Here is a 144,179-nt window from a genome sequence, read left to right as displayed (position 1 = left end):
GGCACAGACGCATTAACTATGATGACTGGCATTTCTTGAATATACCCTCTGAGAATCAAAAACCTTCCCTCTTTGTCTCTGATTATCTCTTTATTTTAATTTAGGGATGAGTGTAGAAAGATAGAGACCCCACATTTTTTCTTTTTGCCTACTGTTTGATATTGAGAGGAGAAGATGGCATCCCAATATTTAGGTGTCTGTTGGGAAGTAAAGTGGGTTTCTTGGAGGATCACTATTTGTGCATTACGCTTTTTGTATTCTGTTATTGCTTTCTTCCTTTTTATATTAGAGTAGAGGCCTCTGACATTATGTGTAATAATTTTAATTGACATGACAGGCTACAAAAAATATCTTTGCTATAGAATATAACATGTTACATAGAGTCCTGCATTCTGACTTACTTCTTGCTGAATATATATGTACCACCTGTCTACTTGTGTCAATATTTACTAGAAATAGTTCCATGGACAGACCAAAGGATGAAAATATATGAAGAAGAGTACGAGAAAAAGGGGAAAAATAGCAAAAAAGGATACCAAAAACAAGCATAATTTTCACTAAACAAGTGAAATACAATCATTACACAGACAAGTCTAATGCATTGTTAAACTTAAAACTTTATGGAATCACACTGGGATGTGTCAACAATAGAATTAATTAATAATATTAACTAACATGCATAGATTATTTAGGCTTAACTTGTTTATTTCCAACAGATAAGGGAAAAGTTACATAAAAATATATAACACTTAAATATCTAACCCTTTAAACCCTCCAAAGTGGAGTAAAGGATAGGATCAGCTTGTATTTAAAGACCTGAACAATATGAAATAACACGTGAATTTGAATTGCAAATACAATGAATAGATTGAGAATAGTCTACAACAGCAATAAAATAACAATCTCAGATGTAATTTACATGTGCAGTTTTTCAAAGTACTCAGTTATAGAGTAAAAGTAGGTGCTGCATATTTACCACCAAAGTCTCTTCATCCCTCTGCAGAAGGAGTGCTTCTCCATTATTAGTGTTAGCTTTAGGTGTGGTAAAGCCCTTAGATTTACTTACTGGTGTCCATGAGTGAGCAAATTATCTTTTGGGTGGTCGTTGTGGTAGGGGTCCATCTGTTTCTTCCATAGGTATAGTAAGCTTTTGTAACAATCCTCTTCCTTCTTCTACTGATGCACAGGAGCAAGACATTTTATTATAAGTGAAGGACAATCTAAATGGAAAATTCAAACGATATTTAATGTCTGCTTTTATTAATATCGTTATTATTGTTATTATCATGTCTCTTCTCTTCTTCAAAATGAGGGGCGATAGGTCAGAAAAAAATTGAATCTTATTTCCTTCAAATTCCAGTTGGTGATTTTTCCTTGCTGCCTGTAGCAATTGCTTTTTTCATGGTATAGTAATGCAATTTTATTATTACATCTCATATTGCTGATGGTGTAGGTGGTTTATTCAAAGCCCTGTGGGCCCTATCCATCATAAAAAGAGAGCGGTCTACCTCAGGAAGTAGTTGCCTGAAAAGTCTTACAAGTGTATCCTCTAAATCAGTGCATTTATCTGGAAAATTCTGCGCCATGAGATTAGATCTTATTGACCTATTTTCTAAGTCTTCTAACTGTGTTTGAAGCTGGAGAATGTGATCTTGTTGGTGAATTAGATCCTGTTGCAGATTTGGGATTTCTACCACTATTTCCTCTAATTTGTCTTCAATTTCTGCTGTTCTGTTTCCTATTTCTAGGATATCTTTTCTGAGGTCTCCTAATGCTGTTTTTAATTCCTCTTGGAAAACCACTTTGATCTGTTTAATCAATTATCATTGTGTTGCAATTGGAGTTGACTCCACTATAGGGCTTGTAATCTCTCCAGTTTCTTCCATGTCTTGCTCTAAATGTGAAATTTCTTGTAAATTCTTCTTTTTATTTTGTGCTTTGTGAAGGCAGTTTTTCACTGACTGATTTTTGCCTTTTATGATGTTTATATAAAAGTTTATAGATTGTAGTTTTGACTGTTGTAGTGTGAGAATACTGTGTTCAAAGGACAAAGCTCATATATAACGTGGTTCAGGCTACAATGAAATCTTCTTGTTCATGCAGCTACATACACTCTACATAAATGCTGCAGATTGTAGTTTCTTTATGGTAGTGAAGCTTACCCAGTGCAAGTCAGGCCTATTATTCCAGTAATAGCTTTTAGTTGTGATATCCCTAGTGTGAATGTAACATTATGCGGCTCAAGGGGCCTTCAAGGATTAGATGGAAGGTATACATTGCTTATCTGTGTTAATTAAGTAAACATATATATTAGCTATAATATACAAATTGCACTGTGAAAATATTCTTATTAGTGCAGTAGATCTGTCTCAAAACTATCACAGAGCACTTCTTATAAAATGATCCCACAATTCTATTTCCCAGTTAACAACTATAGCAACACTTCTTCACTATATATAAACACTAGTATGCTGGGTTTGATTTTTCTCAGCTTTTAGTGCTTTACCTCTTTGTTTCTTAGGTCTTTCACTCCTGTACTTGTGACGCAGCTTTTCCACCTTCAGCTTTTGATTAATTTCCCCCAGGCCACATTAATGTGCATGCGATGCTGGAATTCTTGTCAGTGTTTACGGTCTCCAGAAGCATTTGTAACCTCCTGTTGCCAGTTTGTAATCCTGGTGGTCTCCTTCAATTAATTTTCAGTTTGTATAATATTCTATACCTAAACTTTGTCGTTGCTCGTGTACGGCCACGTGGTAAAGATGCATGGCTCAGGCAGGCCTCATTGGACTCCTCCACTCTAGTCATGCCTGTCACATCCGCAATATCTTCTATTACAGAGCGGATCCCCGGCCCTCTGTGTTTAATTAAAGTTCAGGTAAGACTTTACCAACTATGATTTCCTTTAAGCGCGTTGTGTGTTTGCGATGTCTATCAGCGGTTCTGTTGGATAGCGTTTTCACACTTGGCGCAAAATCCTCTATGCAGCTCTTAGGTGAGCCTCTGAAATTTGCCTGAACGCAGCTGTAAACCAGTAGGTAGGTCTCTTAACTCGGAGCGGTTTCCCGACCCTCTGGTTATTACCAATATCTTATGTAGCGGTAGTCCGTGTCAAATCTTCGTATCTGCTCAAGTGACAGTTGGATGTTTTCAATTTTTTTCCCCTTCTTTCAAGTTGAGTATATAATTTTAAGGAGGTATATCCAAAACACTGATGGAGCTGAGCTGTTTCACGTCTACTCCATCTTTAAGCTAGCTCCGCCCCATTATTATTTTTCTTTATGGGGATTTTTTTGTATCTAAAATTGATGATTTTAAAATGTGTTAAAGTTTGTTTTTTTATTACATATAAAACAGATATTCCTGCACTGATAAACAATATTGTTTTTATGCTTCTGAGGTACATCTCTGTCCAACTATAAATCAGAGAAAGTATTATTTTTTGTTGTTGAGGAAATTAAAATTTGGAATAGAGGACTTTTGTACTTTCTAATTTTATCCACCAATAAGCAATGCTAAATACAAATTGGTATTGGAATCATCCTACTGGAACTGCAGCTATACTTTAATAATTGCTACTCATGTGATACTAGCAAATTTGAGTGGAGAGCGAAGAAGCTGATAAAAACTGGTGGGGATTGATTAAAAATTTTATATTAGCGGGATATCTTTTGGATTTAAATCTTTAATGCAAATAATTACTGGGAATAATTGTGCAGCTATGTATAGTAATATATAGTTAATAATATAAATTATTTTTGTATAACATTGGTTAATATCTAGAATAGAAAGAGTATATAGATATTTGTTTGTGTGTGTCATTGCCAAAAATATTGGCACCCCTGCATATCTGTCAGATAATACACCACTTCGCCCAGAAAACAAATGTTTAGGCATTCTCATGTTTATTTATTTTGTTTGTATTAGTATTGTTGCACAATTATCCCTTGAATCCACCAGGATCACATTCAATAAATCCACTTTTTGGATATGCTCTGGATAATATCCTCTGCTCTGTGTAATAAATGTAGTAACCCCTAGTGTCACCTCACTACACACATGTACACTATTCACTTTTACCAACAATCCCAGGTAAATATTGTATGTGTAGTTCTACAGAAATATAGCCACTATACTGTACTCATAGTAAATCCAGGCTAAATAATTTTCAGACACTCAGTTCTTCACCAGAGAGAGAGCTTCAATTAGACTCTGCCCAAATTGCAGACAGGTTACAGAGGCAGTTACATAAAGAGGTTTTCAGTCATACCCCCAAACACAATGTATCATATCTAACAGTTATTACAGGGTGGGTGTGTTTGTGTACTTACCAAAACCCTTTCTTCCTAACCTGTGTGTGTACTGAAAGTTCTTTTAAATGGTTGTTCTCCCATGGTAAAGCTAGGCCATTCCCTCAGGCCGTCCCCTGTTATGTTGGCTGTCTCCCCAGGAGGTAATATTAGTGTCTCCACCAAGCAATTTCTTTCTTAGAAGTGTGATGTCTCCAAGAGGATAAAAGCAGCTGACCCCCCTCCTCACTTTTCCGCCTGACATTGTTACCACTTCCCCTGTCTGAATACTCAGGAGACTGCATGTGTAATATCTCCACAGGAGGCAGACAGCTACAACCTCTGTTATTATTCAATGTGTAACATCTCCCAGGAAGGTAGCTAGAGCTACACTGTTGTTAGAGGGGACTGCCTTGTGTTCTATTGTGTATGTGATACAACATCTATTGTGTGTGTATTCTATTGTGTATCCCAGGTAGATAGACTCCATTGAAGTTTGCATCTCTCTGTGTACTCTATTCCCACTCATACACATTCATACATTACTTTTTAATCAAATCCATACTTGTACACTACATATTCATTTAAACCATATTTATCACTACAAGTATGACACAAAAAAGTTGACAAAAAAAAAGCCAAATCTGACACAGTTCCCGAAAAACTACAAAAATGGACTGGATTGGTGCATTATCTGCGGAATATGATGGTGCTTCATAAATAAAGTATAATAATAATTATATGACAGAAATGCAGGGGTGCTAATATTTTTGGCCATGACTGTATATATATATATATATATATATATATATATATATATATATATAATATTAAGTAATAGTAAAGCACTAGTGCTTTGCTAATACTTGACTTGGATATGGACACACTTAGGGGTCAATTTATCAAGCTCCATACAGAGCTTGATGCCCCGTGTTTCCGGCGAGCCTTCAGGCTCGTTGGAAACAGAAGTTATGAAGCAGCTGTCTAAAGACCGCTGCTCCATAACCTGTCCATCTGCTCTGAGGCGGCGGACAGAAATCAATCCGATTGACACCTTCTGCTAGTGGCCGATTGGCCACGAATCTGCAGGGGGCGGTACTGCACCAGCAGTTCAAAAGAACTGCTGGTGCAATGATAAATGTCGACAGCGTATGCTGTTGTCATTTATCGATGTGTGACGGACATGATACGCTACATCGTATCATGTTCATCCGCACAATAATAAATTGACCCCTTAGCATCCAGATTGCTGGCGAATCAGAGGCAAACTTTTATATATATATATATATATATATATATATATATATATATATTTATATATGTTGTGTGCTTGTGTGTGTATATATTTATATATGTTGTGTGCTTGTGTGTGTATATATTTATATATGTATATATATATATATATACTGTATATATATTTATTTTTTGCGTGTGTTTGTGTATTATTTTGTTTTAGTTTTCTGGATGTGGTTGTGTGTCAGTTTGCTTTTGCACTTTTTATATGGAATAATAAAGTTTGCTTTTTTATCACAGTGTATGTACAACTATGTATAAGTAAAGAAGACTTTTAAATCCTTTCAGTTATACTTTGTACACCTGGTCTTTATAGTTTATTGCGTTATTATTATCATTATTATTACACACAGCACTTTGATACAGTAATTTGGCTTTTCAGAACTAATAAATATTCACCATTGGATACTGAACACAGAAGTCTCCTGTTTATCAATTCTAGCTATACAACATCTGTTTTACTTTCTATAAGTTTAGACCCCTGTGTATCCATTATCGATTACATGTTCATTTTGTCCTAATGCATATCTGTACATTTTGAAGTCACATACCTTTTATGCTATATTTAAAGTAGGATTGCAAATATTTGATCTATGTATTTTCTCACTATGTTTTCATTGTTTACACTTGTATTTTTTTGCTATTGTAACATCTTTGGCGGTTTTCGTACTGTGGGGTGGGATTTGTTGCCTGTATATTGTTTGTTTACTTTGTAAAACTGTTTCGCTTAGAAAATGTATATGTTCCCTGAAACATCACAAAATAAATATATTAAAAAAAAGATTTAAAAATGCCAATTTGTTGGTTCTACTTTTTATCATTCTCAGCACCCTAACCTTTACTTGTTATATATGTATATCAGCTACAGACATCAATATTTTGTACGGTTGCATTTTACTATTAAGCTATTACAAAACTAGTTTAATGAATATGTTATGTAATTTGATTTAAAGTACTACTACTGTATACTGTCTATTTTCAACCACAAATGTGAATTTGTTAGCAATTATTTAAGTGAATGTAAATATTTGTAGACAGTTTCTGCTAACAGATCATGCCTTTAGGAGCCATAAAAATATTTTTGGCTCCAGTTTCCACTCACATTAATCAAGTCTCTAATTTTACACCTCTTTATTCCATATTTCCATATTTTATAATAATCATTCCACTTCTAATGTGTCACTTATTATAAGATGACTTAACAGGTTTTATAGTATTAAAAAAGCCCTCAAAGCAGAATAAGTATTGTTAAATGTGTTTGATTTACCAAATATAGCTTTTAAAGGAAATTTTGGATGAGCCATAGAAAAGAAGTTTGAAAGCATTATAAAGATTGAGATCATTGTTCAAAATTGTATTTAGAGGCATATAACGTTTTGTAAAACTCTCATACACTGCTCAGTTATACATATACATATATATATATGCAGTATCCCACAAAAGTGAGTACACCCCTCACATTTTTGTAAATATTTTATTATATCTTTTCATGTGACAACACTGAAGAAATGACACTTTGCTACAATGTAAAGTAGTGAGTGTACAGCCTGTATAACAGTGTACATTTGCTGTTCCCTCAAAATAACTCAACACACAGCCATTAATGTCTAAAACGTTGGCAACAAAAGTGAGTACACCCCTAAGGGGAAATGTCCCAATTGGGTCCAAAGTGTCAATATTTTGTGTGGCCACTGTTATTTTCCAGCACTGCCTTAACCCTCTTGGGCATGGAGTTCACCAGAGCTTCACAGGTTACCACTGGAGTCCTCTTCCACTCCTCCATAACATCATGGAGCTGGTGGATGTTAGAGACCTTGCGCTCCCCCACCTTCTGTTTGAGGATGCCCCACAGGTGCTCAATACGGTTTTGGTCTGGAGACATGCTTGGCCAGTCCATCACCTTTAACCTCAGCTTCTTTAGCAAGGCAGTGGTCATCTTGGTGGTGTGTTTGGGTCATAATCATGTTGGAATACTGCCCTGCGGACCAGTCTCCGAAGGGAGGGGATCATGCTCTGCTTCAGTATGTCACAGTACATGTTGGCATTCATGGTTCCCTCAATTAACTGTAACTCCACAGTTCCAGCAGCTCTTATGCAGGCCCAGACCATGACACTCCCACCACCATGCTTGACTGTAGGCAAGACACATTTTTGTACTCCTCACCTGGTTGCCTCCACAGATGCTTGACACCATGTGAATCAAATAAGTTTATCTTGGTCTCATCGGACCACAGGGCATGGTTCTAGTAATCCATGTCCTTAGTCTGCTTGTTTTCAGCAAACTGTTTGCAGGCATTCTTGTGCCTCATCTTTAGAAGAGACTTTCTTCTGGGATGACAGCCATACAGACCAATTTGATGCAGTGTGCGGCGTATAGTCTGAGCACTGACAGGCTAACCCCCCACTCCCACCCCTTCAACCTCAGCAGCAATGCTGGCCACACTCATATGTCTATTTCCCAAAGACAACCTCTGGATATGATGCTGAGCATGTGCACTCAACTTCTTTGGTCGACCATGGCGAGGCCTGTTCTGAGTGGAACCTGTCCTGTGAAACCGCTGTATGATCTTGCCCACTGTACTGCAGCTCAGTTACAGGGTCTTGGCAATCTTCTTATAGCCTAGACTATCTTTATGTAGAGCATAACACACCTGCTTCCCATTCACACCTGAGACCTTGTAAGACTTGATGGGTCCTTTTCCTATACATTCTGGAGTTATGGGCAAGATTGTGCTGTTGTGTCCTTATGATGCTCCACCCTATTGTTATAGAATATGTGTGTATCTATCATGGGGCTCAATTAAGGGGTTGTATGCAATATGTATTTGTCACCTAAGAGGGTCCATTGTAATTCCATTTATAGTAGTTATGCGTTTTTTTGCTGTTTTTGCTTTTCTTGCTTTTTGAATATTAACCCCATGGTCTGGATATATGAGATGAGTTCTTTTATCAATTAAAGATATGAGGGTATTTACGTCTTCTTTTTATGATGTTGTATTGTGTTACACATTTTTTGATGTGTTATATTTTTATGCTATGTTAAGATTTTATTGGTGTATTATGTGTATTGAATAAGCAATCTGTGTTCTTATAACACTCTATGTCCCATCACTATTTACTGAGTTTGTGTGTACATAAACCGTTTCCACATTTCCCTAGTATAACATATGAGATAGTCCACTGTATGTTATTAGTCTTTTTAGAGAGGTACATTGGGCACTTTAGGATATTTGATCTCTATGGCTCGGTACTTCACGTTACTGACCATGTAGGTATATGTTGGTGAATAGTTCTTAGTATATGAAGATGTTACGATAAGTGGGAGTTTTCAACTGGCTCAATTGCACGGTTGCTATGGCTCCGTTGTTGTGTTACGCGGAGAGTGGAGTAGCCGGGTTTCTATGGCAGCCTGAATGTGGTGACGTGATGTGTTGTCTCCGTCCTACGCTCCTCCTCTCACTTTCGGTGCTACGGCATTGATGTTGGTGTGGATTAGGCTTTGGCGGTCTCCAACTTGCATATTAAATATGAATATCGGATCAGGTAAATGAAAGCCAGTTAAGTGTCTCAATCTCCACAGCTATCATATAGAAGGGTATATCTTTGTTTGGGGCCCCGCACATGTGAAATATGACATTGTGACTTTCTGATGAATTTAAATACTCATAAACATTGTTTGAGCATGAAGCAATTTTATAGTGAAAGCCACAATTTATCAATATTGACACAATTTTTGATCCTCTCTGTTTGGTTATTTTAGTGTATAACATAATGTCACTGGCCTCTATTTAACAAAGTCTGGTGGACCTGATCCGACAGTGCAGATCAGGTCCGCCAGACCTCGCTGAATGCGGAGAGCAATATGCTCTCCGTATTCAGTATTGCACCAGCAGCTCACAAGAGCTGCTGGTGCAATGCCGCCCCCTGCAGACTCGCGGCCAATGGGCCGCCAGCAGGGAGGTGTCAGTCAACCCGATCGTACTCGATTGGGTTGATTTCCGACGATGTCTGTCCGCCTGCTCAGAGTAGGCGGACAGGTTATGGAGGAGCGGTCTTTTTGACCGCTGCTTCATAACTGCTGTTTCTGGCGATTCTGAAGACTCGCCAGAAACACGGGCCGTCAAGCTCCTTTCGTAGCTTTATAGATAGGCCCCAATTTATTATCACTAATTTTCAGGAAGGATTATGCACAAATTATTGCGATGTCACTATCATTCACACTGTTTTGTTTAAGGTGGTTGCTATGACTGCTGTTTGGCGTTTTTTTGGTCTCAATTGAAGGGAGGGGTCACTGTTTTGTTTGCTCTATAAATTGTTTGAGTTGCAATTACACTATGTCTGAGGAAGGGGATACTCTGTCTCTGAAACGTCACAGTAAAGTGTGTTTTTCAAAATAAGACCAGCGCGTGGAAGTTTTTTGTTACCTATATATATATATATATAGAGAGAGAGAGAGAGAGAGAGTGAGAGAGTGAGAGAGAGAGAAGATGACAGTGTACATTTATATTCGGTAACTTACATTTATGAAGACAGGTTTATTGTCAAGCTATTTATTAAAAATATATGGTTGCACATGTTAAATTATACCTGCAAGATTCCTTTGCTACACAATGCAATTTACACTTATTATCATTCAGAACTCAAACAGAGCATGCAGAAAATTAATAACATTCCTGCTCATTGAAGATATTAAGAGGAATGCTTTACAGTTGCATATTACCAAATTCAATTTAGATGAAAATATATTCAATGGTAAAAGTATGCTAAAATCAACCTTAAAGTTCTCACTCAAACATTTAAAAGCTGACAATGTAGCAAAAATTCAGAGATTTTTTAGCTTTTCATTGCTTGACTCATTCTTACTCCAAGGGCTTCTGGGGAAAAAAATGAAATGGAGATTAAAATAATTTAAGACAGTTTGCTAAAATGACATTAAAAATAACCAGGAAAATTCCAGAAAATTTAGATAATTAAATAATCGCAATATTTCATTAAAGGGACAGTCTACACTAGAATTGTGATTGTTTTAAAAGATAGATAATCCCTTTATTACCCATTCCCCAGTTTTACATAACCAACACAGTTGTATTTATATACTTTTTACCTCTGTGATTATCTTGTATCTGAGCCTCTGCAAACTTCCCCTTTATTTCAGTGCTTTAGACAGACTTGCAGTTTAGCCAATCAGTGCTGGCTCCCAGGTAACTTCACGTGCATGAGCACAGTGTTATCTATATGAAACACATGAACTAACACCCTCTAGTGGTAAAAAACTGTTAAAATGCATTCTGAAAAGAGGTGGCCTTCAAGGTCTAAGAAATTAGCATATGAACCTCCTAGGTTAAGCTTTCAACTAAGAATACCAAGAGAACAAAGCAAAATTGGTGATAAAAGTAAATTGGAAAATTGTTTAAAATTACATGCCCTATCTGAATCATGAACGTTTATTATGGACTAGACTGTCCCTTTAAGTCGTAATAATCTTTGCAATGGCCAATCAAGCTTCTAGGATTTTCCTCATGTCTGTAGCCGGTATTTCAGTATAGTATACTATTATCTTTGGTATGTGCTAATTTCACAGTCTGATCCCTGAAATTATTGAGACATCAATTTATTTATGTACTATATTGGCTGTTGGCTATATAACCATGGGTAACAATTTGCTGTGTTATTCAGGGCTAACTCTGAGGGCGTGATGATCTAAAGTTTTCTGGACTGGTGAGCTTATTAAAGAATGCTTGCCAGTACTTCTACAGGGTGTCTCGCTAAAGGGAGAAGATGCATACATTACAAAAGTGCACAATAAAATTTGGATTATTATAGCCTTGGTGACTAAATAATATAGATTTTATTAAGGACAGGAGGCGAATATTATATGCATAATCTTGACTGACTACCAAAACAGCAGCAAAGAACAAATAACATAGAAACAAAAAAATAACCAATCAGCAACGAGCAGATAGTATAATCCCACGGCAACAGTAAATATCTTTCTCTTTTCGCTGCCGAACAGAAGAAAGTTCTCAACATAAACAGGAGACAGACACAAAGAATCCATTGCAGATCTGTGTGACAACTGTGACAAAATGGAAGGTAGAAGGCCTTTTACACTGAAAAATAAACTAAGAGAGCGGTAACACTGATACTAAAAAGGAAAATCTGAGGGGAAAAAATGTTAACATGAATAAATAAAATTCACATTAAAGACTTTTTTTTATTATTTTAAAGGGATGGGAAGAGGAGGGAAAATATTAGCCTCCTGTCTTTAATAAAATCTAGATTATTTAGTCACCAAGGCTATAATAATCCGAATATTATGGCAAGACAGGTGGCTTCATATTTTATGCATTTTTAACATCCAGAAAGACAGACTGGAATGCGTGAGAAACTGGTTTGAAATAGAACTGAGAAAAAGTAGAGGCAGAAGACCAATCTGCCACTGACAATAAATCCTGAAGTTTGCAACCGGACAAAAAGGCTCTGGAAGCCACAGCCCCTCTGACAGAGTGGGCCCCAAAAGAGGAGGAAACTCCCACCTCCGACATAAGCCATCGAACCCATCTCACCAAGATAGGGGAAGAGACAGGACGATGGGGAGGAACAAAAGAAATCAGGAGAGTGCCCGACATGGATCCACGAAGACTCTCAGTTTTGGACAAATATGCTTTAAGGCAAAGAGCCACACAAATTTGGGGATCTGCCAGAAAATAAGAATTAAACAAAGATTTTAAAGATGACTTAGTCCTGCGGGAAATGAAAAAGGAAATTCCCTCAGGGGAAAAAGAGATGGAATGAACATCCAGGGCCCTGATGTCAGAGACCCGACGCAAAGAAATCAAGCAAAGCAACTGTCCAAGGGCCGTCGGTAGAGGATGTCCCACAAGAGGCATCCCAGCCTAAAAGAATCGGAAGAAAGAATTAAATCTGGGGAAGATCCAAAAATTGCTCTGCCATTCCAGGCCTCCATGTGCTGCAGATACCAAGACATTTCCAATCAAACTTCATTCATCAGAAATATATGTTGTTGGTAGGAATGGAACTCCCGAAAACATTGGATCTTTAGCTGCTGCATGGCGGGGTAGAGAAGGGGAGCCAGAAATATGGCCTGGATCAAAGAGGATAGGAGTCCAATGATCCTCGCCAATTGGTGGATGGAGATGAAGGCAGCTCTTAGAGCTGATTGAATCTCTGCTTTGATACAATCTATCTTCTCTTGAGGGAGGAGAAGATGACTGAGGGTAGCGTCTATGGAGAATCCCAGAAACTCTTCAAGCTGTAGAGGGGAAAGGCTTGACTTCTCTTTATTGATTACAAAGCCCAGTGAGGAGAGGAGAAAGGACATTTCTCAAAGCTGAAAGAGCAACAGGTCCTTGTCTTGTGCCATCAGAAGGATATTGTCCAGGTATACGACTAGACGGAATCCTAGAACCCTGAGATACGCTAGCACCAGTTTGAGAAGCTTCGTAAAGCACCAGGGGGCTGAGCTGAGTCCAAAAGGGAGACAGGTGAACTGCCCATCTGAACTGAAAATACTTCCAACAGAGAGGGGACACCGGTGCAGTTAAATAAGCGTACTTCAGGTCCAAACAAACCATCCAATCGTTCAGACGGAGGAGGTCTCTCAGCATATGGATGCCCTCAATTTTGAAGTGGCGGTATACTACAAAAAATTGTGGTCCCTCAAGTTGATGACAGGACGAAAACCTCATGACTTTTTCAAGACCAGGAAGAGATTGCTCAGGAAACCTGGAGGGGAGGTCTGGGAAACAAGTTCAATAGCTCCTTTTGAGAGGAGAGACAAGACTTCTTCTTTGATAAGGTTCTGTCCTTCCACAGACAGGCATAAGGGATTGGGGTGGTGGGATTGGAAGGGAGGGCAAATTAATTCTATGACCAAACCCTGAACGGTTTGGAGAACCCAGGAATCTGCAGACAGAGACAACCAATTTGGGAAAAAAATGGGCGAGTCTGCCCACAATCAACAAATGGGAAGAAGGATGGGAACTCACCTTGGTTGGGGTTAGGAAGGGCCGGAGGGATTCGTAAGGCCAATCATCTGGGTCCTGCAGGTCTAGCTCTGAATGGGAACATAGCTCTGCTGTGATATCCCGGTGGGTATTGTGGTTGGTAGTATCCCAATGGGTACTGAGGTTGATTGAGGTCCATGAAGTGGTTTGGCCAAAATGTTGGTGGCCGGGCAGATGACCTCTATATCTGCCGGCCCTGGCAAAAACCCACCTGGGTTGAAAAACTTTCCTGAGAGAGGCCTGAATTTTGTCAATCGATGTGAAAGTTGAAACATGATGCCTCATAAAAGTGAGAAAGGGGTCTCCGAATAATAGGCATTTGGATTTAGAGCCTGCCTCTTCAGTTGCTAGAACAGCCAATTTGGGGTCAATGCGTAGTAACGCAGCTCTACATCTTTCACTGGAGATAGCCGCATTGGTGTTACCAGTAAATAAAAATCTCTAAAAGCCCAATCTCTGACCATGGAAGGATCCAAAGAGGAACCGGAAAGCTTAGCCTCGTCGGCAAGAAGAAGAATTTGAGCCAAAGGGCCAGAAATGTCCAGGAGTTTATCCTGAGCCCCACGAAGGGATCTTTTCAGCCCCTTCCTTGGATCCTTACCATTCCTAGTAAGAAAGGTTACCAGCTTAGGGTCAAATTCGGGGGTGGTAGATTCTCTGCCCGGGAGTGAAGGTCTATGACATTCTGTTCTAAGGAGATCCCTGTCCTCCCGATCTAAAGGTCAACAAAGACATCTCTGAAGGAACCTAGACAGATGAGGAGGGAGAGACCACTCAGAAGAGCGGGGTGTCTTATTTGCTTGGGATTAAAAATGGGATTTCCAGTGGGATCCAGAAGATCCCCATCTGCATCTTCATCTGTATGAGTCCTCTCAGAGGGGCCTTGAGGATGGGCCATAGGGGGTTCTCCATCAGAGGGACTGCCGAATCCCAATCAAGCTCCGGGGCAGAAATCCCTCTGATCCAGATCCCTCAAATTAAAAATTTCAGAGTCTGTGTCCAGACTTCCCTGATTAAAATCCTCAGGGCTAAGGATTCTTTTACCCTGATTTACCTCCGGGGGTGAGGTTCTAACGCCCCTATTGGTTTTGCCCGGGGGAAGGGCTTTCATTTTGCATGCCGGGTCTTTGCGTTTTTTAGAGGGAGGAATAGATTGGGAACGCCACCGTCTTTTACTGTCTTGAGGGCACTCTTCCTCTGAATCAGAGGAAAGGGAGGAATCCACAGGAGATTTTTGTCTAAGGGGAATTTCAGGGGGAGGGGCAGAAGTGGAGGGTTGTTCCCTCTGTGCCAAGGCCTGTTGCACCGTAAGATTAATAAGATCCAAAACTTCCTCTTTGGGAAGAGGTCTTATCTGAGGACTCCATATTGAACCTGTAATTGTAGAAAAAGGAATAAAAGAAAAAAGAAAAAATAAGAAAAAAATAAAATATATTAGATAGCATGGTAAAACATCATGCTTAAAATGATAAAGAAAATTAATTTATTAAAATAAATTATATATATGATTTTTTTTTTTTACAGAACTAAACTAAGGCTATATAGATGAGCCACTAATATGATTATTGTGTAAAACAATGACTGTTCTTTTATTTTCACAAAAGACCAAATGTATTAGACTTTACTGAAGTGAATTGAATGATTTGTTTATAAATTAAATACATTTTTTACCTCAAAAATATGTCACATTTTTTTCCATACTATTAAGTACAAACTAGTTGAAGCAATGCAGCGCGCGTATCATGCTGCTACAATTCTACAGCCTGATGAGCATCTGCAGGAGGAATGAAGAAAAAAACATGGACATTGGTGTCTGTGACTAGCCCTTGCAGTGTCCACCACAACCTTAGTATATATTTTCTTTCTGATTTAATAATAGGAATTAAAAAAAATATGCGGTGTGAATAAAGTTAGTGGCTTGTCAAGAGACTGCTAGCGATATTGGGTGATGTTATGGAATAAATAAAGCCTGAGTGAAATACTGGATGTGTATCTGCATCTGTATAATAACACCCAGCTCTATACAAAGGCACAGTAGTGACACTGTCACATGCGTATAGCCAGACAAGGGCTGGTTATGGGGTCAGTGGTATCTGCATCAGTATAATAACACCCAGCACTATATAATGACAGTAGTGACACTGGCACATGGGTATAGCCAGACAAGGGCTGTTATAGAATCAGTGGTATCTGCATCAGTATAATAACACCCAGCACTATATAATGACACAGTAGTGACACTGGCACATGGGTATAGCCAGACAAGGGCTGTTATAGAATCAGTGGTATCTGCATCAGTATAATAACACCCAGCACTATATAATGACACAGTAGTGACACTGGCACATGGGTATAGCCAGACAAGGGCTGTTATAGAATCAGTGGTATCTGCATCAGTATAATAACACCCAGCACTATATAATGACACAGTAGTGACACTGGCACATGGGTATAGCCAGACAAGGGCTGTTATAGAATCAGTGGTATCTGCATCAGTATAATAACACCCAGCACTATATAATGACAGTAGTGACACTGGCTCATGGGTATAGCCAGAGGAGGGCTAGTTATAGAATCAGTGGTATCTGCATCAGTATAATAACACCCAGCACTATATAATGACAGTAGTGACACTGGCACATGGGTATAGCCAGACAAGGGCTGTTATAGAATCAGTGGTATCTGCATCAGTATAATAACACCAAGCACTATAAAATAATGTTTTTCATTTCACTAAGGTCTTTACTTTGGAAAATGTCCGCCACAGCCTTTGTCTGTGCCTATCCCTGACCAGGCCTGTGAGGCTGACTGCAATCGTCAGCAGGAGGACCATAATGGCTGAGAAGATGCCTGCTGATGATGGGGGGAAGGAAATGCCTCAGGAGGAAAAGCATTAGTCACAAAGAGGCGGCGGTAAGAAGGGAAAAGAAGTCCCCAAGACCCTCATGCGATGGCAGCTACCATTGCATGCACTGAACCACCAATGAAAGAGTCAAAAGAGTTAAAATATATTTGCAATAAAAAATAAAACTGAGTATACTTAGAATAAAATTAGGTAGGAAATCTCTCTACATTGAATACATTAGAAGTTAATAATATAAAAATGGCAAATAGTGGAAAATAAAAAATCTCCTACTAGAAAAAAGAACAATTATTATTCTAGGTATATATATAATCAAGAAATTGATAATGAAAAACTATTTAATATAAAATAAATATACACATATCTATTAAAACATAAGAAAAGAAAACATCACCTGCTGACTGGAAGGCAGTAAAGAAAAGAGGAAGATATTTACTGTTGCTGTGGGATTATACTATCTGCTCAATGCTGATTGGTTGTTTTTTGTTTCTATGTTATTTGTTTTTTGCTGCTGTTTTGGAAGTCAGTAAATATTATGCATAAATTATGAAACCCCCTGTCTTGCCATAAAATTTGTATTTTAAAAATCTTACAGAATGAATAATTGAACCATTCACAAAAAATACGCAGGAAAAAATGTATTGTTAAGATCAAAATTCTTTACCAAAAATCGTATTTTATCCAAAAATGTAAAATCTGTGTGTAAATTACACAGGAAGAAATCGTATTAAATATATAAAGTGTAAATCGTAATTTAAGTACACTGGATGCACAAAAACACACACAGAAATTTGTACTTATAAGTACAAAATGCAAAGTGTAATTGTTGTTTTCGCATAAAATGGACTGAACATGGGAGTTCCATAGGGATATATCAAATTCTCTCTAATCCTGGCATAATTCTGTAAACATTTTCGCACTACAGATCTCACGGTTTTTTATCGCAAACTAAAAGACTGCTTGCTTTTCTTAAAATGCTTAAAATATTTATAACCCTAACAGAAAAACACTTGTATACGCAAATATAAGCAATTTTTAAATGCAATGCACAGAAAGCAGCGTAATGTGATTTATATTGGCTGCAGGATTCAATTATTAAAGTGTGCCCATTTCGTTCTATGGAGCGAAGTGTCACTTTCCAAAGAGCTCCATTACTTTTAATAGATGACATCTCGCCACTTGCAGAAACTGTCCCTTTTTTACAATAATAATAATAGGGCAGCCCCTGCGAGGGCCAGTGAAAAAAACGACGTCGGATCTGGTGAAGTTTATATCATCAACACATTATTAAAATTAAAGATTTTTTTTTATTGTAAGTTTATTCATACAAGACATTAAACTTTACTTTTGTCATTATATTTCATTTTATGATAAATTAACATATTGCATATTTGTGGGGCCAGGTTTTGATAATCATTATGCCATTAATATAATTTAAGTGTCTTATATTGCGGCTGCTGTTTTGTTCTATGTATATTAAGAAAATAAACTGTGCTTCAAAGATATTTCAGGAATTTAGTGTGAAGAACTGGAAGTGTTACTTGTCTTTCGAAGGAATTGTACGCATGCATGCACTAATTAATGCATACAAAGAGTTCAAAAGGAATCAGTCAATCTTTTCATAGTTCCTCAGACTAGATATAGTGGCAAATATCCAACAATTTGTTCCATAGGCAAGATACATTTGAAATGCAATAGCTTTGCAATCTATATTTCATTCCTGGCATCTACCGCATGACAAGTTATCTAAACTTTTGCAGACTTTGTGATGTTTAAGAAGTTGATGAAGAGATTACTATGTAAATTACCCTTTGTGTAGGTTCTGTAAGATACTTGATGATACTTAGAAATGTATTTCTGTAGATTATATTATTCTTAGATACAATGCACATAAATAACTAACACACCAAGTATAACTATATGAATGTTACCATTACTAGTAAAAATACAGGTACAATTAAACAAATTATCCATGAATAATATATACAGTATGCGTGTAATACAATATAATGGACAGTCAGTTATTTGGGGTATTTTATGAACATGTTATTAAGGCAGATAATAAGGCCATACATTTGACACACAGGTCAAGATTACAAATAAAAAATTACAATTGTGAAAACACTGCACGCGTTATATTTTTTTCGCATTTGGGGTTGCACAGGTACTATAAATTGCAAAATAACTTATTTAGCGTGTGCGCTAACCCCCGTAACCCATAAAGCCAGATTACGTACACCTTCACGTATTACCCCATAGAAGTCAATGGAGAAGACAAATAGAAAAAAAAACAAAAACAAAACCCTAATAAATTGCGCAAAGCCCATTACGTATTCTCTATGAAAAGTATACATGAAAAAGTGAATATTTCATATTGCAAGAATGTTTTTGTAATGGAATATGTTCTATTTATCTCTAAATAAATATTTATCTATAAATCTGATGATTTTTGGAAAGATATATCTATTTATAGCGATATAGAGATATGTGTATGAATATATATATATGTCTAGATATCTTGAGATCTACTTTATTAGGTACGCCTTGCTAGTACCGGGCTGGACCCCCTTTTGCCTTCAGAACTGCCTTAATTTTTTGTGGCATAGATTCAACAAGGTGTTGGAAACATTCCTCAGAGATTTTGGTCCACATTTACATGATAGCATCACGCAGTTGCTCCAGATTTGTGGGCTGCACATCCATGATGCGAATCTCCCATTCCACCACATCCCAAAGTTGCTCTATTGGATTGAAGTCTGGTGACTATCGAAGCCACTGGAGTACAGTGAACTCATTGTCATGTTCAAGAAACCAGTTTGATATGATTTGAGTTTTGTGACATGGTGCATTATCCTGCTGGAAGTAGTCATCAGAAGACTATCAGTGTACCCAACTGCAGTTATAAAGGGATGGACATGGTCAGCAACAATGCTCAGGTAGACCGTGGTGTTTAAACGATTGGTACTAAGGGGCCCAAAGTGTGCCAAGAAAATATCCCCCACACCATTACATCACCACTACCAGCCCAAATCATTGATACAAGGCAGGCTGGATCCATGCTTTCATGTTGTTTACGCCAAATTCTGACCCTACCAGCTGAATGTTGCAGATGAAATCAAGACTCATCAAACCAGGCAACGTTTTCCAGTCTTCTATTGTCCAAAATTGTAGCCTCAGTTTCCTGTTCTTAGCTGACAGGAGTGGCTCCCGGTATGGTCTTCTTCAAGGTTCAACGTGTTGTGCCTTCAAAGATGGTATTCTGAATACCTTGGTTGTAACGAGTGGTTATTTGAGTTACTGTTGCCTTTCTATCATCTCGAACTAGTCTGCATATTCTCCTCTGAACTCTGACATCAACAAGGCATTGTCATCCACACAACTGCTGGATATTTTCTCTTTTTCGGACCATTCTCTGTAAACCCTAGAGATGGTTGTGCGTGAAAATTGCAGTAGCTCAGCAGTTTTTTAAATACTCAGACCAGCCCATCTGGCACCAACAATCATGCCACTTTCAAAGTCACTTAAATCCCATTTCTTCCCCATTCTGATTCTCGGTTTGAACTTCAGCAAGTCGTCTTCACCACGTCTAGATGCTTAAATGCATTGAGTTGCTGCCATGTGATTGGCTGATTAGCAATTTGTGTTTGTGTTACCAAGCAATTGAACAGGTGTACCTAATAAAGTGGCCAGTGAGTGTATATGTGAATATCTCTTTGAAAATCTCTCTGAGATACTGTTTAATGTGCATAAGATTGTAATGTGAAATTCTTTCATTATCTCCATAGTTAAACATATCTCTATACATATAAATCCATGTTTCTCTATGTATGTGTATGTATCTCAATGTAAAATCCCTTTGTCTGCTTTTTTTTTTCTAACACCCGAGATCTCCTATCTTTGAGCTCTTATAACTTTGTGTGCAATATATATTTTTAATAGACAGTGTTAATATGAGTGTAAATGTACTTTGTAATGTATTTTGGAAGTGTTTCGTGAATCTTTTATGTTGCAGAAAACTGTTAACTACAGCTCTTCGCGTGTGGAAAGGATTGTTGTGTAAAAAGACTTGTAAGATCTGCACAATGAAAATATTTTGCGAAACGACCATATCGCAAGCAGAAAACTCCTACTGCGCGATTTGTAATCTTGCCCACAATTTCTCAATACCATAAAGCCTAATTTTATTGGATATCCGATATCATGACCAATCTAATCCATCAAAACCACATTGACCCTGCTGGAAAATCCTGTGATATTTTTTCCTTTCTTTTATTGAAAAACATTTTAGAATATGGTGATATCTTCCTCAGTCCTGATCCCCTACAAATTCCTAATTTCATACGTCCAACTAAATTCCAAGAAACCACTACTATTGAAATCTATCGCTAATTCCTTGTGCATGTAAAGTCACTTATGAACGCTGGAACTCTCGCTCTGTCTGTAACACGGTCACTTCTATCAATGATCTCTTCATTACTCACTACCTCAGTCATCTTGCTCTCACAGAAATCTGACTTTTGCTCTCACAGACTCCCCTGCTGTACTTTCATATATGGGTCTCCTCTTCAGCCACACTCCTAGTCCAGAGAAAACAGAAAAGGAGGTGGTATAGGTATTACTTTTCTCTTGCTGCACCTTTCAACAAATATGCCCCATATCTTCCCTTAAATTTTCTTCCTTTGAAAACCACATGAATTTCTTGATCATTTTACTGCCTCCTCTTCTCAGACACCCCTGTCTTCATTCTATTGATAATGTTAATTTCCCTGGGGCAGCAAAGCTTTCCCAACTCACATTCTCCTATGGTATGTCCCAGTAAAACTTCAGCATAAATCCTGCTCACAGGGTATTCATTTTATTTAGAATATTGATGATTGGTGGAAAGCCATATTACTCCCAGACAGCACACAGCTAGACAGAGTTGTTAGATTTTTTTTTTGCTTTTTGCACCTTCAAGTTTCCAATTAGTGTTACCCCTAACAATGTATTTCAAACATAGATTCACACTGAAGTTTTACTGTGCCCCAAGATATAAAAGTATAACACCAATGGTTCATTTACATACCATCTGCAAAATAAGAAAATGCTTATTTTTATCAGTCCCTGAAATAAATTGCATTAAAAGAATATACTGCCCTTTATTCATGCACAATTATGTTGTAAACATTTTTTTTAAATAGTTTTTATTGAGGGTAAGCGTTACACAGCATCAAGTTTGCTCAATTAACATACAAAATACATATGTCAAGAAGTTGAAAAAACATGGAATATTTCAACATCACTTGTTACAACAAACATATCAATCATGAAATATTTGGGGAGCAAACCCCTAAACCACCCTCTTTTTTCCCCTCAAGAGCAGCATAGGCCACCTTTGGACCTCAATTATCTAAACTCTCTAAGCTGAGGGTTTTTAGGTGAAACAGGCCACTCTTGGCCCTGTACTACTCAGTCGCACCACCTATGTCTGCCAGGGCCACAGGTGGGTCCAGAAAATTCAAAGTTTAAAGGAGGGCAAATGAACAAATTAAGCTGAAGTTGTGATAGGGCCACTCCTGGACCGTTGTTTGACATTTATTAAACAACTCTAATAATAAAAACCTATGGAACTCACTATATGTAGGTAGAAATTGTTGTTCAGTAAAGTTGAATAGCCTATAAGGCCACTTTTGGACCTTTGGGATAGTATGGCAAACTTGCAAGGAAAGCTTTTGAAAGACTGTAGGATCCAGCCTCCATAAGACAGACACAGGACTGTAGTATTAAGTATAGTGTGTCATACTTAGACAAAGACTCATTTACCTATTTCTATAATAAAAGTGACTGTAGTATCCAACATCTACAAAATAATTATAGATCTATCAATTAAGGCTAAATAGTAGGACCCCTTTTGGACCCTTAGTATAGTGCATCATTTTTCCACAAGGACTATTTAACATAATTCTATTGTAAACTACATAGCTATAAGGTTTTCAGAAATCTGTTATTTGTTCACAAATAACCCCAAGGAGTATAATAATGTGGGCTGCTGGTAACAATACTACACTTTAGTTGCACCGGCCACCTTTGAACCTCTGTAAATGTTATGAATAATATATAGCAACATACATTATGAGCAAAGTGAAAGGAGATAACTATTTAACCCTTATTAGAGAATACTAGGCAATCCCAGCTTCGTTGGGGCTTTAAAATAAACACTTAAAAACTGTATTTTGAACTAACCCTTACCACCTTAGCTCAGGCTGTTAGAAGATTAATGTGTCGTCTGTAAAACACTCTTTTTAAGGCACATAAATAAACATAAGCCAAATGCAAAGACAGTGGAAGATGTCAGCTATGAAATCATTTGTGGGTAGCAGTCGCGAAAATGGTGTGTTCTTTTGTCTATATATAACCTGGTAATGATAACAGCTATAGGTATATTATAATAAACACAATATATAAACTTCCAAAAAGAAAATAGCTGCAGATATAACATTAGATAAGGGTTGGCTATTATGCAAGTTTAAGGAGAAAATAAATGGTGGACAAAATATGGCAAACATGAAAGAGTAAACTACAAAATGTGAAAAGATGTGACCCACGAAGCTGAGCAAATCTATCATAAGTAGTCTGGGTACTATTGTAAATTAGACACATATGTTATAGAGGTACCATAGGAAATATAACCTTCAGGAACATAAGAACATTAAATACAGAAAATACAATACACTGCAAATGAACCTTGTAGTTCAGATACATGCCGTCCAACACCGAAAAAGGAAGAAAAAATTAGAAGAAACTCGGCTATGCAAGTTCCTCAATGAAAGCGTCAGGGCTGGTATAATCTCAACCAATTCTGGTTACTGGCTTAGGCAATATGAGTAGTTTTAGGTTTTTTTGTGTTGACAAAGCCCAAGGCTCGAGGTCTACCGCCAGGCATTCACTGATCACACATTTCTGTACCTTACTCTGTGGGTATCCTTCCTGGAAAGCCGTGTCTGCCGTAACTCTGAAAACAGTCCTGGTCAGTGGAAAGTCTCCCAGTGGTATTATGATGAGTTGCATGCGGGCCTGCAGGTTATTAGATAGTCTTGGCTTCTTCCCACACTGCAGATCTGATCCCAGAGTGTTTGGTAAAGTTGAGATTAGGTGGGGGTGACTCATATTGGACCGATTCTTGATCTGCATAGTTGAAGCAATAGTCTTCCTCCATGAGAGACGTAGGCTGATCAGAGTGTTGTTGTGATATGCTCTGGAAAGCAATCATAGGGGTGATTCCAGCCATAGCATTAGTCTGGATATAACTTGCGACAACCGCAGGCCGATTGCGCAATACGATTTTGTCAATTCTACTACAGATCCTATGCTCAAACTCTTCAAAAGGGTCCCGTACCTCCAAGTAGGAGATTTCCATTCTGTTGTGATAATAGCTTAGATTGTTCGGTAGAAGAGGAGAGCTTACAGTATTCTCCTAAGACCCGGTGTCCCGGGGGGGGGGGTGCTGAGATAAAACCCAGTCTGTGAAGCTCCACAACGAACAATATTGGTATTGCCCAATCCAGCAAAGTGTGTTCTCTTACATGCGATACAATTCTGTGCTGGATGACATCTGTAAGGTTAGATATCCTGGCGGAAAGTATTTCTTTCAGTCTGAGCTCCCATATTAGTGGCCATCTTTGACCAGAGCATGGACACACCACTGCACGCTCAATTTTAACTATTATATTACCCTTAAAGAGCCTGAAGCCTCACATTCTTCTTTTATGTTTCAGATAGTGTATACAATTTTAAACAACTTTCCAGTGTACATATATTATGAAATTTGCTTAATTTTCTTGTATTTTTTGTTGGAGTAGCAATGCACTACTACTAGTAGGTAGCTTAACACATTGAGTGAGCCAATGACAAGAGGCATATATGTGCAGCTAGTAATCAGCAGCTAGCTCTCAGTAGTACATTGCTTCTCCTGAGTCTACCTAGGTATGGTTTTCAACACATGATACTAAGAAAATATAGCAAATTAGATAACATAAGTTTATTGAAAAGTTATTCAAAATTGCATACTCTATCAGACCCATGAAAGTCTAAATTGTTAAATCTATATAGGTCAAATGTCTAATTCAACTGTCTATTTCTAAATTCCCTTTACTTCATACTACAATTTTCTTTCATCCACATTAATCTGTATACTAAGGCTTTTTGTGTGTTAAATTGGGTAAATAATATGTAGGAAAGACATTTTCACAGGGATAGTGCAATGTAAAATTAGAATAAGTTATGTATTCAAATATATTAAAATTGATTCAAATAGCCAATTAATGAGCAAAATATATATTCAGATATTCAGATGGTGTTCACTAAACTGAGCCATTTAGAAGGCATGGTATTTCAGTTCTGCTTAATAGCACCTACTCCTGTGCTATACATATTATTTGTGATAACTGATTTAAAATGTATACAATTAAAATGAGAAAAAATTGGATTTTTAATACAAAATGCAATTAGTTTTCTATTTTGTTATTTCAAATAAAAAAATGTATTAAAACCATACTTTTAGTATGTTTGGTCATTTATTTTACTTACTGTCAAAGTGCAACTAATAGGTTCCATTTATCAATGAATAAGAGGACGTATCTGGGAACCTATCAGCATGTGAACACTGAGATCAGGAAGATTTATGCTACCTGCATTTATCATTTCACAAATGAGCAATTCTGCCCCCTACTCTTGTGCAACCAATCACCTGTTCATACGCTCGCTGCTTTCTAACATCAGACAGCCCAGACTTTTCATAAGGGATGACTGATAAGTCCTGCTCATGTGCAATGGATTAGGTGTGCAGTATTAAATTCTGGCGGCAGATGTTGATCTGGAGGCCCCAAATGCGTGCAGACTGGTTCTCCGATTTAGAACCTTGTCCACGCAAACATCTTCTTAAATGGGGGCTATAATATAAAACATAGAGGTAAAAGATCATTGAGTAATACATTTTAGTTTCTGGAACCTACGTTACAAGCATCCAACCAACACTCCAAATTAAAAAAATAATAATTCAAGAATCAATAATTTAGGCATCTTTAAAATGCAAAACTGGAACAATTTATTAGCAAATTAAAAAAACAAAGAATAAATGGAGAAAGTTTTTGAATAATTATGCACCTTTACATGTACCCATTAGAGATTCAAGTAGAATAAATAGATCAAATGTGTATTAATAAAAACTTGATAGGCTATATTAGAAAGAAACATATGACATTTAGGTTATTCATCCTTCAAAGTGTATGACAATGTAGCAAAGTATGAAAAAGGACAATCAGATTTGGTTAAAAAGAGAATGATATAATGACTGTAAAGGAAATCCTAGGAGGTTTTTCAAGTATATAAAATAAAATATATTTATAAAATATAAAATATTAACCCTTTGAGTGCTAAGCACTTTCCCACCTGGGTGCTAAGCTGGATTTGAGTAATTCTTTTTTACTTTTTTTTTTTTTTCAGATCCCTCCCAACGGTGGGTCTTGGGGGTCTGTAGCTGCTTAGATGCCTGAGATACAGACTTCTAAGCAGCATACCCCATTTTCCTATACTGCCTATTGTATTATTTAAATAAAGTTGAGCAGTGACGTCATCACGTTATTGTGCTCAACGTCAATACACAAAATGTGAAGCCCTGGCGATGCCTGTCACTATACCAACTATACCAATCGCCGGGGGGGGGAGTCGATGGGAGCCCCCAGATTGCCCTCAAGGTGGGTGAGTGCTGTTGTCAGCACGTAGGATGATTAACATTGACTAAAGGAACAGATGACATGCTAAACAAATTATTTCCTTCTGTATACACAAGAGAGGAACCAATGGGAGAGACACTTTAATAAAATGTTATTTACAAGCCCTTAACAATAACTTGGTTAGCTCTAGATGTTATCAGGGCATTATATCAGGGCAATAGATACAATACATTTAACAGTTCTAATGAACTTAGATCTGTAATAGCCAAAACTCAGTCTCAGGCGCAGTACCACAAGACTTCTATAAAGCTGATATGGAGCCACTATTTGAAAAGTGAACTAGATCAGTAGGTAAAGAAGTCACTAGATGTGATTATAAGGGTATATTCATTAAGAAGATCATGAGTGATAGTTAGTATGGTTTTTGATAAATATGTTTTTGCCAAACTAACCTAATTAGTTTTTATGGTCAAATAGGTAGGAACATACCATATCAATCTTACTTATCTGGTTTAATACTTAATATAATAGTTAGATCATTGTCTTAACATATCCTACCTATGCTCAGGGCTTCAAAAATATCTCTAACCTTTAATAATCAGGGTAAAAGTCACTAGTTAGCAGACAAAAAAAATACTAGCTAATTCAATTTTAAAAATAAGAAAAAGCTTAATTTATAACTGGAATTTTTTACCTGTCCGTGACTAGTGGAGATTTTAAGTCCTGTCAACAATCTAAAATTTAGAATCCTATACTATTATAAAATTTCAGAAAGTCAATAAGTAAGTCATACAGCTAAATCCTTTTAATACTCCATAGAATCCCCCCACCCTTACATTATTCAATGCATTTCTGTTTTGTTTTGTTTTCAGCTGTAATGTATGACCACACTTTTGTTAATTCCTTTATCTTTCAAAATTCCAAATGTTTTGGACAATGATTTATCTAATGTTTTCATTAGACTACCAGCATATTCTACACCCTTATAAAATGTATTTTATCTAAATTTCATGATAGAATATTTCAAGGGATTGTCTTGTTTCAAGAACATTAATTAAAATGACAAGAAAATAATGTATACATTTTAATGCATCAATTCCAGCCATCCAATGACTGGAAAGAAAAAAAGAAAGCTGATGAACTTTGAGCTGCAAAACCAATACGTATTATACAAATATGGATTTTTTATGCATATATTTGTAATCATATAAAAAAACATTGCATTTTCCTTTATTAATTTCCCTTCATCAAAACAATACCTTTTACCTAGAAATATTCTTTCATGAAATTCATTTGAAGCCATTTTTGTCAAGCATGGAATATGCTGGTAGAATAAAGGAGACGTTATATATAAATAATAAAAATATGGAATTTCTATAAGGATAGGGCACATTTTAGGCTATTGTATTTTACAGTATTATGTTACCCCAGCATTTATATCTTTAAACATTTTTTCCAAAATTTGATGAATCCACAGTCAAAAGAAATTTATTTCCAAAAATAAAAAAAGAATAAACGTCCATATTCTTTCATGAAATTAATTTGAAGTCATTTTTGTCAAGCATGGAATATGCTGGTAGAATAAAGGAAACATTATAAAAATAATAAAAACATGGACTTTCTATAATGATAGGGCAGATTTGATATGGTATTGTATAGTATTGTTACATCAGCATTTATATCTTTACCTTTTATCCAAAATCTGATGAATCCACAGTAAAAAAAAATGGTTTTCCTGAGTATGGGGATATCTGTTGTAAAAAAACCAACAAAAAAAACCCAGAAATAAGATGTTTAATACATTTTAAAATACTCTCTCTAGGAAAAAAAAAAGATTTGTCTTAAGTCCACCATAAGACAAATTTGTGTATGTAGAAATTAGACTTTTTTCCTGTTTTACAATTCTCATGTTATTCTCCTAGTTAGCATCATAGTTATTTAATGTTTTTTTCACTGAAACTCTGGGAACTAGTTCTCTATCATAATATTTATTTGAGCAATATTGTACTTTTTCATAAAGTAAAATATAATCCTAAAAGTAAAACAGTAACATAAAAGAATTGTACTGTTAAAAATATAAAAACTCGACGATTTTATAGAAAAAAATGTTTGATGTTACCACAAGGCAAAAAAAAGGTAAAACATAGTTCTAGTGATGCAATATACTTGGTAAGACTTTTTTTTAATCTTATTTATGTATTTATTTATTCATTTATTTAGTGTGTTAGTGTGTATGCGTGTTTATATATATAGAGCAGTCAAAGTACATAGAACAGGTTTCACAATAAAAATACTAACAAGATATGTGCATTTATTATAATGAAGGAAACATTTTTAAAACAGTGATCATAGAGCCCCTGGCCAATAAAGCTCATAGTCTAATTAGCATTGGGGAATAATTATACACATATGAAGTAGATTATATCAATTCTGGGTGAATGCCGGATCAAGGAGTTGATGTTTCAATGATTTGAAACATCAACTTATAGATTGTTATGTAAAAGGTTAGGTGGATACCCAAAGGGAACACAATACAGAGTTTGGGGCAACAATATGGAAATTTTTAGCCATAAGTCAGTACTATAAATGCAACAAGAATAAATATGTTTAAGTAGACTGTCAGAGGTCAGGAGTATAAGGAATGATGAAATTAGATAAATGAAGAGGGGTGCATTGAAAAAGTGCAGAATAATTATATTGTTTATGTGTGATGGGAAAGATGACCCAAGCAGCTGCTTTTACAATAGTTTACGGATAAAAGATATGAGGGTCAATCACAATCCTTTAGAAAAACTTATAAAACCTAATTTATTTACAGAAATCCCTATAGACTTTAGTTTTTCTGTTGATAATCATTAGATAAGGATTGTGATTGACCCCACAGTAAGCAGGAATTCCAGAGTTGAACATGTTTCAGTTGGGAAAATGGCAGAGGATAAGGTCATGTAATGGTTTCTGTAGTGAAATTACCAAGCAAAAACATAACTTTGCCATGTTTTTGAGAAAAGAAGCATCAGAATTTAAAGAAAGATGTTATAAAAGAGGAAAAAAGTTTAGAAGAGTTTGATCATAATTTTGGCCTTGTTTTTGGTAAATGACAATTTCAGAACATATGCTGGTATTGTCAGTGTGTTTTTCCAGTGATTACAATCCTTAAATGCTTATGCTTTTAATACCCTTGAAGCTCGAAATCATTATCCTTCCCAAACATTACAAAATAACACAAATATCCAAATTACATAATAAAATTTTTTTTAGGAGTAACAACAGAAAAAATAGGATTCAGTGAGTTTAACAATTACATTAGTGTTTGAGGGACCATTAGATTGATTTGTCCCTTTTAATCGTGTATAGTGATGCTAATAGGTGACACATGTGCAATTTACTTGTCATGGTCCAAACTCATAGAGATATGTGTGTATGTCTTCTTTGGGATTTGAATAGGGACATTATTGGCGGTACCAGGCTTGTGTGTTTGTTGGTTATGGATTTTTCTAGTGTAAAAGTGCTTATTCTTACTTTTTAAACTTAATTGTTTGAGCAGATAGGGTTTGTATCTGTTTATATATGTTGCTTCCTATTGTCAGGTAGTAATGCAAGTGTTTTTTTCATATATGCAAAACCAAAGTTACATTGGATGTACTCTGTAATAAGTAGGAAAGTGTTTTCTGAGGTTTTATCAAGGCCTTTTAGCAGTGGAATTTGATAAGTGAAACATTATCCAATAAGAGATAGATTACGAGTGGAGCAGTAATTACTTCACCCGCTCACACGCTAACTCCATTTGACTTCTGCTATTTGTGCACATATTACAAGTTGAAAGTAGATCTTTATCGCTGGTGAGCTATCCTGACGCACGCAAAGAGCAGAAGTTAGAGTATCGTGACCGCATTAATGTACTCTCCCATGAACTTTAATAGAGAGAGAAACGTGCATGCTAACCCGAATTGCCACAAGGTTCTAAAAACCCCTAACTCGCCGCTCGGCCCACCCCAAAGTCCCCACTACGCTATTAACCCCTAAACCAACACACCCCACATAGTAATGCAAGCCACTACACTATTAACCCCTAAACTGCCACAACCCCCAACGAAAAGGAATCCACTACACTATTAACCCCTAAACCTCCACAACTCCATTGCAAAGTAACCCACTAACATCTAAACCCCCCAACCTAACATCCTTTAAGTTACCCCAAAACCTACTATCTGTAAAGAAAAAAAACTAACTAATTTGTAAAGGTTGGATAATTATTGCCCGCCCGAAAAGGGCACGTGATAATTTAGTGATCCACTTGTTATCTGTCCCATACTGTTTTGATAGTAATTGAAGTGTTTTCTCTTCAACTTATAAACACATAAGGTGACATATCTTTATTTGAAACTTGTAACTATGAAATGTTAAACAAAGGAAGATGTTAATCACCAGATGTCCTGGTGATGCATCCTATATCCACACCCCTGTAAATCAATGGCATATTAAAATTTCTTAATTTGTCTAACTTGTTAAAGCCTATCTCTACTAAGTACCACCAAAAATTTATTTTCTTACACCTAGATTACAAGTTTTGCGTTTATGTTTTAACTCTGAAAAAAATGGTAATTTCAGCGTTAAAATACCACCGCAGCCATTACAAGTCTTGTCGGCATAGGTGTACCGCAAGCCTTTTAGCCTGTAACGCAACGTCAGTCCCACAGTCGTAAAAATTACTTTTTTCACGGGACTTCCATAGCTCTGCCATTACAAGTTTTGCGGTGAGGCTAAAAAGCTTGTGTTATAGCCTATACCAACAAGATTTGGATAGCGAATAGAATTTCAGTAGCTCTCATCCTATTGGCTGATTTGAACAGCCAATAGGATTTTAGCAGCCCTAATTCCTATTGGCTGATTCAATTTTTCAGCCAATAGTAATGCAATGGTACCCCCAGTATAAAAGGGGTACCTTGCATTTCAATCCTCAGTGTGCAGCGGACAATTGCATGAAGAGGACCTCCATGTCAGAACGATGGACCTCCGCCATGGACCTCCACCTGGACCTCAGCCTTGGACCTTTGCCTGGACCTCCACCTCCGCGCATCACTGCTCCGCCTCCGCAGGGATGAAGAAGATGCCTTTCCCGCGATGGATGAAGATGGAGATGCCTGCATGAAGAAGCTGCCTGGATGAAGATGGAGCCGCTGGGATGAAGATCGTTCAAGCGGGACTTCAACAACTGTGAGTACCTAAAGAGAGGTTAGTGTTTTTTTAAGGTTTTTTGGGGTGGTTTTTTTTTTAGATTAGGGTGGGCAGCAAAAGAGCTGAATGCCCTTTTCAGGGCAATGCCCATACAAATGCCCTTTTCAGGGCAATGCCCATACAAATGCCCTTTTCAGGGCAATGGGTAGATTAGGTTTTTTAGATAGGTTTTTTATTTTGTGGGTTTGGGGGGGTGGGGGTTTGTAATGTTAGTGGGACTTTGTATTTTTGTATAAGATTCAAAATTTTTAGATCCAGAACTGGTCTGAAAGAATTTTCCTTCCTTGGGACAATGAACAGATTTGAATAAAACCCCAGACCCCTTCCTGAACATGAACTGGCACAATTAGCCCAGATACCTCCAGGTCTGAAACACACTTCAGGAAAGCCTGAGCCTTTTCTGGGTTCACTGGAATGCGTGAGAGAAAGAAACTTCTCACAGGCGGTCTTACTTTGAAACCTATTCTGTACCCTTGAGAAACAATGTTCTGAATCCAATGATTTTGGATTGAATTGATCCAAACATCTTTGAAGAATTTTAGTCTGCCGCACCTTCATGCGGACTTGGGGGCTGATTTAGACCTTTTAAATGGCTTGGATTTATTCCAGACTAAAGAAGGCTTCCAATTGGAAACCGTTCCCTTAAAGGAAGGATCAGGTTTCTGTTCCTTATTTTGTTAAAAGGAACGAAAATGGTTAGCCTTTTAAGGGCTATTGGTATTTTATTATAGATTAGGTTTTTTATTTTGGGGTGTTTTTTTTTTTAAATAGGTATTAGAATAGGAATAATTTTTATTATTTTTGATAATTCATTTGTTATTTTGTGTAATTTTTTTTCATTTTGGGGTGGGTTTTTATTTTTGGATTAGGGGTTGGGCATTTCATAAAAGAGCTGAATGCCCTTTTAAGGGCAGGAAAAAGAGCTGGATGCCCTTTTAAGGGCAATGCCCATACAAATGCCCTTTTCAGGGCAATGGGTAGATTAGGTTTTACTTTATTTTTGTTTTTTTTTGTTTGGGGGTAGGGATTTTTATACTATTAGGGGGTGTTTGTTTTTCTTTTGTAGGAAAAGAGCTGATATCTTTAGGGCAATGTCCTATAAAATGCCCTTTTTAAAGGCCCACAAAAGGCCCTTTTAAGGGCACTTGGTAGTTTATTATAGATTAGTTTTTTTTTATTTTGGGGTGTTTTTTTTTATTGTTTTTAAAAAATGATTAGAATAGGAATAATTTTTATTATTTTGGATAATTTCATTTGTTATTTTTTGTAAAGGTAGGTTTTTTTTTATTTTTTGTAATTTTAGTGGCCTAGATTTGGAGTTTGGCGTTAGCCGTGAAAACCAGCGTTAGAGGCTCCTAACGCTGGTTTTAGGCTACCTCCGGTATTTGGAGTCACTCAAAATAGGGTCTAACGCTCACTTTTCAGCCGCGACTTTTCCATACCGCAGATCCCCTTACGTCAATTGCGTATCCTATCTTTTCAATGGGATTTTTCTAACTCCGGTATTTAGAGTCGTGTCTGAAGTGAGCGTTAGACATCTAACGACAAAACTCCAGCCGCAGGAAAAAAGTCAGTAGTTAAGAGCTTTCTGGGCTAAAGCTCTTAACTACTGTACTCTAAAGTACACTAACACCCATAAACTACCTATGTACCCCTAAACCGAGGTCCCCCCACATCGCCGCCACTCGATTAAATTTTTTTAACCCCTAATCTGCCGACCGCCACCTACGTTATACTTATGTACCCCTAATCTGCTGCCCCTAACATCGCCGACCCCTATATTATATTTATTAACCCCTAACCTGCCCCCCACAACGTCGCAGCCAGCTATCTACAATAATTAACCCCTAATCTGCCGACCGCAAAGCGCCGCCACCTACGTTATCAATATGTACCCCTAATCTGCTGCCCCTAACACCGCCGACCCCTATATTATATATATTAACCCCTAATCTGCCCCCCTCAATGTCGCCTCCACCTGCCTCCACTTATTCACCCCTAATCTGCCGAGCGGACCGCACCGCTACTATAATAAAGTTATTAACCCCTAATCCGCCTCACTAACCCTATAATAAATAGTATTAACCCCTAATCTGCCCTCCCTAACATCGCCGGCACCTAACTTCAATTATTAACCCCTAATCTGCCGACCGGAGCTCACCGCTATTCTAATAAATGTATTAACCCCTAAAGCTAAGTCTAACCCTAACACTAACACCCCCCTAAATTAAATATAATTTTAATCTAACGAAATTAATTAACTCTTATTTAAAGCTAAATACTTACCTGTAAAATAAATCCTAATATAGCTACAATATAAATTATAATTGTCGGCGGGATGACCATGGATCCGGAAGAAAAAAGATTGAAGATGCCGCTTGATAGAAGACTTCAGCCTGATCATGGACCTCTTCAGCTCCCGCTTGGATGAAGATTTCAGCCCGATCATGGACCTCTTCAGCTCCGGCTTGGATGAAGACTTCAGTCGGATTATGGACATCTTCAGCCCCCCGCTTGGGCTTGGATGAAGACGTCGGAGCCAGGACGAATCGGTGAACCCGGTGTGGTGAAGACAAGGTAGGGAGATCTTCAGGGGCTTAGTGTTAGGTTTATTTAAGGGGGGTTTGGGTTAAATTAGGGGTATGTGGGTGGTGGGTTGTAATGTTGGGGGGGGTATTGTATGTTTTTTTTTTACAGGCAAAAGAGCTGAATTCTTTGGGGCATGCCCCGCAAAGGGCCCTGTTCAGGGCTGGTATGGTAAAAGAGCTTTTCTATTTTAATTTTAGAATAGGGTAGGGCATTTTTTTATGTAGGGGGTATTTGTTATTTTATTAGGGGGCTTAGAGTAGGTGTAATTAGTTTAAAATTGTTGTAATATTTTTCTAATGTTTGTAAATATTTTTTTATTTTTTGTAACAGTTCTTTTTTATTTTTTGTACTTTAGTTAGTTTATTTAATTGTATTTATTTGTAGGTATTGTATTTAATTAATTTATTGCTAGTGTAGTGTTAGATTTAATTGTAGGTAATTGTAGGTAGTTTATTTAATTTATTTATTGATAGTGTAGTGTTAGGTTTAATTGTAACTTAGGTTAGGATTTATTTTACAGGTAATTTTGTAATTATTTTAACTAGGTAGCTATTAAATAGTTATTAACTATTTAATAGCTATTGTACCTGGTTAAAATAATTACAAAGTTGCCTGTAAAATAAATATTAATCCTAAAATAGCTACAATATAATTATAATTTATATTGTAGCTATATTAGGGTTTATTTTACAGGTAAGTATTTAGCTTTAAATAGGAATAATTTATTTAATAAGAGTTAATTTATTTTGTTATATAAAAATTATATTTAACTTAGGGGGGTGTTAGGGTTAGGGTTAGAATTAGCCTTAGGGGTTAAAAAATTTATTAGAGTAGCGGTGAGCTCCGGTCGGCAGATTAGGGGTTAATGCTTGAAGTTAGGTGTCAGCGATGTTAGGGAGGGCATATTAGGGGTTAATACTATTTATTATAGGGTTATTGAGGCGGGAGTGAGGCGGATTAGGGTTTAATACATTTATTATAGTAGCGGTGCGGTCCGGTCGGAAGATTAGGGGTTAATAAGTGTAGGTAGGTAGCGGCGACGTTGGGGGCGGCAGATTAGGGGTTAATAAATATTATGTAGGTGTCGACGATGTTAGGGGCAGCAGATTAGGGGTACATAGGGATAACGTAGGTGGCGGCGGTGTACGGAGCGGCAGATTAGGGGTTAAAAATTTTAATAGAGTGGCGGCGATGTGGGGGGTCTCGGTTTAGGGGTACATAGGTAGTTTATGGGTGTTAGTGTACTTTAGAGCACAGTAGTTAAGAGCTTTATAAACCGGCGTTAGCCCAGAAAGCTCTTAACTACTGACTTTTTTCTGCGGCTGGAGTTTTGTCATTAGATTTCTAACGCTCACTTCAGCCACGACTCTAAATACCGGCGTTAGAAAGATCCCATTGAAAAGATAGGATACGCAAATAGCTTAGGGGGATCTGCGGTATGGAACAGTCGCGGCTGGAAAGTGAGCGTTAGACCCTTTCCTGACTGACTCTAAATACCAGCGGTAGCCCAAAACCTGCGTTAGGAGCCTCTAACGCTGGTTTTGACGGCTGCCGCCCAACTCTAAATCTAGCCGTTAGTTAGTTACAAACTAATTTTACTTTAAATAGTATATTTATAATCATAAAACTAGATTTAAACAATTAGGCCTAGATTTGGAGTTTGGCGGTAGCCGTGAAAACCAGCGTTAGAGGCTCCTAACGCTGGTTTTAGGCTACCGCCGGTATTTGGAGTCATTCAAAAAAGGGTCTAACGCTCACTTTTCAGCCGCCACTTTTCCATACCGCAGATCCCCTTACGTCATTTGTGTATCCTATCTTTTCAATGGGATCTTTCTAACTCCGGTATTTAGAGTCGTGTCTGAAGTGAGCGTTAGAAATCTAACGACAAAACTCCAGCCGCAGAAAAAAGTCAGTAGTTAAGAGCTTTCTGGGCTAACGCCGGTTCATAAAGCTCTTAACTACTGTACTCTAAAGTACACTAACACCCATAAACTACCTATGTACCCCTAAACCGAGGCCCCCCCACATCGCCGCCACTCGATAAAAAATTTTTAACCCCTAATCTGCCGACCGCCACCTACGTTATCCTTATGTACCCCTAATCTGCTGCCCCTAACACCGCGACCCCTATATTATATTTATTAACCCCTAATCTGCCCCCCTCAACGTCGCCTCCACCTGCCTACACTTATTAACCCCTAATCTGCCGAGCGGACTTGAGCGCTACTATAATAAAGTTATTAACCCCTAATCCGCCTCACTAACCCTATAATAAATAGTATTAACCATTAATCTGCCCTCCCTAACATCGCCGACATCTAACTTCAATTATTAACCCCTAATCTGCCGACTGGAGCTCACCGCTATTCTAATAAATGTATTAACCCCTAAAGCTAAGTCTAACCCTAACACTAACACCCCCCTAAATTAAATATAATTTTAATCTAACGAAATTAATTAACTCTTATTAAATAAATTATTCCAATTTAAAGATAAATACTTACCTGTAAAATAAACCCTAATATAGCTACAATATAAATTATTATTATATTATAGCTATTTTAGGATTAATATTTATTTTACAGGTAACTTTGTAATTATTTTAACCAGGTACAATAGCTATTAAATAGTTAAGAACTATTTAATAGCTAAAATAGTTAAAATAATTACAAATTTACCTGTAAAATAAATCCTAACCTAAGTTACAATTAAACCTAACACTACACTATCAATAAATTCATTAAATAAAATACCTATAATTATCTAAAATTAAACCTAACACTACACTATCAATGAATAAATTAAATACAATTCCTACAAATAAATACAATGAAATAAACTAACTAAAGTACAAAAAATAAAAAAGAACTAAGTTACAAAAAATAAAAAAATATTTACAAACATTAGAAAAATATTACAACAATTTTAAACTAATTACACCTACTCTAAGCCCCTAATAAAATAACAAAGCCCCCCAAAATAATAAAATGCCCTACCCTATTCTAAATTACTAAAGTTCAAAGCTCTTTTACCTTACCAGCCCTGAACAGGGCCCTTTGCGGGGCATGCCCCAAGAAGTTCAGCTCTTTTGCCTGTAAAAAAAAACATACAATACCCCCCCCAACATTACAACCCACCACCCACATACCCCTAATCTAACCCAAACCCCCCTTAAATAAACCTAACACTAAGCCCCTGAAGATCTCCCTACCTTGAGTCGTCTTCACCCAGCCGAGCCAAATTGTTCATCCAAGCGGAGCAAGAAGAGGTCCTCCATCCGGTAGAAGTCTTCATTTAAGCGGGGCAGAAGAGGTCTTCCATCCGATTGAAGTCTTCACGACGAATGACGGTTCCTTTAAATGACGTCATCCAAGATGGCATCCCTCGAATTCCGATTGGCTGATAGGATTCTATCAGCCAATCGGAATTAAGGTAGGAATATTCTGATTGGCTGATGGAATCAGCCAATCAGAATCAAGTTCAATCCGATTGGCTGATCCAATCAGCCAATCAGATTGAGCTCGCATTCTATTGGCTGTTCTTATCAGCCAATAGAATGCGAGCTCAATCTGATTGGCTGATTCAATCAGCCAATCAGATTTTTCCTACCTTAATTCCGATTGGCTGCTAGAATCCTATCAGCCAATCGGAATTCGAGGGACGCCATCTTGGATGACGTCATTTAAAGGAACCGTCATTCGTCGTTCAGTCGTCGGCCAGGATGGATGTTCCGCGTCGGAGGTCTTCAGGATGCTGCCGCTCCGCTCCGGGTGGATGACGATAGAAGATGCCTCTTGGATGAAGACTTCAATCGGATGGAAGACCTCTTCTGCCCCGCTTGGATGAAGACTTCTACCGGATGGAGGACCTCTTCTTGCTCCACTTGGATGAAGAATTTGGCTCGGCTGGGTGAAGACGACTCAAGGTAGGGAGATCTTCAGGGGCTTAGTGTTAGGTTTATTTAAGGGGGGTTTGGGTTAGATTAGGGGTATGTGGGTGGTGGGTTGTAATGTTGGGGGGGGGGTATTGTATGTTTTTTTTTACAGGCAAAAGAGCTGAACTTCTTGGGGCATGCCCCGCAAAGGGCCCTGTTCAGGGCTGGTAAGGTAAAAGAGCTTTGAACTTTAGTAATTTTGAATAGGGTAGGGCATTTTTTTATTTTGGGGGGCTTTGTTATTTTATTAGGGGGCTTAGAGTAGGTGTAATTAGTTTAAAATTGTTGTAATATATTTCTAATTTTTGTAAATATTTTTTTATTTTTTGTAACTTAGTTCTTTTTTATTTTTTGTACTTTAGTTAGTTTATTTCATTGTATTTATTTGTAGATATTGTATTTAATTTATTTATTGATAGTGTAGTGTTAGGTTTAATTGTAGATAATTATAGGTATTTTATTTAATTAATTTATTGATAGTGTAGTGTTAGGTTTAATTGTAACTTAGGTTAGGATTTATTTTACAGGTAAATTTTTAATTATTTTAACTATTTTAGCTATTAAATAGTTCTTAACTATTTAATAGCTATTGTACCTGGTTAAAATAATTACAAAGTTACCTGTAAAATAAATATTAATCCTAAAATAGCTATAATATAATTATAATTTATATTGTAGCTATATTAGGATTTATTTTACAGTTAAGTATTTATCTTTAAATAGGAATAATTTATTTAATAAGAGTTAATTAATTTAGTTAGATTAAAATTATATTTAACTTAGGGGGGTGTTAGTGTTAGGGTTAGACTTAGCTTTAGGGGTTAATACATTTATTAGAATAGCGGTGAGCTCCAGTCGGCAGATTAGGGGTTAATAATTGAAGTTAGGTGTCGGCGATGTTAGGGAGGGCAGATTAGGGGTTAATACTATTTATTATAGGGTTAGTAAGGTGGATTAGGGGTTAATAACTTTATTATAGTAGCGCTCAGGTCCGGTCGGCAGATTAGGGGTTAATAAGTGTAGGCAGGCGGAGGCGACGTTGTGGGGGGCAGATTAGGGGTTAATAAATATAATATAGGGGTCGGCGGTGTTAGAGGCAGCAGATTAGGGGCACATAGGGATAATGTAAGTAGTGGCGGTTTACGGAGCGGCAGATTAGGGGTTAAAAATAATATGCAGGGGTCAGCGATAGCGGGGGCAGCAGAATAGGGGTTAATAAGTGTAAGGTTAGGGGTGTTTAGACTCGGGGTACATGTTAGAGTGTTAGGTGCAGACGTAGGAAGTGTTTCCCCATAGGAAACAATGGGGCTGCGTTAGGATCTGAACGAGGCTTTTTTGAAGGTGTTAGGTTTTTTTTCAGCTCAAACAGCCCCATTGTTTCCTATGGGGGAATCGTGCACGAGCACGTTTTTGAGGCTGGCCGCGTCCGTAAGCAACTCTGGTATCGAGAGTTGCAGTTGCGTTAAATATGCTCTACGCTCCTTTTTTGGAGCCTAACGCAGCCATTCTGTGGACTCTCAATACCAGAGTTATTTTAAAGGTGCGGCCAGAAAAAAGCCAGCGTTAGCTACGCGGGTCGTTACCGACAAAACTCTAAATCTAGCCATTAGAGAGTTTAGATTAGAGTTCAGAGATGCATCAGAACCTCAGGATAGGTACTACATAGAGACTTTTTTTTCTTGAATGGTACCCTGTCAGGGCTCAATTTTGTTTTAGGAATTTGGAAAATTATTTAATAATATATCTTTTTAAAGTGATGAAAATGATAGTCTGTGTCTCAAACATAAGTCAATGATGTGTAGCGGATGTAATCAGATACACTATTCCTGATTTAATATCTTATTACCCTTAAAGCGACATAGTTACACAATGCACCATATTTAAAAAGTTATACTTAGAATTCTTAGAAACTTGTTCTATATTCTAATAACTTAATTTTTATTTTATTTTTTACTTCATTGTTACAAAACCAATACATTTCTGGAAATTAATGTTATAAGGTAATTAATAGGCTACCTGGTTTACTGTTTGGAACCAATTGAGCAGAAGATGGGTAGCAAGAGCATAGTAGAAGAGCAATATGTAAACAGGCTATGGGGCCTATTTATCATATGTCTGTTGGACCTGATCTGACACACTCAGATCAGGTCCGTTAGACATCGCTGAATGCGGAGAGACTCTTCAGACTCGCCAGAAACACGGGCCTTCAAGCTCCGTTCGGAGCTTGATAGATAGGCCCCCATGATTTAAAACCAGAAAAGATGTGCCAAACCAAGCATTCAAACAGGAAGATAAGACAAGTGCAAAGTCCAGCGTGCAGTTTTAAGTTCATAAGCCATTAAATTATTCCACAGATAGCGTATCACAATAGAAGGGTCAAACAAGTAGCGTCAGCCAAAAACTTTGTAGAGATCAAGGTCAGAGGAACAGGCAAGGATGCTTCAGTCTTCTTGCAAAATAACATACTGAATGTGGGTCTGAGAGGACTTTTTAACACCTCCCATATAAAGCGACACTGAATCCAAATTTTTCTTTCGTGATTCAGATAGCGCATGCAATTTTAAGCAACTTTCTAATTTACTCCTATTATCATTTTTTCTTCGTTCTCTTGCTATCTTTATTTGAAAAAGAAGGCATCTAAGCTTTTTTTCTTGGTTCAGATCTCTGGACAGCACTTTTTTATTGGTGGATGAATTTATCCACCAATCAACAAGGACAAGCCAAGTTGTTCACCAAAAATGGGCCGGCATCTAAACTTATGTTCTTGCATTTCAAATAAACGGCTAGATTTAGAGTTTTGTCGGTAACGACCCGCGTAGCTAACGCTGGATTTTTTTCTCCCGCACCTTTTAAATACCGCTGGTATTTAGAGTTCACAGAAGGGCTGCGTTAGGCTCCAAAAAGGGAGCGTATAGCATATTTACCGCCACTGCAACTCTCAATACCAGCGGTGCTTACGGACGCGGCCAGTTTCAAAAACGTGCTCGTGCACGATTCCTCCATAGAAAACAATGGGGCATTTTGAGCTGAAAAAAAAACAAACACCTGCAAAAAAGCAGCGTTCAGCTCCTAACGCAGCCCCATTGTTTCCTATGGGTAAACACTTCCTATGTCTGCACCTAACACCCTAACATGAACCCCGAGTCTAAACACCCCTAACCTTACACTTATTAACCCCTATTCTGCCGCCCCCGCTATCGCTGACACCTGCATATTTTTTTTAACCCCTAATCTGCCGCTCCGTACACCGCCGCAACCTACGTTATCCCTATGAACCCCTAATCTGCTGCCCCTAACACCGCCGACCCCTATATTATATTTATTAACCCCTAATCTGCCGCCCCCAAAGTCGCCTCCAGCTACCTACAATTATTAACCCCTAATCTGCCGACCGGACCTCACCGCTACTATAATAAATGTATTAACCCCTAAAGCTAAGTCTAACCCTAACACTAACACCCCCCTAAGTTAAATATAATTTAAATCTAACGAAATAAATTAACTCTTATTAAATAAATTATTCCTATTTAAAGCTAAATACTTACCTGTAAAATAAATCCTAATATAGCTACAATATAAATTATAATTATATTGTAGCTATTTTAGGGTTTATATTTATTTTACAGGCAACTTTGTATTTATTTTAACCAGGTACAATAGCTATTAAATAGTTAATAACTATTTAATAGCTACCTAGTTAAAATAATTACAAAATTACCTGTAAAATAAATCCTAACCTAAGTTACAATTAAACCTAACACTACACTATCAATAAATTAATTAAATAAAATACCTACAATTATCTACAATTAAATCTAACACTACACTATCAATAAATTAATTACATACAATACCTACAAATAAATACAATTAAATAAACTAACTAAAGTACAAAAAATAAAAAAGAACTAAGTTACAAAAAATAAAAAATATTTACAAACATTAGAAAATTATTACAACAATTTTAAACTAATTACACCTACTCTAAGCCCCCTAATAAAATAACAAAGACCCCCAAAATAAAAAAAAATGCCCTACCCTATTCTAAAATTAAAATAGAAAAGCTCTTTTACCTTACCAGCCCTGAAAAGGGCCTTTTGCGGGGCATGCCCCAAAGAATTCAGCTCTTTTGCCTGTAAAAAAAACCCATACAATACCCCCCCAACATTACAACCCACCACCCACATACCCCTAATCTAACCCAAACCCCCCTTAAATAAACCTAACACTAAGCCCCTGAAGATCTCCCTACCTTGTCTTCACCACACTGGGTTCACCGATCGGTCCATCCAAGCCCAAGCGGGGGGGCTGAAGATGTCCATGATCCGGCTGAAGTCTTCATCCAAGCGGGAGCTGAAGACGTCCATGATCCGGCTGAAGTCTTCTTTTCAGGGCTGGTAAGGTAAAAGAGCTTTTCTATTTTAATTTTAGAATAGGGTAGGGCATTTTTTATTTTGGGGGTCTTTGTTATTTTATTAGGGGGCTTAGAGTAGGTGTAATTAGTTTAAAATTGTTGTAATAATTTTCTAATGTTTGTAAATATTTTTTTATTTTTTGTAACTTAGTTCTTTTTTATTTTTTGTACTTTAGTTAGTTTATTTAATTGTATTTATTTGTAGGTGTAATTAGTTTAAAATTGTTGTAATATTTTTCAGCTTAGGAGCTGATAAGTGTTTATGTAACTTAAGTATTCATTCTATTTTATATGATTTTATTTTTTAAATATCAAAAAAGGCATAATATCACATAAAGAGGTTAATCACAATATTTTAGAAAAAATGTATGTAATGATTTTTGTACAAAATTACCATTAAAGTCTATGAGGATTTTTGTAGATAAATAATTTGATAAGCCTTTCTAAAGGATTGTGATAGACCTGGCATGTATATTATCATATGATGAACAAAATAACATTTATGTCATAAATCATGAGGAAACTCAACATACAAAATATTGACAAGTACAAGCTTGAATAATAATGCAAAAATATGTCAAGCATGCAGAAGAATTTTAAAGGTACAAATTCATATTTAAATGCCTGAGTCCAGAATGCTGTTTTAGCATGCAATAATAATAATAATAAAGGTAAATATAAAAAATCAAATGTAAAATATGTTAAAATGTATCCTACTGTTCTATTGATGGGATGATGTAATTTCTATGATTTTTAAATGAATATTTAGAATATTTTTTGAATGTTTTGTGATATAAGTTCAGAAATTGCAGTCTAAAGTAAAATAAAATGCAAGACTTGTTTCTTTTAACTAATCTCTTAAATTGCACTCTATGGGGCCTATTTAACAAATGTCTGTCCGACATGATCCAATCAGCGGATCATGTCTGACAGACATCGCTGAATGTGGAGAGCAATACGCTCTCCGCCGCTAGCAGGGGGTGTCAATCAACCCGATCGTATTGGATCGGGTTGATTTCATGCGATCTCTGTCCGTGGCCTAAGAGCAGGCAGACAGGTTATGAAGTAGCGGTCTTTAGACACGGCCCTTCAAGCTCCATACGGATCTTGATAAATGGATCCCTAAGTCTATAAAACTATGTTTAGGATAAGATATTTTTTTGTCACACTAACTATATATTTTATTTTTATTTTATTTACATTTACAAATTAAAATAAATACTTAAGGTGAAGTTTATTAAACATAAATACTATTAGAGTTAAAAAAAAGTTTATGTTATTTTATCTCAATTTTTTCTGTTGTAGATTATTATTAAAATGCATTTAGTTTTTTTTTCAAATATTTTAGTTTTAATTTTGTTTTTATTTTATTACTTCTTTAAAATATCAGAGAAAGTAGTTACCATACCTTCATTTTTATAATTTTGCATTTAGCCTCTTTTTAAAAAAATAGTCTATAAGGTGCTTGCAGGGATAATTTTTCATTGTGCAATCTTGCTTGACCATTAATTCCCTTTAAGCACCCAATTTTCTCCATTTACAGTTTCCAACCTATAAAGATCTGTGACACTTTTTCATCAGAGTAAGATGTCAAATTTGACGTACAGTAATTTTCAGTTGATTATTATGTTGGTGCTGCACTGGTTGAATATAATTAAAAATAGCTACACCATTACAAAGTATTCTTCTACTGTAATTTCACACTGTCGAGATTAGATAGGGTTGCGGACATTCAGTGTTAATTCAGAAAAACACATGTAGGCAAAAAGGTAAGTTATATATGGGATGAAGATGTGAAATGTCTCAGAGGTTAGTAAAAGTTTAAAGAGAAAATAACAAGGAATGAACTGAACAATAGATTAAATCAATGTCAATTTTATATTTCCACTGTGTCACAAAACACATCAAAAATACATTTAAAATGACAGTTACACACAATAACACTATATATTAAAAATATTTTTTTTAAAAATTGCATAGAAAAGTTAAAAAAGTTTAAAGATATGAGATGTCAGGTGTTAGAAAAAAAATGGGCCAAAAGTGCTTTTACATAGCGATCCATAGGAACATGTATAAATATATATATATGTATGTATATAAATATATATCATGGAAAGTCACAATTGTAGCATAAACCTGAAAGATACTGCTGCTATATATATGCGTATGTTTATATGTATGTATCTTTAGTGCAGCCATTACAAGTTTTCAAACAGCCGACTTGTGCGTGCTTGTGCGTGCGATATGGTGGTTTTAAGCTCCATACCACACAAACTAGAAACACTGTTTTGACGTGCTCGAGCACGCTTTCCCCATAGACATCAATGGGGAGAAGGTGTCAGTAAAAAACCTAACACCTGCGATCACGGAATGAAAAGCTCCGTAACGCAGCCCCATTTATGTCTATGGGGGAAAAAAAAGATCTGTTTAAACTTAACCCTAAGTCTAAACACCTCTAATCTGCTGCCCCCGACATCACCAACACCTACTTAATGTTATTAACTCCTAATCTGCTGCTCCCGATATCGCTGCCACCTAAATAAATCCTTTAACCCCTAATCTGCCGCTCCCCAATAATTTTCTGGATTTTAGTGTAAATGTAACTAATTTTTATGAGATTCTTTGTAGCCCTCATTACCAAAGCTCCACTGAAACCTCAGAGAATAGGTTTTTTTATTGAAATATACATATTACATATATGCCTCTTCCATTTTCTCAAGGATTCATTTTAGTAGGATCATTTAGTATAGAAGTAGAATGTCATTTGAAATAGCTGCTTTTGCCTTTAGAAACTGCCTCCTATACTGAAAATATGAATAAAAACGTGAGTGTTCTATTTTATATGATTTTTTTGTAGCCCCCATTATCAAAACTCCACTGAAACTTCAGGCAATATTTTTTTTGTATTGAAATATAAATATTAAATGTATGCCTCATCCGATTTCTCAAGGACTAATATTTATCACGATCATGTTGTTTATTATACTTATTTGGTAAGCCAGTAGTATCATGTTACATAGATTTTACTAATGGACTATACATTTAACTTAATCTTTTATGTATTATCTTTATGTTCTTAGCACTTTGCTTTTCTTTCTCTTATTCAACTTAATGTCCCTTGAATTTCCTTTACTGCTTTCTAATCCTTTCCTTCACATTGTTCCTTAATGGAATTGCATAAACAATAAAAACAAATAGATTCTCCAGTCATTTGTTTATCATTGTTACAACTATTGCTACAGACACTGCTACCGTATAGTGCCTAGGACACGTGCACACTTTAGAGCCTTCTACAGAATGCTCTCAAGGAGAGGGGCTAAGTTTTTACAAAGGCGACCAACAGAAAATGTAAATTTAATAACAAGTCAATTATTGGAAAGTTTTTTTTAATTGTTTATCAAAATACTAGATACAATGGGGCCCATTTATCAAGCTCTGAACGGAGCTTGTGGGCCCGTGTTTCTGGCGAGTCTTCATACTCGCCAGAAACAGCAGTTATGAAGCAGCGGTCTAAAGACTGCTCCATAACCCTATCTGCCTGCTCTGATGAGGCGGACAGGAATCGCCAGAAATCAACCTGATCGAGTACGATCGGGTTGTTTGACACCACCCTGCTGGCGGCGGATTGGCCGCGAGTCAGCAGGGGGCGGCATTGCACCAGCAGCTCTTGTGAGCTGCTGGTGCAATGTTAAATGCGGAAAGCGTATTAATCTCCGCATACAGCAAGGTCTTGCGGACCTGATCTGCACTGTCGCATCAGGTCCGCAAGACCTTTGATAAATAGGCCCCTATGTATAATATAAATAAAAATTAAAAAAAGATAATTCACAAAGATGAGAGGGTAGAATATAATTTCCACCCAGTAACAACATATACCAGAACAATTTTTAAACATTTAAACATGGAAAGAAATAAGAGGCAAATAACAATCCACATTCCATTATTAAAGTTCTTTAACCATTTCCATGTGATTATAGAACAGATATAGAGCAGATGAAGATGATTGTTCTGTTTGTGTAAATAAAGTTTGGCATTGTTGGGGTACAATAATTACTTTTAGATCATTCTTCAAACTGTGCATGCAAGAAGCAACATGCCAGAGGGTGATTGTATCAAAAATGTAAAAATATTAGATAAAAGGTGCTTTTATTATTATTATTATCAGCTAGATTACGAGTTTTGAGCGCTATAGGGAAATTAACGACTGCTACAAAAGCGGCGTTATTTCACCTCCCTATAGCGCTGCTATTACAAGTTTTAAAAAAGCAGGCTTGTGCGGGCGATATGGTGGCGTTGAGCTCCATACCGCACCGAAATCAATCGCTACTTTGAGGTGTTCGTGCACGATTTCCCCATAGACATCAATGGGGAGAGATGGCAAAAAAAGCCTAACACCTGTGATCGCGGAAAGAAAAGCTCCGTAATGTAGCCCCATTGATGTCTATGGGGAAAAAGAAAATACAGTTTAAACCTAACACCCTAAGATAAACCCTGAGTCTAAACACCACTAATCTGCTGTCCCTAAAGTCGCCGCCACCTACATAATGTTATTGATCCCTAATCTGCTGCCCCTAACATCGCCGCCACCTACATTACAGTTATTAACCCCTAATCTGCTGCCCCTAACATCGCCACCACCTACATTACAGTTATTAACCCCAAATCTGCTGCCCCTAACATCGCCGCCACCTACATTACAGTTATTAACCCCTAATCTGCTGCCCCTAACATCCCCACCACCTACATTACAGTTATTAACCCCTAATCTGCTGCCACTAACATCACAGCCACCTACATTACAGATATTAACCCCTAATCTGCTGCCCCTAACATTGCCCAAATAAAAACCTAAATCTAAATAAACCTAAGCTAACCATTGCCCTGAAAAGAACATTTGGAGGGGCATTGCCCTTAAAAGGGCATTTAGCTCTTTTACATTGCCCAAACCCTAAGCTAAAAAAAAAACCACACAAAAAACCCTTAAAAAAACCTAACACTAACCCCCGACGATCCACTTACAGTTATTGAAGTCCGGACATCCAATAGGCGTAGGGTTACGTTAGGGTTAGGTTTAGGGGTTAATATATTTATGTAGCATTAGTGATGTGGGAGGTCAGAGCTTTAGGGGTTAATATTTATTATAATATATTTTGTTGTGGGGGGCTTGCGGTTTAGTGGCTAATAAGTTTATTATAGCGGCGGTGTGGGCGGACGGCAGATTAGGGGTTAATAATCTTTAAATAGTGTTTGAGATGTGGAAGGGCGGAGGCTTAGGGGTTAATAGGTTTATTATAGTGGCGACGATGTCGGGGAGCGGCGGAATAGGTGTTAATAATTTTTTCAGTGGCAGCGATGTCTGGAGTGGCAGATTAGGGGTTAATAATTTTATTTTAGTGTTTGCGATGCGGGAGGGCCTCGGTTTAGGGGTTAATAGGTAGTTTATGGGTGTTAGTCTACTTTGTAACACTTTAGTTATGAGTTTTATGCTCCAGCTGTGTAACGTAAAACTCATAACTACCGATTTTAGATGGGTTGTCAGTATAGGGTGTACCGCACACTTTTTGGCCTCCCAGGCAAACTCGTAATACCGGCGCTATGGGAGTCCCATTGAAAAGGCCTTTTTAAAAAGTGCGGTACTGACGTTGCGTGACGGCAAAAAATATGTGCGGTACACCTATACCTGCAAGACTTGCAATAGCGGCATAACGCTGCTTTTTCACTCATAACGCCAAACTCGTAATCTAGCTGATTATTATTATTATTATTAATAAATGCAAAAATATTAGATAAAAGTACACTGGATGTGCAAAAAAAAAAATCAAGAAATTCATACTTAAAAGTATAAAATACAAAGCGTAATTGTTGTTTATTCATAAAATGAGCTGAACATGGTCATTTCATTGGCGTATATGAAATTTTCTCTTAAATTCCAGGATAATTCTATAAACATTTTTGCACTACAGTTCTAACAATTTTTTCTCATAAGTTAAAAAGTGACGAGTTTTCACCAAAATACTCAAAACACTAATTATTCTAAAAGGAAAACCTATGCATATGAAAATAACAACACATTTAAAGTATAGTGGACTGAAAACATCATAATTTGATTGTGTTAAGCGTAATATTCATATTTTAAAACACGTCGGTCTTGTATTTCGCCCTCTTAGCAGAAAGCTCTTGTACAGGAGACATCTCGCCACTTTCAGGGACAGCTCCTTTTTTTTAGACTTACATGAGGGCTACCCCTGCGAGTCATCATGACGTTATTTGATATACATTAACCAGAGTTGGTTGATAAATGAAGAAAGGAAGTTTAAGAATCAGGCCAAAGAGTGGAATAAATTAAAAAAAAATATTAAGAAACAAACTTGCCTAAATATTGTGTGTACATAGAAGCATTTGTATTTTACTTGAAATAATCATACAAAATGTATTAGGTCAGGATTATGTTAAGGACACACAATTAAAAGAAATTAAAATACAACTGCAGTGTGAGAACATAATCATTTTTTGATGCATCAATAAATAAAAGTAGTTTTTGCCTATAGGTTGCCAGCCAGTTGGATACACTCCCATTTTCATCAGGCATTGATATATTTAATCAGTGAGTAATGTATAAAATATTCAGTTCTAAATAACTTAAAATATCATAAATACACAAATAAATATGTTCATTTAATTTCACACAGAGCAGTAAATATGACATAAAGCTGACTGAATACTGTATACAGTATATAATAGCTACATTAAATAGAAAGTGGAGAGATTCCAAATATGGCCCATACAGATTATCCTTCTTCAAGAGTAAAAACAATATATCCCTAAACTTGAACTGCAAGTAAGTGCATCCTACAGTCAACAAGTCCAGTCACAACAGTTATTTCACCCTAGTAAAGGCTTCTTCAGTGCCAGATGAAATAGGATTACATCCAATTGAATGACATCCCACAGGCAAGGTTCTATTTATTTATTGGTGCATCAATAATTGTTATACAGCAGTAGCAGCTGTATTTTGTATTACCTCTACTTGTATGTCAATGACTAATAATATTTTTCTATTATTTTATTAACAAATAAATAAGTGTTAATTCTGAAACTTTTTTTGTTTAGTTTTATTTATTTTCAGATAAATTTACCTTTTTTTAGTTTGTTTATCAGTCCATACCTGTTTAATGCTTGTATGTTACTTTGTGCGTAAAATGGCTATCTGTCTCTTGTTTCTTTAATAGCAGGGTAACTTAGGGTCAAATACTTTGGTCATATATAAAGAATCAAAGATAAAAATCTGCAATAGTCTCATTGCAATAGATTGTGTATTTGTACCTATTTAGAGGTAATAATGAATCATAAGGATATTGACATCTGGTCTATAGTAAATTTTTAAAAGCTACAATGGTTATTTTCATGCATGTCAGTATATCCAATCATTGCAAAGGATAAAATGTTGTAAGGTTGAGGGCGGAGCTAGGCCATGCAGGCAGGTGGTGAGCTAGACTAAGCTCAGTGTATGGGAGAGGACCTGACAATGGTCTATAGCTATGTAAGCTAAGATTTACAATCTTTTGGGGCACACTAGGCGAGATAAGGCAAGGCATCAGGCATATGGCATCAGGCACCAAGCGCTAGGAGAGCGTTATTTTCTGTTATCCACTGGAGTCTCGAGATGAGGAGACACCGACACTCTGTCTTTAGCGTGCAGAGAGCGTGCAGGGAGCACATATGAGCCTCTAACTTGTAACCTGCAACCCGACATCTATTAGCTCCCTACCAGCCCTATCCGCCCTACCCGGCAAATACCTGGTGCGTCTTCTTCACTCCTCCAGCCTGTAGCTACCTATATTTCTATTAAATTAAATAACAGGTTGAATAATAGGCTGCAGATTTTGGATAAGTATTATCTGGACAAGCCGCTACCATTGCTACTGCCGTCACGACTGCCCGTCAACTTCACTGCTGTGAATATCGATTGGAGTCTGGAATTTGGAGCCTTGGTCACTTCCGGACAATATTAGTGTTACAGAGCGGTGAGCGGTGAGCAGTGAACAGAGAGGTGAGCTGACCGTGGGCCCTTGGTAAAAGTGGCAGGTGTGTTTTGGTAAGCATGTCTTGAGTCACTTGAAAAGACAGTACAAGTACAGGTACCTTAACTATGCAGACCGGCTCTCATGTTTTATATTTTCAACAGTTATGTGATGTACCCTAATGGTTTCTAATGCTCTAATGCTCCTTAAGACTCCCTAAGACTCTCTAAGGCCTAGATTTGGAGTTCGGCGGTAGCCGTCAAAACCAGCGTTAGAGGCTCCTAACGCTGGTTTTGGGCGCCCGCTGGTATTTGGAGTCAGTGATTAAAGGGTCTAACGTTCACTTTTCAGCCGCGACTTTTCCATACCGCAGATCCCCCTACGCCATTTGCGTAGCCTATCTTTTCAATGGGATCTTTCTAACGCTGGTATTTAGAGTCGTTTCTGAAGTGAGCGTTAGAGCTCTAACGACAAGATTCCAGCCGCCTGAAAATAGCAGGAGTTAAGAGCTTTCTGGCTAACGCCGGTTTATAAAGCTCTTAACTACTGTACCCTAAAGTACACTAACACCCATAAACTACCTATGTACCCCTAAACCGAGCTCCCCCCACATCGCCGCCACTTGATTAAAATTTGTAACCCCTAATCTGCCGACCGCCACCTACGTTATACTTATGTACCCCTAATCTGCTACCCCTAACACCGCCGACCCCTATATTATATTTATTAACCCCTAACCTGCCCCCCACAACGTCGCCGACACCTGCCTACACTTATTAACTCCTAATCTGCCGAGCGGACCTGAGCGCTACTATAATAAAGTTATTAACCCCTAATCCGCCTCACTAACCCTATCATAAATAGTATTAACCCCTAATCTGCCCTCCCTAACATCGCCGACACCTAACTTCAATTATTAACCCCTAATCTTCCGATCGGAGCTCACCGCTATTCTAATAAATGGATTAACCCCTAAAGCTAAGTCTAACCCTAACACTAACACCCCCCTAAGTTAAATATAATTTTTATCTAACGAAATAAATTAACTCTTATTAAATAAATGATTCCTATTTAAAGCTAAATACTTAACTGTAAAATAAACCCTAATATAGCTACAATATAAATTATAATTATATTATAGCTATTTTAGGATTAATATTTATTTTACAGGCAACTTGGTAATTATTTTAACCAGGTACAATAGCTATTAAATAGTTAATAACTATTTAATAGTTACCTAGTTAAAATAATAACAAATTTACCTGTAAAATAAATCCTAACCTAAGATATAATTAAACCTAACACTACCCTATCAATAAAATAATTAAATAAACTACCTACAATTACCTACAATTAACCTAACACTACACTATCAATAAATTAATTAAACACAATTCCTACAAATAAATACAATTAAATAAACTAGCTAAAGTACAAAAAATAAAAAAGAACTAAGTTACAGAAAATAAAAAAATATTTACAAACATAAGAAAAATATTACAACAATTTTAAACTAATTACACCTACTCTAAGCCCCCTAATAAAATAACAAAGCCCCCCAAAATAAAAAATTCCCTACCCTATTCTAAATTAAAAAAGTTACAAGCTCTTTTACCTTACCAGCCCTGAACAGGGCCCTTTGCGGGGCATGCCCCAAGAATTTCAGCTCTTTTGCCTGTAAAAAAAAACATACAATACCCCCCCCCAACATTACAACCCACCACCCACATACCCCTAATCTAACCCAAACCCCCCTTAAATAAACCTAACACTAAGCCCCTGAAGATCTTCCTACCTTGTCTTCACCATCCAGGTATCACCGATCCGTCCTGGCTCCAAGATCTTCATCCAACCCAAGCGGGGGTTGGCGATCCATAATCCGGTGCTGAAGAGGTCCAGAAGAGGCTCCAAAGTCTTCCTCCTATCCGGCAAGAAGAGGACATCCGGACCGGCAAACATCTTCTCCAAGCGGCATCTTCGATCTTCTTCCATCCGGAGCGAAGTGGCAGGATCCTGAAGACCTCCAGCGCGGAACATCCATCCGGACCGACGACTGAACGACGAATGACTGTTCCTTTAAGGGACGTCATCCAAGATGGCGTCCCTCGAATTCCGATTGGCTGATAGGATTCTATCAGCCAATCGGAATTAAGGTAGGAATTTTCTGATTGGCTGATGGAATCAGCCAATCAGAATCTAGTTCAATCCGATTGGCCAATCCAATCAGCCAATCAGATTGAGCTCGCATTCTATTGGCTGATCGGAACAGCCAATAGAATGCGAGCTCAATCTGATTGGCTGATTGGATCAGCCAATCGGATTGAACTTGATTCTGATTGGCTGATTCCATCAGCCAATCAGAAAATTCCTACCTTAATTCCGATTGGCTGATAGAATCCTATCAGCCAATCGGAATTCGAGGGACGCCATCTTGGATGACGTCCCTTAAAGGAACAGTCATTCGTCGTTCAGTCGTCGGTCCGGATGGATGTTCCGCGCTGGAGGTCTTCAGGATCCTGCCACTTCGCTCCGGATGGAAGAAGATCGAAGATGCCGCTTGGAGAAGATGTTTGCCGGTCCGGATGTCCTCTTCTTGCCGGATAGGAGGAAGACTTTGGAGCCTCTTCTGGACCTCTTCAGCACCGGATTATGGATCGCCAACCCCCGCTTGGGTTGGATGAAGATCTTGGAGCCAGGACGGATCGGTGATACCTGGATGGTGAAGACAAGGTAGGAAGATCTTCAGGGGCTTAGTGTTAGGTTTATTTAAGGGGGGTTTGGGTTAGATTAGGGGTATGTGGGTGGTGGGTTGTAATGTTGGGGGGGGGGTATTGTATGTTTTTTTTTACAGGCAAAAGAGCTGAAATTCTTGGGGCATGCCCCGCAAAGGGCCCTGTTCAGGGCTGGTAAGGTAAAAGAGCTTGTAACTTTTTTAATTTAGAATAGGGTAGGGAATTTTTTATTTTGGGGGGCTTTGTTATTTTATTAGGGGGCTTAGAGTAGGTGTAATTAGTTTAAAATTGTTGTAATATTTTTCTTATGTTTGTAAATATTTTTTTATTTTCTGTAACTTAGTTCTTTTTTATTTTTTGTACTTTAGCTAGTTTATTTAATTGTATTTATTTGTAGGAATTGTGTTTAATTAATTTATTGATAGTGTAGTGTTAGGCTAATTGTAGGTAATTGTAGGTAGTTTATTTAATTATTTTATTGATAGGGTAGTGTTAGGTTTAATTATATCTTAGGTTAGGATTTATTTTACAGGTAAATTTGTTATTATTTTAACTAGGTAACTATTAAATAGTTATTAACTATTTAATAGCTATTTTACCTGGTTAATATAATTACAAAGTTGCCTGTAAAAAAAATATTAATCCTAAAATAGCTATAATATAATTATAATTTATATTGTAGCTATATTAGGGTTTATTTTACAGGTAAGTATTTAGCTTTAAATAGGAATCATTTATTTAATAAGAGTTAATTTATTTCGTTAGATAAAAATTATATTTAACTTAGGGGGGTGTTAGTGTTAGGGTTAGACTTAGCTTTATGGGTTAATCCATTTATTAGAATAGCGGTGAGCTCCGATCGGAAGATTAGGGGTTAATAATTGAAGGTAGGTGTCGGCGATGTTAGGGAGGGCAGATTAGGGGTTAATACTATTTATGATAGGGTTAGTGAGGCGGATTAGGGGTTAATAACTTTATTATAGTAGCGCTCAGGTCCGCTCGGCAGATTAGGGGTTAATAAGTGTAGGCAGGTGTCGGCGACGTTGAGGGGGGCAGATTAGGGGTTAATAAATATAATATAGGGGTCGGCGATGTTAGGGCAGCAGATTAGGGGTACATAGGGATAACGTAGGTTGCGGCGGTTTACGGAGCGGCAGATTAGGGGTTTAAAAAAATATGCAGGGGTCAGCGATAGCGGGGGCGGCAGATTAGGGGTTAATAAGTGTAAGGTTAGGGGTGTTTAGACTCGGGGTACATGTTAGAGTGTTAGGTGCAGACGTAGGAAGTGTTTCCCCATAGGAAACAATGGGGCTGCGTTAGGAGCTGAACGCTGCTTTTTTGCAGGTGTTAGGTTTTTTTTCAGCTCAAACAGCCCCATTGTTTCCTATGGGGGAATCGTGCACGAGCACGTTTTTGAGGCCGGCCGCGTCCGTAAGCAACTCTGGTATCGAGAGTTGCATTTGCGGTAAAAATGCTCTACGCTCCTTTTTTGGAGCCTAACGCAGCATTTGTTTGAACTCTCGATACCAGAGTTAAATTTATGGTGCGGCCAGAAAAAAGCCCGCGGAGCGTTAACAGCCCTTTTACCGCCGAACTCCAAATCTAGGCCTAAGAGTCCCTAAGGCTCCCTAAGGCTCCATAAGGCCTCCTAAAGCTCCTGTTACGACAGGAAAATAAAAGATAAGCCGGAAGGGAACACAAAAAAAAACCACACAAAAAATATGTGTGTATAAAGGGCATATAAATACGTATAATGGTGTCATGAAAGGTGAATACAGAATATGGGACATGAGATATGAGCTATGAGTAATGGTAAATATGCTAACTAACACTATCTGATATATTAACTGATACTAATGGATACTAACCCATATTAACCTAAACCAAACTAAACATTACTAACAGGCATGGTGTTGATGCTAGTTTAAATGGATGCATAAATGATTCTCATACATGTTACATACTTGTTACTTTTGTTATAACTGGCCAACATACAAAGTATTGTAACATATTCATTATAACAGCAACACAATACATTTGTTATAACTGGACTTATACAGCCAACATACAAAGTATTGTAACATATTCATTATAACAGCAACACAATAGCAATATAGTGATGTAACAGCAAGAACTAGGAGAGCCTATTGAATTTATATATGAATCCCAGTCATCTAAAGAGAGGTTTTAAAGTTCTGATCTGGGATATCTGTTAAAGGAAAAGTTAACCCTTCTTACACCGTATGATAAGCCTCACTGTGGGTTTTGCATTCTACCAAAAATATCTCGAAAGCATCTTAAAGACATAAAAAAAATATTTTGCCTCTGCCTCTGCCTTACTCTATTTTATACTGACTTTTAAAGCAAGCATGTTGCAATGTTAAAGCAAGAGGATTGTCTGAATCTGGCTATTTAGCTTAGTGAGCAGTTCTTATTACAGTTGCTATCCAGAGGGGTGCTGAAGTACTCCCAAGGCTTGATATTTAGCTAACTATTGCTGCTATTTCAATATGACTTCTAAAAGAAATATTAAGAGCGATAAACAGACTAGGAGCCAATTGCCCACACCTGCATTAGTTTCTACTTTTTTCAGGCACCTGAAAATACTGATGCGGCAACTACAAGTTTAACACCCCTCGCTCTAGAAGGGCAGAACAACATGTCTCAGCTGAATATATTTTTCAGCTTCAAAAGGATATTTCTAACTTTCCGACGAAAGAGGACTTTGCATCTCTAAAATCATTAATAATGTTTGAGATAACCTCTATGCATAGAGATATAAACGATATTGGCTCTAGAGTGGAGGAGATTGAAGAAGCCCAGGCTGTTACTAATAAAACAATGGGAACTTTTAATACTAAAGCCACAATGCAGGCATCACAGATAGAGAGCCTACAAGAAAGAATTGATGACCTAGAGAACCATAGTAGACATTCTAATCTATGAGTAAGAGGCATCCCAGAAACAGTCAAACCTTCAGCCTTACACACATTCCTGCAGAACTGTTTCAATATCTTAAAGGAGGAGCAGGAACAGAAGATACAGTTATAGTACCTATTGAACTGGAGAGAGTACAGAGTTTTACGTCAGTTACCTCCTCCGAATGCCCCCCCAAGGGATGTACTGTTTAAATTTTTGAGATATACGGACAGGCAAGAAATTCGACTTAAAGCAAGACAGATGGAGAAGATTGTTTTCATGGAATATAATCTACAGTTTTTCCCTGATCTTTGCCCTAGCACCTTACAGAAGAGAAGAGAGGCCAGATTTATAACCACTGTCCTTCGGGAAAAAAATATAAAATATAGATGGGGCTTCCCATTAAGTTTGGTGATAACATATGAGGATCAAACGTACATATATAAATTAATTCAAGACCTGGAGTCAATTTCAAAGGGCTTGAACCTTGTTTTGAATCCACCACATCAATTGGATTTCTCCAATAAAGGCCCTAAGACTCCACATGAAGGGGAGCCTCAGAAAGATCAAAAGGCACAGTGGCATAAGGGCCATAACAAAAGATAAAAGCTAAGACCTGATTAGTAACTTATTCTTAAAATGTAACAGCCTTAAAATGCTGGATGAGGGTGAGATTATAATGTATTGAGGTTGCAATTGTGCTTAAAACTTGTTAAATATATATTTATTTATATATATATATATATATATATATATGTGTGTGTGTCAATTTGTCGGTCAAACCCGCTCAAAGATACAACCTGGGTTAATAATAAGGTGGAGAAACCTCAGACAAAATGTTATATGTCAGAGGGTGCACAGGGGGAATCAAAAATAGAGATAAATCCATGTAAGGAAAAGGGAAATTATAGTGAAAAGATAAAAGATATAATAGAAAAGGGAAAGGATTCCCTGTCCAGCACTTCTCATTAATTAATATTGTATATTATTTATTTTTTTCTCTGTGGTTGTGAATTTTGGATATATATGGGATTGTTAATATTGTTAGGATTGAGATAGGTCTTAGTAACAATGAGTATTATTTGAGATCTGGTGTTTCTAAAATTGCCAGGGATAGATAAAATTATCTCATTTGTCAGCCTTGCTGAATTTTTTCTTTTCTTTTTCCCCTTCGGCATTATTTATAGATTTTAATAAGCCTGGTTGGTTCTAGTGTAACCTAATACTATACTTATTAGTTACATGTTATATTATAGGAGTTTAGGTCCAGGGCCCCTGCAGAATCCTATCTAGTTCAGTGAGATGGGTAATCTCCCTAAAGTTTTTTTATTTTTTTAATATTATAATTTATTTTTTTTTAAATTCTCTTCGAACAGTGTGTGTCATTGTTTTATCATAAATGTTACTCCTCAGAAGCTATAGGCCTTTTTAAGGTAATTACCATTAATACAGTTTGGCACTATTGGTTTAAACTTTATAGTAAAGATTCTGATTTAGTATTACTAAAGCTTTGTTAAACCTTATCACCGTTAATGCAAAGGGACTGAACAATCCAAATAAAAGAAGTATAACTGTAAGGGATCTTAAAGATTGTAAAGGTGATTTAATTTTTCTTCAGGAAGCACATTTCCTTCATAATAAAGAACCAAAAACCTTCCATTATAATTTTGGGGATGCTTATTTTGCATCTAACCATATTAAAACCAATGGCATAGGTATATTGATTATAGTGGAATACCATTTACATTAATGAATTTAGTCAAAGACCACGAAGGTAGATTTTTGATCCTCGTGGGTAAACACTATAACCAGATGGTGACTTTGGCTTGTGTCTATGCCCCGAACTGTAAAGAAGATTTTTTTTTTAGACGATTTGTAAACTCCGTTTTAGAGGTAAAAAAGGTTCTGTTTCTCATGGGGGGAGATTTCAATGTTTCTTTAAATCCAATATTAGATAATTCAACAGGGATATCTTCCACCCCAAACAAAGTGATAAGTAGAGTTAAGCAATCAATAAAAGAATTAGTAATCCATGATGTTTGGAGAATACTCCACCCTAATGACCGTCAATACACATTTTTTTCATTTCCTCATTCACAATTCTCTAGAATTGACTATATTTTTCTAGACGTCACCTGTCTCTCTTTGGCCCTTCAATCGGGGATATCACCAGTGGGTTGGGCAGACCAATCCATTGTTCACTGTCTTATTTAGTGGCCTTCAGCACCATTACCTACTCTTGGAAGCTAGATAATGATCTTTTAGATCACCCCCTATACGTAGGAAAAATTGGTCAATTACTGCAGGAATATTTTTCAAACAATGTGGGCACAGTCTTAGATTTTAGATTAATTTGGGAGGCACACAAAGGGACACTTAGGGGAGAAATTATCAGTATTAAAGCACATTATTTAAAACAAAAGCAGATGGCTCTTCAGTTGGCTCTTGACTCTCTTGTTGACATAGAAAACAATCTTATTAAACACCCTACAGATGAGCTACTAAAAAAAAAGATGAAAGATCAGAGGAACACTGTGAACAGTCTCTTAGATAAAGACTGCAAACATTTGGCATTAAGATTATGTCAGAAGTACTATGAAGGAGACAATAAATGTAGTAGAATTTTTGCACGTAAACCTAAGCGAGAGATCTGTCGATCATATATTATGTCTATCAAGAAACAAGATAACTCTATAGCCTACTCCACAAAATATATAATTGAAGCATTCCGTGTTTACTATGATTCTCTATATAACTTGCAGAAATATTCATGTAAACAAGAATCGGCAAAGGATGTTATTAAGAGTAATTTAATTCAGTAATTTTTACATAACATTTAGATTCCTAGGATCTCAGAGGAGCAAAGGACAACAATAATAGACCTTTTACAAGGGAAGAGATAGAGACTGTAATAAAGAATTTGCATCTGTGTAAGGCTCTGGTCCAGATGGTTTTACTAACTACTTTTATAAAAAAATATGCTAATATCTTAACTCCACACTTCTTAACTCTATTTAACTCAATTACCGACTCTAATCCTTTCTTTAGCGAATCATTAGCGGCACATATCTCTCTTATTCCCAAGGAAGGTAAAGATACATCCAGAGTAGAGAATTACAGACTAATTTCTTTGTTAAATACAGACATAAAAATATATGCTAAATTACTGGCAAATAGGTTAAATGTTTTGTTGCCAAGTTTAATCCAAGCAGGTCAAGTCTGCTTTGTGTTATCAAGAGAGGCAAGAGATAATACTGTTCGGGCTGTCGACTTAATAGATTATGCATCTACTCACCATATACCTCTGGTAAAAACAGATGCGAAAAATGCCTAGGAACGCGTCTGTTGGCAATTTTGTATTACTTAAGATGGGTTTGGGAAATGGGTTTGTGGCCAAGGTGTTTGCTATGTTCTCATCTCCTACTATATATATATTAAGATAAATGGCTGTCTTTCCACAAAATTTATTATCTCTAATGGAACCAGGCAGGGTTGTCCCCAATTTTATTCGTATGTGTAATGGAGACATTGGCATTAAAATTTTGTTCTCTTGAGAATGTGATGGGTCTTCAAATAATTTGAACCATAAAATCTCCCTATATGCGGATGATGTTCGATTTTATTTAACTAACCCAAAACAATCTATACCTATACTGTACTGTTACAACAACTAGAAGAATTTGGGAAAGTCTCTAATTTTCTTATAAATAAACATGTCAAAAATGTTAATATTACCTTATCGGATACTGAGATGAAATTAATTCAAAATCTTTGCCTTTTTAGATTGCAAACAAGATTATTAAAATATTTGGGGTCTATTTAGCACCTACAATAGATGATATATTCACAGCGAACTATAAGGCTTTATTGTCTTCCGTTCTTGATACCTTATGGTCTTGGAAGATCATGTGTCAGACTTTTAATAATTGGGGTCTTGGAGTCCCTGATCTGGATGTATATAGAAAAGCTATACACCTACAAAAAATAGTAGATTGGTTTATAAAGTATGATACTAAAATATGGGTGAAATTAGAACATGATATAGCAGGCTCCTCTCATTTAAGAGTTGCATGCTGGACACCAGAGGCTCTGGATAAGTTACCCATTACACATATAACACAAGAAACCTTTTCAGTCTGGGGGAAAACAATAGTAAAATATCCTAATATCTCCTCTAGACATTCCCCACTGACATCTTTACTAAACAACAAAGATTTCCCTCCGGGTATGGGTATGCTAAGAATAATGAAAGAGTCAACAAATAGAACGCTCTTAGTGTGTCATGTAGGTATGAAACAGCTATACGGATAAAATCCGAATTAGTCGCCGAGGGCTTTATAATGTTTAATAATTGGTTCTTTTACCATCAAAGTTATACATACGTGTCCTCTCATCCGTAAAAACTGAACATGTTAAGGACACTGACTCCGTATGGGAACCTGTGCCAAAGAGTAATACCATTGTGACATATTTTATCATTTATTTATTCATTATTAAAAAAACCTGAAGAGGGGGTGGTACAATATTATATAGACAGATGGAATGAGGAACTAGGCACAGATATTTCTTAAACTGATGCGCTACAGATCTTTCAACCTGTGAAGAAATCTTCTGTTTCCAATAAATATTTGGAATTAAATCTTAAGATTCTTCACAGATGGTATATGACCCCGGCCTGTTGTGGTAAAATTTATAGGACTAGGCCTGCTGATGTGAAATGCTGGAGGTGTAATAGTCTAGTTGCCCATATGGCACATATATGGTGGCAATGCCATAGAATTATGTCTATGTGGTCTACAATTTTGCGGGAAACCTCCAAATTAATAGGGATACCATTGACATTAGATCCTTGTCTTTGGTTATTTAATAAAATACCAGAAAGAATACCTATTGCACTAGGTAAACTTGTGGCTATAGCAAGTAATAGCTTTAAGATTCTAATTACATCATTGGAAAGATACTGACGCTCCATCAATGGCTGAATGGCTACAAGAATGTAGCCGTTTGATACAATTAGAAGAGTTTTATTATATGAAACATCATTATTTAGAATTATATCAATCAATAGTAACTATCTGGGAGGAGTATTTGATTTCTAGATTTCAAATTTCACAGTCCTAGTTCACTTAAGGAGGTACTCCAGCTGAAGAAAACTTGGTAACATAGGTAAGAGGGTGATTATAGACAAAATGTCAGAGGTGATTTGAAGGAATGAATTTTCTTATGATACTGCGGAACTTTGACACACACTGTATTGTGTTTCTCTTTTTTTTGTTTGTTTGTTCTGTTTTGTTTTTCTTGTATGTGTTTATATGCTTATTATGCTTAGAATAAGGTGGGTGCATATACGTAGCATTGTAAGTTATGTCTGATTTAATAAAATTAAAAAAAAGGAAAAAGAATTAAAAAAAAAATGTTGTAAGGTTTATAACACTATGTTATCAATTAATCTATACATGTTGTTCTGCTGGACAAAATAACTGTAAGTAATATGCTTTGAGTCAAGAGTTATGTAAAATATTGTAAACCTTAAAAATAACTGATACCTTTCTTTGGGCAAGATTACAAGTTGCGCATTAGGTTTTTTTGCATGCGATGTGGTCTTTCGCAATCAATTTCCATTGCACAGGTATTGCAAGTGTTGAAAAATCACAATTGCACGCCTTTTACGCAACAATCCTTTCCGCCCTTGAAGAACTGAAGTTAATAGTTTTGTGCAACATAAAAGTTTCACGAAACACTTCAAAAATACACTATAAAGTACAGTGACACTCATCTTAAAACTGTCTAATAAACATTATTTCAAAAACATATTGCACACAAAAGTTGTAAGGGATCAAAGATATGCGATCTTGGGTGTTAGAAAAAGAAAAAAAATTTTGACTCAGGGATTTTACATTGACATACATACACATACAGAGAGAAACATGGATTTATATGTATACTGATATGTTTAACTATGGAGATAATGAAAATATTTTACATTACAATCTTATGCATTTTAAGGTTTAGGAATTCTCATGTTTAATTCTTTTGTTTGTATTGGCATGACACAAAAAAGTGTAGAAAAAAACCCAAATCTGACACATTCCATGCAAAACTCCAAAAAGGGACTGGACAAAATTATTGGCACCCTCAATATAATATTTGGTAGCACACCCCATGGAAAAAATAACTGAACTCAATCGCTTCCTGTAACCATCAATTAGTTTCTTATACCTCTCTACTGAAATTTTGGACCACTTTTCTTTCACCAACTGCTTCAGGTCTCTCAGATTGGAAGGGTTCCTTTTCCCAACTGCTCTTTTGAGATCTCCACAGGTGCTCTATTGGATTGAGATCTGGACTCATTGCTGGCCAGTTCAGTTCTCTACAGCACTTTGTCTTAAACCATTTCTGGGTGCTTTTTGACTTGTGCTTTGGGTCATTGTCCTGCTGTAAGACCCATGACCTCTGACAGAGCCTTTACTTTCTGACACTGAGCCCTACATAGCACCATAAAATTCTTTGGTAGTCTTCAGATTTCATAATGCCATGTACAGAGTCAAGACATCCAGTGCCTGAAGCAGCAAAGCAGCCCCAAAACATCAGTGAACCTCCACCATGTTTGACTGTAGGGACTGTATTCTTTTCTTTAAAAGCCTCATTTCTTTTTTTGAAAACAGTAGAATGATGGGCTTTACCAAAAAGCTGTAATTTTGTTTCATCTGTTTACATCACATTCTCCCAAAAGGATTTTGGCGTCCTCAGGTAAGTTTTGGCAAACTCCAATCTGGCTTTTTTATGTTTCTGTGTCAGCAGTGGGGTCCTCCTAGGTCTCTTACCATAGCATCCCTTTTCATTCAGATGGTGACGTATATAGTGCAAGCTGACACATTTGTACCCTGTGTCTGAAGGTCAGCTTGAATTTGTCTGGAATTTGATCAAGGTTCTTTATCCACCATTCAAACAATCCTTTGTTGCAATTTTTGATATTTTTTTCTCTTTCATCCACGTCCAGGTAGATTACCTACAGTGCCATGGGCTGTAAACTTCTTGACAATGTTGCGCACAGTGGACACAGGAACATTAAGGTATCTGGAGATGGACTTGTAACTTTGAGATTGTCCATGCTTTTCCACAATTTTGTTCTTAAATCCTCAAACAATTATCTGCTGCTCTTTCTCTTCTCCATGCTCAGTGTGGCACACAGAGACACACAACAGAAAAACAGAAAGGTTGAGTACATTTTTCACCATTTTAACTGGTTGCCGGTGTGATTTCTATATTGTCAGCACCTGCTGATTGACACAGGTGAGTTTGTCCAGTCCATTTTTGGAGTTTTGTGTGGAATGTGTCAGATTTGACTTTTTTTTCTCCAATTTTTTGTTTCATACCAATACAAACAAAAGAAATAAACATGAGAATGCCTAAACATTTGTAACTTCAACAATTTTCTGGGCGAAATGGTGCATTATCTGACAGAAATGCAGGGGTGCCAATATTTTTGGCCATGACTGTATATATTGATATACATATCTGGCTATAAATAGATATATCAGTCAAAAAATCATCACATATATAGAGAAATATTTATTTATAAATAAATAGAACATATCCGTTATAAAAACATTTTCGTAATATGAAATATTTGCATTTTTATGTACACTTTTCAAGGAGAATACATCATGGGCTTTGCGCAACAGATAAGGGTTTTCGTGTTTTTTTTTCTATTTGTCTTCTCCATTGACTTCTATGGGGAATACGTGAACGCGCACAGGATTTGGCTGTTTGCATTATACGGCTTAATGCACGCAAAATAAGTTAATTTGCAACTTGTAAAAGCTGTGCAACCCCACATACAAAAAATCCATAATTTACAACTGATTTGCCATGTGTAGATGAGGTTGATGACCTGGTTTTAGCAGCATTGTCAATGACCTACCTCTACAACTAATTTTGATGGTTTCTGCTGTAGCTGAACATTCCCTGCCACAGTCTATATAGGCAAAATTTCAATACCGCAAGAGGTAGCAAGGCTGTTTGGAGTGGGGCAGTGAGTACTGGCAATTCTATACCATTCCAACCAAAAGTGGGTGAGTCTATAAAGAGACTTTATCTTCAATGAGACGTGTTTCTGATCTAGACACATATGTACATTTATATTCTAGTCATGGGGGGGGGGGGGGTGTAACATAGATTTGGCATACAGCACTTTACTTCCTAATTTTGGACAAGATTCCCGGTAAGAGACTTTTAAATTAATTTAAGGGACATTTTAGAATTTGAATTTGGGTAATTCTCTATTTATTTATTGTAAGTGTTTCCACTGGTAAATGTTTTATTTTTATTTTTAAGAATAAATATATAATATAATGTATGAGTGTGATTGGTGATACATGTTAGGTTTTTAGCGCACTTTATTTGTATCTGTGACTAGGTATCAATCATATCCACAAGTAATTACTAAATTTCTTAGTGACAGATATATGTCATTTTCATATTAAAGTACAAAAATGCTAAGTGAGACTGACTGCAACCATAACATATCCAAATTATCATGATGGTAATCACATGTAATTTTCACACTGAAGTTGAGCATCCAAGTAATAGTGACAAGATCAAATAATTCAGGTATCAAAGTCACTGTTTTATATAATTTGCACATTGAAACATTGAAATGTTAAAGGGACAGTCAACACTAAAATGGTTATTGTTTAAAAAGATAGGTAATGCCTTTAATACCCATTCCCCAGCTTTGGACAACCAACGTTGTTATATTAATATACTTTATAACATTTAAACCCTCTAAATGTCTGCCTTTTTCTAAGCCAATAAAGACATCCTCTTATTACATTATTTTTTATTAGCTTTTTACAACAGGGGAGTGCAAGTTCATGTGAGCCATATAGATAACATTGTGATCACGCCCGTGGCTTGTGTACTTGTGGCAGACACTGCACTAATTGGCTAAAATGCAATTAAATATATAAAAAATAAAAAGTCATGTGATCAGGGGGCTGTCAGAAGATGCTTAGATACAAGTTAATCACAGAGGCAACAAGTATATTAAAATAACTGTTGCTTATGCAAAATTAGGGAATGGGTAATAAAGGGACTATGGGGCCCATTTAAAGGGACAGTCTAGGCCAAAATAAACTTTCATGATTCAGATAGAGCATGTAATTTTAAACAATTTTCCAATTTACTTTTATCACCAATTTTGCTTTGTTCTCTTGGTATTTTTAGTTGAAAGCTTAACCTAGGAGGTTCATATGCTAATTTCTTAGACCTTGAAGCCCACCTCTTTCAGATTGCATTTTAACAGTTTTTCACCTCTAGAGGGTGTTAGTTCACGTATTTCATATAGATAACACTGTGCTCGTGCACGAGAAGTTATCTGGGAGCAGGCACTGATTGGCTAGACTGCAAGTCTGTCAAAAGAACTGAAAAAAGGGGCAGTTTGCAGAGGCTTAGATACAAGATAATCACAGAGGTTAAAAGTATATTATTATAACTGTGTTAGTTATGCAAAACTGGGAAATGGGTAATAAAGGGATTATCTATCTTTTTAAAAAATAAAAATTCTGGTGTAGACTGTCCCTTTAACAAGCTCCGTAAAGACCGCTGCTCCATAACCCTGTCCGCCTGCTCTGAGCAGGTGGACAGGAATCGCCAGAAATCAACCCGATCGAGTACGATCGGGTTGATTGACACCCCCTGCTGGCGGCCGATTGGCCGCGAGTCTGCAGGGGGCGGTGTTGTGAGCTGCTGGTGCAATGCTGAATACGGAGAGCGTATTGCTCTCCGTATTCAGCGAGGTCTTGCGGACCTGATCCACAGTGTCGGATCAGGTCCGCAAGACCTTTCTTAAATAGGGGCCTATCTCTCTTTGTAAGCAATAAAACTTCTGGTGTAGACTGTCCCTTTAAGTGACAGTGACAACAATAATGACTTTTGCAATGTTTGATATACATTTAACACTGAAATATTAAAATGCCAAGTAATTTTACATATGACAGTACATATCAGCTCTAAAAGCAGCACTCATTCTGTTATCTCACTGATGCTTTACTGAGTGTTCATATGGACCTGTTATATCTTCATATCAACGAAAACAACATGAAACAAAACACATTTTATGCAGTTCACCTTCTAAGATCTTTATTTTTTAACCAATATTGCATCTTAATCCTATATTTTGAGAGATTTCAATTCCAATCTTAAGAAAAATACAGGATATCTTTCTAAACTCAGCCAAATAATCCTAGCAAGCCTACAAAATACCCACACCTCACTTTTACTCACAGTTAGCTTTGTGTGACGAGTAGACATTAATAAATAGGCACACTTGATACCAGTGGTGTTTTGAGGCAGATTTCTGGCATTTCCATAATTTTGTATATTTGTTTAATGTTCTCTATATGTATTAAAATATTAGCACCACAATTTATATTAAAGGGACAGTCAACACTTACTTTAACATGTTTTTATATTGAAAATAACAAAACGGAGGTCCGCCTACACTATACCCCTCCTGCCTTGCCGCCTTGCTTCTGTCCTAATCAGCGGCGCTAACTACTCTAATACCCGGTAAATATGGATGCCGGACTCCCCCCACCATTACATAGCTGCCTTCTTCTTCAACTGATAAGCAAATCAGAATCCAGGCATCGGACAGAAATTGCAAGCGCGTGCAATTTCAGTCCGAGGACTGGATTCTGATTTGCTTATCAGTTGAAGAAGAAGGCAGCTACGTAATGGTGGGGGGAGTCCGGCATCCATATTTACCGGGTATTAGAGTAGTTAGCGCCGCTGATTAGGACAGAAGCAAGGCGGCAAGGCAGGAGGGGTATAGTGTAGGCGGACCTCCGTTTTGTTATTTTCAATATAAAAACATGTTAAAGTAAGTGTTGACTGTCCCTTTAAGTTAAAAAATAAAGCTATAAACAGCAGAACCTCTTAAAGAAAACAGTAGGTGGAAATCAAGAAAATCTCCTGTAATATAGAATTTAACAAACTTGATATAAAGCTTATATACCTTTAGTAGCCACCAACAAAAAACATTAAACAGATTCAGGCTTCCAGTATGTGATTTTTTTACCTGAAGAAGGAACCACCAAGACATTTTTCCTGAATGCATTTTGCCATTAAAGGGATATGAACCTAAACATTTTATTTTTGTGAATCATACAGAGCAAACCACTTAAAAAATGTTGCCAACGTACTTCTATAATTTGATTTGTTTTATTCCTATGATATGCTGTGTTGAAGAGATACCTAAGTAGGCATCTGGAGAACTGCATGGCAGGAAATACTGCTGCTATCTAGTGCTGTTGCAAATGCATGACATTCTTGCAAACCTGCTGCCATATAGTGCTATAGAAATAGACACAGAAATGTGTATTTGTATATGTGTTAGTATATATGTGCACCCATACATACTGTACATACATACAGATATATACACACACCCATATACATACTGTACATACATACAGATATATACACACACCCATATACATACTGTACATACATACAGATATATACACACACCCATATACATACTGTACATACATACAGATATATACACACACATATATACATACTGTACATACATACAGATATATACACACACCCATATACATACTGTACATACATACAGATATATACACACACATATATACATACTGTACATACATACAGATATATACACACACCCATATACATACTGTACATACATACAGATATATACACACACACATATACATACTGTACATACATACAGATATATACACACACACATATACATACTGTACATACATACAGATATATACACACACCCATATACATACTGTACATACATACAGATATATACACACACATATATACATACTGTACATACATACAGATATATACACACACCCATATACATACTGTACATACATACAGATATATACACACACCCATATACATACTGTACATACATACAGATATATACACACACCCATATACATACTGTACATACATACAGATATATACACACACATATATACATACTGTACATACATACAGATATATACACACACCCATATACATACTGTACATACATACAGATATATACACACACCCATATACATACTGTACATACATACAGATATATACACACACCCATATACATACTGTACATACATACAGATATATACACACACCCATATACATACTGTACATACATACAGATATATACACACACACACATATAGATACTGTACATACATACAGATATATACACACACCCATATACATACTGTACATACATACAGATATATACACACACCCATATACATACTGTACATACATACAGATATATACACACACACATATACATACTGTACATACATACAGATATATACACACACACATATATACATACTGTACATACATACAGATATATACACACACCCATATACATACTGTACATACATACAGATATATACACACACCCATATACATACTGTACATACATACAGATATATACACACACCCATATACATACTGTACATACATACAGATATATACACACACCCATATACATACTGTACATACATACAGATATATACACACACACATATACATACTGTACAGACATACAGATATATACACACACCCATATACATACTGTACATACATACAGATATATACACACACACATATACATACTGTACATACATACAGATATATACACACACACATATATACATACTGTACATACATACAGATATATACACACACCCATATACATACTGTACATACATACAGATATATACACACACACATATACATACTGTACATACATACAGATATATACACACACACATATAGATACTGTACATACATACAGATATATGCACACACCCATATACATACTGTACATACATACAGATATATACACACACACATATACATACTGTACATACATACAGATATATACACACACACATATATACATACTGTACATACATACAGATATATACACACACACATATACATACTGTACATACATACAGATATATACACACACATATATACATACTGTACATACATACAGATATATACACACACATATACATACTGTACATACATACAGATATATACACACACACATATACATACTGTACATACATACAGATATATACACACACACATATAGATACTGTACATACATACAGATATATACACACACCCATATACATACTGTACATACATACAGATATATACACACACCCATATACATACTGTACATACATACAGATATATACACACACCCATATACATACTATACATACATACAGATATATACACACACCCATATACATACTGTACATACATACAGATATATACACACACCCATATACATACTGTACATACATACAGATATATACACACACACACATATACATACTGTACATACATACAGATATATACACACACACATATACATACTGTACATACATACAGATATATACACACACACATATACATACTGTACATACATACAGATATATACACACACCCATATACATACTGTACATACATACAGATATATACACACACACATATACATACTGTACATACATACAGATATATACACACACACATATATACATACTGTACATACATACAGATATATACACACACCCATATACATACTGTACATACATACAGATATATACACACACATATATACATACTGTACATACATACAGATACACACACACACACATATACATACTGTACATACATACAGATATATACACACACACATATATACATACTGTACATACATACAGATATATACACACACCCATATACATACTGTACATACATACAGATATATACACACACATATATACATACTGTACATACATACAGATATATACACACACACATATACATACTGTACATACATACAGATATATACACACACACATATATACATACTGTACATACATACAGATATATACACACACCCATATACATACTGTACATACATACAGATATATACACACACATATATACATTCACAGAGAAATTAGAGCCCTTCCCAGTCTAACACCTTGCCATATACTATTTCACTTCAAATCAATGTTGCCAACACCTTCACTATAACAATAAAAAAAAAAAACTTCTACTGAGTGAAGAACAAAGCTGTTTAAACTCTTTCTTAGTGCGCCTTCGGTTTAGTGCACTTAGGCTTAGCGCACCGCTAGGTTAGTGCTTGAATGCAAGCCAGAACAGAGTTTTGTAGAGCACCCCATAGAAGGCTATGAGGTAAAGGATTTTGCACAGCCACGCTATTCAACCTCAAGATGTTAGAGGGCCTTAGTCCTTTGCTCTAGCACTACCTTTGTACTTTCAACTTGTAATAAGAGTGCAAGAGTGAGGGTGCTATTAATTTAACTTTAATGCTCAACAGAGCTAATATTTTTTTTCTCTTCTTGTAATCTGGGTCTAACCGCTTAAAATTATGTTATTTTAGCATCTTAAAATGTTTCTCTCTTAAAGGGACAGTACACAGTAAAATTGTTTTTCCATTAATGTATTTTAAATTACTTGTTATACCAACTGCAGAGTATAAAATATTTTCATGCTTATTTGTGTATATGAAGTAGCTGATTTTGTGCTTTGAAACCACAGCCTATTACAATGGGTTGAACTTAAAGGTAACATCAGATCTCATTTTGTGTACACAGACTTGCTTCCTTATCTTTTATTTGGCTGGAACACCAAAGCTCAATACATAGAGGGAACAATAGACAATTATAATTTTATTACTTAACTACCCTGCATCCCATTGAGAGTGTAATTGCTTCTGCTGGCTGTGTTTACTTAGGCTTGTCAATAGCATATACTCCAGTATCAACACTGTCAGTATAGGTGGCTATACCACAGGCTAAATCAGCTATTTCAAATGCTGAAATAGGAGTAAAGGAGCTACTTGTAACCAATTTAATACACTGTAGCTGGTAAAATGGATCATTGGGAATAATTTAAAGGGGGGAACATTTTTGGGTGAACTGTCCCTTTAAGCCCAAAAAAGAAAAAGAAAAAAAAAACATGTTAAATACTTCAACTGTTTATTCTCTGTTTAACAAGTAGTTATTCTAAGCATAAATTGCCTTTAGGTCTAATTGCTACTAATAAGTGATACAGTCAACTAGAAATCCTTAGCTTACATGTCTTCTCATCTTTTTAAAAGCCATAAAATTAAGGTATGGTAATTACATCACACATCCCATCACATAGTAATATTATGCAAATATTGTTAATACTAGACGTGGGGACTTTTATCACTTGTCTAAAAAGATTGTTATTAATGTAGTGTGCCTACAAAAGAAACCAATTATTAACATATTGCTATTAATGCTGTTAATATATGTTGTGTGAGCTAATGTTAATCAATGAAAACTTTTAAAACACACTGAACACGTTTAACATAATTATTTTGCAATTGGCAGCAAATTAGAGCTACATAAACAAATGTGTATGTAAGTGGGGATCATGAGGATTCCTAACTATATATATTATATTAATTGTATATTTGCCAGCACTATTTAATAAAGAACAACATAATAATACTAATTATATATTTTTTATTATCTATTTTCTACATATGTGTACACTCTGTGCCTAAACGTTTTCTAACATACACATACACACACATATACACTCGCACACACACGCATGTACACAATCATATTTACACACAATCACACTCATACATACACACACATGCACGCACACACACCCAAACACACATACACATACACACACACACATATACACTCGCACACACACGCATGTACACAATCATATTTACACACAATCACACTCATACATACACACACGTGCACGCACACACACCCAAACACACATACACATACACACACATACAGGGAGTGCAGAATTATTAGGCAAGTTGTATTTTTGAGGATTAATTTTATTATTGAACAACAACCATGTTCTCAATGAACCCAAAAAACTAATTAATATCAAAGCTGAATATTTTTGGAAGTAGTTTTTAGTTTGTTTTTAGTTTTAGCTATTTTAGGGGGATATCTGTGTGTGCAGGTGACTATTACTGTGCATAATTATTAGGCAACTTAACAAAAAACAAATATATACCCATTTCAATTATTTATTTTTACCAGTGAAACCAATATAACATCTCAACATTCACAAATATACATTTCTGACATTCAAAAACAAAACAAAAACAAATCAGTGACCAATATAGCCACCTTTCTTTGCAAGGACACTCAAAAGCCTGCCATCCATGGATTCTGTCAGTGTTTTGATCTGTTCACCATCAACATTGCGTGCAGCAGCAACCACAGCCTCCCAGACACTGTTCAGAGAGGTGTACTGTTTTCCCTCCTTGTAAATCTCACATTTGATGATGGACCACAGGTTCTCAATGGGGTTCAGATCAGGTGAACAAGGAGGCCATGTCATTAGATTTTCTTCTTTTATACCCTTTCTTGCCAGCCACGCTGTGGAGTACTTGGACGCGTGTGATGGAGCATTGTCCTGCATGAAAATCATGTTTTTCTTGAAGGATGCAGACTTCTTCCTGTACCACTGCTTGAAGAAGGTGTCTTCCAGAAACTGGCAGTAGGACTGGGAGTTGAGCTTGACTCCATCCTCAACCCGAAAAGGCCCCACAAGCTCATCTTTGATGATACCAGCCCAAACCAGTACTCCACCTCCACCTTGCTGGCGTCTGAGTCGGAATGGAGCTCTCTGCCCTTTACCAATCCAGCCATGGGCCCATCCATCTAGCCCATCAAGACTCACTCTCATTTCATCAGTCCATAAAACCTTAGAAAAATCAGTCTTGAGATATTTCTTGGCCCAGTCTTGACGTTTCAGCTTGTGTGTCTTGTTCAGTGGTGGTCGTCTTTCAGCCTTTCTTACCTTGGCCATGTCTCTGAGTATTGCGCAGCTTGTGCTTTTGGGCACTCCAGTGATGTTGCAGCTCTGAAATATGGCCAAACTGGTGGCAAGTGGCATCTTGGCAGCTGCACGCTTGACTTTTCTCAGTTCATGGGCAGTTATTTTGCGCCTTGGTTTTTCCACACGCTTCTAGCGACCCTGTTGACTATTTTGAATGAAACGCTTGATTGTTCGATGATCACGCTTCAGAAGCTTTGCAATTTTAAGAGTGCTGCATCCCTCTGCAAGATATCTCACTATTTTTGACTTTTCTGAGCCTGTCAAGTCCTTCTTTTGACCCATTTTGCCAAAGGAAAGGAAGTTGCCTAATAATTATGCACACCTGATATAGGGTGTTGATGTCATTAGACCACACCCCTTCTCATTACAGAGATGCACATCACCTAATATGCTTAATTGGTAGTAGGCTTTCAAGCCTATACAGATTGGAGTAAGACAACATGCATAAAGAGGATGATGTGGTCAAAATACTAATTTGCCTAATAATTCTGCACTCCCTGTATACACTCGCACACACACGCATGTACACAATCATATATACACACAATCACACTCATACATACACACACGTGCACGCACACACACCCAAACACACATACACACACACATATACACTCGCACACACACGCATGTACACAATCATATATACACACAATCACACTCATACATACACACACGTGCACGCACACACACCCAAACACACATACACATACACACACATATACACTCGCACACACACGCATGTACACAATCATATATACACACAATCAAACTCATACATACACACACGTGCACGCACACACACCCAAACACACATACACATACACACACATATACACTCGCACACACACGCATGTACACAATCATATATACACACAATCACACTCATACATACACACACGCACACACACCCAAACACACATACACATACACACACATATACACTCGCACACACACGCATGTACACAATCATATATACACACAATCAAACTCATACATACACACACGTGCACGCACACACACCCAAACACACATACACATACACACACATATACACTCGCACACACACGCATGTACACAATCATATATACACACAATCAAACTCATACATACACACACGTGCACGCACACACACCCAAACACACATACACACACATATACACTCGCACACACACGCATGTACACATATATACACACAATCACACTCATACATACACACACGTGCACGCACACACACGCATACACACATACACATACACACACATATACACTCGCACACACAAGCATTTACACATATATACACACAATCACACTCATACATACAGACACGTACACGCATACACACCCTAACAGACATACACACCCAAACACACACCCAAACATGAAAATTGTTAAATATAGATAGAAAACTTTATTAAAATTATTGCGTATACTATGTCTCTCCCCATTTCAATCCATTTGATTGGCTGGGCAAAAACATTGTATGCTTTGGCAGGTGATTGTTGGCTTTATATGTCATCTGTACAGGTGGTGTGTAGTTATGTGAGGATCGTTTGGATAATTAATGTAAAATATATATACAGTATATAAAATTCATAATGTTAATACTTCTTTCTTAATAATTCGTTGAATCTGAACATTTCTTGGAAAAAAACATATATGACTTGATCCATCCTGAACTGGCTACCCACTACCTCCTCTAACCTACAAGTATACTCTTGCTCACCCTCATAATCAATGTCAACAATCAGCTCACTCAGAAGGATTATACTGTACCAGGTTTTGAAGACAGCAGCGAGTTACATGATATTGACTACCTTTTGTGGAAGTGCACTGTAAAGCATCACTGATTTGAATGGTCCAATCCAATATGACATACTTTAATTTCTATTTATATTGATCATACATTGTAATTATAGATACTTAATTGAAAATTGTGAAAAGATACATATAATCAAAATTTACTCACATTCTAATCAGTAAGCAGTATGTAAGGATTGCATGAGATTATTTGGACATTACAACAAGGGAGTTTGGTTAAGCACACCAAAAAACATTTTATATATTAGCACACATATTGTGGGAGTGCTGCCAAAGTGACCAAAATAATTACAAAACAACAAGTATTGGCACACATCCAAACACTTAAGTCCACATATTTATAACATATTTATATATGCTGCAAAAAATATTTTTGCTTGCTAAATATTCTTAAAATTGTGGACTTAAGTGTTTGGATGTGCGCCAATACTTGTAGTTGTTTTGGTCACTTTGGTAGCTCTCCCACAATATGTGTGCTATTTATTAGTAAATACATATTTCTATATATATCTGATGTTTGTTGCACAAATATATATTTATACCATATATATATATATATATATATATATATATATATATATATATAGTAATATCTGCTTATATATAAATACACAATATACTGCTATGTGCAGAACATTGGAATGTCAAATATTTACAGTAAATACACAGTATAACACTTTATTAAGAATTAATATTGCATAAATATGATTTTACATGTTTTCAGATAGTTGACTTTAAAGGGCTCCAATGCATATATATTTCTATATATATATACAATATATATATATATATATATATATATATATACATACAGAGAGAAGTGCACTCACAGGAACGAACAACTGGCTCAATAGTATTGTTAGCCTGTTCTATGGCGATTTACCACCTGGGTGCAGCTTTTTAGCCCAGTAATGCTTTTCAAAGAGTAGAACTTTCCTGTAGTATATCAGTCTGATCCCGCCTATTACGGTCAGTCCAGCGCCGAAATACCAGGCAATTCTTCTCTGAACAAGGAACACAGCAACCCCAGACGATCGTTTCGGCCTTCATTGGGCCTCGTCAGTGAGGTGTAGCCATATTCCTCTAAGCACACTGAGCAAGGAGTCCACGTCTGGTTGCCCCTTTTTCCCATAGGGAGACTAAATACATACAGAGAGAAGTGCACTCACAGGAACGAACAACTGGCTCAATAGTATTGTTAGCCTGTTCTATGGCGATTTACCACCTGGGTGCAGCTTTTTAGCCCAGTAATGCTTTTCACAGAGTAGAACTTTCCTGTAGTATATCAGTCTGATCCCGCCTATAACGGTCAGTCCAGCGCCGAAATACCAGGCAATTCTTCTCTGAACAAGGAACACAGCAACCCCAGACAATCGTTTCGGCCTTCATTGGGCCTCGTCAGTGAGGTGTAGCCATATTCCTCTAAGCACACTGAGCAAGGAGTCCACGTCTGGTTGCCCCTTTTTCCCATAGGGAGATTAAATACATACAGAGAGAAGTGCACTCACAGGAACGAACAACTGGCTCAATAGTATTGTTAGCCTGTTCTATGGCGATTTACCACCTGGGTGCAGCTTTTTAGCCCAGTAATGCTTTTCACAGAGTAGAACTTTCCTGTAGTATATCAGTCTGATCCCGCCTATTACGGTCAGTCCAGCGCCAAAATACCAGGCAATTCTTCTCTGAACAAGGAACACAGCAAACCCAAATGATCGTTTCGGCCTTCATTGGGCCTCGTCAGTGAGGTGTAGCCATATTCCTCTAAGCACACTGAGTAAGGAGTCCACGTCTGGTTGCCCCTTTTTCCCATAGGGAGACTAAATACATACAGAGAGAAGTGCACTCACAGGAACGAACAACTGGCTCAATAGTATTGTTAGCTTGTTCTATGGCGATTTACCACCTGGGTGCAGCTTTTTAGCCCAGTAATGCTTTTCACAGAGTAGAACTTTCCTGTAGTATATCAGTCTGATCCTGCCTATTACAGTCAGTCCAGCTCCAAAATACCAGGCAATTCTTCTCTGAACAAGGAACACAGCAACCCCAGACGATCGTTTTGGCCTTCATTGGGCCTCGTCAGTGAGGTGTAGCCATATTCCTCTAAGCACACTGAGCAAGAAGTCCACGTCTGGTTGCCCCTTTTTCCCATAGGGAGACTAAATACATACAGAGAGAAGTGCACTCACAGGAACGAACAACTGGCTCAATAGTATTGTTAGCCTGTTCTATGGCGATTTACCACCTGGGTGCAGCTTTTTAGCCCAGTAATGCTTTTCACAGAGTAGAACTTTCCTGTAGTATATTAGTCTGAAATACCAGGCAATTCTTCTCTGCAACCAGACGTGGACTCCTTGCTCAGTGTGCTTAGAGGAATATAGCCACACCTCACTGACGAGGCCCAATGTAGGCCAAAACTATCGTCTGGGGTTGCTGTGTTCCTTGATCAGAGAGGAATTGCCTGGTATTTCGTCGCTGGACTGACCGTAATAGGCGGGATCAGACTGATATACTACAGGAAAGTTCTACTCTGTGAAAAGCATTACTGGGCTAAAAAGTTGCAACCAGGTGGTAAATCGCCATAGAACAGGCTAACAATGTTATTGAGCCAGTTGTTCGTTCCTGTGAGTGCACTTCTCTCTGTATGTATTTAGTCTCCCTATGGGAAAAAGGGGCAACCAGACGTGGACTCCTTGCTCAGTGTGCTTAGAGGAATATAGCTACACCTCACTGACGAGGCCCAATGTAGGCTGAAACGATCGTCTGGGGTTGCTGTGTTCCTTGTTCAGAGAGGAATTGCCTGGTATTTCGGCGCTGGACTGATATACTACAGGAAAGTTCTACTCTGTGAAAAGCATTACTGGGCTAAAAAGTTGCACCCAGGTGGTAAATCGCCATAGAACAGGCTAACAATGTTATTGAGCCAGTTGTTCGTTCCTGTGAGTGCACTTCTCTCTGTATGTATTTAGTCTCCCTATGGGAAAAAGGGGCAACCAGACGTGGACTCCTTGCTCAGTGTGCTTAGAGGAATATAGCTACACCTCACTGACGAGGCCCAATGTAGGCCGAAAAGATCGTCTGGGGTTGCTGTGTTCCTTGTTCAGAGAGGAATTGCCTGGTATTTCGGCGCTGAACTGACCGTAATAGGCGGGATCAGATTGATATACTACAGGAAAGTTCTACTTTGTGAAAAGCATTACTGGGCTAAAAAGTTGCACCCAGGTGGTAAATCGCCATAGAACAGGCTAACAATGTTATTGAGCCAGTTGTTCATTCCTGTGAGTGCACATCTCTCTGTATATATATATATATATATATATATATATATATATATATATATATATATACATATATATATATATATATATATATATGTGAGTGTGTATACATATGTATTTATGTGTTTAAATGTATATATATTATAATATATTAAAAAATACATATGTAAACACATAAAAGCATATATATATATATATATATATATATATATATATATATATATAAATACATACAACTGATTGTATTAGTTCATATAAGGGTTTCTATGACAATTTGGGCTTTCCAGTGTGGAACAGGTTTGCATAAGTGAGCCTGCTGCCACATATTTAAGCGGACAGTCTAGCCCAAAATAAACTTTCATGATTCAGATACGGCATGTAATTTTAAGCAATTTTCCAATTTACTTTTATCACCAATTTTGCTTTGTTCTCTCGGTATTCTTAGTTTAAAACTAAACATAGGAGGTTCATGTGCTAATTTCTTAGACCTTTAAGACCACCTCTTATCTGAATGTATTTTGACAGTTTTTCACCACTAGAGGGTGTTAGTTCTTGTGTGCCATATAGATAAACATTGTGCTCACGCAAATGGAGTTACCTAGGAGTCAGCACTGATTGGCTAAAATGCAAGTCTGTCTAAAGAACTGAAATAAAGGGGTAGTTTGCAGAGGCTTAGATACAAGGTAATCACAGAGTTAAAAATTTTATTAATATAACTTGATTAGGCAAAACTAGGGAATGGATGAAAAAAGGATTATCTAGCTTTTAAAATAATAAAAATTCTGGTGTAGACTGTCCCTTTAAGAAGAAAAACGACTTCTTTCATCTCTTCTCCACCTCAGATGTGGCGAGATCAATCACCCTGTTACTCGCTCGTTTAACATTCCCTGTCCTAGAGCAAATGGGTGTGCCAGAACAGCGGGCAGCATCGAAACTCCACAAGTGGCGATTGCAAGTAGATAGGCTCACTACTTGCAAACCTGTATGACTGCAGGGATAGTAAATCTAGCCCTTTATCTGCTTAAAGAAAATAAACTGCAATATCTGTTCTGATATGAAAAAGAAAATATCTTATGTTTAGAAAATATAAAAAGCATTTCTCAAAGCATTGCTAGTTCTCACATTTGTGTCACTATTTCAAGGCTAAGCAAGTTATCTCATTTTTATTTCATTTCACTTTAACTCTTTCAAGTTTTCTTTATTGCATATGTTAGTTAGTAGCCTGTTTTATAGAGGTTTTTTTTAATATGCTTCATTAGTTCTCTAAGGTTTGGCATTTATGTGATGCCAGTATCCTTCACAACTGAACTCGTTCTATGTACTGAAACATTAGCAGTTAAGAGATAGAGGCTACTCCATTGATTATAACCGACACTATCGTACAACACACAAATGTGTAGAGGAGCATGTACAAATATTTATTCCACAATTTTTAGTTGGAATGTTGTGACATTTTTTTTCTGCAAGATATTAGTTTCACAAACTGATTTTATTAAATCTAGGTAATTGTCTCTTGAAGTCATGCTCAGAGAATTGTATTTATGAAAAAATGTACCTCATGTATGTATATTCAGTATTTTTTCGTAAAATAATCATATAATAAATCCTATGACTAAATAGCATGTTGGAGGAAGAGATATATAGCTGTTGTTACTTATTAATGTTAGGACATTTGTTATAATAATATCATTACATTTGCCAATATAGGGCTAGTTTCTGAGTGGAGTGCAAACTTTGCCAGCAAGTTATATTCTAGTTTTTGCGATCGTTAAATTGTGCTGGTATTACAAGTTGAAAGCAATCGGCATGGTTTGAGCGCAATTGTGATTTATGCTAAAATGATTACCACAAAAAAACACATCATTTGCACAAAACACATAAAAAATACACTAAAAAGTACAATTACACTCATAATAACACAATCTAATAAATATTATTCAAAAACAATGTTGCACACAAATGTTATAAAGGCTCAAAGATATGAGCTCTCAGGTGTTAGTAAAGTAAAGGTAGGCAAAGGACTCTGACATTGAGATACATACATATACAGTATAAGACAAAAGTGAGTACACCCCTCAGATTTTTGTAAATATTTTATTATATATTTTCATGTGACAACACTGAAGAAATGACACTTTGCTACAATGAAGTTAGTGTACAGCCTGTATTAAAGTGTCAATTTACTGTCCCCTCAAAATAATTCAACACACAGCCATTAATGTCTAAACCGTTGGCAACAAAAGAGAGTACACCCCTAAGGGGAAATGTCCAAATTGGAACCATGTCCTGTGGTCTGATGAGACCAAGATAAACTTATTTGGTTCCGATAGTGTCAAGCGTGTGTGGCGGCAACCAGGTGAGGAGTACAAAGACAAGTGTGTCTTGCCTACAGTCAAGCATAGTGGTGGGAGTATCATGGTCTGGGCCTGCATGAGTGCTGCCGGCACTGAGGAGCTACAGTTCATTGAGGGAACCATGAATGCCAACATGTATTGTGACATACTGAAGCAGAGCATGATTCCCCTCCCTTCGGAGACTGGAATTCAGGGCAGTATTCCAACATGATAACGACCCCAAACACACCTCTAAGACGACCACTGCCTTGCTAAAAGGAGCTGAGGGTAAAGGTGATGGACTGGCCAAGCATGTCTCCAGACCTAAACCCTATTGAGCATCTGTGGGGCATCCTCAAACGAAAGGTGGGGGAGCGCAAGGTCTCTAACATCCACCAGCTCCATGATGTCCTCATGGAGGAGTGGAAGAGGACACCAGTGGCAACCTGTGAAGCTCTGGTGAACTCCATGCCCAAGAAGGTTAAAGGGACACTGTACCCACATTTTTTCTTTTGTAATTCAGAAAGAGCATGCAAGTTTAAGCAACTTTCTAATTTACTCCTATTATCAATTTTTCTTCATTCTCTTGCTATCATTATTTGAAAAAGAAGGCATCTAAGCTTTTTTTTGGTTTTAGTACTCTGGACAGCACTTTTTTATTGGTGGATGAATTTATCCACCAATCAGCAAGGACAACCCAGGTTGTTCACCAAAAATGGGCCAGCATCTAAACTTACATTCTTGAATTTCAAATAAAGATACCAAGAGAATATAGAAAATTTGATAATAGGAGTAAATTAGAAAGTTGCTTAAAATTTCATGCTCAATCTGAATCACGAAAGAAAAATTTTGGGTACAGTGTCCCTTTAAGGCAGTGGTGGAAAATAATAATGGCCACACAAAATATTGACACTTTGAGCCCAATTTGGACATTTCCACTTAGGGGTGAACTCACTTTTGTTGCCAACAGTGTAGACATTAATGGCTGTGTGTTGAGGTTTTTTAAGGGGACAGCACATTTGCACCTTTATACAGGCTGTACACTCACTACTTTACGTTGTAGCAAAGTGTCATTGCTTCAGTGTTGTCACATAAAAAAATATAATAAATATTTACAAAAATGTGAGGGGTGTACTCACTTTTGTGGGATACAGTATATATATATATATATATATATATATATATATATATATATATATATATATATATATATATATATATATATATATACATAGTGCATTGGAGCCCTTCGCAGTGAAATAGATAAAAATATGAAAAATATTCATATTTAATAAAGTGTTATAGTGTGTATTTACTGGAAATATTTTACATTCCAATTTTCTGAATATTGCAGAATATGTGCTAAGTATTTATAAATATATTTTTCTATATATATCTGTATTTATCTATACCTATATATAATCATGCATACATATATATATAGGTATAGATATATACCAAAATACCATCAGATATATATAGAAATATGTATTCATGAATAAATAGAACATATTCTTCTATGTGAAGAACATTGGAATGTGAAATATAATATTTTCTTGTCAAATTAGCGCACTGGAGAACATGCGATCGGGTTAGGGCATATAAGAATATGAATTCGGGTTAGCGCATATGGGAATATGAGTTTGGGTTAGTGCATATGAGAATATGGAGTCAATTTATTATTGCCCGAATTGGGCCAATTCACTATGTTCCCGCGTGAGCCTTTAAGCTCGTCGGAAACAGGAGTTAAGAAGCAGCGGTCTATAGATATAGGGGCAGTCTGCAGAAGCTTAGATACAAGGTAATCACAGTGGTAAAAAATATATTAATATAACGGTGTTGGTTATGCAAAACTGGGGAATTAGTAATAAATCAATTATCTATCTTTATAATAAAAAATAATTCTGGAGGAGACTGTCCTTTTAAATGTTCAAAAAATACCCAATGACGACAAAAGGCTACCGTATAGATTGCAATAAAGAGGTTTTTTTTTTTTTGTTTGTTTCATTTTCTATTTCATTAATGTTAGCATCAGCATGGGAGTCTTTAGTTAGTAAATATTACTCACACTGAATTATTTCAGTTAAGAGTAAGCTTCATTAACCCCTTCCTGCCCTGACTTATTTCAGTTTTTTACTTATTTGTTTACATCAGAACTTTGTTCCGATGTAAACAAATAAGTAAAAAACTGAAATCACACAGTCGTTCATAAGATTGTGTGATTTAAATGATGAGATTGTGTCAGAGGGTAATGCCTATGACGCTAGGCATGCTCTCCAGCCCACAATCCAATTCAGGAAGAGCCTTTGGCTTCAGTACAGCCAAACGGCGATGACGTTCTATGTCGTCCTAAGGGCTTCAAAGCCCAGTATGGTTAGGACGGCATAGAAGTGGTTAAAGGACCATTCACCCTCAACAAAAAATTATTTGCCCATGTTTTTGCCCGAAATCAGCTATATCCAACCCCTTATTTGATAGGGAAGACCAACCTGTATATAGTTCAGAGGCATATGAGCTCTAGAAGTTACAAGCAGTGAGGACATCTCTGGACACCACACCCCTTATCATTTACCCCTAGGTAGAAAGCAAGCAAGTGTAGGGAGAGTCAATCACAGGAGGCATCTATGTGCAGCAACCAATCAGTAGCTACTGATCTTACCTACATGGGGATACAGAAAGTTAGAAGAGACTGGAGGGGCGGTAATTATGAAAAAAAGCTGCTATCTGCTGAATCAAGGTGGATTTTTAATTTGGACTGCCTCTTCCCCAAAGGTTTGAACAATAAAGAGGATTTGTCTCATTTATTCAACATGACTTGAATAATAATACAGCCAAAATACAGGCTAAATGGACAGTTACTTTTTCTGGTTTTTAAGGTCCATATCTAAACTTACTCTTGGGCCTCTACAAGTATATTGAAAAAATCAGAGCCTCTCAGAGCAACTTCATGAAAAGAAACAATATCCTATCGATTATTTTAACATCACCACTCAAGGCTTTTATCTATAGAAATTATCTATTTATTATATTCAATGCATTATCTCATCCAAATATATCCTCCAAATATAATTATGTTCTCTAAAACCAATTATATCCTCCATATACTACTAAAAAGAGTTCCCCAGGCTAATATGTTGTTCTTACTTAGATATATCTAAGCACAAGCAGATAACATACTAAGACTAAGTATAATATTGACTCTCCACATTCCCTTCCAAATAGAGTATAATGTACACCACTCCATAGGACCCCTGTCTCAAAGTTGAGTCTGATATATACTAAGGATATTTAATATCCGACCACATGTTCTTGTCCACAGGTCAAATTAGAACACCCCTTGATTTTTGTGTTAGAGACAATAAAAGACTTATACTCTCAAATTCTGACACCCTTTGTCTCTCTAAAGGCCAACGATGGTTAAATATGGGACCCTTAATCCGATGGTTAAACTAATATAAAGATCCAGGGCATACTGTGACAGCATTAGTAAGACCCCTCTCATTACTAGACTGATATGTAGTCTTATATTATTAATTATATAAACTATAAACTATTTGGTCATAACCCCCTCAATTTCAGACCAAAACTAGAATGTCAGATCGCTACTATATCTGTTCTTCTAAACCCATGCAATATACACACAGACAGATTTACCTGTATAGCTAGAGGTTTAAGTTAGAAATAGATTTGTGATATAATACACTATTAAGTCAGACACTACGATCTGGATCAAATACCATATATACAAATACAACCTCTTAGAAAAGGCGTACTGACAGGGTTTTGATAGTTAGAAGGAAAGTCTAACATAACCGAAATACAAAAAATGGTTTCGAATGCGATTATGGGTACAACCATGATCCCAATCCACACCAATCACTTACAGCGTGAAAATTTGCTATCACCCCTCTCCTCCTTAACTTTATATATATTTTTAACATATTCACTTTTTTAACATATCCTTTTAACATATCCATTATTATTATTTTTTAACATATTGTTTAAAATATATTTTTTAACATATCTTTATTTATCTTCAATATATCTACTTAGCGGAGATGTATCGAGTTGAAACAATTCCCACAATGTAAACATTGGGTTTATCCAATTAATATGGGAGATAGGGACAACACCTCCAAATGGGCCAAATGAGCCAGACACAAGCTTTAACAGCTGCCCAGTCAGTGGCGCCCATCAATGTGACGTCACGACCAATTGGAGCAAGCTATATCGGAGTACTCGAGGCTAAATGATATGTGTATTCCTCTTGAAACTCCAATAACAACTATTTAGAGCAAAAGCCTAAGCAATCCAAACAATTGTAATCAAGTAATACGCTGATCCTTACACATAGATTTCCCATAACCGGAAGTGACGTCATGACACATCCCGCGGCAATGAAAGAAAAGGGTCATACACTGAGTTTAAATACTTTTAGATATATTAGAAGGCACTAATGATACTCATTTTTAAGCATAAAGTAGAAAAAGTGATTTTAATTGTATTATGAGTTAAGAAATAAACTGCGAAACCGGAAGTACTACAGAAACCGGAAGTAACCAATATTCCAATTAGGGGTCAAGCACCCTTTATAAGGCACCCATGTACATTCAAAAAACCAGTCTTGAGAAAGGCCTGACACGGGCCAAAATGCGTAGACACTGGTAAGCCTTATTCTATTTGTGATACAATTTTGTACAATCTACACTATCTGTATTTCTGTTTTTTAGGAGGGATCATATCTGTATACTAGTTCATCACTAGGCACATTTCCTCACACACTTTGGGATATTCTCTACAATCAAAATTAAATTCTGGAAACTTATATCCATCAAGGGAAATAGGATAACAACAGGATTTAACTTTTGGACTTTCACATTGAACTTTAATTTGACATTTTTTGACTTTCATCCTATTTAACTTTCACCATAAATATTTTTATTGTCACCAATTTTTATTGTCACCAATTTATTGTCACCATACTTTTGGAATCACATTTTTTCTGGAATCACATTGGATTGATGCGAGGCCACTAGGCATTTGTATATTTTTACATATATATATATATATTTTACACATATTTACACATGTATCTTATTTCACACTCTTCATCACCATTATTCACCAAGGTGTGAGACTTTTCTCACGGATTGTTTGTATACATCACATATAAGGCTGCTTGACTGCACCCTTTGGAGTATAATACAGTTTGGGTCCAGGCCAGTATCCTATGTCTATAGGATTGTGTACCCATCATAATTAGTTCTTTTATCATAAGGTTTATCTTCCTCATTGTTTTAAACTGTTTGATTTTATATTCCTCATTGTGTAATATATTGAATCATATATTGTACAAACCATCATGGATCCATGAATTATTGGTTTATATTGTAATCATTGTATTTAATGTATATTCTTCTGTTTTAATTGTATTAAACATTTTTTATAATCTAAACGTGCTTATACCTGCCATTTGCTTAGTTGGCGCCTAGGCCCTTCCATCACAATTTCTCATTCTTGGGTGCTTGCTAGGTGCACCTCTCCTAGGCTATAGGTACACAGTAGGTGCTTATATCCTTCTTTATTACATTTCAGCTAAGAATATCAAGAGAATGAAGCAAATTAGATAATAGAAGCAAATTAGAAAGTTGTTTAAAACTGCATGCTCTTTCTAAATCATGAAAGAAAAAAATTAGGTTTCATGTCCCTTTAACATCTGCTCCAGAGCAACAATACACTACTGGGGCCTAGTTGAAATTGTGTAATTATAACAAGAGATATATATGTGTAGCCACCAATCCCCAGCTAGCTCCCAGTAGTACACAGCTGCTCCTGAGACTACCTAGGTATGCTTTTCAACATGGGATGACAGTAGAATAAGGTACATTTGATAATAGAAGTAAATTGAAAAGTCTCTTAAAATTGCATATACTATCTGAATCAAGAAAGTTTAATTTTAATGTTTATGTCTCTTTTTTAAAGATATTTTTAGGGTTCCTGATGAGCCATAGGCCTCTAGTTATCAAGCTCCGTAAGGAGCTTGATGGCAGTTATGAAGCAGCGGTCGCAAAGACATTGCCGGAAATCAACCTGATCGAGTACAATCGGGTTGATTGACACCCCCTGCTGGCGGCCTATTGGCCGCGAGTCTGCAGGGGGCGGCGTTGCACCAGCAGCTCTTGTGAGCTGCTGGTGCAATGCTGAATACAGCGAGTGTATTGCTCTCTGTATTCAGCGAGGTCTGGTAGACCTGATCCACACTGTCGGATCAGGTCCGACAGACCTTGATAACTTGGGGCCATAGAACTTAGATTTGACCACACTTGAAAACCATTTGTATAGTAAGAAAGTAGACTTGCCTGATACCAATTAATTTACATGCTATTCTTGAATCCTAGTCAATACTGCTTTTCTTTATAGTGTTACATTAGTAGGTCACTTACTATGAGTGTTCAGATGTGTGGAGGTTTAAATAGCAATAATAATAATTTTAGACTGGCAAGCATGATGTCACAAAATGTTAGTTTTAGATTTCCCAGAAGTAAAAGGTATTTAAGGATAATCTAGTAGCTGGCTTCAAATACAACATAGTTAACAACAAGATGGAAATTATTTTTCTTGCAGTAATTACTATGGAACTCCCAGAAGGTGTTTATTATTTTCAAATGGCATTGAGTCTCAAGATATTTTTTGTATGCATTATATTTTTTTCAGACAGCATTCAAAGTCTTCTTTTGGGCTGCAATCATTTTTTTAAACTTGTCTGCATAAAATTGAGGTCAGGGATGGGAATTTGTTACAGTGTTTTTTTCTAAATGCAATATCTATGCTATGAACATTTTCTAAGAGCATGTTTTTGTTATCAACAAAAGAATGAATTTGAATTTAAGTTCATACATACTATGTAAGATGTAATAGGTAACTGCAGGTGCATGTACCGATTCATGCTATGAAGAGAGTAACAAACACACAACTGGTAAATGAACAATGCTTAATAGGTTTCTCAATGGAATAGTGAATTAGAAGACATATCCTGTATCATATTAGTTTCATTCAGATGATATAAACAGTTCACCTTCTTAAAAAAGGCAAATCTTTTCTGCATGAGTGGAGTTCCAGATGCATGCTTCATTCTCAAAGGGCCCAGCAGTTACATTTGTATGAAATATTTGCCTATACTTAATGCTATAAGTCCTATTTTAAATGTATTTTTTATTGCATATAATGTTTGAACACAATGGGCTCCATGTACTACGCAGCGTAAGCTGCTCAGGAGCCCTATTGGGGCATGTTTGCACACACAAGTCTTCTTTCCGCAATGTAAAAAGCAGCAGGCGAACAGGATCCGCTGCTCGTATGCAGCAAAGGCGTGGGGACAACTTAAGTTGAGAAGCTCTTCTACATGCTGGTTAATACATGGAGGCCAATGACTGCTTTACACAGTTTGCATATATTTGTGAATTCTAGATCACATTACCAGTCCATTAACTTTTTCTAAATTTACTTTCTAAATATATTTTTTTTTTATCTCCCTATACCAACATTTTTGGTGGGTAAAATAAAGTGTTACATTAGCAGAAACTGTTTAAATTGCACACAACTCTCTGTTATCTGTTGTTTCCAGTGGGTGGGACTGGCATCTCCCCAAATGCATGGTCACTCTAGCTGCCTTGATTTTGATATTTGTAGATTCATTGGGGCCTAGTTATCAAGCCGTCAACCTCAAATACGCTGGAATTCCGCAGCGTATTTGTGGCGAGGCTGATTTGCCTTAGTTATCAAGACCTAGATACCGGCAAAAGTAGAATTTAGTGACGTAAGCTTCGATCCGCCGGACTCAGTCCGACACAGATCGATTCTTACGTCACTACAGATGTTCCGCACACAAGTGCGGCACAATCTGACTACTTTTGCTAGTTATCAAAAAACTAGCAGGTACGCTCGGCACTTTTCCTAGGAATCAATGGGAGTCTGACCATGGCGAAAGTTCATGTTCACTACTGCCAGACATCCCATTGATTCCTATGGGAGATGTCTACACCAAACACCCTAACATGTACCCAGAGTCTAAACACCCCTAATCTGCCCCCCCAACAACGCCGCAACTAAATAAAGTTATTACCCCCTAAACCGCCACTCCAAGACCCCTCCGCCACCTACATGATACCTATTAACCCCTATCCTGCCCCCCCATACCGTCGCCACCTATAATAAATGTATTAATCCCTATCCTGCCCCCCACTACACCGCCACCACTGTAATAAAATTATTAACCCCTAAACCTATGTCTAACCCTAACCCTAACACCCCCCTAACTTAAATATTAATTAAATAAATCTAAATAATATTTCTCTTATTAACTAACTTAATCCTATTTAAAACTAAATACTTACCTTTAAAAAAAACCCTAAGATAGCTACAATATAAATAATAATTATATTGTAGCTATTTTAGGATTTATTTTTATTTTACAGGCATCTTTCAATTTATTTTAATTAGGTACAATAGCTATTAAATAGTTATTAACTATTGAATAGCTACCTAGCTAAAATAAAGAGACATTTACCTGTAAAATAAAAACTAACCTAAGTTACAATTACACCTAACACTACACTATACTTTAATAAATTATTCCTATTTAAAACTAAATACTTACCTGTAAAATAAACCCTAAGATAGCTGCAATGTAATTAATAATTACATTGTAGCTATTTTAGGATTTATATTTATTTTACAGGTTACTTGGTATTTATTTTAGCTACTTAGAATAGTTATTAAATAGTTATTAACTATTTAATAACTACCTAGATAAAATAAATACAAAATTACCTGTAAAATAAATCCTAACCTAAGTTACAATTAAACCTAACACTACACTATCATTAAATTAATTAAATAAATTACCTACAAATAACTACAATTAAATACAATTACATAAACTAACTAAAGTACAAAAAATAAAAAAAGCTAAGTTACAAAAAATAAAAAAAAATAAGTTACAAACATTTAAAAAATATTACAACAATTTTAAGCTACTTACACCTAATCTAAGCCCCCTAATAAAATAACAAAGCCCCCCAAAATAAAAAAATTCCCTACCCTATTCTAAATTAAAAGGTTCAAAGCTCTTTTACCTTACCAGCCCTTAAAAGGGCCTTTTTGCGGGGCATGCCCCAAAGAATTCAGCTCTTTTGCCTGTAAAAGAAAAATACAACCCCCCCAACATTAAAATCCACCACCCACATACCCCTAATCTAACCCAAAAACCCCTTAAAAAAACCTAACACTACCCCCCTGAAGATCATCCTACCTTTAGTCGTCTTCAGCCAGCCGACCATCGATGGAACCGAAGAGTAGATCCGGAGCGGCAGAAGTCATCATCCAAGAGGCACAGAAGAAATCTTCCATCCGATGAAGTCATCATCCAGGCGGCGCTGAAGAATTCTTCCATCCAGCTGATGTCATCTTCCAAGCGCCGTATTCAATCTTCATCCATCCGGAGCGGAGCCATCTTCAGACGAGCCGACGCGGAGCCATCCTCTTCTTCCCGACGACTACCGACGAATGGATATTCCTTTAACCCCTTAACGACCGAGGACGTGCAGGGTACGTCCTCAAAAAAAAGGCAGTTAATGCCTGAGAACGTACCCTGCACGTCCTCGGTTTGGAAAGCAGCTGGAAGCGATCCTGCTCGCTTCCAGCTGCTTTCCGGTTATTGCAGTGATGCCTCGATATGGAGGCATCCTGCAATAACTTTTTTAAGCCATCCGGTGCAGAGAGAGCCACTCTGTGGCCCTCTCTGCACCGGAGATCGGTGGTTCCCTGCGTTGGTGGGTGGGAGCCGGACCGGGAGGCGGGTGGCGGCCATCGATGGCCCTGGTTATGTGCAGGGGGGGGCGGGATCGTGGGCGGGGATGAGCGAGGGACGCGCGCGCGTGCACGGGAGGGCGGGGGCGGGCGCGTGCACGGGGAGGGAGCGGGTGGGAACCGCTACACTACAGAAAATGTGTTAGTAAAAATGTTTAAATGCCCTAATATTTTAAAAAAAAAAAAAAAGATCAGCAAGGTGGTGGGGGTTTGTCTGTGTGGGGGGGGAAGCTACACTACAGAAAAAAGCCAAATAAATATAAAAAAAGCCCTTTTTTTTTGCAAACTGGGTACTGGCAGACAGCTGCCAGTACCCAAGATGGCCCCCAATGAGGCAGAGGGGATGGTCAGAGAGCTGTTTTGGGGGGGATCAGGGAGGTTGGGGGCTAAGGGGGGGATCCTACACCCTAGCATATGTAAATATGCTAAAAAAAAATATTTATTTTTTAAAAAACCCTTTTATTTTAGTACTGGCAGACTTTCTGCCAGTACTTAAGATGGCGGGGACAATTGTGGGGTGGGGGAGGGAAGGGAGCTGTTTGGGAGGGATCAGGGGGTGGGATGTGTCAGGTGGGAGGCTGATCTCTACACTAAAGCTAAAATTAATCCTGCAAGCTCCCTACAAACTCCCTAATTAACCCCTTCACTGCTAGCCAGAATACACGTGTGAGGCGCAGCAGGATTTAGCGGCCTTCTAATTACCAGAAAGCAACGCCAAAGTCATATATGTCTGCTATTTCTGAACAAAGGGGATCCCAGACAAGTATTTACAACCATTTGTGCCATAATTGCACAAGCTGTTTGTAAATTATTTCAGTGAGAAACCTAAAATTGTGAAAAATTTAACTTTTTTTTCAATTTGATCGCATTTGGCGGTGAAATGGTGGCATGAAATATACCAAAATGTGCCTAGATCAATACTTGGGGTTGTCTACTATACTACACTAAAGCTAAAATTAACCCTACAAGCTCCCTAAAAGCTCCCTAATTAACCCCTTAACTGCTGGGCATAATACACTTGTGGTGCGCAGTGGCATTTAGCGGCCTTCTAATTACCAAAAAGCAACGCCAAAGCCATATATGTCTGCTATTTCTGAACAAAGGGGATCCCAGAGAAGAATTTACAACCATTTATGCCATAATTGCACAAGTTGTTTGTAAATAATTTCAGTGAGAAACCAAAAGTTTGTGAAAAAATTTGTGAAAAAGTGAACGATTTTTTGTATTTGATCGCATTTGGCGGTGAAATGGTGGTATGAAATATACCAAAATGGGCCTAGATCAATACTTTGGGATGTCTACTAAAAAAAAATATATACATGTCAAGGGATATTCAGGGATTCCTGAAAGATATTAGTGTTCTAATGTAACTAGCGCTAATTTTGGAAAAAAGTGGTTTGGAAATAGCAAAGTGCTACTTGTATTTATGGCCCTATAACTTGCACAAAAAGCAAAGAACATGTAAACATTGGGTATTTCTAAACTCAGGACAAAATTTTGAAACTATTTAGCATGGGTGTTTTTTGATGGTTGTAGATATGTAAGAGATTTTGGGGGTCAAAGTTAGAAAAAGTGTGTTTTTTTCAATTTTTCCTCATATTTTATATTTTTTTTATAGTAAATGATAAGATATGATGAAAATAATGGTATCTTTAGAAAGTCCATTTAGTGGCGAGAAAAACGGTATATAATATGTGTGGGTACAGTAAATGAGTAAGAGGAAAATTACAGCTAAACACAAACACCGCAAAAATGTAAAAATAGACTTGGTCCCAAACGGACAGAAAATGGAAAAGTGCTGTGGTCATTAAGGGGTTAGGGGACGTCATCCAAGATGGCGTCCCTTCAATTCCGATTGGCTGATAGGATTCTATCAGCCAATCGGAATTAAGGTAGGAAAAATCTGATTGGCTGATTGAATCAGCCAATCAGATTGAAGTTCAATCCGACTGGCTGATCCAATCAGCCAATCAGATTGAGCTTGCATTCTATTGGCTGTTCTGATCAGCCAATAGAATGCAAGCTCAATCTGATTGGCTGGATTGAACTTTAATCTGATTGGCTGATTCAATCAGCTAATCTAATTTTTCCTACCTTAATTTCGATTGGCTGATAGAATCCTATCAGCCAATCGGAATTGAAGGGACGCCATCTTGGATGACGTCCCTTAAAGGAATATCCATTCGTCGGTAGTCGTCGGGAAGAAGAGGATGGCTCCGCGTCGGCTCTTCTGAAGATGGCTCCGCTCCGGATGGATGAAGATTGAAGACGCTGCTTGGAAGATGACATCGCTCGGATGGAAGAATTCTTCAGCGCCGCCTGGATGATGACTTCATCGGATGGAAGATTTCTTCAGCGCCCCTTGGATGATGGCTTCTGCCGCTCCGGATCTCCTCTTCGGTTCTATCGATGGTCAGCTGGCTGAAGACGACTAAAGGTAGGATGATCTTCAGGGGGGTAGTGTTAGGTTTTTTTAAGGGGGGTTTGGGTTAGATTAGGGGTATGTGGGTGGTGGGTTTTAATGTTGTGGGGGTTTGTATTTTTCTTTTACAGGCAAAAGAGCTGAATTCTTTGGGGCATGCACCGCAAAAAGGCCCTTTTAAGGGCTGGTAAGGTAAAAGAGCTTTGAACTTTTTAATTTAGAATAGGGTAGGGAATTTTTTTTATTTTGGGGGGCTTTGCTATTTTATTAGGGGGCTTAGATTAGGTGTAAGTAGCTTAAAATTGTTGTAATATTTTTTAAATGTTTGTAACTTATTTTTTTTATTTTTTGTAACTTAGCTTTTTTTATTTTTTGTACTTTAGTTAGTTTATGTAATTGTATTTAATTGTAGTTATTTGTAGGTAATTTATTTAATTAATTTAATGATAGTGTAGTGTTAGGTTTAATTGTAACTTAGGTTAGGATTTATTTTACAGGTAATTTTGTATTTATTTTAGCTAGGTAGTTATTAAATAGTTAATAACTATTTAATAACTATTCTAACTAGCTAAAATAAATACCATAAATATAAATCCTAAAATAGCTACAATGTAATTATTAATTACATTGCAGCTATCTTAGGGTTTATTTTACAGGTTAGTATTTAGTTTTAAATAGGAATAATTTATTAAAGTATACTGTAGTGTTAGGTGTAATTGTAACTTAGGTTAGTTTTTATTTTACAGGTAAATTTCTCTTTATTTTAGCTAGGTAGCTATTAAATAGTTAATAACTATTTAATAGCTATTGTACCTAGTTAAAATAAATTGAAAGATGCCTGTAAAATAAAAATAAATCCTAAGAAAGCTACAATATAATTATTATTTATATTGTAGCTATATTAGGGTTTATTTTAAAGGTAAGTATTTAGTTTTAAATAGGATTAATTTAGTTAATAATAGAAATATTATTTACATTTATTTAATTAATATTTAAGTTAGGGGGGGTTTTAGGGTTAGTTTTAGACTTAGGGGTTAATAATTTTATTACAGTGGTGGCGGTGTAGAGGGGGGGCAGGACAGGGGTTAATACATTTATTATAGGTGGCAACGGTGTAGGGGGGGCAGATTAGTGGTTAATAAGTTTAATATAGGTTGCGGCGGGGTCCGGGAGTGGCGGTTTAGGGGTTAAACTATTTATTTAGTTGCGGTGAGGTCCGGGATCATCAGGATAGGGGTTAATAACTTTATTATAGGTGGCAACGGTATAGGGGTGGCAGGATAGGGGTTACTAGGTATAATGTAGGTGGCGGCGGTGTCCGGGAGCGGCGGTTTAGGGGTTAATACATTTATAAGAGTTGCGGCGGGGTCTAGGGGCAGCAGTTTAGGGGTTAATAACTTTATTGAGTTGCGGGGGGCTCCGGGGGCGCCGGTATAGGCGGTTGAACAGTGTAGTTAGTGTGGGTGCTTAGTGACAGGCTAGCAATAAAGCTGTCAAAAAGCCGAAGAGCAGCGAGATCGGATGAGTGATAACTCTCACAGTGCGCTGCTCATCGCCCCGTACTTGGTGCGCGGCTTTTTGACAGCTTTATTGATAACTTAGGCGAAATTTTTCAGGTCCGCGGTGGCAATGGTAGGCGAGCTTAGGCGGGCATATTGAACCGGCGAAGGCAGGTAAAGTAGACGCGTTGATAACTAGGCCCCATTGTCTGCCTTTTATATTTTATTGCCCTGCTTAGCAACCATATCAACTGAAACTATGGCAATCATCTATTTATTCTATGCATAAATAGGTGTAGACATGCATCTACTTAAAAGGGACATGCAAGTCAAAATGAATCTTTCATTTTACTTCTATTGTCAAATGTAGTTTATTCTCTTTGTATCCTTAATTGAAAATCAAAGCTAGGCAGGCTCAGGAGCAGAAATGCATTACTGATGGCTACACACATATTACTGTTGCAATTGGCTAAACAGATGTGTTCAAATGATGTGTAAAACCACAAATAAAATTAAATGGATTGTATAAAGCATAATATTTAAAAAAAACGAAACTTTCCAATTTATTTCTGCTATCAATTTTACTTAGTTCTCTTGGTATTATTTGTTAAAGAGTAACCTTAGGTGAGCATGCACATGCCTTAGCATTTATATGTGTGAATATATATATATATATATATATATATATATATATATAGTGGATATGAAAAGTCTACACACCCCAGTTAAAATGTCAGGTTTCTGTGATGTAAAATAATATGGTTACATAAGTGTGAACACCCTTAAACTAATACTTTATTGAAGCACCCTTTGATTTTATTACAGCACTCAGTCTTTTTGGGTATGAGTTTTTCAGCATGGCACATCTTGACTTGGCAAGATTTGCCCACTCTTCTTTGCAAAAACACTCTATATCTGTCAGATTGTGAGGGCATCTCCTGTGCACAGCCCTCTTCAGATCACCCCACAGATTTTGAATTGGATTCAGGTCTGGGCTCTGGCTGGGCCATCCCAAAACTTTAATCTTCTTCTGGTGAAGCCATTCCTTTGTTGATTTGGATGTATGCTTTGGGTCTTTGTCATGCTGAAGGATGAAGTTCCTCTTCATGTTCAGCTTTCTAGCAGAAGCCTGAAGGTTTTGTGCCAATATTGTCTGGTATTTGGAACTGTTCATTATTCCCTCTACCTTGACTAAGGCCCCAGTTCCAGCTGAAGAAAAACAGCCCCAAAGCATGATGCTGACACCACCATGCTTCGCTGTGGGTATGGTGTTCTTTTGGTGATATGCAGTGTTGTTTTTGCACCAAACATATCTTTTGGAATTATGGCCAAAAAGTTCAACTTTGGTTTCATGAGACCATAACACCTTTTGCAACATGCTTTTGGGAAACTTCAGATGTGTTTTTGCAAAATTTAGCTGGGCTTGGATTTTTTTTTTGTAAGAAAAGGCTTCCATCTTGCCACTCTACCCCATAGCCCAGACATATGAAGAATACGGGCGATTGCTGTCACATTTACCACACAGCCAGTACTTGCCAGATATTGCTGCAGCTCCTTTAATCTTGCTGTAGGCCTCTTGGCAGCCTCCCAGACCAGTTTTCTTCTCGTCTTTTCATTAATTTTGGAGGGACATCCAGTTCTTGGTAATGTCACTGTTGCACCATATTTTCTTCACTTGATGATGACTGTCTTTACTGTGTTCCATGGTATATCTAATGCCTTGGAAATTCTTTTCTACCCTTCTCCTGACTGATACCTTTTAACAATGAGATCCCTTTGATGCTTTAGAAGCTCTCTGCGGACTATGAGGCCTAGTTATCAACGTGCCAACTTTCCTGCCTTCGCCGGCCCAATACGCCCGCCTAAGCTCGCCTACCATCGCAGCCGCTGACCTGAAAAAATTTGCCTAAGTTATCAATAAATCTGTCAAAAAGCCGCGCACCAAGTACGGGGCGATGAGCAGCGGACTGTGAGAGTTATCACTCATCCGATCTCACTGCTCTTCGACTTTTTGACAGCTTTATTGCTAGCCTGTCACTAAGCACCCACACTAACTACACTGTTCTACCCCCTATACCGGCGCCCCCGGAGCCTCCCGCAACTCAATAAAGTTATTAACCCCTAAACCGCCGCTCCTAGACCCCGCCACAACTCTTATAAATGTATTAACCCCTAAACCGCCACTCCCGGACCCCGCCACAACCTATATTAAACTTATTAACCCCTATCCTGCCGCCCTACACCGTCGCCACCTATAATAAATGTATTAACCCCTATCCTGCCCCCCCTACACCACCGCCACTGTAATAAATTTATTAACCCCTAAACCTAAGTCTAACACTAACCCTAACACCCCCCCTAACTTAAATATTAATTAAATAAATCTAAATAATATTTCTATTATTAACTAAATTAATCCTATTTAAAACTAAATACTTACTTTTAAAATAAACCCTAATATAGCTACAATATAAATAATAATTATATTGTAGCTATCTTAGGATTTATTTTTATTTTACAGGTAACTTTCAATTTATTTTAACTAGGTACAATAGCTATTAAATAGTTATTAACTATTTAATAGCTACCTAGCTAAAATAAAGAGAAATTTACCTGTAAAATAAAAACTAACCTAAGTTACAATTATACCTAACACTACACTATCATTAAATAAAATATTCCTATTTAAAACTAAATACTTACCTGTAAAATAAACCCTAAGATAGCTGCAATGTAATTAATAATTACATTGTAGCTATTTTAGGATTTATATTTATTTTACAGGTAACTTTATATTTATTTTAGCTAGTTAGAATAGTTATTAAATAGTTATTAACCTAGCTAAACGAAATACAAAATTACCTGTAAAATAAATCCTTATCTAATTTACAATTAAACCTAACACTACACTATCATTACATAATTTAAATAAATTAACTACAAATAACTACAATTAAATACAATTACATAAACTAACTAAAGTACAAAAAATAAAAAAAGCTGTTACAAAAAATAAAAAAAATAAGTTACAAACATTTAAAAAATATTACAACAATTTTAAGCTAATTACTCTAAGCCCCCTAATAAAATAACAAAGCCCCCCAAATTAAAAAAATTCCCTACCCTATTCTACATTAAAAAAGTTCAAAGCTCTTTTACCTTACCAGCCCTTAAAAGGGCCTTTTGCAGGGCATGCCCCAAAGAAAACTGCTCTTTTGCCTGTAAAAGAAAAATACAACCCCCCCAACATTAAAACCCACCACCCACATACCCCTAATCTAACCCAAACCCCCCTTAAAAAAACCTAACACTACCCCCCTGAAGATCATCCTACCTTGAGTCGTCTTCACTCAGCCGAGCCACTGATAAAACCGAAGAGGAGATCCGGAGCGGCAAAAGTGATCCTTCAAGGGGCGCTGAAGAAGTCTTCCATCCGATGAAGTGATCCTCCAGGCGGCGCTGAAGAAGTCTTCCATCCGGGCGATGTCATCTTCCAAGCGGTGCTGAAGAAGTCTTCCATCCGGGCAATGTCATCTTCCAAGCGGGGTCTTCAATCTCCTTTCTTCAGGATCCATCTTCATCCCGCCGATGCGGAACATCCTTCTTTCCTGACGGACTACCGACGAATGAAGGCTCCTTTAAGAGACGTCATCCAAGATGGCATCCCTTCAATTCCGATTGGCTGATAGGATTCTATCAGCCAATCTGAATTAAGGTAGGAAAAATCTGATTGGCTGATTGAATCAGCCAATCAGATTGAGCTCACATTCTATTGGCTGATCGGAACAGCCAATAGAATGCGAGCTCAATCTGATTGGCTGATTTGATCAGCCAATCGGATTGAACTTCAATCTGATTGGCTGATTCAATCAGCCAATCAGATTTTTCCTACCTTAATTCCGATTGGCTGATAGAATCCTATCAGCCAATCGGAATTGAAGGGACGCCATCTTGGATGACGTCCCTTAAAGGAGCCTTCATTCTTCGGCAGTCCGTCGGGAAAGAAGGATGTTCCGCGTCAGCGGGATGAAGATGGATCCTGAAGAAAGAAGATTGAAGACCCCGCTTGGAAGATGACATTGCCCGGATGGAAGACTTCTTCAGCGCCCCTTGGAGGATCACTTCTGCCGCTCCGGATCTCCTCTTCGGTTCCATCGGTGGCTCGGCTGAGTGAAGACGACTCAAGGTAGGATGATCTTCAGGGGGGTAGTGTTAGGTTTTTTTAAGGGGGGTTTGGGTTAGATTAGGGGTATGTGGGTGGTGGGTTTTAATGTTGGGGGGGGTTGTATTTTTCTTTTACAGGCAAAAGAGCAGTTTTCTTTGGGGCATGCACCACAAAAGGCCCTTTTAAGGGCTGGAAAGGTAAAAGAGCTTTGAACTTTTTTAATGTAGAATAGGGTAGGGAATTTTTTTATTTTGGGGGGCTTTGTTATTTTATTAGGGGGCTTAGATTAGGTGTAATTAGCTTAAAATTGTTGTAATATTTTTTAAATGTTTGTAACTTATTTTTTTTATTTTTTGTAACTTAGCTTTTTTTATTTTTTGTACTTTAGTTAGTTTATGTAATTGTATTTAATTGTAGTTATTTGTAGTTAATTTATTTAATTAATGTAATGATAATGTAGTGTTAGGTTTAATTGTAACTTAGGTTAGGATTTATTTTACAGGTAATTTTGTATTTATTTTAGCTAGGTAGTTATTAAATAGTTAATAACTATTTGATAACTATTCTAACTAGCTAAAATAAATACAAAGTTACCTGTAAAATAAATATAAATCCTAAAATAGCTACAATGTAATTATTAATTACATTGCAGCTATCTTAGGGTTTATTTTACAGGTAAGTATTTAGTTTTAAATAGGAATAATTTATTAAAGTATAGTGTAGTGTTAGGTGTAATTGTAACTTAGGTTAGTTTTTATTTTACAGGTAAATTTCTCTTTATTTTAGCTAGGTAGCTATTAAATAGTTAATAACTATTTAATAGCTATTGTACCTAGTTAAAATAAATTGAAAGTTACCTGTAAAATAAAAATAAATCCTAAGATAGCTACAATATAATTATTATTTATATTGTAGCTATCTTAGGGTTTATTCTAAAGGTAAGTATTTAGTTTTAAATAGGATTAATTTAGTTAATAATAGAAATATTATTTAGATTTATTTAATTAATATTTAAGTTAGGGGGGTGTTAGGGTTAGGGTTAGACTTAGGTTTAGGGGTTAATAATTTTATTACAGTGGCGGCGGTGTAGGGGGGGCAGGATAGGGGTTAATAAATGTATTATAGGTGTAGGGGGGGCAGATTAGGGGTTAATAAGTTTAATATAGGTTGCAGCGGGGTCCGGGAGCGGCGGTTTAGGGGTTAAACTATTTATTTAGTTGCGGCGAGGTACGGGATCAGCAGGATAGGGGTTAATAACTTTATTATAGAGGGCGGCGGTATAGGGGGGGCAGGATAGGGGTTACTAGGTATAATGTAGGTTGCGGCGGGTATAGTTGCGACGGGGTCAGGGAGCGGCAGTTTAGAGGTTAATAAGTATAGAGTAGCTTGCGGTGGGCTCCGGGAGCGGCGGTTTAGGGGTTAACATATTTATTATAGTGGCTGTGGGCTCCGGGAGCGGCGATTTAAGGGGTAATAACTTTATTTAGTTGCGGCGGTGTAAGGGGGGACAGCTTAGGGGTGTTTAGACTCGGGTTACATGTTAGTGTGTTAAGTGTAGACAGCTCCCATAGAAATCAATGGGATGTCTGGCAGCAGCGAACTTGTACTTTTGCTATGGTCAGACTCCCATTGTCCGGCGGATCGAAGCTTACGTCACAAAATTCTACTTTTGCCGGTCTCTAGCCTTTGATAACTAAGGCGAATCAGCCTCGTCACAAATACGCTGCGGAATTCCAGCGTATTTGAGGTTGACGGCTTGATAACTAGACCTCTATGGCTTTTGCTGTAGGATGTGACTAACAAAATGTCAGGAAAGACCTACTAGAACAGCTGAACTTTATTTGGGGTTAATCAGAGGCACTTTAAATGATGACAGGTGTGTACTGACTCCTATTTAACATGGTTTTGAATGTGATTGCTTAATTCTGAACACAGCTACATCCCCAGTTATAAAAGGGTGTTCACACTTATGCAACCATATTATTTTATTTTTATATTTCCCTTTACCTAAAAGATTTCAATTTGTTTTTCAATTGAGTTGTACAGTTTATAGGTCACATTAAAGGTGGAAAAAGTTCTGAAATGATTAATCTTTGTCTCATTTCTTTACATCACAGAAACCTGACATTTTAACAGGGGTGTGTAGACTTTTTATATCCACTGTATGTATATATATATATATAAAATATATATATATATATATACAGTATATATATATATATATATATATATATATATATATATATATATACAGTGTGTATATGTATATATATATATATATATATATATATATATATATATATATATATATACAGTGTGTATATGTATATATATATATATATATATATATATATATATATACACACAGTATATGTGGAAAGGGGTTTTCTAATAGCGTTTACAATGGTAATTCCTCATGTGCATGTAGAGAAGATACAAAGTATGTAACCCAGTGAGTAAAACCAAATAGAGGCCTAGATTTAGAGTTGGGCGGTAGCCGTCAAAACCAGCGTTAGAGGCTCCTAACGCTGGTTTTGGGCTACCGCCGGTATTTGGAGTCAGTCAGGAAAGTCTCTAACGCTCACTTTCCAGCCGCGACTTTTCCATACCGCAGATCCCCTTACGTCAATTGCGTATCCTATCTTTTCAATGGGATCTTTCTAACGCCGGTATTTAGAGTCGTGGCTGAAGTAAGCGTTAGAAATCTAATGACCAAACTCCAGCCGCAGAAAAAAGTCAGTAGTTAAGAGCTTTTTGGGCTAACGCCGGTTCATAAAGCTCTTAACTACTGTGCTCTACAGTACACTAACACCCATAAACTACCTATGTACCCCTAAACCGAGGCCCCCCCCACATCGCCGCCACTCGATTACATTTTTTTAACCCCTAATCTGCCGACCGCCATCTACGTTATACTTATGTACCCCTAATCTGCTGCCCCTAACACCGCCGACCCCTATATTATATTTATTAACCTCTAATCTGCCCCCCACAACGTCGCCGCCAGCTACCTACAATAATTAACCCCTAATCTGCCGACCGCAAAGCGCCGCCACCTACGTTATCCTTATGTACCCCTAATCTGCTGCCCCTAACACTGCCGACCCCTATATTATATTTATTAACCCCTAATCTGCCCCCCACAACGTCGCCGCCAGCTACCTACACTTATTAACCCCTAATCTGCCGAGCGGACCGCACCGCTACTATAATAAAGTTATTAACCCCTAATCCGCCTCACTCCCATCTCAATAACCCTATAATAAATAGTATTAACCCCTAATCTGCCCTCCCTAACATCGCCGACACCTAACTTCAAACATTAACCCCGGAGCTCACCGCTATTCTAATAAATTTTTTAACCCCTAAAGCTAATTCTAACCCTAACCCTAACACCCCCCTAAGTTAAATATAATTTTATTCTAACGAAATAAATTAACTCTTATTAAATAAATTATTCCTATTTAAAGCTAAATACTTACCTGTAAAATAAATCCTAATATAGCTACAATATAAATTATAATTATATTGTAGCTATTTTAGGATTAATATTTATTTTACAGGTAACTTTGTAATTATTTTAACCAGGTACAATAGCTATTAAATAGTTAAGAACTATTTAATAGTTACCTAGTTAAAATAATTACAAAATTACCTGTAAAATAAATCCTAACCTAAGTTACAATTAAACCTAACACTATACTATCAATAAATAAATTAAATAAACTACCTACAATTATCTACAATTAAACCTAACACTACACTATCAATAAATAAATTAAATACAATTCCTACAAATAAATACAATTAAATAAACTAACTAAAGTACAAAAAATAAAAAAGAACTAAGTTACAAAAAATAAAAAAATATTTACAAACATTAGAAAAAAATTACAACTATTTTAAACTAATTACACCTACTCTAAGCCCCCTAATAAAATAACAAAGACCCCCAAAATAAAAAAATGCCCTACCCTATTCTAAATTACAAAAGTTCAATGCTCTTTTACCTTACCAGCCCTTAAAAGGACCTTTTGTGGGGCATGCCCCAAAGAATTCTGCTCTTTTGCCTGTAAAAAAAAAACGTACAATACCCCCCCTCCAACATTACAAACCACCACCCACATACCCCTAATCTAACCCAAACCCCCCTTAAATAAACCTAACACTAAGCCCCTGAAGATCTTCCTACCTTGTCTTCACCATGCCAGGTATCACCGATCGTTCCAGGCTCCGAAATCTTCATCCAAGCCCTAGCGGGGGCTAGAAATCCATCAGCCAGCAGCTGAAGAGGTCCAGAAGAGGCTCCAAAGTCTTCATCCTATCCGGGAAGAAGAGGCGATCCGGACCGGCAACCATCTTCATCCAAGCGGCATCTTCTATCTTCATCCGATGACGACCGGCTCCATCTTGAAGACCTCCACCACGGACCCATCTTCTTTTTCCGACGACTTCTAGACGAATGACGGTTCCTTTAAGGGACGTCATCCAAGATGGAGTCCCTCGAATTCCGATTGGCTGATAGGATTCTATCAGCCAATCGGAATTAAGGTAGGAAAATTCTGATTGGCTGATGGAATCAGCCAATCAGAATCAAGTTCAATCCGATTGGCTGATCCGATCAGCCAATCAGATTGAGCTCGCATTCTTTTGGCTGATCGGAACAGCCAATAGAATGCAAGCTCAATTTGATTGGCTGATTGGATCAGCCAATCGGATTGAACTTGATTCTGATTGGCTGATTCCATCAGCCAATCAGAATTTTCCTACCTTAATTCCGATTGGCTGATAGAATCCTATCAGCCAATCGGAATTCGAGGGACGCCATCTTGGATGACGTCCCTTAAAGGAACCGTCATTCGTCGGGAAGTCGTCGGAAGAAGAAGATGGGTCCGCGGTGGAGGTCTTCAAGATGGAGCCGGTCGTCATCGGATGAAGATAGAAGATGCCGCTTGGATCAAGATGGTTGCCGGTCCGGATCGCCTCTTCTTCCCGGATAGGATGAAGACTTTGGAGCCTCTTCTGGACCTCTTCAGCCGCCGGATGATGGATGTCTAGCCCCCGCTTGGGCTTGGATGAAGATTTCGGAGCCTGGAACGATCGGTGATACCTGGCATGGTGAAGACAAGGTAGGAAGATCTTCAGGGGTTTAGTGTTAGGTTTATTTAAGGGGGGTTTGGGTTAGATTAGGGGTATGTGGGTGGTGGGTTGTAATGTTGGGGGGGGGTATTGTATGTTTTTTTTTTACAGGCAAAAGAGCTTAATTCTTTGGGGCATGCCCCACAAAAGGTCCTTTTAAGGGCTGGTAAGGTAAAAGAGCTTTGAACTTTTGTAATTTAGAATAGGGTAGGGCATTTTTTTAGGATTTAATACTTGAAGTTAGGTGTTGGCAATGTTAGGGAGGGCAGATTAGGGGTTAATACTATTTATTATAGGGTTATTGAGGCGGGAGTGAGGCGGATTAGGGGTTAATACATTTATTATAGTAGCGCTCAGGTCCGGTCGGCAGATTAGGGGTTAATAAGTGTAGTTAGGTGGAGGCGACGTTGGGAGCAGATTAGGGGTTAATAAATATAATATAGGGGTCGGCGATGTTAGGGCAGCAGATTAGGGGTACATAAGGATAATGTAGGTGGCGGCGGTGTACGGAGCGGCAGATTAGGGGTTAAAAATAATATGCAGGGGTCAGCGATAGCGGGGGCGGCAGATTAGGGGTTAATAAGTGTAAGGTTAGGGGTGTTTAGACTCGGGGTACATGTTAGAGTGTTAGGTGCAGACGTAGGAAGTGTTTCCCCATAGCAAACAATGGGGCTGCGTTAGGAGCTGAACGCGGCTTTTTTGCAGGTGTTTTTTTTCAGCTCAAACAGCCCCATTGTTTTCTATGGGGGAATCGTGCACGAGCACATTTTTGAAGCTGGCCACATCCATAAGCACCGCTGGTATCGAGAGTTGAAGTTGCGGTAAATATGCTCTACGCTCCTTTTTTGGAGCCTAACGCAGCCATTCTGTGAACTCTAAATACCAGCGGTATTTAAAAGGTGCGGCCAGAAAAAAGCATGCATAGATAACGCACCCCTTTGGCTGCAAAACTCTAAATCTAGGCGTAAGGTTGCGGTGAAAATGTACTTTTTTAACTCACCTGTGTGATCACAGGGACCAGTGATCAACGATGTGGAACGCCCAGGCAGTCTGATAGTGACTGAAAAGGTATTGTAGGACCCCCCTTCCAGTTCCACTCCATATATGTGTACGGAGGGTGGATAGAAGGGGTAGTTCTCTTTAATGTGAGCTGATATGTATATATGTATTGGATGATTTTTTTAAAAAAATATGATTTATTTTTAATTACTTAATAATTGACAAAAAATATTAAAAGAGAAACAAAAAATTAATTTGTTTAAAAGATGAAATGAATTAAAAAGATTTAAAAATACAAAATATTAAATTTTAAATATTAAATATACAAAATATTTGATTACGATAAAAATAAATCTGTGATAACATTGATAGGCATATGAACCTAATTGATAATGTGTTATTTTGTAGTTTATTGGTTCCTATATAGAGAACCATATAGTGTTAAACAACAAAGCTGATGGGAATTCTGGATTCAAAAATACTCTCATTAGTGGTTTGGGAAAAACCTAACAGTTTGAAAGCTATTTAATTAAAAGCTATTTATTTAAAAAGCTAGGGCTATTAAAGAATCTGGAATAGATAAGTAGCAATTTTGACTGTGAGTGTGGTACAAAATAAAATAAAGGTGAATGTGTATGCTTATTAGAAAACACCTATTCGAAAGTGAGTGCTAAAATGAGTGCTAAAAAAAAGGCAGTTTCTGCAAAAAATATACAGCGCTGGAGGCTGTTGTACTAGCCTATTTGAAATGATTGCTAGAAAAAAGTGTTTCTGCAAAAAATATATATATAGAGCTGGAGGCTGCTGTACTCACCGCTCGGCGTGTGGGGCCCTGCGGCGTGAATCGGATATCCGGAAGTGACATCACGAACAAGCGTCACGTGCCTTACACGTTTCGTGAGCGTATCAGCTCACTTCTTCAGTATAAAATTGTTGCTGTAAAACAAATTGTACCCTTAACAAAAAGAATGAGTGATGGTGCGGCAACAAATGTTTTTTACTTTGTTATTTATTACCCAATTCTCCCATTTTTCACTGCTATCTGTTATTTTTAGTTGGAGGAGCACTGGCTAGTGCCCACTGCTCATGCTGCAGGTGCCAGTTTGTGCTAAAAAAATTAGAATATTCATACGCCAAAATTTGTTGTTGGTAAAATTAAGTGGTGCTTTACAGGAAAATAGTGTAAGTTACACACAGCACTGCTATATGTTGTTTTCAGTGGGTGTGTCTGCAAAGTGCCAACTGCTCCATCCTAGTGTCAACGGTGTGCCCAAAAAAGTGCCATTTTTTTTGTTAGTATATAAAGTGTAGCATTACATAATTTTTTTATTTTACACAATGCTTGCTGTTGTTTTCAGTAGGTGTGCCTAGAAAGTGCCAACTACCCATTCTATAGGATTCAGGGATATGCCAACTCACTGTTATCTGTTGTTTTAAGTGTATAAGATTACTCTAGGGCCCACTGTCCATTCTGCAGATGTGTGCAAAGAGATGCAAAATAGCCCTTATCGCTTGCACGCAATAGTTAGCGCTCCACTTAATAAGTTGGATTATTTTGTGGATACAATAAAGCTTATTTATGATGATTCATTTTCTGTTGCTGCTGCCCAAAGTTCTATTTGATTTTTTACTCAGGGAAAGAGCTTGTGGAATACTACATTGCTAGATTGTGTTTGTTGTCTAGTGATACAGGGTGGAATGAGGCTGTATTAGATGATCAGTTTAGATTTAGATTGTCTGATGAACTTAAAGATGAATTAGCCCGTATTGATATTCCTAGTTCTTTCACAGATTTCATGAAAGAGAGAGAAGGGAGTTAGGCTGACTTTATTAAAGGAAACCTCTGTTGAGGTATTTTTTGTTTTTAGTGAACCTATTCCACCAGATGTTACATTTTCTATGGAGTCTTTTAAATCAGAATGTGAACCTATGCAAATAAGGTAATAAAATGATCAATACCCCCAGAAGAATGACAACACTGTTTGCTGTTTAAGGGCCAGATTACAAGTGGTATTTAATGCTTCCACTCAAGTGCTGACTCAGTTAGAAGTAAGCTTTTTCTGTGCGTCAGGTAGCGCTCATATTACAAGTTGAAAGTAAAACGTTTTCTTCGTGCACTAACCTGATGCATGTAAAAAGTTAAACATAGACTATTGCGTGCTTGTTAACATATTCCCCTATAGAAGCCAATGGAGAAAGAAAGTGGAAAATAACTAACACCCTACTTGTGCGCAAACCCGAACGCATATTCTTAAGTGCACTAACCTGGCATGAAAATATGAATATTTCACATTCCAATATTCTTCCCATCAGAATATGTTCTATTTATTCATAAATACATATGTCTACATATATCTCATGGTATTTTGGTACATTATATATATCCACCTATATATAGATGATTATATATAGGTGGAGATATATTCAGATATATAGGAATATCTATTTAGAAATACATAGAAAATATTCTCATTTGTGCAGAACATTGGAATGTGAAATATTTACAGTAAATACACAGTATAACACTTTATTAAATATGACTGTAGCATAAAATATGCTTTTTCATATTTTGATCCATTTGACACCAAAGGGCTCTAATACACTTATAAATATGTCTATATATGTGTACATATGTATTTATGTGTATAAATATAGATAGATAGATAGATAGATAGATAGATAGATAGATAGTTAGATAGATAGATATCCAGAAAGGTAAAAGCACTCTAGGTAAAAGGCAGTAAGACTGCAAGTAAATGCCCTAGGTGTGCTTCAAGCACAATACAAAGAGGGCAAAAAATGGAAGGCACTCACAGGGTCTTAGTATCCCAAGGTAGTTTAATACTAACGTTTTGGTGTCTCCCCCATTTTCAAAGTAAATATATAAGAAGTTCAAAACTCTCACCCTATTTATAACAGTTCCCACCACCATCGTGCCGTCTCTGGAGGCGTCCCGGAAGTTGTCCATGTCACGTGATGCTGACGTCATGATCTCCATGGCAACCGGATGCCACACCAGAGACAGCTTTGTGCAAAGATAAAAACAAAGACAAAATGACGAATCGGAGCATACTAGACTAATATCCCAAATTAGAGTATCATGTTAATTGATCTACTTAGGTTCTTACTGAGTGACATAGTGGGATACACTAGTACCAGTATTCTGTTAGCTCTGGTCTAAAGTGACCAATATTGGTTGTCTTGTTTTCGTACTGTCCATCTTTTTGTTATGAGGCATTATTATGCCTTGATTAGTGATTGGTGCTATCTCTCCCTGTTTACTACATGTTTATTACATGCATGTCACTATATGTGTATTTTGTATATAGTCGTTTGCAGCCTGGCTCTATATTTTGTATAGTAGGGTTATCATATTTACAGGCATTGATTTTCTTTAATCTTTTTATGATATATTCATGTTCACAATGTATTCTATTTCATGATGTACTGTATACCCTGCTTTCCCCTTTCCCCTAACCCCTTGTTTTGTTTACATGACCCCCGTACTCCACATTAGGACTGCTTGTTGCTTTACAAGATATGCTAATTTGGGATATTAGTCTAGTATGGTCCAATTCGTCATTTTGTCTTTGTTTTTATCTTTGCACACAGCTGTCTCTAGCATGGCGTCCGGTGACGTCAGCATCACGTGATGTGGACAACATCCGGGACGCCTCCAGAGACGGTGCAATGGTGGTTGGGACTGTTATAAATAGGGTGAGTGTTTTGAACTGGTTTATATTGTGGAAATGCGGGACATGTGGTTAAGAATTGTCTGGTTTTGTTGAAAAGGAAACAACTCTAGTACTTCTAGAACTTCTTCTGCAGCTGTAAAACATGTATCTGTTCCTATCATTTTTTGTTTGGTTGATAGACAGGTTGAACTGGTGTTTCTGGTAGATGGTAGTCCTGTTAGTTCTGATCCTATTTCGCTTTAGACTTGCACCCTTAAAATGTGGATTGGAAATACTCATGTGGAAAAAATAAAATTTGATGTGGTTAAATCTTCCAAATTTCCCATAGGTTTGGGGTTACCTTGGTTTAGGAAACATAACCCTAGTGACATTTGTGAATAAAATTGTACTGAAAATTGTTCTAATGATTTAAAAAAGGAGTCTGTTTTTCCCTCCAATTTCATTTCTGTTTTGGATAAAATGTGTAGTGCCTCTCATTCCTACTCACTATGTAGTCCCCAAGTAGAGCCTTCCTCTGTCCCCCACCTTTCACTGATGCAGTCTTCCCAACCATCCAATCTCCCTTCATAGCCTCTCTCTCATTCCTACACACCTCAGCAGATGCAAGACTTTTCTGTAATTCAGAAGTAGAGCCAATCTTACCCCATGAATATTTCCAGGGGTCGTCTGCAGAATCTTGTCAGATTGATGGGTTGTGGTCCTGAGGATTATTCATGGGAGCTTGGAAGGGATATCCATGTTCCTCATTTGGTGGCTTCTTTTCATAGGACTCATCCGTCCACCAGACCTTGTAGAAAAACGCTGAGGTTGTGCCTAATGCGAGGGCTCTATCAAGTTAAGTTTATGTCTAAAAAAGTGATTTCCGTCCCTGGTGCAGTTAGGGTACTGTACCTGTAAGAAAACCTAAAGGATCAGTTAGGCCTTAATTGAAATAATGTATATTAACTCTGTGTTTGTAGCATGTGGTTGCTTGTGTATTAAGTTATTTACTACCTCTTAGCCTAGCAGTTTACTATTTGGACTTTCTGGTTTTACTTCTGCTTTCCCAGACTAAGCTTCTGTTCTACCCTTTGTTTGGACTGACTTCTTAGGACTATAGCTTGTTTGTGGACCCTCCATTTGTTCAATGGCTTTATGTTGCTTTTCCCTGTGAGGTCTTGACCTGGACTGTCTGACTTAAACTACCTTATCTTTACTATCAAAAGATCTGCATTAAGTAACTTATGCAAGTTTATATTGGTATGAATAACGAGACTAAACATATACAATGGTATGTCTTTCTTTGTTATTTGAATTTATAAATCTGATTCCTTTATTTTACTTCAGTAAAGTGACACACAAGCAACTGAATTTGTGCATAAATGTGTAATCGCAGGGACTACTATTTGGCACAAACTTCTCTGTGGCCTATTTTTTTTTTCCAAGCTAACAACTAGATTGCGAGTTTTGCATTAGAGGCTGTGCGGTGATAACGAGCAGTTTATGCTCACCGCTCACTTACAGACAGCGCTGGTATTACAGGTTTTTTAAAACCCGACAAGAAGTGAGCGTTGAGCAAAATTTTGCTCATTACCGCACTCCAATACCAGCGCTGCTTACGTTAGCGGTGAGCTGGTGTAACGTGTAAGTGCATGATTTCCCCATAGGAATCAACGGGGAGAGCCGGCTAAAAAAAAGTCTAACACCTGCAAAAAAGCAGCGTAAAACTCCCTAACGCAGCCCCATTGATTCCTATGGGGAAATACATTTTATGTCTACACCTAACACCCTAACATGAACCCCGAGTCTAAACACCCCTAATCTTACACTTATTAACCCCTAATCTGCCACCCCTGACATCGCCGACACCTACATTATAATTATTAACCCCTAATCTGCTGCTCCGGACATCGCCGCCACATACATTATACTTATGAACCCCTAATCTGCTGCCCCCAACATTGCTGACACCTACATTATATTTATTAACCCCTACTCTGCTGCCCCCAATGTTGCTGCTACCTACCTACACTTATTAACCCCTAATCTGCTGCCCCCAATGTCGCCGCCACTATAATAAACATTTTAACCCCTTGCAAACATTATTTACATATTATTAACACCTAATTTGCCAGCCCTAACATCGCTGCCACCTACCTACATTTATTAACCCCTAATTTGCTGCACCCAATGTCGCCGCCACTATATTAAAGTTATTAACCCCTAAACCTAAGTCTAACCCTAAACCTATCACCCCTAACTTAAATATAATTAAAAGAAATCGAAATAAATATTCCTATCATTAACAAAATGATTCCTATTTAAAACTAAATACTTACCTATAAAATAAACCCTAAGCTAGCTACAATATAACTAATAGTTACATTGTATCTAGCTTAGGGTTTATTTTTATTTTACAGGCAAGTTTGTATTTATTTTAACTAGGTAGAATTAGTTATTAAAAACTATTTAATAACCACCTAGCTAAAATAAATACAAAAGTACCTGTAAAATAAAACCCAACCTAAGTTACAATTACACCTAACACTACACTACAATTAAATTAATTCCCTAAATTAAATACAAATAAATACAATTAAATAAAAATAGCTAAAGTACAAAAACAAACAAACACTAAATTACAGAAAATAATAAACAAATTACAAGATTTTTAAACTAATTACACCTAATCTAATCCCCCTAAAAAAATAAAAAAGCCCCCCCAAAATAAAAAGCCCTACCCTACACTAAATTGCAAATAGCCCTTAAAAGGGCCTTTTGCGGGGCATTGCCCCAAAGTAATCAGCTCTTTTACCTGTAAAAAAATGTATAAATACCCCCCAACATTAAAACCCACCACCCACACAACCAACCCTACTCTAAAACCCACCCAATACCCCCTTAAAAAAAACTAACACTAACCCCTTGAAGATCATCTTACCGGGAGAAGTCTTCATCCAACCGGGCCGAAGTCCTCAACGAAGCCGGGAGAAGTCTTCATCCAAGCCAGCGTAGTGGTCCTACAAATGGGCAGAAGCCTTCATCCAGACAGCATCTTCTATCTTCATCCATCCGGCGCGTAGCGTGTCCATCTTTAAGACATCTGACACGGAGCATCCTCTTCCTTCCGACGGCTAACACTGAATGAATGTTCCTTTAAATGACGTCATCCAAGATGGCGTCCCTTCAATTCTGATTGGCTGATAGAATTCTATCAGCCAATCTGAATTAAGGTAGAAAAAAATCCTATTGGCTGATGCAATCAGCCAATAGTATTGAAGTTCAATCCTATTGGCTGATCCAATCAGCCAATAGGATTGAGCTGGCATTCTATTGGCTGATTGGATGTAGATAGAAGATGCCGTCTGGATGAAGACTTCTGCCCGTCTGGAGGACCACTTTGCCCCTGCTTGGATGAAGGCTTCTCCCGGCTTCGTTGAGGACTTTGGCCTGGTTGGATGAAGACTTCTCCTGGTAAGGTGATCTTCAAGGGGTTAGTGTTAGGTTTTTTAAGGGGGTATTGGGTGGGTTTTAGAGTAGGGTTGGTTGTGTGGGTGGTGGGTTTTCATGTTGGGGGGGATTTGTAATTTTTTTTACAGGTAAAAGAGCTGATTACTTTGGGGCAATGCCCCGGGACAAAAGGCCCTTTTAAGGGCTATTTGTAATTTAGTGTAGGGTAGGGCCTTTTTTATTTGGGGGGGGGGGCTTTTTTATTTTGTTAGGGGGATTAGATTAGGTGTAGTTAGTTTAAAAATCTTGTAATTTGTTTATTATTTTCTGTAATTTAGTGAAGGGTTTTTGTACTTTAGCTAAATTTATTTAATTGTATTTAATTGTATTTAATTTAGGGAATTAATTTAATTATAGTGTAGTGTTAGGTGTTAGTGTAACTTAGGTTAGGTTTTATTTTACAGGTAAATTTGTCTTTATTTTATCTAGGTAGATATTAAATAGTTAATAACTATTTAATAACTATTCTACCTAGTTAAAATAAATACAAACTTGCCTGTAAAATAAAAATAAATCCTAAGCTAGCTACAATGTAACTATTATTTATATTGCAGCTAGCTTAGGGTTTATTTTACAGGTAAGTATTTAGTTTTAGATAGGAATAATTTAGTTAATGATAGTAATTTTTATTTAGATTTCTTTTAATTATATTTAAGTTAGGGGGTGTTAGGGTTAGACTTAGATTTAGGGGTTAATAACTTTAGTATAGTGGTGGCGGCGTTGGGGGCGGCAGATTAGGGGTTAATAAATGTAGATAAGTGTCGATGATGTTAGGGATGACAGATTAGGAGTTAATAATATTTAACTAATGTTTGCGAGGCGGGAGTGCGGCGGTTTAGGGGTTAATATATTTATTATAATGGCGGCGATGTCCGGTTCGGCAGATTAGGGGTTAAAAAAATTTATTTTAGTGTTTGCAATGCGGGAGGGCCTCAGTTTAGGGGTTAATAGGTAGTTTATGGTTGTTACTGTACTTTTTAGCACTTTAGTTAAGAGTTTTATGCTACGGCGTTGTAGTGTAAAACTCTTAACTACTGACTTTAAAATGCGGTACCAGTCTTGACAGGAGAGGGTCTACCGCTCACTTTTTGGCAGATTCGTAATACCGGTGCTATGCAAGTCCCATTGAAAAAAGAGGATACTCAATTTACGTAAGTGGATTTGTGGTATTTCCAAGTCTGGCCAAAAAAGTGAGCGGTGAGTCTGTACCTTCAAGACTCGTAATACCAGCGGGCGTTAAAAAGCAGCGTTAGGACCTCTTAACACTGCTTTTTAAGCCTAATGCACAACTCGTAATCTAGCCGTAAGATTCTTCTGTACTTTACATAAACTCTTTATATTTTTGTTTTAAAGAGCATTTATTCTGAAATTTCACAGACGTATCGTTCTTTGCCAAGAATAATTAGCTTGGAGTTTTTGAAATGTTGTCTAGGTTTACATATCTTACATACTACAATAAAATCTTTTTTGAGTCAAGGTAAATAGCCTTTATTTCCATCAAAACAAATAGATAACAGAGTAAAATATAATATACAATGGTTTGTATCCAATAATTTACTGTTTATTGATAATATACAAATCGTAAAGTTACAAAAAAAGAATAACACAAATGCACTATTAAAGCTGACAGGATGTTTAGATAGATAAAAAGATAGATAGATAGGTAGACAGATAAAACTCAGCTCTTAAATTAGTCTTAGAAAAATTTGTCCCTTCCTACCATAGCTCACAAATCATTCACTTATCCTCAGTCCTGGCATTCTTCTCTGACATGCTACCTACACAGATGTTCACTCACTGCTGAGCTATAAGTTTTACTGTTCATCTTCAGTACTTTCTTCTGTATGAGCTGCATTTCTACTATTCTACCTTAATCTCTCTGAGCAGGATTACTTCTATAATCTTATCTCTACTCCTTCAATCTCTAAACATCTGTTCTCCAAGTTACAATTCATTTCTCTTCTCCATCCTAATACCACTTCTCTCTCAGGCTCATGATTTTACAAGCCACTTCAACAACAAAATATATTCCATCATAAATTAAATAGTCTTTCAACACAAAACAAATCTCCAGCCTCCTCAACCATTCCCCATCATCCAAAACCCACATAGTCATAAATTCTGCTGGTTTACTTATGTTACTGAGGATGAAATTTATATTATCCTGACCCATTGACCTCCCTCTCTCCTAGGGCATGATGATAAAAAATGCAAAATCTTTGAAGGCCTTTTTGAGCATTATATTGCAATGTATGTGTCTCTCCTTCACATCCATAACCATATACTGTATAATTTTAAACAGCTCTCAGGCTAAAATTTGCTTTTGTAAGATTATTTTAAGGGACCTCACCTTACTGAAGTGACATCTTAGAGAATATCATCAGAGCTGAGAGCTTTAAATCATCAGATCCCTAGTCTTACCCCAATCCTCAAATCATATCTTCAATCTTTTTTTCAGCACAGCTATATTTCTCTCATTCCTTAAACATAAACTGGTCACATCTATCCTCAAAAAACCTTCTCTTGTTACAACCTCCCCTTCCAATTACCACCCTTAAAATTTCCTCACAACATACTCCCTCCTTGATCCAGTGCACTCCACAGAGACTACAGTCATTAAAGTTACTAAAAACCTACTTACAGCAAAGCCTAAAGGCCATTTCTCTCTGTTAATCTTTTTTGAGCTGTTTGAATTATATGATACTGTTGACCACCCAATCTTGGCATTTGTGAGAAAGCCCTCTCATGCTTCTCCTCCTGTCTGTCTAAACATACCTTTAGTGTATACTTCTCTGGGGCACCCTTTACCCCTGTACAGCTTTCTGTTGGTGTACCTCAATGATATGTTCTTAGTCCCCTTCTCTTCTTGACCTCCCAACTTTCTATAACTATCAATAATTATATCATTACTTTAACCCCTTATGCCTGATGCCTTATGGTCATATTTGACTCAAATCTTTGATTCAATCCTCACACCTCATTTTTTGTTATCTCTTCATATTCACATCTACAGGATTACTCCAGAATGGCCCTAATCTTGTGAAACTCGCACTCCTCTAGACTTTTCCATAGTTTTCTAAGTTTCAGACTTTACTCTTCAGGGATGCATGGAAAGTATGCTAACCTTTTCTTACCTCTGCTCTTCTCCTTTTGTCATCCCTTTGAACTCCTTAGAATGTTGTTCTACAAGCCCAGCAGTCCTATGGATCACCTTCATGTAACATGATCTACAACAGTTGGCAACTAATTTGAATGGCTCTCTATCCATTTGCTTGTTATAAATGTTACCTTTGCATACATATCATACGTCTGTTAGCACTCCAGAAATAAGTCATAATAATAATCCAGACATTTAATTATAAAAGTAGAATTCATCATAACCTGTTGATCCCAATGATGTTTGAGCATAGTTATTATTATTATTTTTAAAGAGTAACAATAAAACCAAATAAATAAACAGCAAATAACACACCTGCAAATATTAGCCCCTGGCCGTGCACCCTATTGTAACACATTTATCCCTCCATTGATGCTGGAGTACTCAAACTTATGTAGACTAATAGATATCATCATAAGATGCATTGGAGAAATGACTCTTGAGTATCCTCTATTATCCAATATATGCATAGAGGCCAATTTAACAAATGTCTGTTGGACCTGATCCGACAGTGCGGATCAGGTCTGACAGACATCACTGAATGTGGAGAGCAATACGCTCTCCGTATTCAGCATTGCACCAGCAGCTCACAAGTGCTGCTGGTGCAACGCTGCCCCCTGCAGACTTGCGGCCAATGGGCCGCCAGCAGGGGGGTGTCAATCAACCCGATCGTACTCAATCGGGTTGATTTCTGGCGATGTCTGTCCACCTGCTCAGTGCAGGCGGACAGGGTTATGGAGCAGCCAGAAACACGGGCCTTCAAGCTCCATTCGGAGCTTGATAGATAGGCCCCATATTCTCCAATTCATCAAATGAGAGAAGTTTTGAAAAGCAAATATTACTCTAGTCGCTATCTGTTTTGGAAGATTTTGTATATATGACTTTCATTTTGTCTAGAATTTTTACTTCTGTTAGTCCCCTTAACATCTACCTGTTCCACATACAATTGGGTGTGTATACTGAAGTGAAGGTACCCAACTCTTAAAGATTTGCTTTCTCACTAATAAAATCACTGTATTGGTATGTTTAACCACTGGTACAAACCCATAGCTCAGCAGATACATGAAAAAGCAAAAGCAGATGATAAAGAAGAGATCATGGCAAAATACAGATGTATGATAAAATATAGACCTATGACATAGTAATTATAATAAAGCAAAGTAACATGCTAGAGCACAGATCCATTATGCAGAACAAACACATTACAAAGCATAAACTAATGACATAGCGCAGACATATGACAAAGCAAAGTTGCATGATAAAGCACAGACTTCACACACAGTCCATAAGTGCATAAAACAGTACAGACATATGACCAGATTCACATAATATAGACAGCTCAGCCACATAAAAACAGAGCACAGTGCTTCGCTGTTGCCATGGGGAATACATCACTGTAACATTAATATATTCAAAATTACTCTTACAGAAGTCCAATCTCCCCTACTTAGGTACATGACTGTGTAACAAAGCCATTAACATTTATAAACATTGTAACTCATGAAACTTTAAATCAAGGATGTTTTTGTTCCCTCTCTGGGGCATGACACCTACTTCCTAGTCGTTTCTCTAAAATTGTCTTGTTACTGGTGAAAGAGACATTAAACATTATCTATATTTTATAAATATAGTATTGAAGTTAGGCTCCATCTCTCTCTAGTCATGAGTGCTGCCATGTTGAAATTAAACTTTCAATGCATTACAGTGCTCATGTGTTTGTACATGTGCAGTAACTTTCCTTCAGACACCTGCAATGTAACTTAGGTTCCAAAATGGAGCCACCCATAATTAGAGGGATGTGTATGAAATGCATTTAGTGTTTAGTGTTCCCTTTAAAATTGTGATATGTAGATGATATATTAGAAAATGGCTGGTTTAAGCATTGACAAACAGCAGGTGTTATAATTTCAAATTAGTAGGCATTAAACAATTTTGAGCACTTATGGTTTCTCCTACCACTCTCTTTTTTCAGTTTTGCTATAAAAGGGGCTGCTTTTTTGTAACTTCCTTTTAAGTGCTTAATAATATTTATGGTATTTATATATGTGCATGGGAAAAAATAGTTTTGTCCGAAAATTCAGTTAGGATTTTTTGAGAGAATAGGAATGTCAGAATTTCAGCTATAGCACCTTTCAGTTCACTAGAATATTCAGGAAACAATTTAATTCTCAATGACATTAGTTCAATTACCTTACAACCAATGGAAAGTCTATAAAACATTCTTTTTAAAAACAAAATTACATTTATATGAAATGCCAGGAATAAAAAGATTCAATTTTAACATTAACATGAGAACATACACATCACCTCTATGCTGATGATACCCAGATTTACCTATCCACCCCTGCACTCTCTCCTGTCAATTTTCACATTAACGACAACTTATCTGGCATATCCTCCTGGATGGCATCTCACCACCTAAAAATAAACATATCCAAGACTGAACTACTTCTAATCCCCCCTCTAACTCTACTCCATTTTCTTATTTTTATCACTGTTAGCGGCACCACTATCTCCCCATCACCACAAGTCCGCTGCCTTGGAGTCACACTTGACTCAAACCCGTCCTTCATTCCCCACATCCAATTGCTCTCTTCATCCTGCCGCAAACCACTTACGCAATATCTCCAAAATTCATCCATTTCTGAGCGCTGAAACTACTAAACAGCTAATCCACTCCTTGGTAATTTCCCAACTTGACTACTGTAATAACCTACTAACCCACCTCTCTCCCCTTCATTCCATCCTAAAAGCCTCTGCCAGGCTAATCCACCTCTCCCGATGCTCTGTTTCTGCTCCACCTCTCTGAGTCCCTTCACTGGCTCCCCATTCACACCAGAGTTAAATTCAAAATTCTCACCCTGACCTACAAACCCTCACCAATGCTGCCCCACCCTACCTGTCCTCACTCATCAACAAATATACTCCAGCCCGCCCCCTAAGATTCAACAATGACCTGCTCCTTGCATCCTCTACCATCACCTCCTCCTTTGCTAGACTACAGGACTTCTCTCGTGCGGCACCAACTCTCTGGAACACACTTCCTTGAGCTGTCAGACTTTCCCCTAATCTGTCCTCCTTTAAACGCTCCCTAAAGACCTTTTGTTTCAGGGAAGCTTATCACCCGACTAAGAAACAAATTAATTTAACTTACCTAACAGTTGCTCTCATCTATCTCCTCACTAATATCCTTCTCATCTTTGCAGTCCCCACCTCCTGTTTCCCATCCTCCTACCCATCTAGAGTGGGCAGGGCTGCGGAATCTGTTGGCGCTTTATAAATAAATAATAAAAATACAAGAAATAGAACAATGTTTACAAAGATAAATCAGAGTAAATTGCAATTAAAAGCACGTGATAATTACAGTAATATCAATTAATCATTCAGTTCCTTTTCCACCACCCTATTGTCATACCCTTCTAACCTTTTAATTTCCACAAGTACAACCTTTCCATACCATCTTATTTTTTTTAACTCTCCCATTCTTTTTTGATCTCTCTCATTCTAAAGCCACATTTCTCACCTTCTCACACTCCTGCTCCATAACAAGTTTGTAGTTAATAGTTATCCTTGGAGACTCAATTAAGAGAAGGCCAGTAGCAGGAGAGGCAGCAGCTGGCAGCAAAGTTACTGAAGTAGGCTTCTGGTAAATAAACCTCAAAAATACACCAAAATAGTGTCTACAGTCCTTTTGATACATTACTTCCCTAAGACCAGAAAGGGCAGGTGCAGGAAAGGTAGCAACAGCAGGCAGCAGATTTATTGAACTAGGTAGGGCTCTGGTACACAAACCCCAAAAGTCACTTGGACACAGTGGCCAGCAGTTCCCTAGGGATTTGGCATTGACTGACGCTGAAAACCACAGAGCAGGAAGGGCAGAAGCAGGAGATGTAGCAACAGGAAGCAGAGTTCCTGAACTAGGTAGGACTCTGATTATACTACATGAAACTCAAAAATACACCTCCATAGGAGGAGGACAAAGACATGCCTATTATTCCTTTGGACACAGCAGCCATCAATTCCCAAAGGATTTTGCATTTACTTATGATGACCACCACAGAGAAGGAAGGGCAGGAGCTGGAAAGGCAGCAGGCAGTAAAGTTACTGAACTTGGCCTCTGATAATAATAGTACACAAACCTCAAAAATACACCTTGAAGAGAGGAGGAAAAAGACATGCCTTGAGTACCTTGGACACAGAGGTCAGTAATTTCATAAGGACTTAGCTTTCACTGATGAACACCACAAAGCAGGAAGGGCAGGAGCCGCAGTGGCAGCAACAGATAGAAGTGGCAGCAGAGTAACTGAAGTTCACCTCTGATTATAGTACAAAAATCCTAAACAACTCCAAGGACAGCAAACAAACATATGCTAGAGAGTCTATTGAACAGCAGCTGATAAATACACCCACAAGGAAGGTGGCAAGTGGAGTAAAAGTAGTATGAGTGAAAGGAAATATAGTTTTCACATTCTTCACCTTCCCACACACCTGCTCCTTGCAGACTCAATTCAGAGATCTGTTTCCAAAGACCTTGTGAAATTCCTTTAGTGTGAAGGAGAGCAGTATCTCTCAGAAGTCCAAATTTACAATCAAAACTTACATTTGTATGCTTCTGTTTTATCAAGTTTGTCCATATTCCATGGTTTGCTTTTAACAAACTGCATTTTAGTTAAACACAAAACAGCACTGCATTGCAGAAGAATTGCAGGCTACTTCCACCACTTTGTTAAAGGCAGTCAACTTTGTAGATTGTGCAACAATGCAGCAGCAGAGAGCTATCCATGCTATAACTTCCTGTAAATTAGGCGTGTGCATTCAGAGTTTTCAGATGCCTCCAAATTCGAAAGAAGTTGGCCGCTCGCAGTATTCAGCTCGTTTTGGAGCCTGATTTATTCTTGTGAAAGTACAACACACTAATAATTTAATTTGTACAGATTGTATTGTGTTGCACTTTTACAAGCAGAAATCAATCCCTTAAAAGAGCAGAACGCAGCGAGCGGCCACCTTCTTTCGCATTCAGAGGAATCCAATCCTCCAAATGCACATGCTTAGTTTACATTAATTAGGATTGGGAGAGATGAAAGGGCCATGATTGGTCAGCTAGTGATACAATCTTATTCACCAAGTGATTTCTCTTCTCATGGAATCTTCATTTGGACACTAGCTTTTCTTCTGTTAGACACTTTTTCCTCCCCTGTTGTATACGGCATATACAGCGTTCAGCTTGTGAACAAGGTGGTCTGTTTCAGAGAGTATTCTGGTCACATGCCCTCCTGTGTCCAATACGATCAGTAGATGTCATGATCCTCCTATTCCACCTTAAATGTGTCAAGCAAATACTATATACCACCTTTACATCTTGTTAACTTCCTACCTGAACCCAATATAAACCTGCTTCCTCCCATGGTCCTTTGCTGGTTTATTGAAGTGTAATAGCTACAGTTCCAGTCCTTACCTTTTCTACAGCATAACAGGATTTAAACTGTGTATTTATTTCCTTTTTCTATCAGCATACCTCTATTTCAGCCGGAGCTGACATTACATATCTGCAGCAGGACTTCACTCCACACCTCCCCCATCCAGGGTCTGCTTGTGAGTATTCCTAACAACCTGGCGTGACACGCCACTCAGCAAACAGGAAACGCAGGGACCACAGCGTTCACACTGCTCACCAAGCTCATTGGGACCGGATCTCTGTGCTGCACTCATCGCACTCACAGCAGCTGCAGTTTGCTTAAAGGGGAAATCTCATTCAGCGACTTCTGGACAGGTGCTGTATAAACTTTCATAAACACACTGTGCAACTCTCTTCTGAAGTACACTTAAACATACTACAAGTGTAAGATTTGTATAGTGAAGCTGCTTGCATTTAACCGTGAACTCTCTCTACTAACTGCATCCTGAAATACAATTAACCTCTGCATTACTGTTTGTAAACTGAAGCTGCTTGCATTTAACCCTGGTCTCTTTCTACTAACTGCATCCTGATATATAATTAACTTCTGCAGTACTGTTTATCTCTGTATATCCATTGCTACGAATACCTGCCAAAGTCAACTCCCACTAATAGACACTCCAGTTACTGGGAGCTAGCTGTCCGGCAAAATTAACAACAAGTGTTATACAGTTCACTAAAAGCATATAGTGTACTGTCATCCTCAACTCTTGTAACACATCCTCGATTTTACATGATATCTTGGTTGTTACAATTACAAGTGAGTTGATTGTTACCGTAGATTACTAGTCTAGCTTGCTGGAACGTTACTTCCCCGTTACAATCAAAAAGAAGCAAAGTTATTTAAATTCAGTTCTCTGATATATTGTTACAAGGACTCAGCATAGGAATATAGAGTTTGCCAGATATTCAACAGAAGGATGATGTGGAAGTTTTTTTTTTACTTCCCACAGGCACTCTTAGTGCAGTACCACAAAAAAATTTCTAGCTGCCTGTTTAGCATGCCCAATTCAACATGCATTATGGAAATTTCTGTTTAAGAAATGGCAAAGTGATTAAGTTCTAAAGGACTTGAATCAGCAATGCTGGCTTAATTTAGAGTGAACATCTTTTACAAAATGATTCTGCTATGAGGCACACAGTGGCTACTTTTGCTAAAAGAATTACAGCCTACATTCTTAAGTTTTTCTTATCATACACTTCTAGTGGAGGTAACAACTGGCAACATGGGTAGTGGGTGACGATGATGTACTTACTGGCTGCTTTACAACTGTTGATGATCCTAGCAATGGAAAGAATAAATGCAGGTGGGGATTACTTGCCTAAAACCTAGGAGGAACTTCTGCTGCTACCCACAATGCACAGCCATGGGTGGCTATAGTAGACATGCTGCGAGTCAGAATAATATATCCTCATGGGCCAAACTAGAATCTGCTCAATAATTCCCTCTTCTCCCTAACTGCTTGGCATGGTGGGTGCTGCTGCTACTGCTGAGAGCTGGGAGACAACCTTCTAATTCTGATAAATCTACCCAGCTGCTGCTAGAAAATATGGAGGAACTGATGGTAACACTGGTGCAGGTGGTTTGCGAGTAAACTAAAGAGTTGACGTGTACATGGAGGCTACTTGGTAACCTCAGACCCCCTCCTGATCATACTACTAGGCTAGGAGCTAAAAAATGTAAATTCCGCACCTACACCTTCAGTTCCCTTCATTGTCCTCTTTACTCTTATTGGTATACTTAGCCTTAACTGCTACTGATGCTGATGCTGATGCTACTAGTTCTGGTACTGGTGGGCAATGCATATCTCCTACTCCTGGTTGACATGGGATTGCCTCCTACAGCAGATGTTGAAGATGACCCTGCTGCTTCTGATGCTCCTCTAGATATTTGAGTCAAAGCAGAAGTCAATGGCCTTGAAAATTATATTTCACTCTGTGAAGCAGGAATCAGTGCTTGTCCTACTATCACTCATTAGACAAGTATACGCAGAAACAGATTTTGCTCTGGTAGTGATGGAGCTGGTGGTAGTGGTACTGCTGTTGGTGGTGGTGGCAGCAGAAAACATTTACCCTCTGGCTAACAATACAGAATAATATAATAGCTATTAATTGTTTTTTGTTGGGCTCTCTGACACACATAAAGGGGATTTATGGGATTGAACTTTGAAATATTTGAATAAGCGCCTACCAAAAAGAAATGCAAGCCAGTAGCCCAATCAGTATCAATAGTAATAAGTGATGAGGAAAGAAAAACGCTGGTCTCTTTGTATAGCCACAATTTATTGGAATACAGGTTTCACAATCTCAAGGTAAGCTCCTATCTGATGCGTTTTGTGCATGCGTACATGTGCTTCATCAGAGATAATGCCCTCTGCTGCTCTGGATCCTTTTATAGGTAAGTGGAACCAATTACCTGGAGAGGTGTTTTCTTTATATTGTATTTAACCATTGATTGTCTTATGTGACTAGACCAATTTTCACTATGAGTACTGTTATGTTATTATGTCAAATAGACTATATTAAGAACTAGGTAACAGTGTCATTTTATGTCCGCTCATTATATGGATCCAGAACAGTGAGGCAAAAGAACAGATATTTTCATCTAACATTTGTCTGACATACAATATCCTTCTTAAGCCTATATATACTTTTTTAACCCTATATGTACTTGTATATAATCTTGCTTACTTGTATACTAATGTGTATATCAATACTTAATCTTGGTTAGGAAGAAAAAAAGGCTAAAAAATATATAATAAAATAATAAAGGAAAAGGGATACTAAAGAGGAAAGATACTAAAGAAATGTTTTTTTATCAAAATTAATAAAGTTAAAAGTTAAAAGCAACAATGATATTTTCATGAAGCAGCTAGTGTTGGCAAGAAGTAACTTTATCATACCCACCTACTTCCTTATCTTCCTATTAATAAATCTAATCTTTCTGACTGTTACTGGCTTGCATTATACTCCTTTGATCTAGAGATTATTAATATACATAGATATATGCTTATATATTTCGGATCAGAAAAGCCTGTTGTGATCTTTGTTGTTGCTCTCTAGTACTTAGCTAGTGTTAGCAAGTTGGCTTGGAGGAAGAAGATGGGAATAATTTTGTGGTATTGTGTGCCCTAGTCTTATTGTTCTTAGAGCTGAATACCTCTATTAATTTTATGAGGTGTAACTAGCTAGTTTCTGTTCTCATAAGATAGCTACTATAGCTATTTACTGGAATTGTTTGTTACTGCTAGGACTCTACTATGTTTGCTTTGTAGAGTCTAATAGATGACTAAATCATGTCTTTGTTCTCTAGAAAATCTATTGTTTGTATTTAAACTAATGAAGATGACTTAAAAGAAATAAAGTAATATAAAAGAATTTCAGTAGGGTAATATAAAAGCTGTTGAGGAGATACTATTTCCTAGTGGGGATATAGGGGAAGATTATATATAATGGATGTTATCTGTTCAATACTTATCAGAGAGAATCCAGAAGAACTGTTTTGGTACTGTGATGTTCTTAATCTATTATAAATATATAATAGACATTAAGTTGATGTTAGGAGACTCTTTTTAGTAATCATATTTGATTGTATTATTTATATTTGTTATTAAATTGTCTGAGTTTCAAACTATACCTCATTTAACAATTATTATTTATAGTTTGTGAAGTAGACTGAAACCATTTTTGTATGTACTATGTATAATCTGCTATTGCTTATCTATTTCTAATCTATAAATAGATTCACATCATATCTTTTATTCATCCCTTGTGGTATTCTGGTTTGCAATGTGAAGATCCAATATACTCTGTTCATGTAAATGAAAATGTTTGGCTACTGGAGTTCTAGGTATTTCTTCTTCTATTGAAATAAGATGTTCTCTAATGCGGTCTTTTAGAGAACGTGTTGTTAATGTTATGCCTATGTACTATTGTTGGCATAATTTACATGTAATAAGGTATATAATGTGGGTAGATGTGCGATCCATTCTTTGTGTTATTTGATATGTTTTGTTTGTTTGTGAGGAATTGAAAGTTAAGCTTTTCTCTGTGTATGGGTGTCATATATAAATCCAATTTTTTAATATGTGCCTCCACATCATTCTTTGCTTGGTAATCCTAGCTCATCTCAGTATTGCTTATGCCAATACCAACATTCTTGTCTACTAAAGTTATTGCTGTGTCTTTTGATACTTTCTTAAAGTTCCTTTGCTGACCCAGCTATCTACCTCTGGAGTTATTCCTAGGAGTTCACTACCACTGTTCTCAGTCATCTACAAGGTAAAGCCGCCCAGCGTCTCTTCATTCTGTGTTGCATATGCTAACAGCTGACGCCTCCTACTCCACGCTTAGCTCTCACAGGATCCTCACGAGTGGTGACGACACATGCCTAAGCTCCGGAACTGCAAGCAACTCGACCGCCCGACACTCAGATTCTTCATCCAGCATAATCTCAGTAAGGATCGACTTTATTATTTATGACTTTACCTGAAAACTTTCACAATATCAGATTTGCACTATCAGATCTATGCTTAGGAATCTTATTATACGTTTTGCCTAACCAGATATTGCTTAAGTATATCGCTGAATATTCCGGTCACTACTCTTCTGTTGGTGTTATATGTTACATCAATCTGCCATACTTGTTGCCACCCTATGGCAATAGATGTATATGTAACATATCTCTTGACACCCAAACAGTAGGGTAGTTATGCAGCTTTATAATCACAAAGAGTAAAATATTACCTCTCTCTTTAGCTAAACCTACAGTTGGATTCAATTCTGATATGACACTCTCTTTCCTACAGGAAGCAAAGTTTCTGTCACTAACACTTGACAATGGACAACTTTTGCATGGGATTCGAACACATCTATAGTTGCCCTTAGTAGGTGAATTTGTTTATGGAATTTCTGAGTGACCATATCTTGTATAGTTGGTGCTTTTTTTGCCACAAATTTGATTCATTTTTCTAGTTTATTTCTTAGTGTGATATCTCCATTTAGGACTGGTAGATATTTCTTTATTATTGTAATGATTGTGTAAAATTGAATACTGTATTTAGTGACAAAACATATATGTTCTCTATGGATTCTTGCTTTGTCATCTATATTCACTTTACCATTTATTGCTACTCGTTCCCTCTTATTGAGAAGTTTAGACCTATCCATTCCTGCTACTTGTTGTTTAATATTGAGTAAAATACTCTTTTGGTATCCCCTCGCTATTCATCTTTGAGTAAGTTCTTTGGCTTGTTTATTATACAAGTTTATGGATGTACAATTTCTCTGTATCCTTAAGTATTGACCTTTAGGGATACCTAAAGGTCAATACTTAAGGATACAGAGACATATGTGGGGCATGGCAGGAGTCTGCTCTTAGAATAGTGTTTCTTGATAATTGTTTCCTGTAAGTACTGGTTATTATTTTACCTTCCAAGTCATGTTCTAATATTAAATCTAGAAACTCAATGGACATGTCACTGGTTTTGAACGTGAAATTTAAGTTGAGTGTATTATTATTAAAGAATGTAATAATTTCTTTTATGTACAATTCTGTGTTTTTTCTATAGATTAGGATAAGATCATCTATAAATATACCATATACAAACACTTTGTCTTTGAGGGCCAGCCCACCTCCAAACAAGTATTGTTTTTCAAAGTATCCCATGTATAAATTGGCATATGAGGGGGCAAATTTCTCCCCCATTGCCATACCACATTTTTGGAGGTAGTAGTGGCCCTCAAAGACAAAGTAGTTGTGTTTGAGCAAGAACTGTGTCATTTGCTCTAAAAAAAATCAATAAATCTCTCAGGGAAATTTGTGTAATGTTTTAACATACATTTGAGGGCATATAAGCCTTGCTCATGTGGTATGCTAGAATATAAGGCTGATACGTCAATCGTCAGCCATGTAAAATCATTTTTCCATTTAGTTTCTTGTACTTGCTGTATGAGATGTATGCTATCTCGTATATATCCTGGTAGAGATTTAATTATTAGTTGCAGTACATTATCCAACCAATCCCCCACTCTCTCGCACAGTAACCCCATACTGGCCACTATGGGCCTACCTGGTGGATTGATGAGGGTCTTCTGGATTTTTGGTACAATGCAAAAGGTGGAGATGGTGGGATTGTCTACCAAGCAATAGTCTGCCAATTCCTTACTGAGGAAAGCTGAATCTAGGAGGTCAAGAAGCTCTTTTTTGTATTTGTTTGTAGGATTATATGTTAGTTTAGAATAAGTATTGGTATCATTGAGCTGATTTAGTACCTCTTTTTTGTAATCAGTTGTGTTGAGGATTACCACAACTCCCCCTTTGTCTGCTGAAGTAACTACTACTTCTTTGTTGTCTCTTAGCAATTTTAATGCTTGATAATCTTTTTTGTTTGGTGGTATATCTTGTATTGTTTCCAAGGAAGAGTGTAATCTGGTGAGCTCAAGTTCTTTCAAATTTTGGAACATGTCTATGAACTGGTTAAAAATGTGACTAGGGATGTGAAGACGTGTTGCATTTAGGAATAATGTCATGTGTACTTTCTTCTCTCAAAGTAATCGCTTGTAGTGAAATGAATGTGTTTAAGTCACAAAGGTCTGTGAACTGTAAACCTGTGGAATTATATACTGTGTTTAAATTATTCTCTCTTAGATGAGGATTAACTAAATCCTTTCTTGTGTCTTGAAGTAGGATGAAATGTTTGAACAATGTGATTTTTCTGATTAGTGCATTGATATCTAAAATAGTGGAAAATAAATCAAAATTTGTGTAAGGTACAAAAGATAAACCTTTATTTAGTAGTGAATTCTGTGAACTGGTAAGTGGTTTATCAAATAGATTAATTACTGATCCTATTTCTTTTGAGTCACCTTTTTGATCCTGCTTGGGTAGCTTAGTGGTTGTTCCTTTTTTAGTGTGCTTCTCATAATTGGTGTTTTAACCAGTATCGATAGTTTGGTTCTCCCTTGTAAGGTACCTGGACTGTCTAGTTCTTCACTAGATTTAGATGTGTGCGCTTCAGTGTCTTCTATTACTGAGGGACTTCCTGTGTTGTCTGTGTCTATATTTGAGAAAATCACTCGTTTTGCATTTGGTGTGTGATGGAATTTGCCCTTTCTTTTATTTTTATTCCTGTTTTTGTGATTGCCTTGTTTTCAATTCTTTTTTTGTCTATTTGGTTGATTTTTTTGCCATGAGTATACTATGTCCAGTTCATAGTCTCTGTCATCTCTCTGATATTTACTAACTTTTCTTTCTGGCAGGGTCGTGTCTAGTTCTTTCATTGTAGTGTCTAATTGTGCTTTATAATCAAGTGGTTTTAGAAGTTCTAATGTCTTAACTATTTGCACCAATAATATGTCTCTTTCTTCTTTTTTATGTTTGAGCAACTGCTTCATTAAGATAATGGAACAGTTGGTCAAATTATTTTTCCACTCATCCATGAACTCTGAATTATGTAGTGCAAATGAGGGGTATTTCTTCATTCTTAGTCCTCTAGGGACCTTTCTCTCATTAATATATAGTTCTAAAAATTCTATATCCCACCACAGGTTGCTTTCTTTATATTTATTATTCTCTAAATTAGATAAAATAGAAGTAAGATCTCCTTCAGCTAGATCATCTGTTCTAAGGGAGTTACCTTTTAGAGCAATATTCATTATGTGCTTTCTTCTATCTATGTCTACTACCCCTGTGGGATTGTGGCTTTCAGCCATAATGAATTCTTAAAAATTTATTGTAATAAATTGATATACTAAAGTAGAAATGTTATTGGAGAAAACCTATATTATCTAAGAAACTTGAAAGAATTTGATCAGTAATGGATCATTAATTGTGTTTCCAAAATATAGCTAGCTCAAATAGTATGATGTATTCAGAATTGTATTGGCGATGTTATCAATATGTTAGTAAGTTAACTAGCTTAAACTCAACTGGCTACAGAAAATTGTATATGTATGTTTTGACAATGTGGACAATATGGGATAACAACTAGCTGAAAAATTGCTTAAAAAAACACTGGCTATTCACTGGATGTTATATATAACAATATTGTAGATTTAGGTATAGGACTTTATGTTAATTAGTGATTTATACTAGATGTAAAGTACATGCATTTAAGGTATATTGTCCAATTGGTGCCAACTATGTGCTAGAACAAAGTTGTTGATGTTAGGCTTTACAACATGGTATGAATTCCTACATTGGCACTTCTATTTTTTCTGTACAGTCTTCACCCCAACTTTTTAATATTGCTAGTGGTGTCCAGGATAATGCCCAGGTTATAGTAATAAGTAGTGATGTCGCAAATTGATTGCCGGCGAATAGTTCCTGGCGAACATAGCTTGTTTGCGTTCGCAGCGGCGGTCAAACATATGCGATGTTCGATCCGCCCCCTATTCGTCATCATTGAGTAAACTTTGACCCTGTATCTCACAGTCTGCACACACATTTCAGCCAATCAGCAGCTGACACTCCCTCCCAGACCCTCCCAGCTCCTGGACAGCAGCCATTTTAGATTCATTCGGAAGCTGCATTGTTAGTGAGAGGAGGGACAGTGTAGCTGCTGCTGATTTCATAGGGAAAATAAAAGCTAGGCTAGTGTATTCAGTGTCCACTACAGTCCTGAAGGACTCATCTGATCTCTGCTGTAAGGACAGCACCCCAAAAAGCCCTTTTTAGGGCTAGAACATATTTTTTTTTTGCCTGTGTAATTTTGCCTGTGAAACATCAGTCTGCTAGTGTAATCTAATTGCAGTTGCCTGCCTGCAGTGCCACCACTCATATCTGTTGTAACAGTAGTGTAAATTTAAAAAAAACAAACTTTTTTGACTGTGAAACATCAGTCTGCTAGTGTAATCTAATAGCAGTTTCCTGCCTGCCAGCGTGTGTGCCAGGCCCACTTGCCATAGTGGCTCCACTCATATCTGTTGTACCAGTAGTGTAAATTTAAAAAAAAAACTTTTTTGAATGTGAAACATCAGTCTGCTAGTGTAATCTAATTGCAGTTGCCTGCCTGCCAGCGTGTGTGCCAGGCCCACTTGCTAAGTGCCACCACTCATATCTGTTGTAAAAGTAGTGTAAATTTTTTTTAAAAAAACTTTTTTGACTGTGAAACATCAGTCTGCTAGTGTAATCTAATTGCAGTTGCCTGCCTGCCAGCATGTGTGCCAGGCCAACTTGCCAACTAGTGCCACCACTCATATCTGTTGTAACAGTAGTGTAATTTTTTTTTAAAAAAACTTTTTTGACTGTGAAACATCAGTCTGCTAGTGTAATCTAATTGCAATTGCCTGCCTGCCAGCGTGTGTGCCAGGCCCACTTGCCAACTAGTGCCACCACTTATATCTGTTGTAACAGTAGTGTAAATTAAAAAAAAATATATTTGACTGTGAAACATCAGTCTGCTAGTGTAATCTAATAGCAGTTGCCTGCCAGCGTGTGTGCCAGGCCCACTTGCCAACTAGTGCCACCACTCATATCTGTAACAGTAGTGTAAATTTAAAAAAAAAAACTTTTTTGACTGTGAAACATCAGTCTGCTAGTGTAATCTAATTGCAGTTGCTTGCCTGCCAGCGTGTGTGCCAGGCCCACTTGCCAACTAGTGCCACTACTCATATCTGTTGTAACAGTAGTGTAAATTTAAAAAAAAAAAACTTTTTTGACTGTGAAACAGTCTGCTAGTGTAATCTAATAGCAGTTGCCTGCCTGCCAGCGTGTGTGCCAGGCCCACTTGCCAACTAGTGCCACCACTCATATCTGTTGTAACAGTAGTGTAAATTTAAAAAAAAAACCCTTTTTTGAATGTGAAACATCAGTCTGCTAGTGTAATCTAATTGCAGTTGCCTGCCTGCCAGCGTGTGTGCCAGGCCCACTTGCTAAGTGCCACCACTCATATCTGTTGTAAAAGTAGTGTAAATTTTTTTAAAAAAACCTTTTTTGACTGTGAAACATCAGTCTGCTAGTGTAATCTAATTGCAGTTGCCTGCCTGCCAGCGTGTGTGCCAGGCCCACTTGCCAACTAGTGCCACCACTCATATCTGTTGTAACAGTAGTGTAAATTTAAAAATAAAAACATTTTTGACTGTGAAACATCAGTCTGCTAGTGTAATCTAATTGCAGTTGCCTGGCTGCCAGCATGTGTGCCAGGCTAACTTGCCAACTAGTGCCACCACTCATATCTGTTGTAACAGTAGTGTAAATTTTAAAAAAAAAACTTTTTTGACTGTGAAACATCAGTCTGCTAGTGTAATCTAATTGCAGTTGCCTGCCTGCCAGGGTGTGTGCCAGGCCCACTTGCCAACTAGTGCCACCACTCATATCTGTTGTAACAGTAGTGCAAATTTAAAAAAAAAACTTTTTGGACTGTGAAACATCAGTCTGCTAGTGTAATCTAATAGCAGTTTGCTGCCTGCCAGCGTGTGTGCCAGGCCCACTTGCCAACTAGTGCCACCACTCATATCTGTTGTAACAGTAGTGTAAATTTAAAAATAAAAACTTTTTTGACTGTGAAACATCAGTCTGCTAGTGTAATCTAATTGCAGTTGCCTGCCTGCCAGCGTGTGTGCCAGGCCCACTTGCCAACTAGTGCCACCACTCATATATGTTGTAACAGTAGTGTACATATTTTTAAAAAATACTTTTTTGACTGTGAAACATCAGTCTGCTAGTGTAATCTAATAGCAGTTGCCTGCCTGCCAGCGTGTGTGCCAGGCCCACTTGCAAACTAGTGCCACCACTCATATCTGTTGTAACAGTAGTGTAAATTTAAAAAAAAAAACTTTTTTGACTGTGAAACATCAGTCTGCTAGTGTAATCTAATTGCAGTTGCCTGCCTGCCAACGTGTGTGCCAGGCCCACTTGCCAACTAGTGCCACCACTCATATCTGTTGTAACAGTAGTGTAAAGTTAAAAAAAAAAACTTTTTGACTGTGAAACATCAGTCTGCTAGTGTAATCTAATTGCAGTTGCCTGCCTGCCAGCATGTGTGCCAGGCCCACTTGCCAACTAGTGCCACCACTTATATCTGTTGTAACAGTAGTGTAAATTAAAAAAAAAACTTTTTGGACTGTGAAACATCAGTCTGCTAGTGTAATCTAATAGCAGTTGCCTGCCAGCGTGTGTGCCAGGCCCACTTGCCAACTAGTGCCACCACTCATATCTGTTGTAACAGTAGTGTAAATTTAAAAATAAAAAACTTTTTTGACTGTGAAACATCAGTCTGCTAGTGTAATCTAATTGCAGTTGCTTGCCTGCCAGCGTGTGTGCCAGGCCCACTTGCCAACTAGTGCCACCACTCATATCTGTTGTAACAGTAGTGTAAATTTTTTTTAAAAAAACTTTTTTGACTGTGAAACATCAGTCTGCTAGTGTAATCTAATTGTAGTTGCCTGCCTGCCAGCGTGTGTGCCAGGCCCACTTGCTAAGTGCCACCACTCATATCTGTTGTAAAAGTAGTGTAAATTTTTTAAAAAAAAAAACTTTTTTGACTGTGAAACATCAGTCTGCTAGTGTAATCTAATTGCAGTTGCCTGCCTGCCTGCCAGCGTGTGTGCCAGGCCCACTTGCCAACTAGTGCCACCACTCATATCTGTTGTAACAGTAGTGTAAAGTTAAAAAAAAAAACTTTTTGACTGTGAAACATCAGTCTGCTAGTGTAATCTAATTGCAGTTGCCTGCCTGCCAGCATGTGTGCCAGGCCCACTTGCCAACTAGTGCCACCACTCATATCTGTTGTAACAGTAGTGTACATATTTTTAAAAAATACTTTTTTGACTGTGAAACATCAGTCTGCTAGTGTAATCTAATAGCAGTTGCCTGCCTGCCAGCGCGTGTGCCAGGCCCACTTGCAAACTAGTGCCACCACTCATATCTGTTGTAACAGTAGTGTAAATTTAAAAAAAAAACTTTTTTGACTGTGAAACATCAGTCTGCTAGTGTAATCTAATAGCAGTTGCCTGCCAGCGTGTGTGCCAGGCCCACTTGAAAACTAGTGCCACCACTCATATCTGTTGTAACAGTAGTGTAAAGTTAAAAAAAAAAACTTTTTGACTGTGAAACATCAGTCTGCTAGTGTAATCTAATTGCAGTTGCCTGCCTGCCAGCATGTGTGCCAGGCCCACTTGCCAACTAGTGCCACCACTCATATCTGTTGTAACAGTAGTGTAAATTTAAAAAAAAAAACTTTTTTGACTGTGAAACATCAGTCTGCTAGTGTAATCTAATTGCAGTTGCCTGCCAGCGTGTGTGCCAGGCCCACTTGCTAAGTGCCACCACTCATATCTGTTGTAAAAGTAGTGTAAATTTTTTTAAAAAAAACTTTTTTGACTGTGAAACATCAGTCTGCTAGTGTAATCTAATTGCAGTTGCCTGCCTGCCAGCGTGTGTGCCAGGCCAACTTGCCAACCAGTGCCACCACTCATATCTGTTGTAACAGTAGTGTAATTTTTAAAAAAAAAAAACTTTTTTGACTGTGAAACATCAGTCTGCTAGTGTAATCTAATTGCAGTTGCCTGCCTGCCTGCCAGCGTGTGTGCCAGGCCCACTTGCCAACTAGTGCCACCACTCATATCTGTTGTAACAGTAGTGTAAAGTTAAAAAAAAAAACTTTTTGACTGTGAAACATCAGTCTGCTAGTGTAATCTAATTGCAGTTGCCTGCCTGCCAGCATGTGTGCCAGGCCCACTTGCCAACTAGTGCCACCACTTATATCTGTTGTAACAGTAGTGTAAATTAAAAAAAAAACTTTTTGGACTGTGAAACATCAGTCTGCTAGTGTAATCTAATAGCAGTTGCCTGCCAGCGTGTGTGCCAGGCCCACTTGCCAACTAGTGCCACCACTCATATCTGTTGTAACAGTAGTGTAAATTTAAAAAAAAAAAACTTTTTTGACTGTGAAACATCAGTCTGCTAGTGTAATCTAATTGCAATTGCCTGCCTGCCAGGGTGTGTGCCAGGCCCACTTGCCAACTAGTGCCACCACTCATATCTGTTGTAACAGTAGTGTACATATTTTTAAAAAATACTTTTTTGACTGTGAAACATCAGTCTGCTAGTGTAATCTAATAGCAGTTGCCTGCCTGCCAGCGCGTGTGCCAGGCCCACTTGCAAACTAGTGCCACCACTCATATCTGTTGTAACAGTAGTGTAAATTTAAAAAAAAAACTTTTTTGACTGTGAAACATCAGTCTGCTAGTGTAATCTAATTGCAGTTGCCTGCCTGCCAACGTGTGTGCCAGGCCCACTTGCCAACTAGTGCCACCACTCATATCTGTTGTAACAGTAGTGTAAAGTTAAAAAAAAAAACTTTTTGACTGTGAAACATCAGTCTGCTAGTGTAATCTAATAGCAGTTGCCTGCCTGCCAGCGTGTGTGCCAGGCCCACTTGCCAACTAGTGCCACCACTCATATCTGTTGTAACAGTAGTGTAAATTTAAAAATAAAAACATTTTTGACTGTGAAACATCAGTCTGCTAGTGTAATCTAATTGCAGTTGCCTGGCTGCCAGCATGTGTGCCAGGCCCACTTGTAAACTAGTGCCACCACTCATATCTGTTGTAACAGTAGTGTAAATTAAAAAAAAAAACTTTTTTGACTGTGAAGCATCAGTCTGCTAGTATAATCTAATTGCAGTTGCCTGCCTGCCAGCATGTGTGCCAGGCCCACTTGCCAACTAGTGGCACCACTCATATCTGTTGTAAAAGTAGTGTACATTTTAAAAAAAAAAAAACTTTTTTGACTGTGAAACATCAGTCTGCTAGTGTAATCTAATAGCAGTTGCCTGCCTGCCAGCGTTTGTGCCAGGCCCACTTGCCAACTAGTGCCACCACTCATATCTGTTGCAACAGTAGTGTAATTTTTTTTTAAAAAAAGCTTTTTTGACTGTGAAACATCAGTCTGCTAGTGTAATCTAATAGCAGTTGCCTGCCTGCCAGCGTGTGTGCCAGGCCCACTTGCCAACTAGTGCCACCACTCATATCTGTTGTAACAGTAGTGTAAATTTAAAAATAAAAACATTTTGACTGCGAAACATCAGTCTGCTAGTGTAATCTAATTGCAGTTGCTTGCCTGCCAGCATGTGTGCCAGGCCCACTTGCCAACTAGTGCCACCACTCATATCTGTTGTTAAAGTAGTGTAATTTAAAAAAAAAAAACTTTTTTGACTGTGAAACATCAGTCTGCTAGTGTAATCTAATAGCAGATGCCTGCCTGCCAGCGTGTGTGCCAGGCCCACTTGCCAACTAGTGCCACCACTCATATCTGTTGCAACAGTAGTGTAAATTAAAAAAAAAGCTTTTTTTGACTGTGAAACATCAGTCTGCTAGTGTATTCTAATAGCAGTTGCCTGCCTGCCAGCGTGTGTGCCAGGCCCACTTGCTAACTAGTGCCACCACTCATATCTGTTGTAACAGTAGTGGAAATTTAAAAAAATATATTTTTTGACTGTGAAACATCAGTCTGCTTTTTTGTGTCAGGCTCACAGCGTATACTGTGCCCACTTGCCCAGTGCCACCACTCATATCTTGTTTAATAGTAGTGTAAGTGTACATTTAAAAAAAAATGACAGGCAGAGGCAGGCCACCCCACAGGTGCCGTCGTGGTCGTGGTGCTTTGATTCCCTTTGACCCTACAATAATGCCCAGTGTTCAGAGGCCACGTACCATGAACGCAAAAAGTTCTGAGGAGGACCTAGTTGACTGGCTAACACAGGACACCCAATCTTCTTCAGCTTCCGCTCGGAACCTTGACGCACCATCCACCTCCAGCTTAGCTTCAGGCACCTCTCAAGTGACCACTCGCCCACCTGCCGCCATCACCAACACTAGCACCACAGCCGCTTCACTTGATTTGTCAGAGGAGTTATTGACACATCAGTTTGAAGAAATGAGTGATGCGCAACCATCATTGACAGAGGATGTAGATAACAGTGATATGTCTCAGTCAGGCAGCATTACAGACATGGACATACGGTGTGATGATGATGATGTTGTACCCGCTGCTGCTTCCTTTGTTGATTTGTCAGATACAAGTGAAGCGGTTGATGATGATGCATCCGTGGATGTCACGTGGGTGCCCGCTAGAAGAGAAGAAGAAGAGGGGGAAAGTTCAGATGGGGAGACAGAGAGGAGGAGGAGGAGACGAGTTGGAAGCAGGGGGAGGTCGTTGCAAGGAGCTAGTGGCACAGTCAGACAGCCTGCATCGGCACCCGGGGTCAGCCAGACAGCACGCCAATCAACGCATGCTGTTGCCACCACCAGAATGCCGTCATCGTAGAGCTCAACAGTGTGGCATTTTTTTGTGTGTCTGCCTCTGACAACAGCGATGCCATTTGCAACCTGTGCCAAAAGAAACTGAGTCGTGGGAAGTCCAACACCCACCTAGGTACAACTGCTTTGCGAAGGCACATGATCTCACATCACAAACGCCGATGGGATGAACACATTAGTAGAAGCAGCACACAAACTCAAAGCCGCCATCCTCCTCCTGGTCCAGCTTCTTCAGCCACATCAACCACTGCTGTCCTCCTTGCCCCCTCTCAACCATCCGCCACTCCGTCTCTCGCCTTGAGCAGTTCTTGCTCATCTGCCCACAGTCAGGTGTCTGTCAAGGACATGTTTGAGCATAAGAAGCCAATGTCCCAAAGTCACCCCCTTGCCCGGCGTCTGACAGCTGGCTTGTCTGAACTCTTAGCCCGCCAGCTTTTACCATACAAGCTGGTGGAGTCTGAGGCGTTCAAAAAATATGTAGCTATTGGGACACCGCAGTGGAATGTACAGGCCGAAATTTCTTTGCACAAAAGGCAATCCCCAACCTGTACTCGATTGTGCGAAAGGAAGTAATGGCATGTCTGGCACACAGTGTTGGGGCAAGGGTCCATCTGACCACTGATAGCTGGTCTGCAAAGCATGGTCAGGGCAGGCATATCACCTCAGCATTGGGTAAACCTGCTGACGGCTGCCAAGCATGGAATGCGTGGCTCTGCAGAGGAGTTGGTGACACTGCCACGACTTGCAGGCAGGCCTGCGGCCACCTCCTCTACTCCTCCTACTCCATCCTCTTCCATAACCTCCTCAGCTGAGTCCTCTTCTGCTTCTGCGTCTTGCTCCACATCAAGGGAACTCCCCTAGCTCCCCAGGTACTATTCCACATCCTGGATACGGCAGTGTCACGCCGTCTTGGGGTTGACTTGCCTGAAAGCAGAGAGTCACACCGGAACAGCACTCCTGTCTGCCCTGAATGCACAGGTGGATCAGTGGCTGACTCTGCACCAACTGGAGATTGGCAAAGTGGTTTCTGACAACAGAAGTAATTTGTTGGCGGCATTGAAATTGGGCAAGTTGACACATGTGCCGTGCATGGCACATGTGTGTAATCTGATCGTACAACGCTTTGTGCATAAGTACCCAGGCTTACAGGACATCCTGAAGCAGGCCAGGAAGGTGTGTGGCCATTTCAGGCGTTCCTACACGGCCATGGCGAATTTTGCAGATATCCAGCGGCGAAACAACATGCCAGTGAGGCGCTTGATTTGCTACAGCCTGACACGTTGGAATTCAACACTCCTAATGTTTGACCACTTGCTCCAACAAGAAAAAGCCGTTAACGAGTATTTGTATGACCGGGGTGCTAGGACAGCCTCTGCGGAGCTGGGGATTTTTTTGCCATGTTACTGGATGCTCATGCGCAATGCCTGTAGGCTCATGCGTCCTTTTGAGGAGGTGACGAACCTAGTCAGTCGCACCGAAGGCACCATCAGCGACATCATACCATTTGTTTTCTTCCTGGAGCGTGCCCTGCGAAGAGTGCTAGATCAGGCCGTAGATGAGCGTGAAGAGGAAGAGTTGTGGTCACCATCACCACCAGAAACAGCCTTATCAGCATCGCTTGCTGGACCAGCGGCAATGCTGGAAGAGGATTGTGAGGAAGAGGAGTCAGAGGAGGAATGTGGCTTTGAGGAGGAGGAGGAGGAAGACCAACCACAACAGGCATCCCAGGGTGCTCGTTGTCACCTATATGGTACCCGTGGTGTTGTACGTGGCTGGGGGGAAGAAGATACCTTTAGTGAGATCACTGAGGACGAGGAACGGGACATGAGTAGCTCGGCATCCAACCTTGTGCAAATGGGGTCTTTCATGCTGTTGTGCCTGTTGAGTGACCCTCATATAAAAAAGCTGAAGGAGAAGGACCTGTACTGGGTATCCACGCTACTAGACCCACGGTATAAGCATAAAGTGCCTGAAATGTTACCAAATTCCCGCAAGTCGGAAAGGATGCAGCAGTTCCAAAAGAAATTAAAAAGTATGCTTTACAAAGCGTATAAGGGTGATGTCACAGCACAACGGGAATCTAACAGGGGAAGAGGTGAAAGTAATCCTCCGACTCCCACGACCACGCCGGCAAGGACAGTACACTTTACAGACGTGTTGTTGATGGAGGACATGCAGAGCTTTTTAACTCCTATGCATCGCCACAGCCCTTCGGGGTCCACCCTCAGAGAACGACTCAACCGACAGGTAGCAGACTATCTCGCCTTAACTGCAGATCTCGACACTCTGAGGAGCGATGAACCCCTTGACTACTGGGTGTGCAGGCTTGACCTGTGGCCTGAGCTATCCCAATTTGCGATAGAACTTCTGGCCTGCCCCGCTTTAAGTGTCCTGTCAGAAAGGACCTTTAGTGCAGCAGGAGGTATTGTCACTGAGAAGAAAAGTCGCCTAGGTCAAAAAAGTCTAGATTACCTCACCTTTATTAAGATGAATGAGGGATGGATCCCGAAGGGACTGACATTGGGTGATACATTCGAGTAAAAAAGGCCTGATGAGATGATCTGCCTTGGGCTATAAATGGTCCACAAGCTGCTGTATGTTATCTTCGAATGCCGGATGACTTGCGTGACTTATCCGCCACCAACTAGGGTTCAAGCCGCAATGTTTTAGGGCACTTTCTGCCAGAGAAACAAACATCAATTTTTTTGGCCGCTGCTACAGCAGCGGCTGCAACAATACCTAATTTTTCAGGCATGTGTACATGCCAAATTTTTCTGGCCTCTGGTGCTGCACTGTGGCTTCAAAAAACAAACCAAAAAAAAGGCACGTAACAGGGATTAAAGTGATAGGAATAGTACTACTTAACACACCACTCCTATCTGGTGGCACATTAGATTGCACGCGCAGTGCCCCAATATTTGAAGTAGGAGGACCGACCAAGCATCTTTTTCCATCTCCCGGTTCCTAAAATCCATGCCATATACACGTCCCCTGATAGGGGATGTAACAGGGATTAAAGTGATAAGAATAGTACTACTTAACACACCACTCATATCTGGTGGCACAGTAGATTGAACTCGCAGTGCCCCAAATTTTAAGTAGGAGGACCGACCAAGCATCTTTTTCCATCTCCCGGTTCCTAAAATCCATGCCATATTCACGTCCCCTGATAGGGGACGTAACAGGGATTAAACTGATAAGAATAGTACTACTTAACACACCACTCATATCTGATGGCACAGTAGATTGCACGCACAGTGCCCCAAATTTGAAGTAGGAGGACCGACCAAGCATCTTTTTCCATCTCCCGGTTCCTAAAATCCATGCCATATACACGTCCCCTGATAGGGGACACCACAGTGGAAGGTACCCGGCCGAAATTTCTTTGCACAAAAGGCAATCCCCAACCTGTACTCGATTGTGCAAAAGGAAGTAACCTTACCATGGGTCTCAGACCGCACGTCTTGTAATTCTCTGTCTGGGAAATTATCTATCTATCAAATCTATCTATTTATCTATCAAATCTATCTATCATATTTATCAAATGTAATCTATTGCATCTATCTATCTATCTAATCTATGTATCTATCTATCAAATCTATCTATCTCGTGGCTGGACCGACCAAGCATCTTTTTCCATCTCCCGGTTCCTAAAATCCATGCCATATACACATACCCTGATAGGGGACGTAACAGGTATTAAACTGATAAGAATAGTACTACTTGACAGACCACTCATATCTGTTGGCACAGTAGATTGCACGCGGTGCTCTGACAAAATGCAGACGGACATTTGGCAGACGGACATTTGGCCGACAGATAGAAAGCTAAAGAATGTTCTGATTTTGGCCGAGGGCAGATACGTTCCAGAGTACTCTGTTCTAATCAGAGCCTCGGGCGCCGCAACTGCCTCTGGGAACCTTACCATGGGTCCCAGACCGCCCGTCTTGTAATTCTCTGTCTGGGAAATTATCTATCTATTGATCTATCAAATCTATCTATCTATCTATCGTATCTATCAAATGTATCTATTGCATCTATTGATCTATCTATCTAATCTATGTATCTATCTAATCTATCTATCTCGTGGCCGGACCGACCAAGCATCTTTTTCCATCTCCCGGTTCCTAAAATCCATGCCATATACACGTCCCCTGATAGGGGACGTAACAGGGATTAAACTGATAAGAATAGTACTACTTAACACACCACTCATATCTGGTGGCACAGTATATTGCACGCAGTGCTCTGACAAAATGCAGACGGACATTTGGCAGACGGACATTTGGCCGACAGGCAGAAAGCAAAAGAATGTTCCGATTTCGGCCGAGGGCAGATACGTTCCAGAGTGCTCTGTTCTAATCAGAGCCTCGGGCGCCGCAACTGCCTCTGGGAACCTTACCATGGGTCCCAGACCGCACGTCTTGTAATTCTCTGTCTGGGAAATTATCTATCTATCAAATCTATCTATTGATCTATCAAATCTATCTATCGTATCTATCAAATGTATCTATTGCATCTATTGATCTATCTATCTAATCTATGTATTTATCTATCAAATCTATCTATCTCGTGGCAATGGGGAGTTTGCTGTTGTGCAAATGGACTGTTTGCGGTTGTTTGCGGTGCGTTAAACGGGGAGTTTGGTCTGTCACTGTGAAGCGGGCGTAACCCTTACACTACCTGATCGATACAACATCATACCTGATGTTTTTAAGCACGTTATTCCAATTCCAATTTAGGAATGTTAGGTGATTTATTCCCTTTATGGATTAAAACCAGACTCTGCATCAACTATGTAATTGTCCGTGGGAGTTTTGCCATGGATCCCCCTCCGGCATGCCACAGTCCAGGTGTTAGTACCCTTGAAACAACTTTTCCATCACTATTGTGGCCAGAAAGAGTCCCTGTGTGTTTTAAAATTCGCCTGCCTATTGAAGTCAATGGCAGTTCGCCCGGTTTGCCCATTCGCAAACACTTGCGGAAGTTCGTGTCCGCCGTTCGCAAACTGAAAATTTTAAGTTTGCAACATCACTAGTAATAAGCAGAATGTCTGCACCATAAATTACATAAATTATTGCAGTAGCACTAAATATTAGCAATACACATGCACTATGTGCAATAGCCAGCCACTGAGAAATTGATATTGATATTATATATTTTAGACCTAAATGAAAAGTTATGCCACTATAGTGCCAGACAAAAAAGTTAGATGACAAAGCAGAGCCTATAAAGTAAACTGGCAGATACCCCCACTGCAATAACACATATTATTTCAATTATATGAAGGGTACAACTAATATATGTAATATATTGTATATACATACAGTGGGCTAGATTACAAGTGAGGCCCAACCTGTTTTGTGCTAGCGCAATCATGTTTTTGCAAGCCATTTTAATTTCACTTATATTACAAATGGAGCAAAATCTTGATTGTGCTAGCACAATCGCCCTTTACACTTCAATCCTTACCGCGATTTCAAAGCTATGGTTAACTGTTTTCCGAAACAAAAAAGTTGCACAAAACACTTAAAAAATACATGATAAAGTACACTTACACTCATATCACTGCTGTCTAATATATATGTACTGTGTGTGTGTATATGTATGTATATATATATATATATATATATATATATATATATATATATATATATATATATATATATATATATATATAAACAAGGAAACTCCTCGGCACACCAGGGATAGGTAAAAAGCCAGTCTTTATTCAATGATAAATAAAAACAAGATCCTCATACAGCAACATGGTAAAAGCAATAGATAAACTGGAACAGGGGGAACATCACCTCCTGTGACATCATACGCGTTTCATGCCTCTGGGGCACTTGTTCACACTTGTGCACAAAAAAGATATGAGATCTCGGGTGTTAGAAAAAAAAAGCAGGCAAAGGGCTTTTACATTGAAACACATTCATATACATAGCAAAATATGTATTTGTATGTGTGTATATATATATATATATATATATATATATATATATGTTTATATATGTGTACATACTGTATATATTAATGTATTTATATGTGTATATATGTATTTACAGCCGTATATACACATAAAAAAACATTAATATATATGTACACATATATAAACATATATAAGTCAATGTAAATATTTGCATAGGAAATTAGCACATCTAGGCAAGTATCCCCGCTTGCTTTTCCCCAGAAATAACTCATATACAATGTTACCAATGCACAAGAGAATTCTGGGTAAGTTATGCAAATTAGATATGCAAATTCTCAGATTCTCAGATTCTGAGAATTTGCATATCTAATTTGCATATCTTACCCAGAATTCTCTTGTGCATTGGTAACATTGTATATGAGTTATTTCTGGTGAAAAGCAAGCGGAGATACTTGCCTAGATGTACTAATTTCCTATGCAAATATTTACATTGACTTAATTTTGAGACATGGAGGATTTTAATTTCAGTTTTTTATCTCCCCCCATAATTTTAATGAATTTTAAACATATATATAAGTGTATTAGAGCCCTTTGTCATTAAGCAGAAAAAAAATAATAATAAAACATATTTATTAAAAATATTCATTTTTTTTTTTTTTAAAAAATCACATTTTTTAATGTGAATATGCTAAGTTGTTTGCGCCATGTGTGTTTTTTTCAATATTTTTTTATTTATTTTTTCTCTATTGAGTTTTAGGGGAATGCGAAAAAGGTGATAGCATTTGCGCGATCTTGAGTGTTAGTTTTTTTTCCCACTTTTTTTCTCCATTGTTCTCTGGGGCCTATTTAATATGGTGTGAGCAGACATGATCCAATATTGCGGATCATATCCGCTGCACATCGATAAATGCCAACAGCATATGCTGTCGGCATTTATCATAGCACCAGCAGATCTTGTGAAAGTTCTTGTAAAAGTCTTCTTTACTTATACATAGTTGTACATACACTGTGATAAAAAAGCTAACCTTATTAATCCATATAAAAAGTTCAAAAGCAAACTGACAAACAACCACATCCAAAAAACTAAAACAAAATAAAACACAAACACACACAAATAGATATATAGATATATAGATATATATATATATATATATATATATATATTTTTTTTTTATAAAATATTTTACCAGGAAGGATACATTGAGATTTCTCTCGTTTTCAAGTATGTCCTGGGACCACAAAACATTGCATTGTTACAATAGGGTACAATAAAATACAAAAACAATAATAATACACAATATATGCAAACATTTAACATAGAGCAGGTAAGAAATATTTAATCAACCATGACAGGAGCATTCTGTTTTGAGATATGTATAGAGGGATCTCTTAAAGGATTTTAGGCTTAGGGAAGTTTCTAAAGTGTGAGGGAGGTCATTCCATAATTGTGGCGCTCTGTAGGAAAAGGAGGATCGAGCTGCTTTCTTTTTGTATTGAGGCAAGCTAAATAATGTGCTGTTATTGGATCGGAGGTTATAGGAGGTGGGAATAGCAGGGGAGAGCATTCTGCTCAGGTAGGGTGGGAGCTTCCCAGAAAGGCTCTTAAAGACAAGGCAGGAAAGATGGAGGGTGCGTCTGGATTCCAGCGACAGCCAGTTTAGTTCTTTTAGCATGTCACAATGGTGGGTCCTGTAGTTACATTGTAGCACAAAGCGGCAGAATGAGTTATACAATGTATTTAGTTTATTAAGGTGAGTTTGCGGAGCAGGTGCATATACTATGTCCCCATAATCCAAGATAGGCATCAGCATTTGCTGTCCAATCTTTTCCTTTACTGTAGGGCTGAGGCAGGATTTGTTTCTGTACAGGGCACCTAGTTTTGGATAAAGTTTAGAGGCAAGTTTTTCTATGTGGAGTCCAAAAGATAGATTGGGTTCTAACAACATACCTAAGTATTTAAAAGAGTGGACTGCGGTCAGCGTGCAATTGGATTTTGTTTTGATGTGAAGATGGGAATTTTGTAATTTTTGTAATTTAGGTCCCATTCCAAAGATCATTGTGACAGTTTTGTCAGTGTTTAGGAAGAGTTTGTTTTTCGAGATCCACTTTTCTACCTCTGTGAACTGGTCTTGGAGCACTGCTTCAAGCTGCGGCAGATCAGATTTGTTTGCATAGATTACCATGTCGAATACTCTGGAATAAATATATACACACACAAGCACACTATATATATATATATATATATATATATTTGCCTCTCTGGATGCTAAGGGGTCAATTTATTATTGTGCGGACGAACATGATACGATGTAGCACATCATGTCCGCCACACATCAATAAATGCCGACAGCATACGCTGTCGGCATTTATCATTGCACCAGCAGTTATTGTGAACTGCTGGGGCAATGCTGGCCCCTTCAGATTTGCGGCCAATCGGCCACTAGCAGGTGTTATCAATCAACCCGATCATATTTTTTGCACTATTCCGGTTAACGATAGTGCAAAATATGTTTTTTTTTTTAACTTATAATACGAACACAACCCGGCAAGTGCAAAGATGAAAATCCTAGCGGAGTTTTCATTTACGCGAAAAGAAAAATCTAACCCAGTGTGTGTTGGTAGAGGATAATGGTTCTCAAATCATCTGTA

The sequence above is a fragment of the Bombina bombina genome, chromosome 5 (genome assembly GCF_027579735.1).
Source record: "Bombina bombina isolate aBomBom1 chromosome 5, aBomBom1.pri, whole genome shotgun sequence".
In the NCBI taxonomy this organism is placed as follows: Eukaryota; Metazoa; Chordata; class Amphibia; order Anura; family Bombinatoridae; genus Bombina; species Bombina bombina.
Note: the sequence above shows the minus strand (reverse complement) of the source record.